We start from the raw sequence: 122,134 nt of genomic DNA, 5'->3' as shown, positions 1-122,134 counted from the left end.
GGTTTTTAAATCATCTGTGAGTCATAAAACCTTTAAGAAGTCGAAAAATAAGTCATTTCTGCAACCAAAGCATTTTATTCAAAGGAGGGATGAAAACAAGTAAGTGTAGTATTTTAAACTTATTTACATTTTACACCTAAGGAACATTTAACTTTCTGGGAACTGTGCGCGAAAATCCTCCTGTGCCAATTTCAAGTCCCAGCATGCCCCAATCAGACAATCTTTTGGTATAAAATACATAATCATTTTACATTTTTGAACCGAATGACAGTTTTCAAGACTGAAACTCCTTCCTAACCGGACAAGTCTTTGTTTTATTGTGATTGTTGTTGCAGGTTCTGATTCTTTAGGTCCTAATCTTTCCATAAAGGTGTCTTATTGACGCTCCAGGAGGCTTTTTTGGGGAATCTGGCTCATATCATGCTGGATGTTTATGATCAAAATATCTTTTAAAAGTGATGTTTTTTGTAGATACACATCTTTTTCCCAAGACTTTGCTGAACAAATACTAAAAATCTAAACGTACATACATTTTACACTTGAGGAACCTCTAAGTGTATTTATACTCTGGATGCAAAGGGGATTATTTTAATATTAATCTGTGTCCTGGTGCTGGTCTCACGCTCATGTCGGGTGTGAAACCTCCATCTCTGGTCGGACTGTGAGGTCTGATAGTGGGATGACATCATGCAGGCCTACTTTCTATCTCGGCTCGCTCTCCTGCTGCCAGAGGAGGAAGGGAGGTCAGAGGTGAACGAGCGGCTTGGTGCTGCAGGTCGCAGCGTCCAGGTTCACACTGCAGAGGGCAGTCGCTTTCATATTTAATCTTACAGACATGACTGTTGTGTTGCACTTTGCGTCGACCTCTCTGGGTTTTGTTTCTATTTTAAGCTTTTGATAGAGTTTGTTTTCCAGGCTTTGGGTCTTTCCCTCTTCAGCCTTGTGAATCCATGGCAGAGCGTTTTCTCATGGCCTTAAATCCCCCCCTCAAAACAAATAAGTATCTCAAGTCAGAGAGAGCCTGACGAGCAAACACAGCAGCTCTGATTTCATGACAGATAAAAAGACAACACACTCTGCCAGCACAAATCACAAATCAGCTCTTTCTGAGGAGCGACCACACCTTCATGTGCTAACGGGGGAGCAGAGCGTGAGCCCGATGGCTTTGACGTTTCTCACGGTGGGTCAGGTGTGTTTTTTACTATCATCCTACAAGCCCGTACAAATCTCTCTTTTTTCAAATGTCCAACACTTCACATTTGATTTTTGGGTTGTGCAATACATGTGTAGCCGCTCACACTCCCTCCTTCCTCCTGGTGTTTCCCACACTTCATGCACCTCAAGAGGCCGAGCCCCTTTTGGCGTGCGTCCACTTGGCAGTCGCTCCAACAGAAGGACCAGCATGTGCGTGGGCTTCATAATAAAATAATCTTTGCCCCGCGGTGCTGAAACTCTGCAGCGACTTTCTCCCTGACAGTTTCACTCGCCCCGGGGGAAAAGGTTTGGCACAGACTTCCACTTTCTGCGTCTTTGCATTATGTCATACCTGAAATATCATGTAATATCATGCTGTGCCTGTGGACCGCACTGTGTCTTCACTTATGAATTATGATGCGAGAGTGAAACTGGGACCGGAACTGAAACCTGTTGTTTTTATGGGATGGAGCTTCAGTGGTTTGGATTCACACTTTGCAGACATGAAGTTCTGGATCTTCTCCTCACAGTGTGACGCGTGATGAGGGAATGAAGCAGGTTGGACTCTTGCCGCCATGATTTAGTTGATTTGACCTCTTAGATTTGTTTACTTTCACTCACCAAAACAAACAAGTTAAAACGATGCATTCAAGAACACATTGTTGTTTCTCTTTTACCCTTTTTCACCATGATCTTCTATCTGGTTTTATGATTCTTCTGTGGTCATTTTTGATAAATCTCTGGCACAATAATTCCCCTCAGGGTCAGTTTTTATCTTAAAGGATCCTCAGTGAACCTTAAGAAGCTTCTGATGTTTTAACAGTCGTGATCAAACTTATTACTACTTTATATACTTTTGTTCAATTTAAAAATGGATCATAAGATCATATTTAAAATGGATCAAAAGTAAAAGTGCTCCATGAAAAAAGCCTGTTGGATATTCTAACTATTAATTATTTATTACTGATCTATTCATATTTAAAAAGCATGTTTCTGCTGTATTTGATCAAAGTAGAGATAGTTAAATAAACTTCACCAGTTAAATCTACAACATCATATTAAACTTGTAAAGTTCTGTTTAAAGTATAAAGTTTAAAGATGTTTGAAGTATAGATAATAAAGTACTTATTAATAGTAGTTATAGTTGAGTAAATGTAGGGATTTTCCACCACTGTCTAATACTTTTACTATCTGGCAGAGAGGGGAACGATCATTAGTTCGTCCTGCATGTGAAGAGGAGGGGGAGGAGGAGGAGGAGGAGGAAGAGGGGGAGGAGGAGGAGGAGGAGGAGGAGTGGGAGGAACTTGCAGAGTTGCCTCCAGACTTCATTGAGCACTCGGACAGCAGCAGGTTAACATCTATGAACCCTCTGGAAGACTTTTCCGCTCTCAGCGTTGGATTTACTTTTTCTCTCGGAGTGAAGCTCACTGCGGATCTATGCGAACCCTCCGCGGGAGTCCACGACGTCTGTGAAGCTGAACAGGAGGAATGCATCGTTTCTTTGTGAAACTTACATTTCTGATTCCTGCCATCGTCCTCTCACAAGGTAAAGCTTCCTCTCCGAGACGCAGAGAAACAGACGCGGAGCTGCGCACGAGCAACGAGACGCGTTCAGGTTCCACTTTGCAGAAGTTAGAGGACGAGATAGGAGATAGGATACAGGAGATAGGAGACAGGATACAGGAGATAGAGAACTGTATTTATTGATCACGCACTCTGTGATTTTATCTGCCATTAAGTGTCTTTGATATTAGAAACTGATCAAATGTACGGAAGCCCTCAGAAACCTCTCCAGAGTTCATTTCAGTGCGTGAGAATGAATCCACTACAAAGTGCAGCGCGCGCGCGGCGCCGCTTCCCCAGTGCACGCGCACTGAAGCTGCTTTACACACGTTTATTTACACGCTGTGTGTTTGTTCTCACACACACAGTCACGCGCGTGCAACTGCACTTCTGATGCAATTCATTTTCCAATAACTTCCATGTGAACTAGAACGCATCATTTCTACATTCAGTCTTTAGTTGTTTATTTAAATTACGTCTTCTACTAGTTGGATTTAAGTCTGAAGTTGTTCTGAGGAGTTCCTCAATAGCATCAGACGATGGAAGCGGCTGCGTGTGTTGGGGCCGGGGGCCCTGCGGGGGGCCACGAGAGGGGGGGGGGGGCAGCTTTTGTCTGCATGTGTGGGAGAGTGTGGTGAAGCCGGGTGGAGGGCGGGGGGCGGAGGAGGTGCTGTTGTTCCCGTCTGCCGGTAAACAATGCCCGAGGAGAGTGTTTTATGGCTCGTGCTGGACTCTGATTTCTTTTGTTCCGCCTTTGAGCCCCGCAGCTGCTGCGCTTTCCCCGCAAAAGCGTGCGCCCCCCCCCCCACCTCAATACCCCCCTCCTCTCAGCCCCCCCCCCCCCCCCCCTCCCAAGCCACGCACCACGCGCTCCGGCCTCGCTGGTCCACAGGCTTCCCCAAAATCCCCCACGGACAACTGTGAAACAAATCAATTAAAGATTAGGATGTGCACACGCGCATGTGTACATTATATTTTAAAAAAAACGTGTGAATAAATATGTATTAAATGTCTCGGTGATGAATCATTTCACACTAATAATTCCAACTCCCTAATCCGTGTTAATCCCCACAACAGTAGAGAGTTGACATATGCTGTTTGCCTCGTGAGTTCGGGATGTGTTGTTCATGTTTTTCATGTTTTCCATTTGCTCCACAGGTCTGAAATGCTCTCTGCCCACTGAGTCCTGCCTCAATGGAGGACGCTGTGAAGCCACCTCCAACGGGAACGGAGAATGCAAGTAAGTAAAGAAACACCCACAATGCACCAGATGTTGAGCTGCAGCTCAGCGTGAGCATCTTCTGCTAGCATCTCCTGCTAGCATCTGCTGCTAGCATCTCCTGTTGTCTTTCTGTGCTGTGTGTAGAAATGTGTGCCGCCTTAGAAGTGCAGTGTCGTGTAATTTTGGTACTCAAAAGTGCTTTTTTTTGGGTTGGAAAGAAAAGGGGCCACATGTCCCCCCTTTCATTCCAGCCTTTGAGCGGGCCCCGCGCCCAGCAACCAGAGGCCCTCCAGCTTCTTCTGGGCCGGCGGGCTCCTGCTCGGCTCCGTGAGGCTGCACACATCTCCTGAAAGGAAAAGAGTTTCAAGAAGTGAAGGAATAAAAAGTGAGTGTAGTTGCAGAGAGGTGAGAGGAGGCGAGCGGGACAAAGGCCCCCCCATCCAATGCAGAGGGCTCGTTAATGAATGCAAGGCCCCTCCACCAGCAAAGTGAGAGGACGCGTCCAGTCCCAAATCTTGTTTTTCTCCCCTTTCATGGGCGACAGCTGGGGCTCGCCCGCCGCCCGTCACCCATTGTCCTGCAGTCAGAATAATGCTGTGTGACTAATCTGAGTGGGGCTTCCCATCATGCCACAGCCCCCCCAAACACCACAGCGCACACCAAACCCCTGCCGCCCCGCCCCCCCAAAAGCCTGCTTGTCTCCTGCCTCCAGAAAGGACAACCCCCCCCCCCCACGCGTTGTGATCTCCATTAGAAAGCCAGATGGCTGTGAAATGTAATTGGATTGGATGTCAAGAGAGTGAGATTAATTGGAATAAAGTGCAGAAATTTGAAGGCAAACAAGTGGGAGCAGACAGAGCAGCAGATTGTGAGCCGTTTGTTTCTGGTACAGATTGATGTGAATAGTTTGTGGGTTTGATATCTGACGTCCTCTCGATTCAGGATTCACTGCTCGACAACTAAAATGGATCCACTTGTTGGAGTTGTGTTCCTTCAGGGGACAGAAAAGGTTGTTTTATCCATTTCATTGGTATCAGTCTGAAGAAGTCGGGCGGCCCGCTTCACCCTCAGGACATGAGGTCGCAGGAACAAGGGGGGCTGTTGAAGAGCGCAGCGACCCACCACATCTCATCTGCACACGCCACACACGCACAACACCACACGTGTGCACACAGAGCCGTTATTGTGGTCTTCATCCCCGCTCGGCCCAATTAAAAGCAGACAGGATAAGAGCATCGCTTCATCCAGCCTCTTCCTGCTCGCTGCTGCTCTCATGAATCATTCATCCTGTCGAGCCGCCGTCGGCCACCAGGAGGTTCAGCGTGTAGGTGATGGTCCAACTTTCATCATCACTGTCTGACATGTAAGTTCATTTAGGAGTCGTGTGATAAGTGGAAAGTCCACCGGGGGAAACCGATGTGACACTTTTTAAAAATAAGAATCAGTGTTTGATGACGCCGTGAAAAGCAATTCTCCAAATTCAGACTGTGGTTGGAGTCGCTGACGGTGAAGAGCAGTTCCCATGTTGCATGGAGAGTCAGAAGGCTTTTCAACCCACATCTGCAGCTCTGGAGGTTGAGTCATGCGCCTGGTGAGGTTTGTGCTCCATGTGGTGCAGAGACTTCAGTGGTACAATGCGTATAAATCCTCTTCCAGACGTTCCCACCAGCGTCAGAGCGGTGAGAGCGATCACATGCTGGCAGAGAGGAGCAGGTTGAGCTCGGTGTGAACGACGGCCACCAGATGTGTTACAGATGTTTTTACTGGTTTTACACATGTTGAGACCAACGTGGCGTTCCAGGAGGCAGAGAGGATGTTCTGTCTTCCTGGTTCTTCAATTAGACGCCAATTATTTAAAGCTTCAGTCTGCAGATCATCCCATAAACAATGAGTTTCTTTTGTCCTGGATATTATTTTTCTCCTTGAGGTTGATTGGGATAATCTTATTTTAATGAATTATAGCGGCCAGTATTCTATTTTAGCTTTCTACCTTTTTTCATTCTTCAAACTTGTACTACTCTCTTCTTGTCATGTTCGTCCTCACATGACAACTCTTTATTTCTCCTCCATCGCCGTTTGGCTTATAACCTAAAAATCGTATTTCCTCCACGGATTAATTCGTCACATTGGTTCAGTTTGAGGAAGAAGTGAATCGTGTCTAGACTGAAACGATACGAGACGCACAGAAACACCCGTGCTGTGACGGGGAAGTACTCGGTCGTGCTTCTGTAGAGTGAAAGGTTATCTGGAGGTCTGGAGCTTCCTGTTCCCCGTGTGGGCGTCTTGTAGCGTCGGCAGCTTCAACATGTCAGAGCCCAGAAACTCTGATTTAGTTTCCATTCGTGAGGCAGCGATGAGGGCACAGCGGGGTCAAAAGGTCGTCGGCCTCGGCCTCGCTGACTGACTGTTGACGCCGCTTTGCTGAAATAGACACTGTTTGGGTCCGAGGTGACTGTTAATAATAAACTCTGCGGCGTCTCAAATGCTGCGAGACGTCCGACCAAAATAGACTCGAAAAACGGAAAGTCTTCCGCGGTTGGTGCCGTCGGACCGGGTCGACCTCGCACCGAGCTGCCTGGTTTTGCATGTCGATGATAAAATGTGTCGCCCGTGAAGAGCGTCTGGGGCGAGCGCCAGTGAGAAGATGCTCCACCTTCCTCTCAAGAAGGAATGTCGCTCTTCATCCGTCCTCCTGCGGGATTAGCAGCAGGACTCTGTTCAGGCTCAGCTCCACGCGGGCTTAAGCCAATCAGGTGCACGGCCGGGTCGAGCGGGGCCTGTTGGTGCTTTTATTGGGGTTTAAGCTCTGGGGCTGCCACTCCCTCGTCGGGCCCATTCCCGAGATGCCAGGGCCCCGCTGGTGAAGCGGCGTAGTTTCAGTCTCTCGACCTGAACCTCCAGCATCATCGCGTTTCACCAGAACCCGGCTGTGAGCGCGATCCTGTGCGTCTGGAGATCCTCAAAGCCGCGCTGTCACAGCTGAGAGATAAGATGTTTGCAGCGCTGAACGCTCACATGCAGGCCGTCAAATGTAGAAACAGCAACTTCCCGGCAGGTCGGTGTTGCAGCGCAGGGCAATGAGCTTTGGGGGTTGGATGCTTGTATGTATGTATGTGCCTTCCTCCTTATCTGTGTTTGACTTGCATCCATCAGAGGACCCGCTATCAGCGGATGGAGTCGCTGCTCAGTGTGTAAGATGTAAACTCAGCGGCCAGAGACCAGACGACTGGAGCGACGTTGTGGTTGTATGTCACGTACCGAGCTGAGTATCGGTGACCTGAGGTACTGAAGACACTGGTGACCACTGACGTCGCCATGAAAACCAGTTGCACGAGGTCTCACCCACACACACAGTGTTTGTTATTTGGTATTTTGGACGTGAAAGTGATCTCGCTGTCATTAGTGGAGCAGCTGGCCGACCCCCATCAATCTCTCCTCTTCACTCCTTTTAGAGAGTGAGACAGAAAATAGCTTCCCGCCATCAAAATGAGCTCTTTATGAGCGTCTGTGACGAGTGTTACTTGAGTATATTCCTTCTTTATTCACCTCGAAAGAAAGTAGTATTTAAATGTCACTTACTTGAAGTTGTACTTACTTGATTCTTGTGGTGAGTTTGTACTTATAAAAGCTAAATGCAGTGTAATGTAATGAGCCTGAGAGACAGGATAACGTTTGATAAGAGACCATTTCCCTTCGTGTACATCGCTGTATGAACAGATGTTCTGCTCATATGTCTCCTGCAGCATCAAACCCGCTGATCCCGGTCATGTCCGGGCCTTTAAGGCTCGGTACAGTTCTCATTTCCTCTCACAGAGCCTCGCTGTCGATGTGGACTTGGGGGGTCAGACGCTGGCTAATGATTGGACACAACCAAGGGAACGTCGGCTAACTGGATTATATGAACGAGGAGCAAACGGCAGGAACAGAAAGCCACTGAAGGAGAAAATAAGTGTTGAATGAGAAGAGAGACAAGATCTGATTGTGTTGTACCGTCATAAACGTCATGAAAGGAAACACCGACAGTCTTCACGCACGATGCCGGGACGTCGCCCTCCTGCATTTACATAACATTTTCCTCAGCGGAGGCATTTCCAGCGCAGTGGGCTGGTTTTGTGTGGGAGGATAAAGTCACCCCCGAGCGGCAGATGGTGGATCGGCCCAGCGGGGAAAGGAGAGAGAGAGGGGAGAGAAGGCAAAGAGGCCGTCCCACAGTCACAAAGTGCTCAGGGTCAGAGGTCGGGGAAGCATCTGCTCCGGCCTGAGGGGACATCGCAGCGCTGGGAGAGACCTGTTGCCGAGCTGGGTGACGGCGTGCGGGCGGATCTTTATCTCTGACTTCAGGACAAAGAGGATCCATTACAGTTAGTTAGCGTGGGATGACAAACACACACACCAGTGCACACACACACACACACACACCATTAATAACATCTGCTCTGATATAATTTACATAAACTGAGCGAGGCTTTGCGTGCGTTCATGGCTTCAAACTTCAAAGCAACTCCAAATGTTTTTTACAATCTTCTGTCAATTGCGAGTGTCCGGCTCCCTGTGGAGCTCCAGATCTTTTACTAACCTCCTGATTGGTCTCAGCAAACTGAGTCAACAAGAATGTTTTCAGCAGGCTCATGTGACGCGAGGGAACGCTGTAAAAAACAAACTGCTGGAGCCGTAAAACCACTCAGGAGACGAAGGAGGAGGAAGAGCCTGATGCGAGTTGCAGCAGAGAAGTTTTAGGGATAGAAAGAGTGAGAGAAGAGGAACAGGTGAGGAAGAGGAACAGGTGAGGAAGAGGAACAGGAGAGGAAGAGGAACAGGAGAGGAAGAGGAACAGGAGAGGAAGAGGAACAGGAGAGGAAGAGGAACAGGAGAGGAAGAGGAACAGGTGAGGAAGAGGAACAGGAGAGGAAGAGGAACAGGTGAGGAAGAGGAACAGGAGAGGAAGAGGAACAGGTGAGGAAGAGGAACAGGTGAGGAAGAGGAACAGGAGAGGAAGAGGAACAGGTGAGGAAGAGGAACAGGAGAGGAAGAGGAACAGGTGAGGAAGAGGAACAGGTGAGGAAGAGGAACAGGAGAGGAAGAGGAACAGGTGAGGAAGAGGAACAGGTGAGGAAGAGGAACAGGAGAGGAAGAGGAACAGGTGAGGAAGAGGAACAGGTGAGGAAGAGGAACAGGAGAGGAAGAGAGGAATTAAGATTGACGTGGTGATTGGAGGGACAGAAGTTGCAACAGCTGACTTCACATGAGGTCTTCATGTCCCTGAGGAGAAGTTGGCTTGTCGGCTCCCCATCTGACAAGAGGACAGAGGGGAGGGAGGGGGGAGGGGGGAAGAGGAGGAGGGGGGAAGGGGGGGGGGGGGATGAGGAGAGGGGGAGGAGCTCTGTCCAACAGCTGCCTTCATTAACATGCGCACCTGCTCCCTGTGGAGATACTCCTCGTAGGCCAACAGATGCCCTCCCTTACACACACACACACACACACACACACACACACACACACACACACACACACACACACACACACACACAACTACACACTCCCACACAAGCCCCAATTCAAACATAAACACTTTTTTGTCTGAGTGTATTTGCTCCGGCATGTGACAAACAGGACTCGTGCACAAGCTGCTCGTCACATGACGTCTGAGCGGCTTCGGTACATTTCTTGTAATTTGTTTTTTTTCGGAGGAAAACTTTACTTCAAAAGCGTCGTCCCTCTTTGTCTCCATCCCGTCCCAACTTTGTGTTTCTTCACTTCCGCCTGTTGGAGCTGTGTGACTGTAGCAGCGTCCGTCCTTAGCGGGGCTTAGTCCCTGAATGCATCGCTCCGTGTGGGACGTCCACAGCCGGCGCCGCGCCCTTGATCTCTACAGGCGTTCAGGATGAGAGAGGACAGCGTGAGGCCCAAAGGTAGATGGGAACGGGCCGCTGCGGCGGGCCTGTGCCTGTTGTCCCAGCAGAATGTGTGTTTAGGGTTCTGAGGGCGTCTAATCCAGAGAGACTCACTACAACAACACGCCGCTGCCGTGGGACATCTCTGGCGGGAAACCTTCAGTCCCTGCTCAACACTACTCCCATGATTCAAACCCTTCTAATCAAGGCTCTGTTTCATCCCCCAGGTGCCCCAGCGACTACGTGGGCAACCGGTGCCAGTACCCGAGCCCCTGCAGCCCGTCGCCGTGCCGCAACGGCGGCGATTGCCGCGCCGTCTCGCACGGCAACACCTTCGATTTCCGCTGCGTGTGCCGCCTGGGATTCAGCGACCGGCTGTGCCTGACCCCGAGCAACCACGCCTGCATGAGCTCGCCGTGTCGCAACGGAGGGACATGTGACCTCATCACGCTCTCCGCCTTCCGCTGCCGCTGCCAGCCCGGGTGGTCAGGTGTGCAGACGAGCCGCCGTGCCGCCTGTTGTCACCGTTTCACCCAGAAGCAAAGTCACCGACGAAGCTCTCCCCTCTTGTTTTTTTCCAGGTAAAACCTGCCAGCTCGCCAACCCGTGCGCGTCCAACCCGTGCGCCAACGGCGGCCAATGCTCCGCCTTCGACTCCACCTACGTCTGCACCTGCCCGCCGGCCTTCCACGGTCAAACCTGCAAGCAGGACGTCAACGAGTGCGCCCAGGCTCCCTCGCCCTGTCACAACGGCGGCGTGTGCGTGAACGAGGTGGGCTCGTACAGCTGCCGGTGTCCTCAGGAGTTCACCGGCCAACACTGCCAGACGCCCTACACGCCGTGCAGCCCCTCGCCGTGCCACAACGGAGGCACCTGCGTGCAGAAGGGAGACGCCGTCTACGACTGCAGCTGCCTGCCAGGTAACACACCAACACCTGAACCTGAGCTTTTCTTCTGCTGCGTGGAGTCTTTTGTTTCCCTCTAGCCGCTCTCGCAGTAAAATCAGATTGAGTGGATGGAAGGTGTCTCCCCCCCCGTCATCCCTCGCTGCCAGCCTCCACTGCAGGATGCCGTCACACAGACGTTTCCTGCTGATAGTCACCAGCCAGCGCCACAACATCAGGGTGCACACATACAGATAAACCTATAGATACACGCCCTGTTCATGAGGTCACACACACACACACTGATTGTTTTCCAGTTAAATACCAGTCTTCATTGTGTTGGGACCCAGAGCCCGTTGCAGTGTTGTGTAAAACTCTGGGTGAGTTTGAGCGATTGTGGTCGCTGCTGTCGGAGGCGTGGCTGCAGCTGTGCAGAACGTTGCTCACAAACCACGGAGCACATTTCTGTTCCTCTGCTTTACTGCGTTGTGACCGCTGACTCGTACAGAGCCAGTTGTTGCACGCAGATGAACGAGGGACGGTGGCTGTGTGCTAAAGTTTAACCCACGCTGCGCGGCTCTCGTGGTGTCCGCGCTGGAATGCGGCGAGATAGCGGAGCGACGCGTCGCCTGCAGAGCTGCAGAGCTGCAGAGCTGCAGAGCTGCAGAGCTGCAGAGCTGCAAAGCTACAGAGCTGCAGAGCTGCAGAGCTGCTGGTTGATAGTTAATCAGACTGTAAAACACCGAGCGCAGCCTTTGATGTTGCAGAAAGGACACAAGTTGTTCTGTCATCTCGGGGCATTAAAACAATCTGCTATGAGGATGAAGAGGGCTGACAAGTCTTCCTCATAACAAGAGGGACACTTGGTCTTATTATTAACTAAAAGCAGATGTTGCGATGCCGCTTTCCTTATTTTTGTTCCTCTGCACTTGTTCACGTCTCTGTTGGTCTCGTCCTCAGGCTTCACGGGTCAGCACTGCGAGCACAACATCGACGACTGTCCGGGCCACACCTGCCAGAACGGAGGCTTGTGTGTGGACGGCGTGAACACCTACAACTGCCGCTGCCCGCCTCACTACACAGGTGATGTTCTGCTGTGAGGCCAACCACCAGGAAACATCCATGAACGTCTCCTCGCTGTACTGAACGCTTCCCTCTCTCTTTTTTAAACGTTTCAGGTCAATACTGCACAGAAAATGTGGACGAGTGTGAGCTGATGCCCAACGCCTGCCAGAACGGAGGAACATGCCACGACACCCACGGCAGCTTCCACTGCGTCTGCGTCAACGGCTGGACGGGCGACGACTGCAGCGAGAACATCGACGACTGCGCCAGCGCGGCGTGTTACCACGGCGCCACCTGCCACGACCGCGTCGCCTCCTTCTTCTGCGAGTGTCCGCACGGACGCACGGGTACGAGCCGCCGCCCGCTGCACGCGGCGAGCACAGTGACGTGATTAGCGGCGAGGGGAGGGGCGTCGCTGACAATCTGTGTCTGGTGTTGCTCACAGGGCTGCTGTGCCACCTGGATGACGCCTGCATCAGCAACCCCTGTCAGAAGGGTTCCAACTGTGACACCAACCCGGTCAACGGCAAGGCCATCTGCACCTGTCCGCCAGGTTACACCGGTTCGGCCTGCAACCTGGACATCGACGAGTGCTCCCTCGGTACGTTACGGAGCTGTTTCTATCCTTTAGTTCAGAGATGACGATGCATAACTCACAACTTGCATATTCCACGCTGCAGGTGCAAACCCCTGTGAGCACGGCGGCCGCTGCCTCAACACCAAAGGCTCTTTCCAGTGCAAGTGTCTTCAGGGATACGAAGGGCCGCGTTGCGAGATGGACGTGAACGAGTGCATGTCCAACCCGTGCCACAATGACGCCACCTGCCTGGATCAGATCGGAGGCTTCCACTGCATCTGCATGCCGGGTAGGAAGTGTTTGTGTTGCATGGAGAGGGAAGAGGGGGAAGTTGAGACATTGACGAGCGAATGAAAGGACTAATAACTCGTTTCTCCTCGTGGCGACTTCAGGATACGAGGGCGTGTTCTGCCACATCAACACGGACGAGTGTGCCAGCCAGCCGTGTCTCAACAACGGCAAGTGCATCGACAAGATCAACTCCTTCCACTGCGAGTGCCCCAAAGGTGAGGAATGAAGGACGATGGAGTTTAATGGAGTAAAAATAATTAGCTTCTCGGATCCTTCCGGCTCCTTTTTTTGCTAAAAACAAATGGGAGCAGAGAAGAAGCCACGAGAGTGGATCATTAACGAATGAGTCAATGAGTAAATCACTCCATATATGGACCACAGACTGAACGTGAATGATTTACTCCTCCCTCAGTGTAACGGAGCTTTGTGGGTGTCGAGGATCAGGTTGCAGACATTAGCATATTTGGCGGGCAGCAGAGTTTGTGTTAAAGCTTAGCGCCAAAATTGGGGGAAGGCGGGAGTTGGTCTGTTGCCGGTGAGCCGGACGGCATTGTGTTGTGTTGTGAAAGAAAGATTTCACTGCACAGTAAGAGAGGAGGAGGAGGAGGATGAGGAGGAGGAGGAGGAGGAGGAGGAGGAGGAGGAGGAGCAGGAGGAGCAGGAGCAGGAGGAGGAGGAGGAGGAGGGAGGAAGGAGTGTAGTGGATCGACTTACTTCAGATACAAACTCTCCATTGTGGCATTAACCCACTGCAGCCGTGACACACTGAATCTAAGAGTTAACATTTTTCACACTTGAACAATACTTAATACAAAGTTTAATTCTGTTTTCAGGGTTTTCGGCGAGTCTGTGTCAGGTGGACATTGACGAGTGTGCCAGCACGCCCTGCAAGAACGGAGCAAAGTGCACTGACGGCCCCAACAAGTACACCTGCGAATGTGCCGAAGGTAAAACTAGAATCTGCTTCTGAATTAGCTTGAAAATGTCTTGAAGTTCTCTCCGGATGAGCATTGCCATCGTTCTCTTGTCCTGCCCAGGTTACTCGGGGCAGCACTGTGAGACCGACATCAACGAGTGCTACTCGGACCCCTGTCACTACGGCACCTGCAAGGACGGGCTGGCCTCCTTCACCTGCTACTGCCGGCCCGGCTACACCGGCCGCTTGTGCGAGACCAACATCAACGAGTGCATCAGCCAGCCCTGCAGGAACGGCGGCACCTGCCAGGACAGGGAGAACACATACATCTGTGCTTGCCCCAAAGGCACAGCAGGTGAGACTTCCAACAGATATTTGCAGTTAAAAGGTTGATTGTTGTCCTGAAGTCTGTCGCTAACATTTGCTCCAATCTGCAGGTTACAACTGTGAGATAAACCTGGACGACTGCAAGAGCAAACCCTGCGACTACGGGAGGTGCATCGACAAAATCAACGGCTACGAGTGTGCATGTGAACCCGGCTACATAGGTGAGCGCTGGGAGGAGTTTACAGGTGCAGGGGGCGGTCCCCTGAGCTTTGGGAGGGGCAGCTGGGACAGGTGGCTGGCGGGTCTCTGGTGGAACAATGGTGTAGGATTGCCTGTGTGGGATGGAGTGGGGGTGGCGGGGTTAGAGAAAGGAACACAGTCCCTAACCCGATACACACACAAAACACACACAAAGCGCTAACTTTGTTTGCCATTTGAAAAGGTTGTGACGTGGAGTCCGTAAGGCGATACTTTAAAAGGAAGAGAGCCCGGCCTTTAATCACATATCTGATGTTTAGCAGTGTGTAACGGCTCGACAGAGCCCGTAAATATCTCAGGTTGAAGTGCTTTCACCTCACTTACCGCTCTGGCGCACGTCCACCTGTAATGCGCTCGCACATCAAACTTCAGGGAGAAAGTCTAGAAAGATCTTCCTCCCTTTCACGGCCCGACAGAGCCGGTTCGGACCGGCGGCGGCTGAGTGGTTGTGCCAGAAAGAGGACGGGGAGGAACAAGTGTGTGTGTGCAGGCTTCTGTGCAGCCCTCCTCCTCCTCCTCCTCCTCCTCCTCCTCCTCTTCCTCCCCTCCATCTTTTTGTGCTGACGGGGTGAGCGTGGAGGTTCATGGCGGGACGGAGACACAGAGGGACAGAGGACTATTGTCACTGAAGATTGGGCAGTTGGGCCCTCCCCTCTGGATTGATGAAGAGGAGGAGGAGGAGGAGGAGGGCGCTGGCTCTCGGATCAGAGGGGGGGTTTAATTGTTACTCGGCGGTGTGTGAAATGGCTCTGGCCTTCTGTCCCCTGTAAACAGCTCTGGGTGAAGTTAGCTCTCCCTGGATGGGGGGTGGTGTGTGTGAATAGGGAGAGAACCCCTCCTCCTCCTCCTCCTCTTCCTCCTCCTCCTCCTCCGCCTCCTGGCAGCACCTCCCCCTCTCAGATCCAGCTGAAACCCTTCTGCCTATTCAACAGGGCCTCATTCAATCAATGGGGAGGCAAAGGGCCTCCAGGGGCCGGCGGGTCGGCACACATTGGAGCTGCCGCGGCGTCGCCTGTTGCATGTTCAGGGAGTCTTTAGTGTTATCTCTATTGTCCAAAAGCCACACACAGCACCTCAACCAGCAGCTTAAAAAGCCTCAAAGAAAACCACATCACAGAGCAGACCGTCCAGCTGCCGGCCTTCACAGCGGCCATTGTGGATATTTATCATCTATTAAAAGATAAAATGCTGCGTTGTAGTAAAATCTGATCTCGTTGCCTTTCAGGAACGATGTGTAACATCAACATTGACGACTGCGCCGTCAACCCCTGTCACAACGGCGGCACGTGCGTGGACGGCATCAACGGCTTCACCTGTCTGTGCCCAGAGGGCTACAACGACGCCACCTGCGTGTCTCAGGTGGACGAGTGCAGCAGCAACCCCTGCATCCACGGCCGCTGCCAGGACCTCATCAACCGGTGAGCGCAGATCCTCGTTGCAGACGCGCGAGCAGCGACAATACGGTCACGAGTAGAACCTGTTGGATTGAAATACAACACACCTGACCGGACATTTTGTTTTGCGTCGAAGCTACAAGTGTACCTGCGACTCCGGCTGGAGCGGCGCCAACTGCGACATCAACAACAACGAGTGCGAGTCCAACCCGTGCATGAACCGGGGGACCTGCAGGGACATGACCAGCGGGTACCACTGCACCTGCAGAGCCGGCTTCACCGGTCAGTCATCACCCGCTGGAGCGCTCAGAGCGTGTGTGTGTGTGTGTGTGTGTGTGTGTGTGTGTGTGTGTGTGTCCTCTCAGCCCACGTCTAACCCAGGTGTGTTCTCTCCTCCCGCCGCTGCAGGACCCAACTGCCAAACCAACATCAACGAGTGTGCGTCCAACCCCTGCCTCAACCAGGGCACCTGCATCGACGACGTGGCCGGATACAAGTGCAACTGTTTGCTGCCCTACACGGGTACGACATGCAACTGCTTCTTTTTCTCATTTCTACCTGGTTTGTTTCATCTGGTCTGTTTGTTCAGGTCTGAAAATGTGAAGAGAAGCTTCCGCTTTCCACTCAGGAGGTTCCAGTCCTCATGTTGCTTTAGAAAACACACACTGGGATGTCTGTTTTTGACTTGTGTGGAAAGATAGGTCTGCTCTGCAGGGATAACAGAGTGTGTGTGTGTGTGTGTGTGTTTTGGAATAACACGGCTAATATAAGCCGGAGAACTGGAGCCGGTTCCAAACCCTATTCCCACTTCCGCCGCGTCCTGTTTCCGGTCTGCGATCAAACAATGGCAGGAAACAGGAAGGCCTTTCCTGTTTGGCTCAGTCGGCACGGAAATGGATAAGGAAGTGGGACAGAAACTGGGATTTAGAAAATGGCTCGAAACTAAATCTCTTCCATCCTGTGACATGTTTAATATTAAAGTCTGGTTGCTCCTCATCAGATGCACAATGCATCCACTGATGTTTCCTTTTCTCTGCAGGTGAGGACTGTGAGGTGCTGCTGGCGCCCTGCAGCCCCCGGCCCTGTAAGAACGGTGGAGTGTGTAAGGAAGCTGAAGACTTCCAGAGCTTCTCCTGCATCTGCCCTGAAGGATGGCAAGGTATCTCTCCGCTCCTCCCGGGCCGCTCACCCGTCCACCCGCTGGACAACGTGGTGTCCTTTAACGCCCTTTCTCTTCCCCTCAAGGTCAAACGTGTGAGATCGACATCAACGAATGTGTGAAGAGCCCGTGCCGCAACGGCGCCGTCTGCCATAACGCGATGGGAAGTTACCAGTGCAAGTGCCAGCCGGGTTACATCGGCCAGAAGTGTGAGACGGACACGGACGACTGCAAACCAAGTGAGGGAGAGGTTTCCACCGCTGAAGGTTCTCACGTCTCGCTATGAAAAAGGTTATTTCACGATCTCTCTCCTGTGCTGCAGACCCCTGCAGTAACGGCGGTCTGTGCCGCGACGGCATCAACACCTTCACCTGCACCTGTCTGCCCGGGTTTCGGGGCGGCCGGTGTGAGCAGGACATAAACGAGTGCGTCAGTAACCCCTGCAGGAACGGAGCCAACTGCACCGATTGTGTCAACAGCTACACCTGCACCTGCCCGCCCGGCTTCAGCGGCATCAACTGTGAACTCAACACCAACGACTGCACCGACAGGTAGCTCACCTGGTTGTCTGCACTCATGTGACCTGCAACAAAGCAGCCTATAAGGTCCTAACTCGCGTTGTCTTGCGTCTCCTCAGCTCGTGCTTCAACGGCGGCACCTGTGTGGATGGAATCAATGCGTTCACCTGCCTGTGTCTACCTGGCTTCACGGGCAGCTACTGCCAGTATGACATCAACGAGTGTGACTCCAAGCCGTGTCTCAATGGAGGATCCTGTCTCGACAGTTATGGGACATACATGTGCACCTGTCCTCACGGCTACATCGGAGTCAACTGTCAGGTAGAAATCATCTTTTGTGGAGTTGATTGTGTTTCATGCAGAGTTCCAGTTTACTAAGTCGGCTCTGTCTTTGATTCCCTGGTAGATTCTGGTGCGCTGGTGTGATTTATCCCCCTGTAAGAATGGAGGCTCGTGCTGGCAGCAGGGGGCGTCTTACACCTGCCAGTGCCAGACTGGGTGGACTGGTCTCTACTGTGACATCCCCAGTGTGTCCTGTGAGGTTGCAGCCACGCAGCAAGGCAAGACAAACTTTATCCTCCATCACGGTGAATCAGAAGCAGCTTTTTTAAGGATGCACATGCAGGGAATCTGACTTAAATCTTTCACTGTGTTCTTACACACGAATAGGATTTATATGGACGTGACAGATGATGACGTCATGATTTAAGTTATGTCCAGCAGTAGATATTTTGCTGTTACGGTGTTATCTAGTTATAAAGTGTCTAGAGTAAAAGCCAGTGAACTATATGAAACTATTGCAGTGTGTGGTTGTTCTGGCGTGCAGTGTTCTGCAGCGCCCTCTGGAGGCGACAGGCTGAACACGCTCGTGTGTATTAACACTTTCCTCGTTGCCTTCAGGGGTGGAGGTGGCTCACCTGTGCAGGAACTCGGGCCAGTGTCTGGATGCCGGAAACACACATTACTGTCGCTGCCAGGCCGGCTACACCGGGAGCTACTGCCAGGAGCAAGTGGACGAGTGCTCGCCAAACCCCTGCCAGAACGGAGCCGCCTGCACGGACTACCTGGGCGGCTACAGCTGCGAGGTGGGTGGAAACAGGATGCGACAGGTTTACTGTGAACAATGTGATCGTAGAACATAAATGGCCGACAACAACTTTGTAAAATGACTTGTGCTCTGTCTCTCAGTGTGTCCCCGGGTACCACGGCGTGAACTGCTCCAAAGAGATCAACGAATGTCAGTCGCAGCCGTGTCAGAATGGAGGCACGTGCATCGACCTCATCAACACGTACAAGTGCTCGTGTCCCAGAGGAACACAAGGTACGTGACCACACGACCTGCACGGCACGTTCAGGTCCTTCATTACCAACGAAGGATCTAATTGAGCACAAGAGGTCATGAGGGTGTTTGTAATGCCCCGCTCTGCCTCCTGCAGGTGTCCACTGTGAGATCAACCTGGACGACTGCAACCCCTCCAGCGACCCGCTGACCAACGAGCCCAAGTGCTTCAACAACGGCCGCTGCGTGGACCGGATCGGAGGCTACCAGTGTGTGTGCCCGGCGGGCTACGTGGGGGAGCGCTGCGAAGGCGACGTCAACGAGTGTCTGTCGGACCCCTGCGACCCCATCGGCTCGTACAACTGCATTCAGCTCACCAACAGCTACCGCTGCGAATGCAGCACCGGATACACAGGTACTGACCCAGACCCGGCAGCACGCAGCCAGACGGCAGCGCTCCTGTGTGCAGCGTTTAAACGCACACGTTGCTTCTGTCCTGCAGGTCAGCGCTGTGACAAAGTGTTCGACGGCTGTAAAGGGAAACCCTGCAAAAACGGAGGGACGTGTGCTGTTGCCAGTAACACGCCTCATGGGTTCATCTGCAAATGTCCGCCTGTGAGTACGGCCGTGTGGTCCACTCAGACTTCTGTCCAGCAGGTGTATCAGGATGTTCTTAACCTCTGTCTCCCTGCAGGGCTTCACCGGCTCCTCTTGCGAGTATGATTCTCGGTCCTGCGGGAGTCTGAACTGCAGGAACGGCGGTACGTGCGTGTCCGGCCACCACGGCCCGCGCTGCTTGTGTCCGCCAACCTTCACCGGGCCGGAGTGCCTGACCCCCACCGACAGCCTCTGCATCTCCAACCCCTGCTACAACGGCGGCACGTGCCAGGTGGCCCCGGACGCGCCGTTCTTCCAGTGCAGCTGCCCCAGTAATTTCAACGGCCTGCTGTGCCACATCCTGGACTACTCCTTCGTCGGAGGCTTTGGCCGGGACATCACGCTGCCGCCGGAGGTGGAGGTGAGCTGCGAGATCCCTCAGTGCGACGAGTGGGCCGGCAACCACATCTGCGACTCGCTGTGCAACAACCACGCCTGCGGCTGGGACGGAGGGGACTGCTCGCTCAACTTTGACGACCCGTGGCAGAACTGCTCCGCGGCGCTGCAGTGCTGGCGCTACTTCAACGACGGGAAGTGCGACGGGCAGTGCAACAGCCCCGGCTGCCTCTACGACGGCTTCGACTGTCAGGGACAGGAAGGACAATGCAAGTAAGTGCAGAGAACAGACATAAAGGCTTCTAGTATTTTGTGGTATGGTTGTATATCAGAACCACAACCCCGTGTGCTCCGCTTCCCCCAGCCCGCTGTATGACCAGTACTGCAAAGACCACTACGCTGACGGGCACTGCGACCAGGGCTGCAACAACGCCGAGTGCGAATGGGACGGCCTGGACTGCGCCAACAACATGCCGGAGAAGCTGGCGGACGGACACTTGGTCCTGGTGGTGCACATCCCCCCCGAGCAGCTGAAAAACCGCTCGTCCACCTTCCTGCGGGAGATCAGCAGCGTCCTCCACACCAACGTGGTGTTCCGCCGCGACGCCAAAGGGGAGCCGATGATCTTCCCGTACTACGGCAACGAGCAGGACCTCGTCAAGCACAACGTGCTGAAGCGCTCGGCGGACGGCTGGCCCGAGTGGGCGGCGATGCCCGCCAACGTTCTGGGTCAAGTGAAAGAAAGCGTCTCGGCCGTGGTCAGCCCTCGCAGGCGCAGGGAGCTGGATGCCGTGCAGGTCAAAGGGTAGGCGCCACAAATACTCACCAGCGGAACACACCGATGATAAAGTGTAGTTTGATTACAGAAGTGTTGAATGCTAATAGTTGCCTCCGTTTCCGCCCTGCAGGTCCGTGGTGTACCTGGAGATTGACAACCGCCAGTGTTACCAGCAGTCCAGCGAATGCTTCCAGAGCGCCACGGACGTCGCCGCGTTCCTCGGAGCGCTGGCCACGAGTGGGAATCTCAACGTTCCCTACATCGAAGCCGTCACCAGTATGTCACTCACGTCCAGCTCTTTTGTGTCCATGCGTTCAACACGTAATATTCAAAATGGTCGCCGGGTTGAACTCCGAGTAACGCGGCGTGATCTGGTCGTCCTCTGCAGGTGTGAGACCGACTCCTCACAGTTCAGAGCTCTACCCCATGTACGTGGTCTTCCTGGGTCTGGCTGCTCTGGGCTTCATCTGCCTCGGCGTCCTGGTGTCGCGTAAGAGGCGACGAGAGCACGGCCAGCTGTGGTTCCCTGAAGGATTCAAAGCGTCCGAGCCGAGCAAGAAGAAACGCAGAGAGCCGCTGGGAGAAGACTCTGTTGGATTGAGGTAAGGAGACTTTGACATATGCAGGTTTTGTGTCTTTTGTAGTGGATGTTGTAGCGTTTAACTAACCGGCCTCTTTCAAACAGACCCATGAAAAACCTTGACATCAATCTCATGGATGACAATCAAAGCGAATGGGACGACCAGGATGCAGACTGCCGGCGCTTCAGGGTAAGAGAAAAGCCTCGTCTAAAGAAACTGTGAAATCTTCTTCTCAATGGTTCTCATGTGAGCTGCTGGTGCTGACGTCACTGTGGTCGGTGTGCTTCAGCTGGAGGAGCAGGCCATGCTGGATCTGAGCAACCACACGGACCACAGGAAGTGGACACAACAGCACATGGATGCAGCCGACCTGCGCATCGCCTCCATTGCTCCGACGCCTCCTCAGGGGGAGATAGAGAACGATTGCATGGATGTGAACGTCAGAGGGCCAGGTGTGTACACTTCTGGAAGATGTTGTAATCTTCCCTGAACCCTGACAAACACGTGACTCATCCTGCCTTCCTCTGTCAGACGGCTTCACTCCCCTGATGATCGCGTCCTGCAGCGGCGGCGGACTGGACACGGGCAACATTGAAGAGGAAGAGGATCCCTCAGCAGAAATCATCTCTGACTTCATCTACCAAGGCGCCAACCTCCACAACCAGACCGACCGCACGGGCGAGACCGCGCTCCACCTGGCCGCCCGCTACGCCCGCTCCGACGCCGCCAAGCGGCTGCTCGAGTCCAGCGCCGACGCCAACGTTCAGGACAACATGGGCCGCACGCCGCTGCACGCGGCCGTGGCCGCCGACGCTCAGGGAGTGTTCCAGGTGACGTCTTCCTCCGCTGGAGTCGTATCTCTGCAGCCGAGAGCAGCAGCTTAACTAAACAAGTCCGTGTCCTTGCAGATCTTAATCCGAAACCGCGCCACCGATCTTGACGCCCGCATGCACGACGGAACAACGCCTCTGATCCTGTCGGCCCGGTTGGCGGTTGAGGGCATGGTGGAGGAGCTTATCAACTGCCACGCCGATGCCAACGCCACCGATGATTCTGGTAGCTCACCTTTTATCAGCTGATCATCTCCTCAGTCCACAAAGATCCTGTTATGATGATCAACCCTCACCTGGTTCGCTCTCTCTTGTGAATCTCAGGTAAATCTGCTCTTCACTGGGCCGCGGCTGTCAACAACGTGGAGGCCGCGATGGTGCTGCTGAAAAATGGAGCCAACAAAGACATGCAGGACAACAAGGTATTTGAAATGCGACCGCGAGGTGAGAAGCATTGACACGTTCACATTCACAGTGGTGTATTAACTTGGAGTTTTGTTGTTGGTTTGCTCTCCAGGAGGAGACACCGATCTTCCTGGCAGCCCGTGAAGGAAGCTTCGAGACGGCCAAGGTTCTTCTGGAACACTTTGCCAACCGTGAGATCACCGACCACCTCGACCAACTCCCCAGAGACATCGCCCAGGAGCGCATGCACCACGACATCGTCCGCCTGCTGGATGAGTACAACGTGGTCAGGAGCCCCGGGCTGCACGGCGGCCCGCTGAGCGCCTCCAGCCTCTCGCCGCCTCTCTGCTCCCCGAACGACTACCTCAGCAACCTCAAGCCCATGCTGTCCGTCAAGAAGGTGCGCAAACTCAGCGCCGGCGGCAAAGGAGGGAAAGACGGGGGCAAAGATAACAGAACCAAGAAGAAAAAGCCGCTGGACGTAAAGGGAAACCTGCTGGACACGTCGGCCGTCCTCTCCCCGGTCGAGTCCCTCGAGTCACCGCACGGGTACCTGTCCGATGTGGCCTCCCCTCCCATGACCTCACCCTTCCAGCAGTCGCCACCCATGTCTCTCAATCACCTGCAGGGCAACGGAGACCACATGGGCCAGATGAGCATGGGCAAGGACATGGGCTGCATGTCCTTTGACCCGAACCCGCCGCGTCTCTCCCACATGCCCGTGTCCAGCCCCGGCGGTCCGGCCAACAGAGGAGGCCAGTGTGACTGGATCTCCAGGATGCACCCGGGTGTCGGCCAGCAGGGAGGCTTCACCCAGGCTTCGCCCATCTCCCACGGCATGATGGGGGCTCTGCACGGCGTCAGCACCGCCACGCTGTCTCAGATCATGGGCTACCAGAATCTGCAGACCAGCCACCTGGGCTCGCCCTCGCACATGATGCAGCAGGCTCACTCGCGGCAGCTCCAGCACCAGAACTCGAACTCCGCCGGTGCCGCCGGCCAGTCCCTCAACCAGAGCTTCCCCAACGTGGAGCTGAACGGCTCAGACATGCAGCAGCAGAGCACCGGCCGCTCCATGCCCATCCTCACCGTCATGCCGCAGGAGACGCAGATCCTGGGCACCCAGTTCCTCACCCCGCCCTCCCAGCACAGCTACTCCGGCCCCATGGACAACACGCCGAACCACCAGCTGCAGGTGCCCGACCACCCGTTCCTCACCCCCTCCCCTGGCTCCCCGGACCAATGGTCCAGCTCGTCCCCACATTCCAACATGTCTGACTGGTCGGAAGGCATCTCCAGCCCGCCCACGAGCATCCACTCGCAGATGAATCTGATCCCGGACCAGTTTAAGTAGAGACTTGTAAAAAGGAGAGAACTCTTTAGTGGGAAATAAAATATATACAAAGAATGTTCATAGAGGAAGAGACTTCAGGACTAGAAGACTTTTCTATTATCAGTTTTGATACTAACGTTAAGAACAGTTTTAGTTATTTTGTATTTATTTATATGTTTTTTTTTACTTGAAATACAAGGAAGATGCTTTTATATTTATGCTTTTTTATTTTGTTCTGTTCTGTTATTTTATGGGAAGATTAGAAACTGTTTAAGAGGAGAAATAAGACTCCTGGATGTCTACACTGGCTATTTATTTGTGTCTTGTTTTGCTTTATTCACTGGATTTATTTTAATCTTTTGGTCTTCACAAATGTTTATTTTTGGGATTTGCTTTATGTTTGTACATATTTTGTTTTCAACTTTGTAATAGATTATTTTAAAATGTTCAGTATTAATTAATTATATTTTATCCTCCTTTTGTCCTTTTAAATGACACAAGTTTTGTTACTGAACTACATTTCACTAAGTCTTATCACTGAGTCTGATAGATGACGATTATATATATATATATATATATATATATATATATATATATATATATATATATATATATATATATATATATATATATATATATCTCAAATCACCTTTCATGATGTTGCTAAAGAGAGTAACTGAGCGAAGGTAATTAATAGAGACCTTAAAGCACAGAACAAATGTCCTTTATAAGTTGAGAGATGCTGCTCAAAGGAGTAAAAATGCATCTTAATCAACCTGAGCCTGTTTTTTTATTGCATACTGGTCTTAGCTGGTGCTGAGTAATTGATGTGAGATACTTTATGAAGCAATGTTTCTTGTGTTCATATTGTGTCCCACACCAGAGATTATGGCCGCTAGCTTTTTACCTGTTAAGTGTTAAATTGCAGACTTGTTGTAGAAACATTGAAATGTTACGTTTGCCGCAGTTGAAATAGTTCCCGTGTGAATTTGTTTTTTTCCCATGAAAATCAACGCGTTTGTGAGATTTATTTTGAAAGGAATGTCTTGGAGGTGGAGAACATTGTTTGTGAGAGAAATAAGGACCTTTGTTTGTGTGTTACACGGCACCACCTGCACCTTGTGTAGTTCAAGGTGTCTAAATGTCATGTTTTATAAACTAATTCAAAGATTAAAGATGTTTTTAAGAAAAGATGTAATTCAAAATCAATGTCCATGCAAAGTTGTAGTTTGCAAAGAAGTATTTCCTGATGAAATGTTTTGTAAAAATTGTCTTGATTCAATAAAAGCGGATGTCAAGCTTTAAGAAATGGTTTCCTTTCTTTTCATGTAATGAAGTGTGATGTGTCTGACATCGTAGCCACCTCGTGTATAGATATATATATATATATATATATAGATATATATATATATATATATATATATATATATATATATATATATATATATATATATATATATATATATATATATATATATATATATATATATATATATATATATATATATATATAGAGATATATATATATAGATATAGATATATATATATAGATATATATATAGATATATCTATATATATATATAGATATATATATAGATATATCTATATATATATATAGATATATATATAGATATATATATAGATATATATATATATAGATATATCTATATATATATATATATATATATATATATATATATATATATATATATATATATATATATATATATATAATTAAAGTGAATGCAACATTATTGCATCGCTGTGAAACGTAAACTCACTCTATCGCCACAGACGTTGGTCTGTGACGCCCTCTGGTGGTGACAGCTGGTAGTGCCACGCTGCTGCTGCTAAAAAGCACTCCAGGTAGGAAAGTATGAAGGTAGATTTGTGTATTTTTCACACGAGCAAATTTCTAGTTTGTAAGTAATTTTGAAAAAAAAATACGCTCTCAAAAAAAAGTGCAATTTTTTTTTTTAAGCAAATTTTTTTTTAAAGCAAATTTGAGTTTTGAAAGCAATTTCTTTTAAGCATTTTTTTTTTGGAGAGCAATTTTTAAAGCAAATTTTAGTTTTTAAAAGCAATTTTTTTAGAGCATTTTCTTTTTTTTGAGATTTTTTTTTAAAGCAAATTTCTATTTTTTTTTTTTAAAGCAAATTTTATTTTTGAAAGCAAAAATTCTTTTGAGAGCAAATTTTTTTTGGAAGTGCAGTTTGTTTTTTTCAAGAGCAATTTTTTTTTTAAAGCAAGTTTTTGTTTTGAGAGCAAATTTTGCTTTGAGAGCAAATATTTTTTTGGGAGGAGCAATTTTTGGAATTGAGAAAAAAATGAGTTTGACTTGATTTCATTATTGATATGAATCATCGTATTTGTTTATTTGTCCAGACCTCCAGCGCCCTCTGCCCGGGCCTACAGCGCCCTCTGCCCGGGCTTACAGCGCCCTCTATCCGGGCCTACAGCGCCCTCTGTCCGGGTCGACAGCGCCCTCTGTCCGGGTCGACAGCGCCCTCTGTCGGCGCACAGGTGCGCTGCAGCCGCGCGGGCAGCAGCCGTCCCCATAGAGACAGGCTCCGACAACAGGGCTGAGCGCCGTTACATCCGCTGGTCCTCTCCAAGAGGCGATGGCAGCGCTGTTATGAAACAGCCGGCGTTCGGACGTAATAATTCCCTCGAAAAACAGACTTCCGGATGGTTGCCAGACAGATTTTGCATTATTGGATTATCGACCATCAGCCGCCGGCCAGCCGCAGCTTGATCCTGAGAGGCCCGGAGATCTGTGTCGCTCGGCGGGGAGGAGTCCTCTCGGCGGTTCCCGCTGGCTGCAGCCGGGCCAGCATGTCGGCGCTGTAGCGACACACCCCGACGCACAAAGCCGCAGAGAGCGACCCGATGCGGCCCTGAAGGTGGGTCCTGTCGGTTACGTGTGTGTGTGTGTGTGTGTGTGTGTGTGTGTGTGTGTGTGTGTGTGTGTGTGTGTGTGTGTGTGTGTGTGTGTGTGTGTGTGTGTGTGTGTGTGTGTGTGTGTGTGCGCAGTTTAGCTAGCGGACCTAGCTCACGGTTCTCTGAACTTAACGGTGCTCGGTGGCTGTCGGGTTCATCTCCTGGCCGCCCGAGACAGGACTGAGCTGGAACACACACACACACACACACACACACACACACACACACATACATACACACGTCGGAGACGCTCATGTTGTGTGTTTGCCGCTAGCTAAACACAGAGCGGCTTCTCATTCATGTCCCAAAAAAGTGCCGCTTCTTCCTTCCACTCCACCCAGGCACCTGCAACAAGGTGCTCAGACATTGTGTGTTTTGTGTGGTGTTTTGAAATGCACACACACAGCAGACACGTACACACACCAGCTAGAACAATGTGAGTCTATGTTGGAGTCCATCATCATCATCATCATCATCATCGTCGTCGGTACAGAAGGTGCTGTCAGTGAGGCCACCGCTCGTTGTTGTTCTTCATATCTATGACGTAATGCAACCGGCTGCTGCTCCTGACGTATCTGTGTGTCTCCGTGCAGGATGGACGTGGAGGTGAGTGCTGGCAGGGACAGCACCTGGAGGAGGGCGGCAGCGGGAGATGATGCAGGTGGAGGCGGCATGGAGCCGCAGGTCGTGCCGCTGGAGCTCTACGACTCTGCGAGAGCCAAAATAGACGCAAATCTCCGCTGGTTGTTTGCCAAAGCTTATGGTATAGGTAAGGCTTGTTTACCTGTGTGCTTCTCCTTCTTTTCTACATGTGTTGTGTGTTTGTGTGTCTGGGTTAGGGTGTAGCCCATGAGGGGATTCCTTATCTGTAAAGAATACCTGCACATGGTACAAAGCCTCTGTGTTATGTGTGCAATACAGACTCAGTACTGTGGATGCATGAATAATTAGTTTGATGCACATTTTGTTAATGGAGCTGGTACAATTGCACTAATTCCCTTTCTGGCACGCTATCATCTAGCACCAATAACACACAGTAAGTGGGCATGATATGCAACAATGGTGCTGGGGGAGTGGCTGTTACACTTAGAGCTGAAAAGATTAGTCAGATATGATGAGTCAAGATAAATAATTCACAGAAATCAAATGCAATTCATCCTTTGAGTAACTCCTCAACACAAAATGGCAAACATTACCTTGTGTACGTTTCTCAAATATGAGGATTTGTTGTTTTGTGTGATAGCAAACTGAAGTCACATCGGGTTGTCGGAATTTGTGTCTGACTTTTTTCACCGGACATTTTAATCCAGACCAAACTCAATGAGTGGAGAAAGCCATCAGCAGATGAATTGATAATAACCAGTATAGCGACCTTACAGTGGTGGTATTACCAGCTGGTCCTGAAGGCCGATCCAGAGTTTAAAGCAACCAGAAGATCGTTTGAGCGAGGCAGTGAGCCACCTTCAGTCAGCACTGGAGAGGACGACTGCACCAGAGTCTCATTACATTTACACCATGAGCTGAATCTGTGCATCTCCTCTCATCCGAATGTGTTTTATTTGCATGTAGTCATTGCAGTCTCTTGTAGAGAAGACAGAAGTCTGCAGGAGTCACTTCAATACAGCGCAGCAGCTGATGCAGTTAAATGTCTGAACTGTGACTACATGAAGGCATTCAGAAGTCTTGTTGTATGGTTTATGTCAGAAAGTAGTCAATATGAATACATTTTGTCTAAATATCCAGCGCCCACTCAGTGAATCCTGAGTGAATCTTTTCACTGTAAAGAGGTAAAGACAGCAGCATAGTAACAGTCCAGAGCTTCATGTTCGTGAGTAAAGACCTCGGCCGACATCTCACGATCAGTCTCAGTCTTTTATGCTCGGGTCACTCGCCTCGCTCTACTCAAACATGACAAGTGATGCTCTCCACGGCTGCAAGTCAACGCAGAGGACTCCCTGAATGTGGGTTTCTGTGTCACTGGCTGGAAGTGTGAGCAGGAGATCAGCTGTTCCTGCGAGCCCAGCGGTCTTTATTTCATCAGCCTGACAATGAAGCACGACGAAGGAGACAGAGACAATCACTCAGTAAAGAAACTCTTCATCATCATATTCAGTGGACGACTCAGTAAACGGACTCTGAGAGAAAATGTAAAGCTGGTGAAACATGGTGTAGATGTACAGTGTGTTTGTTTACTGTCTCAAGGTCACTGAGTCAGGCTGGAGGTCAGAGGAACCAAAACAGTTTCATTAGATTAGAGAACAAACCTCCAGCACGGCGGCGCTGGAAGGACGGAGACGTCTGCGTGTCACATGTTCAAGTGCTTAAAGGTTAAAGGGATTGGACCTGAAGGCCTGCGGCGTCTCGCTCCAACACGCATGTTGTTGAGACTCATGACGACTTCATGATGGCCGACATGTTTCTATTGTTGTCACTACGAGCCAGGAAATGAGTTTGTTTTGCATCTTTATTTCTGACTAGAAATGCTCTTTTGATTCATATTTCACATACTTTCACCAATCTTTCTCCATGAAGACTTAAATTCGATACTGGAATAAATAATCAGGAGGATGAAATATAATATACATAGGCCACTGAGGAAGTGAATGACATTTGACTTATCATATTTCCTGCAATCATAACTTTGATTGAACGTGACCAGGCAGAAGATCTGCGATCAGCCAGCACCCGGAAATAAATGCATTGCTCGTTTACTGACTGTATATTGACACATGCACATTGTGTTATGTTGAAAAGCAGCGTCAGAAGTATAAAGTGTGTTACTGGATGCGTTCATGTCTCCAGGAGGATCCTCCATGAAGGCTTCTCACAGAGAATAGTGTCTTCCCCCTGCAGAGCCCAGAGTCTGACAGCCTGTCAGCAAGATCGCTGCTGATCAATCTGACCTCTGAAACAATAGGAACAAAGACTTCCCCTGCACGCCTTACCCTGCACCCCCCCAACACACACACACACACACACACACACACACACACACACACATGCACAGCAGGCTGGGCTTTAAGGCCGGGATCAGGTGGAGGATGAATATCTAACGAGTATCAGCAACTACGATTAGGGCCGTTGCTTCTGCTCCTCCACCAATTCCCTAAAGACACACACACACACACACACACACACACACACACGGTTCAATGAGCAGGCCTTGGTTGTGGGATAAACTGCGGCCCCGCCCTCAGACATGCTGGCATCCCCCATCACCATCTCCACGCCAACCCCAGAGGATGACGGGGCATTCTGGGACAGCTGAGGCCGAGGAAGCGGCCGGCAAAGAGAGACGTGTTTAGAAATCTGCCGGACGTGCAAGATGTTCTCTTGCTGAGAGAAACACAAATGAGGCGACTGGTGTGATGACGATCCTGTGATGGGATCACTACACAGCAGAGATGCCGGAGCGAGCAGACTGAGCCCAGAAGCAGCCTGAGTCAGATGGTTTCCACCGAGCTGGAGCTCTGAAGGAGCCTGCTGTGTGTGTCTGTGTGTGTGTCTGTGTGTGTCTGTGTGTGTCTGTGTGTGTCTGTGTGTGTCTGTGTGTGTGTGTGTGTGTTTTCCACTGATGGCTGTCTCATTTTGCCGGTTCAGCTCAGTCAGCTGCTTCTAAGTGAAGCTGAGTGAGAAAAGATGCAGTTAAGTGCTTGAATATTGATCCAAGTCAACCTCTTTTTAAACGTGGGTACTTTAAAGACTCGGCCTTATTTTCATATTATTTAAGATACAAGTGACTCAACGGTCAGACAGGGATTCAACGTGTCACCAGTGACTCCAGTGAAACCACTGCTGAACGCACAAAGGGCCCATAATGCATTGTGGTAGCTCACAGTGTCACCAGAGAGCGGCTCAGCACAATGTGATGGAGGTTGCCTGTTGCCTGGTTGCCGGTGTGGCTCAGAGATGTCTGTGCACTAACTATGAAGCTAGAGCCAGCAGGTAGCTAACCTAGCTTAGCATAAAGGCTAAGGGAGACAGCCACCAGCCTCTTTTAAAGCTCACTGTTTGTTTGTTTACTCTGTGTGTACTCTTGTGTGCTAATCGGCTATTAGCTGTAGCGTCATACTTTCATACATTATGAGGGTGCTGCTTGAAATGTGTTCAACTCTTGATTAAAAAAAGAGAATAAACTTATTCCTTTCAGCTAATTTGACTGGAGTTACAACAAACTCCTAAATTTGATTTATTTTTCTTCAAATAATTCAAGTAACACTAATAATTAATTCAGAAAATGACCCTTTTTATTTTAGTAACCTCATCATTAGCATTACAACACTATTGCTAACTATCAGACAACATCTCTCTGTTCTTTTCTGCCTGAATATCCCTAGAAAGTGCTGGAAGCGTGTGCTTCAGACCTTAACTCTGGATTAACGTGGCCGAGGCGTATAAAAATAGCCGCCTCATGTCTGCGTCCATGAGCATGACGGCGCCCCGCTGGCCGGCCGACACCAGCAGCTTAAGTAGCTCCACTAAGTCCTGTTAGCTCGTTGGCTTTCAGCCTGCGGGCCTCCGACGGCCTTCAGGCTGTTTGACCGTTGGCTTTGTCGCAGTGCGATGAGAGTCTCTGTTGTGTAACACGGCGAGGCCTTGATACACACGTGTGTGTACAAACATACATGTGGATGCACGGTGTGGTTTGTGACTTTAATATGTGAAAGAAAGTATGTGCTAACCCTGAACGCCTCATCATTACACGTGACTGTAATGACGCGTGTGTGTGCGTCACTGTTTCCAGACCACATCCCTGCAGACCTGCGCAACCCCTTCTACACGGACCAGTATGAGCAGGAACACATCAAGCCCCCCATCATCCGCCTGCTGCTGTCTGCAGAGCTCTACTGCCGGGTGTGCGGCCTCGTCCTGCACGCCGAGCAGGCCGCCGCGCTGCAGAGCCACCAGGCCGTCCTGCAGGCCCTCAACAGGAAGGGCATCTACGTCCTGGAGGCGGACAACACACCCGTCTCTGATCTGGACCTCAGCTCGGCCTCCATCAAGATGGTGCGTAGCTTCACCTCACGTCCGCTTGCAGAACAACATTCACTCTGGGTTCACGCGAGGACGCTAGCAGTTAGCGACGAATATTTAATTAATATGAGCTAAAACTCCCATGCATTTAAACGATTATACCTGTGGCCCTGATTAAACACCTGATTTCCTTTAGTAAATATAACATTTGCTGCACACATGAAGATCATACTCACACATTGAATGACGCACGTGGACATTTATTCGCACCACCCACAGAGAGTAACAAGAAACCCCACGTAGTCCTAGAATAGTAATGTTTGTGAACACCTTTGCTTCATAAAGCTCAGTGACGATGTGTCTATGTTGGGTCAACAGTGGCCAAGACAATCAATTGATAGTAAGTTAAGAATTGGTTGATTATTAATAGGTTCCAACAGTTTCTCTGTTATGCTAATGTTGCTTCTCTGCAGTAGAAGAAGTTAGTGGACGGACCCGGATGGGACTTTGCTTTCCATGAGCCAACAGCACTGGAATAAATAATGCACCAAGTGGACGTTTTAAAAGTGTTCAACTAAAATATTCATGAAGCAAAATGAATCAAACGCTCAACATTTTTCACTGGCTATGAACCCACTCTCGTGAGGTTTCAGTCATATGATCCCACAGGTGTGAAAACGCTGAGAAGCAGAAGTTCAGGCGTCCACATGTGAAAGAAATCTTTGCTCTTCATGACAGATGTCAGGAGGAGAGACGCTGACACGTCCTCCCATGAAATAGATTATTTCATTTGAGACAATGAAATAAATTCCTTTTTTTAAATGTAAAATTAAATTAAGTCTTCCAGAAAAACTCTTTCATAGTGTCCAGCTCTCGCTCACCACCGGCCTTTATGCACCGATGATGAACAGTGAGTCATAAATTATGAACTACACTCAGTGGTGACTTTACTGTTTCCACAGCAACTCAATGATGGAGCATCTCTTACCTTTTGTGAGAGTCAAATCCTCTTTTTCTTCACAGAACAGCACACTTATAGTAGTAGTTTAACACACTACTGTTAAAGATGCAGTATCACAGTTGTATGCTGTATGATCTGTGTTCCCTCAGAGCTGCCACATCCACCTGATTGACGCTCTGATGACGGCCTTCATCCTGGAGATGATCAGCGTGGAGAAGGTGGTGTCCAGTATCAAGCGCTTCTCCACCTTCAGTGCCTCCAAGGACTTGCCCTTTGACCTGGAAGACGCCATGGTCTTCTGGATCAACAAGGTAAGAGGACCAGACTCGGGTGTTGGTGTTGGACAAGTGCTTCCTGCTGCCGGTGTGGACTCACGGCACCTTTGTCGTTCCAGGTGAACATGAAGATGAGGGAGATCCTGGAAAAAGAGATGAAAATGAAGCAACATTTGATGGATTCGCCGAGTCACCAGAAGGTAACGGTGTGTGTCCCTTTGTCTCACAGCGACACAAAGAAACGCTTCCTCTGGTGAGGGTGTTACCTTCTGATAAAAGTGTTACCTTCTGATAAAAGTGTTACCTTCTGGTGAGGATTTTACCTTCTGGTGAGGATTTTACCGTCTGGTGAGGGTGTTACCTTCTGGTGAGGGTGTTACCTTCTGATAAAAGTGTTACCTTCTGGTGAGGATTTTACCGTCTGGTGAGGGTGTTACCTTCTGGTGAGGGTGTTACCTTCTGATAAAAGTGTTACCTTCTGATAAAAGTGTTACCTTCTGGTGAGGATTTTACCTTCTGGTGAGGGTGTTACCTTCTGATAAAAGTGTTACCTTCTGGGTAAAAGTGTTACCTTTTGGGTAAAAGTGTTACCTTCTGGGTAAAAGTGTTATCTTCTGGGTGAGGGTGTTACCTTCTTACGTCACCTTCATGACATCGCTGTGAGCTACAACTTGAGCTCTGTGCCTATTTGTATACATTTTGCCTGATCGGCACCGTTCAAAGTTTGCCAAATGAGCGATTAGTACTTCCTGTTTGTAACGCTCTCTGGATCACTTTGATACTGAAGAAAACCTAAAAGAAAACATGAGGATCTTCAGTCCTGAAGTTGAAAGAAGCGTCTTTTTGATTTCGCAGCGGATTTGTGTTTATTTATGATGCCGATAAGGATAATTATTATGTGATTATTATGTTGTTATTATTATGTGTATTCATATTTGATATTTGTCTCTCAATTTGAAAACCTCTGCACTTTGTTGACATGCTTTGTTTTCTATCAACAAGTCAGAAAGGCCGTGTTGTAAACAGTGTAAACCCAGTGTTAGCATAGCATTAGCATGAAATACAAATTCCCCTTTTTCGGTCCAACCTTCCCCATTTGTCTTGAAGATCAGATCAGTCTCCATGGTAACGGGATAATCTGACTTCCTGTCTCTGTGTAAATGACCCTTGACTTGTCTGCTGCTCTTCCTGTTTGTCTCCCCAAACCTTCCTGCCTCTTGGATGCTAGTCTCCCTCCAAATGGTACTGGAAGCTTGTACCTGTAAGTGAATCCGCGAGCTTTCTCTTGTGTGTCTGTCTGTTTGTGTGTCTGTGTGAGATGTGTGCGTTTCAGTGTCTGACAGCACAAGAAGGGAGCCAATTAGAAAGGTAGATTTGTGTATTTTTTAACCGAGCATATTTCTTGTTTGTAAGTAAATCATCTCAAAAACAAATGCTCTAAAAAAAATTTAAAAAAAAGTGCTCTCATTTCAAAAATCTTTGCCCTCAAAAAAAAAAAACCCTTTAAAAAAAAAAAAATCTCAAAAATAATAAATACACTCAAAAAAAAAGCTCTCGGAAACAAAAATGCAGCAGAAATTGAGAAGTGCTACTACAATTAAAATAATGTAGACAACAGCGCAATATGACGTCATCTCACCTCAGTGTCCTCACGTGACCTCCTGTTCCCCGGGAGCCCACCAATAGGAACTCATCCAGCAGCGCAGGCCCCGCCCACTACTACACTTGATAGCACAATTTTTTTGTTTGAGAGCAAATTTTTTTTTTGATAGCAATTTTTTTTAGAGCAAGTTTTTTTCAAAGCAAATTTTAGTTTTGAAAGCAATTTCAAGTGTTTTTTTTTTAAATTTTTTTTTTTTAGTACAAAGATTTTTGAATTGAGAGCATTTTTTTTTCTAGAGCATTATTTTTAGAGCAAATTTTTTGGAATTGAGAGCAAAGATTTTTGATATAATTTACTTACAAACAAGACATTTGCTCGTAAAAAAACAAATCTACCTCCATACCAATGCAGCGCTGTATAAACACAGCGTTGTTCACAGTGAAGGTGGCGCAGTGCCCCCTGGTGGCAAAGGAAGAAACAGCTTGTTTCCTGCTCATCTTTTGCGTTTTCTTTGCATCAAGCTTCAGTATTCAGCTGAGCGTTCACATTCCTCACCTCCCTCATGAACAAGTGAACAGGAAGTGAAACCCCAGACATCCTGTCTGACTCATCCAGTCATGGCTTGCCTCATCTCATCTCATTAACTTCCTCCCAATCATTTCTTTCTTCCTCACCAGCCTGATATCCTGCATGCTCTGGCCAGCTACTTATTGGAGCCTGTGGAGTTCTCTGGCATGGTAATGTACTCACCATTAACCCGCTCCTTTTGTCCCTTGATGCTTTCCTCTTTTGTGTTATGAATCACATCACTGAACTAGTCTCAGTTACATTATGAAACCTGAAAGGGCTGAAAGTCCCTGAGTCCTTATGAGCAAAGGCAGTATTGCACCACACGACAGGTCGGATGGACACGGTGCTCCTCATGACCGAATCTGATCAAAGGTCATTTAAGGTCATTAATCACTGAGATACCTGCTCTCCACCGTGTTAAAGAGCCAGAGGATCCTTTACAAAGGAGACATGTGGTGTGGTTGTGTGTGTGAGCATGCTGCTCAGTTTACTGTACGTGTGTGTGTACTGTGTTTAAAGCCCTCTCCTCCTGTGCAGGTGCGTTACCGTAGAGATCACCTGTCGGGTCGAGCGCTCCAGCACTTCCCTCTGCTGGACGACCTCATGAAGGATGTGTGTGACGGCACGGCTCTGCTGACTGTGATCCACTTCTACTGCCCAGAACTCATTCGGCTGGAAGGTACGGAGACACCGGACTGTAGATCCACTCACACGGACTCTGAATGTGAAGCTCGAGGTTCACTGAGCTGAACTTTAAGGCTGGACGCTGGATAGACGTCAAGGAATCAGCCCACCAGCACCTCCAAAGTTCATTTATTAACACACTGATCATGTATAATGCCGGTTTTCCTTCAAATGAAGGATACAAATATGAGAGAGGTATTGATCCTCTCATCTAACTCGAGGTAGCACTTCATAATAACTGCACACTATTTAGCATGTAGCGTGTTCTGTGTTCATGCTTTACTAACGCTGAATAATGTGCACTTATTATGAAGTGCTACCAATGTGTATTTTGCATAATACCAAACATAAGAAGTAGGTTTAAAGTTGTGTTTATGTACCGCTCAGCTCTCACAGGGAGTGTTGACCAATGTCCTGCTTCTCTGTGCAGACATCTGCCTGAAGGAGGTTCCCTCCATCGCAGACAGCGTGTACAACATCCAGCTGCTGCAGGACTTCTCTCAGGAATACCTCAACAAGTGCTTCTACCTGAAGCCAGAGGACATGTTGTATTCTCCAGCGGTGCTGAAGGTGAGACAACACCAGCCGAGAGTTATGGGAGAGGTGCCACGTGTCACCTCATTGTGTTGTCTTGACCTCATCAGTGACCGTTGTGTCTTGCAGAATAACCTGATGCTCTTCATCGCTGAGCTCTTCTGGTGGTTTGAGATCGTGAAGCCAGACTTCGTGCAGCCCAGAGACCTTCATGAACTGAGAGACGGTGCAACTCTCTACTTTAACATCTGATGCATTTAAACGGGTTTTTGTGTTTTACTTGTATTCCCTGTCTCTTGTGATGGCTCATTGTGTTATTGGCTCCTGGTTTGTGTAGTGAGATTGCTGCTGCAGCCCAAGACGTCTCGGTCCCACGTTCCCATCTCCAACGTCACCAAACGTAGTTTCCTGACATCATCAAACTCTGCCGACATCTTGACTTTGAGCTCGAGCCCCGACCTCAGGTAACATCACAACATCACAACATCACAACATCACCTTCACTGATGAATGTTCTGTGTTTTCCTCTGAAGTAATTATTATTATTATTCATAGATTATAAAAGCCTTTGTATTCAACCTATGATATCTTAGTTATATAATCACATCAGTGTCATTGTTTAAACGTTTAAGCTGCGAAAATCAAACCAGATTTCACATTAAAACCTACATCTTTGTCCTTTCCTGACAGCAGTAAACTCAGCTCGTCTCACTCTTTACTGCCGCTGAGACAGAGACAACAGAAAGTGACGGAGGAGAGCGCTGCAGGTAAAATACACATTCACTACTTTACTGAAGCGTCAATGCAGTTTGACCTCGAGTCACAAAGAGAAACAGGATAACACAGAGAGCAGGAAGAAGTGATTGTTCCAGGGAAAATGTTCTGGTGTCTTATTTGAATATCAACCTCTGACTAACAAGACAAGGTACTTGATGAGTTGTTAATGTAACTCTGATATTTACTGTTTTAGATTTAGTATCAGACCTTTTAGAGTCAGATTTATATGAAATCTAGAGGGTTGATGTTTCAAGTGTATCTACTATCATGTTTGAGAAGTTATTGATCACATCCTCGGTGCACAGCGCTGATAAACAGGTCCAACTCTCTGACTCGGGACGGGCAGCATCAGGGCTCCATCCTCGCTTGGCCCGAGAGGAGGCAGAGGTGAGCAGTGTGACGACAAGCATCAGCTGATGTTGCTCCATGATTCATGAGGCTTACACAAACCCTGTCCATCCCTCTTGTCCAGGCCTTTATCCCAGCCGGTGCCCTTCGCCTTACACTTCCCGCTGGAGGACGACGCAGACAGCATCAGCCTGGCTCGCTCCATCAGCAAAGACAGCCTGGCCTCCAACATATTGAGCATCACCCCCAAACACATGCTGGGTGCTCAGCTCGCTCACCACAGGCTGAGCGGGCAGAGCCTGCTGAGTCACATGCGCATCGAGGAGGAGGAAGTAGAAGAGGAGGAACTCGTTGCTGTGATCCACCCGTCTGCGTTCTCTCGATGTCGCCTTGGGAGCGACATGGAGCAGGACGAGCTGGAGGTCCCGTCCACCTCCAGGGGTTCCAATGCTCGTTGCTCTCCCCGCCTCGATGCGGGTCTCTTTCCTGCGGGCCGGCCGGCCGACGGCTATTACCTGGAGCCTTTGATGCCCGCCGTCCCCAAGCCCGCCAAAGAGAAGAGCGTCAGCCTGAACAAGGAGGAGGAGAGCGGCGAGAGTCGCTGTCGAGCGACAGCAGCCGCGAGGAAAGCAGCCAGCGTCGCCCCGAGCTCCTCGCTGAGGAAAGCGCCCGCGGCCGAGTTCAACAAAAGCACCTTCGCGCCCGTCACACCTGCGGCAGAAGCGGTCCCTCGCTCCCTCAGGCCGCCCACGGAGGGGTCGGCATGCTTCCCTCAGTCGGAGAAGAAGCAGTCCCTCGGCTTTTTCCTTCACTTGTCGGGAGAGGCAGAAAGTCCTTCCTCCACTGCGCTGGAATTGGGGTACGACTCCGACTCCGACATCGCGGACCTGGAGGAAGACGACGAGGGGGACGAGCAGACGGAGCTGACGAAAGACGTCGTGAGGAGAAGAAAGGGACCGTTCTCAGAGGAGGGAGAGGTGTGCGAGTTCGGAGAGGCCGAGGGCGAGTCGGCCAAACTGAGAGAAGACTCAAAGGTCAGCGAGCGGGACGATAAGGAAGGCGGCAGCGGGCGCTCGAGCCCTTGCCTCAGCACCGCGTCGTGGGCGAGCAGCTGCAGCGCTTCGTGCAGCACCAGCGTCAAGATGACCAGCTTCGCAGAGAGAAAGCTCCTGAAACTCGGCCTGCGTGATGGATTCTCCAGCACCAGCAGCTCCCAGAAGACCACACCGGACGGCTCTGAGGTCGCCCCCTGCTCGCCCTGGCAGGTGAGGAGCGACGGCGCCTCCGGCTGGCTGGGAAAGGAGCCCGGTTCTGTTCTGGGGAAGAACCTGGCGGCGAGCCCGCCGGTCGTGCCTTCAGAGCTGCTGCAGCTCCACATGCGGCTGGAGGAGCAAAGACGAGCCATCGAGTACCAGAAGAAGAAGATGGAGACGCTGTCGGCGCGGCAGCGGCTGAAGCTCGGGAAAGCCGCCTTCCTGAACATCGTGAAGAAGGGCGGAGGGAGGAGTGAAACGCTCCCTCTGCCGCAGAAACACTCGCAGCAAGCCTCCGAGCTGAGGGACGGGGGCCACACGAAGAGCCAGTCGTGTCGGGACGACTCCTGCCTCGATGCGCTGAAGGTGCAGGCGAAGGCGGGTCAAACCGAGGGAGGACAGATGAACAGGAACAACAAGCTGTCCCAGGAAAATGTGGCCGAACCGGACTTGAACGAGTGTTCCCACTCCATCGATCTCCTCAATGAGGCCATCAGTTCCATCCAGCAGCAGATGATGCAGATGTCTCTCCAGCAGGACCTGCTGATGAAGCGCGTGGCGTCGCCTCCAGAGCTGCCGGTGAAGCGCGTGGCGTCATCCCGTGAGCCTCCGGTGCAGCGCGTGGCGTCGCCTCCAGAGCGCGTTGAGTCGAGCCCCGGCGCCACGACACAGCCGGCGTGCTCGGCCGCAGACGGCCGGTCGTTCGCGGTTCACTTTGTGGACATCAGCGGCAGCGGCGTCGCCCCCGCGCGGCGTCCGCCCAAGCTGAGCTCCAGCCAGCGCAGCAAGGCCTCGGAGCCCAGACACGGCAAAGAGAGCGGCAAGAAGGCGTCCGTCAAGCCGCTGGAGGGCAGAGACGATGCTGCTGGACTGCAGGAGAGGAGGGAAGCCGAGAGCTCCAGACCAGAGAAAAGCATCCAGAGGAAGTCCACCTTCAGAGTCCGCGAGGACCGAGACCAACCCGGCAGCGACGGAGAGGAAACCGGCTGCTTCTTGTCTCCCTCGCCGGCTGCAGAACACCAGGAGGACAAAGATGCTGTGTGTGGAGAGGAGAACACAAAGGTCCAGGGTCACCTGATCAACGTGGACCTGTCAGAGCTGAAGGATCCACTGGAGGACGATGCCGACTGCACGGCAGAAGGCGACCAGAAGAACGTGATGGGTTACTTCTTCAAGGTAAAACCATCTAACTCTTGAGATATCAGGAGAACCGTCCAGGAAGCTGAATCGCTAATTTGACCGATGCTGACTCTTCATTTGTGTCCCAGGACGAGCAGAAAGCAGAGGACGAGATGGAGAAACGTCGCGCTGCTTTCCTCCTCCGGCAGCAACGCAAAGCTGAAGAGGCGAGATTACGCAAGCAGAATCAGGAAGTGGAAAGTGAGCTCAAACGTGATGAGACCAGGTACGAGAACTTTATGAGTGAGCTCCATTTGAAAGGACTGGTTTCACCACCTCACGACCTCATTTAGAAACAAACCCACACGTTTATTTTAGTCACATTATCTCACGCATGTGATGTCAAGACTCATGTCTCGACAAAAAGCTTCATTCACATTTCAGTTTTAATCAAGTTACATAAATATTACAATAACTAGTGAATGACCTTTGACCTCCTCTGACTCTCTCAAACACGAGCAGCGCTCCGGCCTCGGCTCAGAAGGGGAACAGACCAAAAGTCAAATCATTTTCAAAATTCATGACATTTCTTTTCTGCTTCAGTCCATATCAGAAGTTTAATCTTCTGCATGCATCTTTAATAACGGGGCAGTTCATTACAAGAATAACACACACTCTTTAAATCAATAAATAGTCTGAAAGATACTAAACGCCTCATGTAAAAGCGTGTGAACAGAGCTGAGGTCTGCGTGTGGAGGTTTATCTCTGACATGCAGTTCTCACTTCAAGGCGCAAAGCAGAAGAGGACCGCGTCCGCAAAGAGGAGGAGAAGGCGAGACGGGAGATCATCAAGCAGGAATACCTGCAGAGGAAGCAGGACGCGCTGATGGAGGCGCAGGGGCTCGCCAAGCCCCGCCCACGCACCAAGTCCCGCAGGAGCAGGCCCAAGTCGCTGCACCGCGGGGAGTCCACCGGCCTCTGCAAAGGATCCACCACGCGTAAGCAGAGCTCCACCACGGCGCCGCGGTGCTGATGGCGGTCACTGCTTTGTCTCCGTGCTGCGTGTGCACGTGTGCTTCTCTGTTTCCTTCACTTGTGGTTGTCGTCCTCTGAGCGTGTGAATGTGTGTCACGCAGGTAATTCTCTGAAGAAGTCCATGTTGATCAAAGCCCAGAGCTCAGCAGCCGGCTGCGGGGCAGGTGAAGCTCCTGACCTGCTCTGCATGAGGAGATACAGAAATATACATGCACGGCCAGACGTAGAGTTAAAGAACAGCAGAGGAGTGTTTAGTCTTCATAGAGTATCTGACTCTGTCTCATCCATTTGTCAATATGTCGTCTTGTTTAAACTGTCATAACATCCACAGTAGAACAAGTGTAGAAAGAGCAAAGCACGATGTCATCGTGCTCAGTAAAGAAACTAAATCCTTCCGTCTGCGTCTCTTTCAGCTGATCTGAGTCTTCGCGGGTCGACGCTCTCGTTGGCGACGGAGGCCGACAGCGTCGTCTCCGGAGGAGCCGAGTCCCAGAGGTGAGGCTTCCTGTGAGGGAGCGGAGGAGAGGTCGTCTCTGAGGCCGGGTGGTCCCTTCATGTCACTGCCCTGTGTGTGCTCTCAGGGCCGGGTCGGTCTGCTCCATGGAGTCCTTCCCCATGCTGAGCCGGGCGTCCAGCAGGAACCTGGAGAGGGACTGGGAGAACGGCTCCATCGCCTCGTCCATCACGTCAACCGAGTACAACGGTGATATTCTTTAAACTAACGACAATCTTTTGGCATAAAATACGTAATATTTCTCCATTTTTGAACCGAACGACACAGTGTTTTGACTGAAACTCCTTCCTAACAGGACAAGTCTTTGTTTTATTGTGATTGTTGTTGCAGGTTCTGATTCTTTAGGTCCTAATCTTTCCATAAAGGTCTTATTGACGCTCCAGGAGGCTTTTTGGGGATTCTGGCTCATATCATGCTGGATGTTCATAGTTACCATCAAAATATCTTTTAAAAAGGTTTTTTTTTGCAGATATACATTTTTTTCACTAGAATTTGCCGAACAAATACAAACAATAAACACAAGTATTGGAGTTAATTTTGGGTTCTTACGACGACTCAAACAGGGAAAAACAGTTTTCAACGTGTTAACTTTTTTTCTGCTGACGTTCCCACATTTTGAGTCATTTTTGTGAACAATATCATAATTTGTGGCCACAATTTAGCTAAATCCTTCCAGTGTTTTGTTAAGTTTGTGGTCAGAAGTCTGTCAGGACGTATCCTGTTAGATTCTGTTCAACGTCACCACACTAATGTGAAATAACCACACTACCAAATATTCATATTTTTGATCCTATTGTTTTAAACACTAATGAACATTCATGCGTTCATCTTATTTAATCTCATTGTTGCGTTGTGTTTTGTCAAAAGGTCCGAAACTCTTCAAGGAGCCGAGCTCCAAGTCCAACAAGCCGATCATCATCAACGCCATCGCTCACTGCTGTCTGGCTGGAAAGGTCAACGAGGCCCAGAAGAACGTGATCCTAGAGGTCAGTGAGGTCGCCTGAGACGCGTTCACTGTGGCTGCGTGAAGGAGTTAACTGTTCATTACATCTTTTCGCCATATTGGTAAACGATATCTTGCATCTGTGTCGCTGGACGCAGGAGCTGGAGAAGTGCGAGTCCAACCACCTGATCATCCTCTTCCGGGACGGCGGCTGCCAGTTCAGAGCCATTTACTCGTACTCGCCGGACACGGAGGAGATCACCAAGTTCACCGGCACGGGGCCGCGCGCCATCGGCCGCAAGATGATCGACAAGCTCTACAAGTACAGCTCGGACCGCAAGCAGTTCAACGCCATCCCCGCCAAGTCGGTGTCGGTCAGCGTGGACGCGCTGACCATCCACAACCAGCTGTGGCACGCCAAGAGGCCCGGCAGCGCGCGCAGGAAGTGAGGAAGACCAGACCTCAGTGCCGTTCACGTTCCATCTTTCCACTGTCGGGCGGGACCCGACAGTCCGTGAGGGGATGGACGTGTGATCATGTGACTCGTGTCTGAGAGGCGGAGCTACGCGTTCTAGATGATGAAGCAACAGGCTGAATGTGTTTTTCTTTCTTTTTTTATTTTGCATGTCACACGTTTCCTTTGGGGGGAGGTCCTTCATGAACTTGGCACCACGGACCGACTCCTGCAGCAGTGAAGAGGACACGGACCTCCAGCCGAGCAGCACTGGCTCTGCTCAGCAGAAGCTAACATGCTACTGGCTCTGCTCACCAGAAGCTAACATGCTACTGGCTCTGCTCGCTCAGCAGAAGCTAACATGCTACTGGCTCTGCTCAGCAGAAGCTAACATGCTACTGGCTCTGCTCAGCAGAAGCTAACATGCTACTGGCTCTGCTCAGCAGAAGCTAACATGCTACTGGCTCTGCTCAGCAGAAGCTAACATGCTACTGGCTCTGCTCAGCAGAAGCTAACATGCTACTGGCTCTGCTCACCAGAAGCTAACATGCTACTGGCTCTGCTCACCAGAAGCTAACATGCTACTGGCTCTGCTCAGCAGAAGCTAACATGCTACTGACACCAAGTGCAACTACAGGTGGACGTTTCTTGATCATGCTATTGCAGCTTGGCAAAGAGAAAGCCCTCCTGCTGTGATTCCTCCAGGCTCCTCCCACAGGGCCCTTCGCCCCAGTACGATGCTGGTCAGCGCTTTGTGAAGATGGAACTAACTTTTTTTAATGTCAGGACGTGAGTGGATGTGAGTGGATGGAGTGGTGAAGTCCAGTCTCTTGTTTTCTATTCAGTGTGTTTGTGGGAAGCGAGTCTTTGTGTAGAGGAAGGGCAGCGCTGTGCATCCCGCTCTGAATGTGTTCTCTCTCTCCGTTGCGCTTTAAAAAGAGCAACACAACTACGGAGCCAAGCAACATTTGTTTTTGTTTGTTTTGGGAGCTTTTGTGCCGCCGATACGGAGACAGAGGAGTTCAGCAGAAAAGAGAGAATCGTACTAGTTTTCCAAACATGACGCGCGTTGCAGACCCAGTGCATTAAACCGTTCAGTAGTGCGTCATCTTAACTTCAGTTGTGCGTCATCTTAACTTCAGTTGTGCGTCATCTTAACTTCAGTTGTGCGTCATCTTAACTTCAGTTGTGCGTCATTAACTTATTAACTTCCACCGTGAGAGACAACTGACCTCACCGGCTCTCGACCATCAGCGTCTCTGGACTCGAGTGCGACGTTGTTGTGCGTTGTTGTGCGTCGTAAAGAAGCTGCACAACATCTCACCGGTGACCTGTGACGACAGGATGGAGGAACGTAGAGGGAACCGCACAATACTTGATATTCGTTTGCTGCATTTTGTACATTTGAGTCGTATTGTTTTGTTTACTAAAAGAAGCAGGCACTATTTTGAGGTTTATTCTGTTACTTTCAGATGTTATTAGTCTTATTTATTGTTATATTTTATGTTTATTTATTTTAAAGAGATATAATAAAATGCAACTAGGTATGTTTTCTGATGGTGTGTGTTTCTGTGTGTGTGTGTGTGTGTGTGTGTGTGTGTCTGTGTGTGTTCTGTCACCATCTGCCTTCTTCTCTCTCTTGTTTCTTCATCATATTTCTCTGCAGGCGGCTTCATTACATAGAAATGTACTTTATTAATCTATTTATTATTCCCCGTCTGTAGTATCTGAATAAAAACTCTTAAGGTCATATTTAATCACACATACATTACTACACTCTATTATACTTCATATTTTATTTAGGTATTTTTACATTTTAACAACAAATAAATCATTAAAAAAATAAGAAAGCATCAAAGTAATTAACCAAGAAGGCCAGAAAGAAAACAAATGTTTCAGCAAGTAAATAAGTAAAAACAAGAAAATAATAATTCATCAAAACGTGCAGTCGTGTCGACCATAAACTCAATAAACAGATATTAAAAAATATACTCAAAGGGTTCTACTGTGTTTCTGATACTTGGATCTAAATGTAAATATGAGTCTTCTTCAGAGATGAAGAACATGTGAGGTTAGAGAGGTTGAGTCAACGTCTGTATTCTGACATTTATATGATATTTGTATTCGCTCCTTGTTGCTTTGCCTCAGACTCTTTGGGCCATAACCTCCTCTGCTGTTTCTTTAGTTCAGCAGGATGAAACATAAACTAAAGAAAGGATCTGAATCTCTGACTCAGAGTGTTTGACTCGCGTCGCAGCATCAAAGCCGTCCAGAGAAAACGAAGCGGCAGCAGGAAGTAAAACGCTTTGTGGAGGAGAGCCAACATGTCATTACCGCTCACACGTCTAACGACGCACGCTGCTCTTTCCTCATGTAATTTACCAGCTTCTGTTCAGGAGAAACACTGAAAGGATCCGGCTTGATTGGTCTGATCAGACCTCGGCCTCCTGATTGCCTCTCACCTGCAGTGTGACTCACCTGTCGGTCTCAGGCCTCTCAGCGCCACATGTTCTCTTCTCTCTTTGCAGACTTCTTTCCATCAGCGTCTCCTTTTCTTTCACCTAATATTGCTCTTGTTTTGCTTCCATAAAGCATGTTTTACATTCAGCCGAGACGTGAAGTCTTCGTTCTAAATTAATCTGGACATTCATAGTCAGCAAACAGAGACAATATTAACAAACTATATTTCTTTAAACTGCCATTTCTCAGCATGATGCCTGGCAGACGTTCAGCAATACTGAATTATTAGACAGCAGTTTCATCGTTGAGCACTTTAATGTGCAAATTGAATTAAAATTAAACAGTACAAATATTTCCAACATTTAAATAGTCAAACATTCTTGTGTACAGGATTTAGCATTTTAGAAATGCATACTTGGTCCATAAGCAACCACACAAGTATATTAAAAAGCACATTGTGTAGCTGAGCCGCGCTGAAAGGTCCAAATGAAACAAATCTTTATGGCACAATACTGAACACACGGCGCGGCCTGAAGGGGTTAAACTGAGCACTCGTCATACATGTACAGCGGAGGAACACGTAACCATCATAGTTTTACATTCCTGACTAATTAAGACCTCTACACCACTGAACAGCACTCCAGCTATGGGAAACAAGCTCTGAAGGAAACACGTGTTGTATAAGTGTTGAACATGTGCATGATGATGGGTTCATGGCCCACAGACACTAACACCTGCTTCTGGGTTCCACTATTCACAAAAAGTCAAGAAAAGATGGCTGCCGTCGATCCGGACGGCCAAACCGCGCCCCACAACGTCTGATCTTGACGTTCAACTTGAGGGAGCCACGAGCAACACAAGCAGAAACTAAACCCACAATCACCGTCATCCTTTAGTTTTATCTCGATCCAAACCCTCCTGTGAGTTAACGAGCTCGTCCCGACTCACCTGAGAGCAAAGAGTTCACATTTCTTACAAACATGTTTGGCAGGAGGATGAAAACATCGAGGGTCACCTGCCAGACGGCTTAGGCACTCGTTTAATACAGAGCAGGAACATCGGAGCACAAACTGTCCTTCAGGCCGGACCTGCATGATGATGAAGATGAAGATGATGGTGATGAAGGCCAGCGTGCGATCAGAGCTGCGTGTCCTCTCTGGTGTCTGTGCTGCTGGACTCGCGTCGCTCCTTCAGGCTGCTGCTGTGCAGCGGAGGATCCTCTGGGACGTGAGCCAGAGGGTCCGACCGGATCAGGTACCTGAGGGGGGGGGGGGGGGGTGTGAAGAGGTGCCTCATGGGAGTTTTCCTAAACAGGTTCGTACTCAACAACCCTTCAGTCCATGAAGAAGAAAAAGCAGCTGGATGAACTAAACTACTTCCCTCAATATCATAAACAGGAAACTGATGCTCGCTCAGTTGTTTTATTCCCTGTAATTGTATATTATTTCCAAAATATTAGGCTGTAAAATTGTCCGGTTCTTTGAGGAGGTGACAGGCCAAGTAGTGAACATTGATCTGTTTTCACTTTATGAAGTTTTAATGCTAAATGTCAATAACTCTTCACCTATTGACTCGTCCAGTCGACAGTTTCATGTTTTTGGACTCATCGTTCACTCTTCTCCTCCTGACGTCTGCAGCTGTTTGTTCAGCAGTGAAAGTGTTTTTAGAGATTTATCTTTTTGTTTTTGCTGCTGGATAAAAGTCCACAAATGAACAAAAGCAGCAACAAACAAACAAACAAACAGACAAACAAACGGCTCTGCAGAGAACAGCAGACTCGGGCGAAATGTGTTATGACTCAACGATTCTTATTTTCAGGTGATGAGTCACAGACAAAACAGTTATGAATATAATATTCCACTTCTGCAAATTAATCCCTCTAAATCCGACACACTGGCCCTTTATGGGAAATATGAATACATTATAATTAGTAATAGGAAATTATACTGAAGAAGCGATCAGTTTTTTGTTTACCTATCCATATTCAATATTCATTTTCACTTCAATCCACTGAGAGAAATGAAACGTCATTGTTTGTGCAAAGCTTCACAAACGAGAAAACACCCACAAATGAGACGGTGTTGACAAAGCTGAGAAATAAACAGGAGCAGCGGTGACTCAAATCTCACCAGATATGCACTCAACAACACATAGAAACCCACACGCACAGCAACGCAACGCACAGCAACGCAACGCACAACAACACAACACACAACGCTACGCACAGCAACGCACAACAACGCTACGCACAACAACGCTACGCACAACAACGCTACGCACAACAACGCTACGCACAACAACGCTACGCACAGCAACGCAACGCACAACAACGCTACGCACAACAACGCTACGCACAGCAACGCAACGCACAACAACGCTACGCACAACAACGCTACGCACAGCAACGCAACGCACAACAACGCTACGCACAACAACGCTACGCACAACGCAACGCACAGCAACGCTACGCACAGCAACGCAACGCAACGCACAACAACGCTACGCACAGCAACGCTACGCACAGCAACGCAACGCACAACAACGCTACGCACAACAACGCTACGCACAACAACGCTACGCACAACAACGCTACGCACAACAACGCTACGCACAACGCAACGCACAACAACGCTACGCACAGCAACGCTACGCACAGCAACGCTACGCACAACAACGCTACGCACAACAACGCAACGCACAACAACGCAACGCACAACAACGCAACGCACAACAACGCAACGCACAACAACGCAACGCTTACACAACGTCGTTGAGCTCCAGCCGGGTGCTGGGAGACGGGTTGATCAGGACGTAGGACAACGTGTTCTGCTGGTCGCTCTGCTCGTCTGAAACAGAGACGCCGCCTCCGTCAGCGGGAGGAGTCTTTACCCAACATGCATCAGGATGCTCTTCATGTCTTTACCCAACATGCATCAGGATGCCCTTCATGTCTTTACCCAACATGCATCAGGATGCCCTTCATGTCTTTACCCAACATGCATCAGGATGCCCTTCATGTCTTTACCCAACATGCATCAGGATGCGCTTCATGTCTTTACCCAACATGCATCAGGATGCGCTTCATGTCTTTACCCAACATGCATCAGGATGCTCTTCATGTCTTTACCCAACATGCATCAGGATGCTCTTCATGTCTTTACCCAACATGCATCAGGATGCTCTTCATGTCTTTACCCAACATGCATCAGGATGCTCTTCATGTCTTTACCCAACATGCATCAGGATGCTCTTCATGTCTTTACCCAACATGCATCAGGATGCTCTTCATGTCTTTACCCAACATGCATCAGGATGCTCTTCATGTCTTTACCCAACATGCATCAGGATGCTCTTCATGTCTTTACCCAACATGCATCAGGATGCTCTTCATGTCTTTACCCAACATGCATCAGGATGCTCTTCATGTCTTTACCTTGCAGGTAACCCAGGTTCACTCTGTTCATCACGTCGCTGGCCGTCAGGTTCGTTAAATCTTCTACACGAAGCCGTAAAAACAAGAAGCAGAGCAACTTTTAAGCAGAAGAAGGCGTGAACGTTAGTGGAAAGAGCAGGTGAGGTCGTGTGAGAGCAGGTGAGGGCGGGTGAGGGCAGGTGAGGGCGGGTGAGAGCGTGGAGAGCAGGTGAGGGCGGGTGAGGGCAGGTGAGGGCGTGTGAGAGCAGGTGAGGGCAGGTGAGGGCGGGTGAGGGCAGGTGAGGGCGGGTGAGGGCAGGTGAGGGCGTGTGAGAGCAGGTGAGGGCGGGTGAGGGCAGGTGAGGGCAGGTGAGGGCAGGTGAGGGCGTGTCCGGCGTCCTCACCGTATCCGGAGGTGGGCAGGCCCAGGTGCCTCATGCGGTTGCGGACCAGCTCCGTCAGCTCCTCCCGCTCGGAGCGCCGGTAGAGGTTGAGGCGCTGCTGCGCGATGCGCTGGGCGTGGTCCCTGCCGGAGTCGCGGCTCGCTCCCTGCCACCGGACGCTCTTCTTGCTCAGGCGCCGGGCCCACTGCATGCTCTTCTTCCTCAGCAGGGGGTGATCCGATTGGCCGTTGCTGCGAGACTCCTCCCCCTTGTCCTTGGCGTCCTCGCAGTCGTCGACGCTGACTGACACCTGTGACTGGGGCGTGCGTGCAGGAAGTTACCTTTTCAGGTGTAATATAATAACTGTGTGCAGGTAAACGCTCAACATGGAACATTTAGAACGGACGTCTTCAGAGGATGAAGCTCCTGACGTCGTCTCCACCTGCAGGGCAGCGCTCTCTGCTCATCTCAGCTTATGAGAACGGCGTCTACATCGATTGGCTCCACGTTCATGGTTCCCAGAGGATTCATCCTCAGTGCTTTGGGGATCTCGTACCTTCAGTAAAATGTTTCTACAACTACTCGAGTCGACTGCCATGAATTTAGTTTCAGGCCCCGTTCCCACGAGGGGAGAACGCAGATATCTTCATGCGGTTTGGCCTTTCATTTACACGAAAACAGATTTTATCACGGAAAACGATCATTTCTAAAAACACCGGCCAAAGTGAAGCTCTATGAAAGCTGTTTTCATGTTTGCGTGTGCACGAGGTCATACGTCACCGTACACGACTAAAAGGCATCACGTCATATGAGCGTCCTCTGTCTACAGTTTGCTCACTGGTCGCGGCGCTCGGTGGCGTATTCATGCGGGTTCATGTGAACAGAAACCTTTTGGAAAACGATCATGTGTGGACGACGTCATCTTTGAAAACGGAGGGGCAGAAATATTCGTTTCCTTAAACACCCGACGACGTGCAAATGTGGCTTCAGACGTTTATGTTTCCCTTAAGATTCAACAAGAGCTGACCAGCTTTTTACTTGTGGAGGTGAAGACGTTCTTGCATATTGTGACGACACTCTGCCACCGGCTGTTGTCCTGCAGGTGTGCAGGTGGGCGGGGCATAGATGGTCGTCAGGAGAGTGGACACACCTGTGCTTCATTAGCGGCCACGCACTTAAGAGTCCCTCGGGTCTGAGCGCTCTCTCTCTCTCCCTCTCTCTCCCTCCCTCCCTCCCTCCCTCCCCCCTGAGATGCCAGGTTGGGTTTGAGCTCAGCGCTCAGAATCTGGTTGGAAACTAAATGAACTCTGCTTGTTGTCAAACCTCTCGCTCCTCTCTGTCATGGCCACACTTCCTGGTTCCTGACACATTCAAGCTGGACGTTCATCTAGAAATCATCTCCGAGGTCTCACCTCAGAAGTCGGGAAAACGTGGGATTCTGTCCGATAGATGCCGATGGGGATTTCGGCGCTGGAGGAGCAGAGCTTCTGGAACAGTCTTCCATAAGTACTGATCCACAGATCCTCCTCTGTTATTTTCATCTGCAACACGAGACAAACAGGCTCACAGTCAGTTACATAAACCGCAGCGTGCATCAGGTCGTTTCTTTCATCTGACTCACGGCACAAAGGAACCCGGACCCCGGCGTGGTGTCCAGCCCCAGCAGCAGCCGCGCGATGAGGATCATGTAGTCCTTCACAAAAGACTGACATGGAACACAGAGAGACTTTCATAACCAAACAAACAGCGCATTTGGAAACGAGCGTCATTTTTCTATCCGTGAACACAAGAGGGCACTTTCTGCTTTCTGCCGCTGCTCGGCGTCTGCAGGCGACGGCGTCGCTGCTGCGAGACATTCATGTGTTTTGAAAAGAGTTATTTGAGGAGCGAAGCGGGAGGTGTGTGTGTACAGTGTGTGTACAGTGTGTGTGTACAGTGTGTGTGTACAGACCTGGTACAGCAGCGTGTCCAGCATGCTGATGCTGAACACCCGGCCCGCTGCGAAGGGGAGGCGGAACATGAAGGCCAGGTTGGAACCTTTATCACGCTCTTTCTGTGGGGGAGACACACACACACACACACACACACACACACACACACACACACACACACACACACAGAGTCACTCTTCTGACTGTACAAGGTCAAAAAGGAAATGGCAAACATAATACGAGGCAGAAGAGCTGCATAAAAACCCACAACGTCATCTTCTCCATGTTTTCAGTCATAATCCAGGTCCATAATTCATACGATAAACTGGTGTTATGCTCACCTTCTCCAGCTTGGAGAGGGCCAGTGAGTAGCAGTCCTTTGCTCTAAACTGCATGAATCTCATGTTGGATGGATGAGTGAGCTCAGTGATGATGCTGAGGCTGGGAAACAACCTGCGACGGGAGGAAAGAGTGAAGGAAAAGAAGAGTCAGGACGAGACGCAGCATCTCCTGCAGGCCCACATGCACACAACGATGTCATCCAACTGGAGACCATGCCGTGGTCAACACGTGATAATCATAACGATAACGTCCCATCCATCACCTGAACATCGTCTGCACGTTGACAATAGTTTTGGCGTCGGCCATGTAGTCCTCCTCGGCACTCATGGTGCTCTCTTTATCCACAACAACCAAGTTATCAGCGTAGATGATGCCACACTGCAGGAGGCTGTCCAGACTGACACACACACACACACACACACACACACACACACACAACAATGAGCACAGCAACAGCAGGCATTAATTTGCTGGAACATGCTGCACTTTCAATTAAATCTCAAACAAATTCAAACTCCTCTTGAATATATTTGAGTGAAAGAATAACTTTAAATAGAAAACACCAGCAGGATCGTGAGCATTCTTACTTGTCGATGGTCCCGGCCATGTAGTAGACCATCGGAAAGCAGCAGATGGCCTCCAGGAAGTGATTATCTGGCCTACAGGAAGCACGATGTGCGATAGAGAAAAGGTCCTTTTACTCAGAATACACTGGAATGTTCACACAACAACACACAACAATGAACACCAGCGACGTGAAGCGCTCACCTGGAGAAAGACCTGAGCACAGGTGAGCCCACGCGTCACGTGCAACAAATATAAATGTGTTGCCGTTGTGCGTTTGTGCAGCTTGAAGACGTTTTCCCTGCAAGCGTTCATCATTTCTCATCGTGTTTTATTCCCTCATCGTTTCACAGAGCAGCGTAGTGAAGGTGTGCTGCAGGTGGAGCGCAGCGACGACGTCGAAGATGTTTAACCAGGTGAACATTAAACACACTGAAAGACGTCTGCCTCGGGGACGTAAGAGTTGACCTACAACGCGTGTGTACATCCATGTGAGGCGGTGGCTGTTTAACAGCTCATCCAATCAGATTTCACCTTCTGGTTCTCTCCGTTAGAGTCGGAGACTGAATTATGCTCCTGCAACTACAACTGCTGCTGCCACGCAGTCGCATGACGGACTCGTGTTGGTTTATAGTTCCTGTGTTTCATCCTCCAGACCAGCAGGTGGCGCAACGTTTAGAGTGGACCTGCACGCCGACGTTCACGATATCTCCCTCCAGGAGTTCACCTCCATCTTTGTGTCCTGATACTCGTCAGGTTTTATAAATGCTCATATTTGTGGACCTCTTCAGCCAAACGTTCTTCAACAGGATCCATTGTTCCTGTTTCTGCTGTGGCTTTTAAAAACAGAGGTATGATGCTGTGAAACCGGACATGAGAGACTCAGAAAGGACGTGGTTAGCGGACCAATCACAGCTTTGTGGGCTCGCGTTGCTTTGACGGATAGTCAGACATTTAGGCTGACGCACGCAAAATGGCCGATTTGACCACGCAAGGGCGGCCGTGCGTGTCTTGCGTCTCTGCGTGAAACCAGAGTATAAATCAGCCTTAAACAGCAACGCGAGCATCGTGGACGTTGAGGTACCAAAGCTGCTGATGTGAGGACGCACAGCGGGGAGCCCGGGGCCCTCAGGGGCCTCGAGTGTCTGCAGCCAGGAGGACGAGTCCGTCTGGTGCTGCGTACGCTCACTGAGACGCTGCTGCTGCACCAACACACACCGTGCAGACACAAGGCTGCTGCAGCGCTTGAATAGCGTATCCATGTGTGGGCGTTTGTGTTTGTGCGACAGAGAGAGAGAGAGAGCGAGAGAGCGAGAGAGAGAGCGAGAGAGCGAGCTACATGGGGGTTATTGTTCTGTGTGAGCGTCCTGAAAGCTCCCCGTGGGGCTGCAGGACGCATCATGGCCGTCCATGAGCGCCCGCTCGCTGCTCTCCAAAGAAATAATTTCCGTCCTTTTTTCTCCGCCTGCAGCAATATAATATCACTCAGGTTCAAGGCAAAACAAGTTGCTATGGTGACTGTCTGGAGCAGCGGTTTTTTTATTTTGAATTTTCTTTGTCGCCCCCAAAAACTCGGCGTCACCGCGAGCGCAACCCGACGTCAGGGCCTCAGCGGAGCACCGCCTCCACGGCCTCGTCCGGAGGGAACGGCTGACGAGCGCCGAGCGTGCAGAACGACGCCCAGCTCACAGTGTGTGTGTGTGTGTGTGTGTGTCTGTGTGTGTGTCTGTGTGTGAGCTCACGGGTTGTCGAGCAGCAGCACGATGGGGTTGAGTTCCTTCCTGGGTCTGTAATAAGCTCTGAGAGGCACGATGAAGTTGTAGAGGCCGTTCCCGGCCGTCTCCGCGGACACGATGATGAGCTTGTTCTTGAAGCCGTACGCCTTCGCGTCCTCAAAGCTGTTGTGCCTGCAACCCTGAAGAAGGAGCACACAAACAGATATTTTGGGTCTGCTGTTCTGCGAAGGACAAAGAAAGGGAAGGAATGGAAGGAATGACGGAGGCAGCGAGGCGCTGAGTGACTAAGTTGGACAGCGACGGCCCACCTGGTCCAGACGTAGGCAGCAGAACGAAGCTTTCTCCGCCAGCAGATGGCACAAGGTGGGCGAGCTGCCGATGTACGGAGAGTTAGGGGGATAACCTTTCACGTACCTGCAGACACATCCAGAAAGCATGAATGACACATCTCGTCTTGTAATTTCTCGCACTAACAACAACAAGAAAGCCGGCTCTGCTTTCCTTAAGTTCTTTATTCATGTTGAATATGTTTTGGTTGCGAAACGGTAAAGAAACGAGACTCAATAGGATTATGTCTGATTTCATTTTGCAGGTTTAGCATGTATTAAATGATGCTCAGCCAGAAATACATTGTGCATTAATTAATTAGAAGTAAAAGCCAGTTAATACACAACATTGCAACACAAATTATTCAAAAACCTGCCTCCAGGTTTAGATAATATGATAATGTGCTCAAATGATAAACATTAATAATTGTATTTACTGTTACAGTTTGTTAGCACAACAAATCTAACTTCTACCTGAGCAGTATTTAAGTCAGGTAACTTCTGATTAGAAAGGTTTTGACCGCCAGGTGACGTGTCTGTGATCAGCTCTGCTTCCTCGTGGTTAGTTTGAAGGTTTACTCGTGGTTAGTTTAAAGGTTTACTCGTGGTTAGTTTGAAGGTTTACTCGTGGTTAGTTTAAAGGTTTACTCGTGGTTAGTTTAAAGGTTTACTCGTGGTTAGTTTAAAGGTTTACTCGTGGTTAGTTTAAAGGTTTACTCGTGGTTAGTTTAAAGGTTTACTCGTGGTTAGTTTAAAGGTTTACTCGTGGTTAGTTTGAAGGTTTCCTCGTGGTTAGTTTAAAGGTTTACTCGTGGTTAGTTTGAAGGTTTACTCGTGGTTAGTTTAAAGGTTTACTCGTGGTTAGTTTAAAGGTTTACTCGTGGTTAGTTTGAAGGTTTACTCGTGGTTAGTTTGATGGTTTACTCGTGGTTAGTTTGAAGGTTTACTCGTGGTTAGTTTAAAGGTTTACTCGTGGTTAGTTTAAAGGTTTACTCGTGGTTAGTTTAAAGGTTTACTCGTGGTTAGTTTAAAGGTTTACTCGTGGTTAGTTTGAAGGTTTACTCGTGGTTAGTTTGAAGGTTTACTCGTGGTTAGTTTGAAGGTTTACTCGTGGTTAGTTTGAAGGTTTACTCGTGGTTAGTTTAAAGGTTTACTCGTGGTTAGTTTGAAGGTTTACTCGTGGTTAGTTTGAAGGTTTACTCGTGGTTAGTTGGAAGGTTTACTCGTGGTTAGTTGGAAGGTTTACTCGTGGTTAGTTGGAAGGTTTACTCGTGGTTAGTTGGAAGGTTTACTCGTGGTTAGTTTAAAGGTTTACTCGTGGTTAGTTTAAAGGTTTACTCGTGGTTAGTTTAAAGGTTTACTCGTGGTTAGTTTAAAGGTTTACTCGTGGTTAGTTTGAAGGTTTACTCGTGGTTAGTTTAAAGGTTTACTCGTGGTTAGTTTAAATGTTTACTCGTGGTTAGTTTAAAGGTTTACTCGTGGTTAGTTTGAAGGTTTACTCGTGGTTAGTTTAAAGGTTTACTCGTGGTTAGTTTAAAGGTTTACTCGTGGTTAGTTTGAAGGTTTCCTCGTGGTTAGTTTAAAGGTTTACTCGTGGTTAGTTTGAAGGTTTACTCGTGGTTAGTTTAAAGGTTTACTCGTGGTTAGTTTAAAGGTTTACTCGTGGTTAGTTTGAAGGTTTACTCGTGGTTAGTTTGATGGTTTACTCGTGGTTAGTTTGAAGGTTTACTCGTGGTTAGTTTAAAGGTTTACTCGTGGTTAGTTTAAAGGTTTACTCGTGGTTAGTTTAAAGGTTTACTCGTGGTTAGTTTAAAGGTTTACTCGTGGTTAGTTTACTCGTGTGCGTACAAACAAAGACAGAAACCTTACTCAGCGGGCGAGTGGCCTTTCTCGTCCGTGAAGACGGAGTCGTCCTCTGATTGGTCGCTGAGGAGGTCACACGGCAGGATTGAGGCGGAGTCTGCGATCTCCTGAACCGGGGCGATGCTCGGCCGGCGGCCTCCGGCTCCGTTTATGGTCGGCGGCACCAGTTTTCCTCCCGGGCCGCCGGGCGGGCTGGTGTTCTGGAGGTCCATGGCGACGGTGCCTGTGAATCACAGCCTGAGCTTCAACTGCACGTGAAGAAGCAGCCAATCAGAGTCAGCGACACGCTGGCGCTCGCTCACCCATGCTGGCGATGATGCTGTGCACGGGGAGCTGCGAGGGGCCGTCGAACAGCCCGCCGGCGGGGCGGCCCTTCCTCTCCTCCTGGTTGAAGATGAAGGCCGAGTTCTCCTCCTTGGTGATGTTGATGTAGTAGCACGTGTCCGTGGCGGCCATGATGTGTCGCGGGCCGGGGTTCAGCAGGATGCTCTTGTTGTCTTCGCTCTTTATTCCGATCAGACACACGCCGTACCTGCACGCCACACACCTGCCGTTAGCGAGGACTCACACACATCGGACAAGACTTTCAAGTGAAGGCCATACAAATAGATCACCCTCGAGCTAAGCTACGCTAAGCTAAGCTAAGCAGCTGTTTGTTGTAGCAAACTGGCATCCCTAAATAAAACATATCTCACAGATAACGATCACGGGAGCTGAAAACTCTCTGGATGTGCATCAATAGTACAATCAAAAAGCTGGTTCTTGGTCATTTTGCACTTCTTTATCTGCATAAATATGAGGACGACTGAAAAGAATATCTGAGCGCTGCTGCTGCTCTTCATTAAACCAGATGACAGAATCTGTTGGTATGTTTTCAACTCGTCAGCGTCTGAGAGAGATGCTCTAGCCGACATGTCAACTCACTTCTTGTGAGCGTGAAAGGAGGCGTACGTGAAGCTTTTGCCGTTGTACTCTCCAAAGAACTTGCTGTCGCACACTCGGATGTGGTAGACCTCGTTGCCAGAGCAACACCCGTACATCCTCTGCCACTGCTCCGGAGACTGCTGTCCTTCTCTGCATCATTCAGGGGAGAGAGAAGGAATTAAGCGTGGACGCATTCCTCTTTGCAGGTTCAGTAAATGGCCTCATGTGCCGCTGCGTTCTGGATCCATCATCCATCAACTCCCTGCAGGCGTCCCTGCAGAGCTCTCGGGGTCTGGAGCCCGTCGGCCTCTGGCAGCGCGTTGACCCGTGTGCATCGTGTCCAACAGGCCCAACGAAGTGACCTCTGATGATTACTGCAATTACTGAAGCGCTTTGATGGAGTTCATGCTGAGAGACGCTCAGAACAACAACTTTAAAACCTGCTTCTTATTAACATTTAGACAAAATGACGCATACATATTTCACATTTTCACTGCAACTCAAGCTACAAGACGTAACATTCGGCTCATTATTCTCACTATCTCTTGGTCCCTTTAAGACTTATTTCCCACTCAACCTCCTTGATGGACTGCATGTCTCTAAATTCATCTTGTGCACTCAAGGACGCACGCCCACACATGCAATGCCAGCGTAAACACGCTCCCTCACAGCCAGACAGCCACGATGCATATTCATGCACAGCTTTTGTATTAATGTGTGCAATTTAAAAGCCTGTTCGCTTTCCCCTCTAATAAAGATTCACAGGCTTTGAAAAGGGTTTTCAGCAGCACAGTGGGTGCCATCGACCTCTGCGTTCCCTCTTTGTGCTTTCCTTCAGCCGGCGACATCAGCTTTTAAAAGTGATCCGCTCGCAGTTTGTAAAAAATCATTCTCCACCCGAGAGGTTTTCACACAATTTTACGAAGAGCAAATCCTAAAAGGCCATTTTGTGGGTGCTACCTGGTGTCGTTCTCCAGAAACAATCAACTCTTTTGTCTTTTCTGGCGTATCCGTTGTTCTTGTTGCATGAACACATCCATGTGCAACAAGACATGGACACGTGAAGACGTTTGAAGTTTTGACAGAAGGTTACTGACCGTCCGCGTGAGGTGTGCACGAGCAGCGTGACCAAGGTGGAGGTGGCAGGACACACGCAGTTGAGAGCCAACATGGCGTACTTGAACTCCTCCTCACACACGACGTGATCTGAAGGATCCCAGTGGGAGAAGACATCGTGTTGTGTGTTACACAGGAGTTGTGCTTCATGAGTGAAACATGTACATTTGTGTCTTTTTTTTACCCGAAATTATCTCCAAAGCTTTGCTCTCAATTCAAACAAATGATCAAAAAATAATAATTTGCTCTCAAATCTAAAAATTGCTTTAAAAAAAAATGCTGTCATGAAGAAATTTCTTTTGGGGAGCAAATTATTTTATTTTTTTGGGGGGAGATTTAATTATAAACTAGAAATTTGCTCGGGTAAGAAAGACACAAATCTACCTTCATAGAAAACAAATCCTCCAGTTTGCATATTTGCTTTCCGGCGTAAACTAGAGATCAATATCTCTTCCTCTGACTTCATCATTTATTCAGAGAGCGAGCGTCGCTGGAAGACGGACATGCAGCTTGAATTTGGTTAAATCCAGATGGAAACACAAACATCACTGATGGATGAGGTCAGGCAACGTCAACGTCGTTCGCGAGTCATTTTCAATGGAAGCTGCTGAGATGAAGCTGCTGCGAAGCTTCAACCAACAACGTGTCGTTGGTTCCATCCTGTTCCGCTCCGTCTGCCCGGTGACCGACGGCCGGAAAGCAAATAAGAGATTTACTCAAAGTTTAGAAACTCCCACCTGCGAATTTGACATGGAACTTGTTTTCTGGTTTGAGGATCTGGACGTAAAGAGGGCAGTTTGGAGCAAAGTCCTTCACCGCCCAGGCTCTCAGGATGGTCTGGTGGTCCTGTGGGAAAACAGTCAAAGATTATGTCATTTCACTCTGCATTTCAATGTAATCTCCTTTCATTAGTCGGTGATTGTCTTCACGGCTGACTGACGTGAGCGTCTGTCAACAATTGAACGTCAACTCATAATTGGAGTTCATTAATTGTCGCTCTCCTCACCGCCGCCATGCGATCCACCTCGTTGCGACTGCTGAGAATGAAACACGCCTCGGCGTCATCCATCCTGCCGAGTGGACAAACAAGAGAAGAAGAGAAGGAGTCAAAACGCATGAAAAGGCAGAAAAGGCAGTAAGGAGTCATGAACTCTGCCACAGAGGAGCGCCAGTTATCTGTGAGCAGGCAGAAGAGACAACAGCAACTAGTTTCATTTCAAATTGCCTTACAGACAAACTCTCAAAGTCTCTGCATCTTTAGATTAACAGGACCGGAGCGAGTGGGAGGACTTGAAACTGGACCAGATGCAGGATGGAAGCGCCTCACACGCCAGACCTCCAGATTTAATGACTCTCTTCGCTGGTGGATGTTGTCAGTGTTATATAACCGATGTCATCAGAGTACTGCTCTGGTGTCAGCGGCTCAATACATTATGTTACAGGATATTGTGTATTTTGGGTTAGAATTGCACTTTTCTAAAGTTGGGGACTCATAGAGACATCCTGACTTTCAGTTCCTGATATATGAGATATAAATAAATAATTACTTTAAAATATCAAACAAAAGATCTGTGAGTGCCAGAAGGTTTCTAATGTCTCTGATTCCTGCGTGAGGCTGCAGAAATAAACCCGGCGATGCGCAGGAGGACAGCAGGTACTTATAATATTAATATTCACTTGTATAATTCAAAATGATCAGAAGAGTCCTGTTTTCTTTCCTCACAGAAACAGCTGTGTTCAATAGCTGAGTCTTTAAAAGAAATTAGCACAGCTTGAATGAATAACAACAACTTTGTCTCAGGAGGAGAAAACACAATCTCTCTGACGAGCTCGTTCACTCGAAGAGGAAACCGAATATTCAGGCGAGAGTTTCGTCCTGATGGTTTAATGCAATAATGTATATGCAACAAAACCCTCCTGGAGCGTCAATAAGACACCTTTTAGGAAGGATTAGGGTCTAAAGAATCAGAACCTGCAACAACTATCACAATAAAACAAAGTCTTGTCCTGATAGGAAGGAGTTTCAGTCAAGAAACTGTGCTGTTTGGCTGAAAAATGGAAAAATATTACGTATGTTAAGCCAGAAGATTGTCTGCATGGGGCATGCTGGGACTCAAAATTGGCGCGGGAGGATTTTGGCGCACGGCTTCCAGAAGGTGAAGTGTCACCTACTTGGCTCTCAGCAGGTCCTGGTCCTTGAGGACGGAGCCCTGCAGGTAGATGACCCTCTGCGACCACAGAGGGATCTGCAGCACTCGGCGCACCTGCAGGTCCATTTCACTGGGGCAGAGGATCACCACGTAGTAGTCCTGTGAGGGGACAAGGACCCCGTCAGTCCTGGTGGAGCGAGCGCATCCTGCATGTGTACTCACAGGGCAACAGCATGTTAGCATATGTTCCTTGTACCTGCAGTCGGGGATGGGCATAGAATTCGTTGAGGAAGTCCATGAGCAGGTCGATCTTCAGCGCGCTGACGCACAGCACCACGTGCTTCTCCGTCTGCGCTCGGTGGCGGCTGTAGTTCCCTCCGGACTTCTGTCTCTCCATCCACAAGTACATCAGCTCCTCGAACTGACACACAGCAAGTGAAGTGAGTAAAAGCACAGGAGAAGCATCGTCGGGACGGGACATCTGGGCGTCCTCCCACCTGCAGGGGCAGAACCACCAGAGCCACGCAGATCATGATGACCACCAGCAGCTGGGACGGCCAGATGCGCGGCGTGACGTCCCCGAAGCCCACCGTGGAGAAGGTGACGATGCAGAAGTAGAAGGAGTTGAAGAGCGAGAGGTTCTTACCGGCTCGCTCCAGGTGCTGGATCCCACAGGTGCTGCAGAACAAGTCAACTTGAGAACACGTGACCAAACAAAACCGATGCCAGCATTCATGACGGCGTGCTGCTCACAGAGAGCAGCGATGTATGATATTCAATTCAACCTGTAATAACCCCATGAAGGGTTATTGTTTGGGTTTATTGCCTGCTTTGTTTTTGACTTACTGGTTATTGACGTTTGCTCAGATGATATTTTATTGTTTGAAGAAAGTAGAGAGGCGTTATGCTGCTTCCTCTCTCATATAGGAATCAGACTTTTATTTTGAAAAGGTTTGTTCTACGCTTGAGTGTGAGCTTGACAGTTAGCGACGGATCTTAAGGACCGATGTGTCTTCATACATCTGAAGTGTTCAATAGTTTAATGGAAGAATGTATTCAATATTAATCTCAAATCAGAAAATGTCACCTGAGTGAATTACACTCTTCTCATGCCAGCAACGCTTCTGTAATTAACTGTGAGTGTAACACAGAATTATTTATTTCAAGGAAATGATGAGAAATGGACCTGAGAATAAAAGCGTCACAAACATTTCCTTATTTCCTCTCAACTTTGACCAGTTTGACCAGTTTGACTGGTTTGACTGGTTTGACTGGTTTGCTTTGACGAGGCTGAGATCGGATCGCTGCTATCTGATGCTGCAGCACACGATCACATCCATCTGCACTTTTCTAGATGTTGAGGCAGGAAAAGCATCACAACTTCCACATGTTCATGAAGAACGACAGAGAAGCCGAAGCAGCCTCACCCGGTGAAGACGAGGCACAGCAGGGTGCAGATGAGGATGAGCACCTGGTTGAACATGGCCGAGTTGGTCCTCTGGATTGCTCTGTGGACGTCATTCTGCCCGGCAACAACAGCACACTTTAACATTTTAACCATACGCATACAGAATAAGGACATAACGTGCATCCAGCGTGAAAGACAGAAGACGTGACAGGATGAGCAGGAAGGCTGCAGACGATCCCAGAGGAAAGCTTCAGGGTGAACAGAGCAGAACCACAGAGGACGCTGCGATGTTGTCAACAGCTGCGGTACCACTGTGAGCCGCGAGCGTCTGAACAGAACCAGTAAAATGTCGATGGCGAAAAAAGTCATTAACAGAAGCAATTAAAGTTATTGCTTCTCACTCACGATCATGTTCTCCAAAGCGCACTTAGCCAGCCAGCAGTTGAGGAACACGGGGATGAAAATGTTTCTTATGGAGGGCCAGAAGATCTGAGGAGGAGAGACGCCGCTCATTAAAGATCATATTTCATCTCAACGTTTAGTCACATTAAGACTGTGACACAACTAGTTAGTTAAGTAGCATTAATACCAACATGCTGATGTTTAGCAGGTCAAATGTTTCCTGTTTTCCACCTGAAGTTAGCGCGTTAGCTTCTGTTTCTATTACCAATCAACACGACAACTATGTACAACATTTATCTCTCATACGACTGGGAGATGAAGAGTATTTCTGTCTGTTCGTTTTACCGTAATGATGAAGGGAACTGTGTTGATCATCTCCAGAAGAAAGGACACCTGGAATATCTGCTCCCAAATGTTCCCCTGAAATACAATAAAACATTGATGCAGAGACTTTCTGACAGTTTTACCTGAGAGCACACAATAGACTCTGAGTCAGAGATGCAGAACTTCATTTTCATCTGTCACTTTTCCACTTAGTCCTTCACCTCAGTGATTATCATCTGATGCAGCCGTGAAACATGACTGTGTCTAATTACACCACTTATGGATTGTCAATCTCACAGACTGTAAGTGACGAATGCACAGATTGTGTTGCTGCCATGCGCAAAGTCTGTGTGTGTGTGTGTGTCTGTGTGTGTGTCTGTGTGCAGAGTCTTACCTTGTAGCTCAGATACATCAGTAACATCGTCTCCAGGAAACTAATGATGGCGACGATCACCTGAAACAGAGAATAATGAACACGAGCTCATGAATTATTCACAGGAGATGAGTTCAGGAATAATAATAATAATAATTAAATAAAGCCAGTGTTTTCACTGTGAGCTCAAATACTTGATCCCCTCACACGAGTGTTCTCGTGGGGCTGAGACTCACTTGAATGGCCCAGACGGGAACCTTCCTGTCCACCCAGAAGATGAGCTCCCTGTAACACAGAGCACACCAGCGTGACTATCCTCTGAGTCCTGCGGCGTTGCTTCATCATCTGTTTCTGAGATGGACGCCGTCGCAGGAGCAGCAGCTGAGCGTCGCTCTGGCCTCAGGGCGATCATTTTAAACTGAAGGACCTTCTGCCGCTCACCAGTTTATCTCTCTGTCCTGCACGGATCCGTTCCACAGGCAGTCGACGCTGCAGGACAGTGAGCAACAAAGCAAAGGCAGATTAGATTAGATTAGCACTGAAACCAGATGCATGTGCTTAGTGTGTGTGTGAGTGCTTCTGCTGGCAGCAGACAAACCATTTGTTGTTGCCGTTGGGAGCGTTTTGCTGCCCTGCGCTGTGAGCGGCGGCGGCGGCGCCGTGGGCGGGGTTATCCGTCACCACCCGGATGATGTACAGCAGGCAGGTGAGCAGCTTCAGGGAGAAGTTGAACACACGAATCCGAAGGCCTGAAAGCAAAAGAGAGAAGAATCGTCCACACCGACGGGATTAACTGTGACTCATAACAGCATCAGCGTGTTTAAGTACATTTGATGATTGACAGCCAGTGTGATTGACATTAAGTGTGCTACGGCGGTAATTATTATTAAATCTATGGTTGCTAAGCAAGACCCGCTCTCTCTGTCTGGTCCTCGTTAAGCACAAATTGGTCCATTTGGTTTTATCGAGTTGCTCCTTTAATGAAGCCGTTACGTTGCGCAACAGGTGACTCAGGTGAGCGACTCACTGGATCTCTGGTTCTTGATGAAGAAGAGCTTCAGACGTTCCTTGAAGGTGTTTTCGTTCACGTAGAACTCCACCTGAACCCTGACGGCACAAACACACACACACACACACACACACACACGCACAAGGTTTACACAGCAGGAACGAGGAAGAGGAGCGTTGGTCCTGATCGTGACTTCATCTTTAACGGAGAGGAACTTTCTGCGTTTGGAGACGTCGCTGAGCTCAAAGTCACAACTGTGAAAAAACATATTAGGTTAACGGGAATGTGAGATTAGCACACACACACACACACACACACACACACACACACACACTCTTTTTTTTGGTCATATTTTTTTGCCCTTTTTTTTCGATCAATTATATATTTTTGAATATTTTTTGGCGTTATAATTATGTTTTTTTGTGTCAGAAATGGGCTTCCATAATTTTATGACTTTAATTATATGACTTTTTTGTTGTTGTCATAAGTATGACTTTTTTTGTCGCCTTTTTTTTCATGACTGTTGTTGTCATAATTTTTACTTAATTTTTTTGTCATAGTTATGACTTTTTTTTTGTGGCGGAAATGAACTTCCATAAATTTCAGAATAAAACCATCTCTAAAAAGATTCTTGTTATAATAAAGAAACACTGAATTCCTTCCATGTTCTCACCCTGATGTGCAGCTTACAGACAGACGTGCGCTAGTTGTTCATGAGCCGTGAGGGAGAAGCGTCCTGTGGGTGAAGACTTCCTCTGCACTGTGAGCAACAGGCTGGACGTTCATTTGTGAAACAGAATAAAACACACAAAGAGAAGGACTCGTGCTGTAGCTTGGCAACACACTGCACATGCCTGAGGAGACGGAGCAGGTAAAAATGAATAGACGGCGTGAACGCATGAAGCATATTACTGCTGCTGCTGAAGTCTGCCCGACGACACAGCGGCACCAGAGACAGAGGAACTAATGACGACGTCTGAGAACAGCTGTCATGTCCGGCAGCGCGGCGGAGAGCTGCAGGTGAAGGCACTTCAACTAATGGCTGCAACGTATGAGGGTCCTGCAGATTGCTCTGTGTCTCACCCCTCCACCCACACACACTCACACACTCTCACACACACACACACACACACACACAAGCCCTGACCCTCAATCAGCTCCTGTTGAGCACACAATTACCAGCACAGGAGGTCTGGTGGCGTCCTGCGGGTCAAATGGGAGTTCCAGGCCGTGAGGCGCTCTGGAAGTAATTAGATCTGCAAAAGATCTGCAATCATCTTGCAGCAGCAGCTTCCATCACATGAAGTCACCTGGAGGTGCTGATGGACGCCAGAGAACGACCGGTTGTGTTTCATCACAAACATATGTTTTTGTTTGAAGAGCTGAAATGTGTTCAATTAAATGGATCAACGGGAAATTAATTAGTGCGGATTAACACTTCTGTGTTTGTGTTGTTGTTTTGGACATCGTGAGCAAGAGAAAGACGTCAACATCAACCATCATTCTTTGACATGTTAAAAAGCAAACTATTAATAGAGGAATATTGAAAATTGATTGTGAAATAATCGCAGATCTAAAATCAATTGTTTCTATTCGAGCTGAAACCAGAGCAGAAAGGTTACGACAGCGTTAAGAGTTACAATGCAAACATAAATAGTTTCTGTTTCCTTCTTTTCAATGAAAGTGAATTCTAGATATTTTCAAACGTATAAAACAAGAGTTTTCAATAAGTCGACCTGGAAATCGTTTCCATCTTTTTTATGACACTTAAAGAACTGAAAGGTTCGAAAAAAGAATCAACCATGACAATGGTTACTTCATCCTGCAGCAGTTACGTTGATGAATACAATAAATAACTTGAATAAACAAACATGTCTGAGCGTCTCCTTCTGGTCAGACGGAGCTCTTCCTCAAAACAACAATAATCAAACCCGCCGGCGGCACAGAGCCTCCCCTCGCCGCCCGGTCAGAGCAGCCAGCACTCAGGGCACCGTGCGCTCTGAGCGGCTCGGCCTGGCTCGGCCTGGCTCGGCCTGGCTCGGCGTGGCCCTACCTCTGCCCGCCGTCGCCCCCAAAAGAGTCCGAGCTGCAGGTCCTGGCGGCCGGGTCCCAGGTGGAGATGATCCTTCTGGGATCCATCGTGCAGGAGAACACCTGCGTCTGCGTCGCAGCCGGTTTCTCAGCGTCTTGACGGCGCGCCGCCTGCAGCTCTGAACCAACACGCGCTGCGTGTGTGTGTGTGTGTGTGTGTGTGTGTGTGTGTGTGTGTGTGTGGAGGAACTAATTGTGGAGGGAAAACAATCCAAACGAGCCGAACGAAGCTATGTCAAAAAAAATGTATTCAAGGATGAATCTGTGTTTGATTAATTATTTATTTTAATGACGGAAAGTGTTTGTTTGAATATTTTTAGAAACGTATAAATTCTCTCTCTCTTCCGCTGGCGTGCGGGCCTGTTGCCACAGCAACATTGACAGGAATAACCTCCATGATGCTGCAACTCGGTCGTCTCCAGCGCAGCGCTGCAGCTCCCGACGAGGCCGTGAACATCTCCACCAGAGGAACGCTGGAGGAGCTGCAGAGCAACACGGCTGCGTCTTCATGTGTCATCTGGTGTCGCAGCACAAAGCCCAGAGTCCTGTCTCTCGCTCTGCAGAAAGCTCTGCCCGTGTGAAGCTTTCAGCTGGCGACTGACAGAGCAACAGAAATATTGTTCTTTTGGGATTTGAGAACACGCGGACAAAAAGAACAGAGAACAAAGCTTCGTTTCCAGCTCCTCTCTCTCTTCTGCACCCTCCCACCTTTTTGTCTTCTCTTAATTTGACGAGTCTGAAGTAGTAATTTATAGATGACCTTCTCTCCGTGAGTCAGTGCTTTTGGAAAATACCAGAAGAGGCCACTTCAGCCCACCTTCGCCCACGCCGGCGGAGCCGCTCTGCGGGGCCTCCAGGGTCCATGAGAAGACCCGAACACAGAACTCCTGTCTGCGGATTATGTCACATTTTCACTTCTGCATTACGCGTTCATGTATCGTCACATTATTCTCAGAAAGACTTCACTTCAGCGTGAATCATGAGATAAACAGAGCGAATGTCACTGCATGAGACAGAAAGTCAGACAACGGATGAAATGAGGAAAAAAGGGGAAATGTTCAAAAGAAGGAATGAGCCGGAGAGAAAGACGATAGCACCTAAAATACGACTGATCGTTTGACAATAATGTGTGTACACTGTGTACACGCAGTTGTGTGTTTCTTCCCAAGCGTGCATGTCTTTGAGAAAGAAACAGATGATCCCTGGAAGACGTGACCGCTGACTTTTGGGAGTTCACAGACACACAAGCCTGCAAGCTGACCACCAACACACCAACACAACAACACCACCAACACAAAAACACCACCAACACAACACACCACCACACCACACCACCAACACAACACACCAACACCACCAACACACCACACCACCAACACAAAAACACCACCAACACAACACACCACCAACACACCAACACCACCAACACAACAACACCACCAACACACCACACCACCAACACACCACACCACCAACACAACAACACCAACACACCAACACAACAACACCACCAACACAACAACACAACAACACCACCAACACACCAACACAACAACACCACCAACACACCACACCACCAACACAACAACACAACAACACCACCAACACACCACACCACCAACACACCAACACACCAACACCACCAACACAACAACACCACCAACACAACACACCACCAACACACCAACACCACCAACACCACCAACACAAAACACCAACACCACCAACACACCAACACAACAACAACACCACCAACACACCACCAACACAACAACACCACCAACACAAAAACACCACCAACACAACACACCACCAACACACCACACCACCAACACACCAACACCACCAACACCACCACCACCAACACCACCAACACACCAACACAACAACACCACCAACACAACACACCACCAACACAACACACCGCCACCACCAACACACCAACACAACAACACCACCAACACACCACACCACCAACACAACACACCACCAACACAACACACCACCAACACACCAACACAACAACACCACCAACACAACACACCACCAACACAACACACCGCCACCACCAACACACCAACACAACAACACCACCAACACAACACACCACCAACACACCACACCACCAACACACCAACACCACCACCACCACCAACACCACCACCACCAACACCACCAACACAACAACACCACCAACACAACACAACACACCACCAACACAACACACCGCCACCACCAACACACCAACACAACAACACCACCAACACAACAACACCACCAACACAACACACCAACACAACACACCACCACCACCTCATCTACCAGCGCCAGCAGACGGGTTGCTTCACTGCAAAGAGCAGCAGAGCCATGATAACCATCTGAATAGCAGCTGAACGTGGAGACGGCTTCATGGAGGAGAAGACAGTGGTTGTTGCAAGGACAGCTGGGAAAAGGTCACATCTGACTGAAAGCTTTGGCAGAGCTCGTTGTTTTTCCTCGTCAAATAGACGTGTCAAATATTACAAACAGCATTTGCGGTCTCAAAGGTTTGCTGCTGTAATCACATCTAAAATTACATTTGGTCATCGCTCCGCTGAGGTCCATCTGGCAGAAGCAGAGCTCACATGCTGACTGCGTATCTGTAAGGAAAACGAGCAAACAGCTCACTGTTGTAATGCAGAACTCTTCCAGACCACAACAGCAGAAGGTTTGTTCTTTTATGAGTTGTTTTTTACTCTCTTTGTTTTAGACTTCATGAGCGAACACTTAGTTCTCTCTGCGGGACAGTTTCTGATCTGCAGACGAAAACAAATGAGGCAGATATCAGAAAGAAAAGAAGACTGTTACTGCTCTCGTCTATCGAGCTGCAGCAGAGGAGAACCGGAGGAAAGAGGAGACAGGAAGCATGCGTAAAGGTAACGAACAGAGGGACCGACGGCAACGTCTCTTCTCAAATTCTCGCTGTGAAATAGGTCATAGTGCCGAAAAAAAGTGTTTCAAGTAAGACTTTTTGAAGTTTTGAATACATTCTTCGGGGAATGTATCAAACATTCTCTCTGTCACACACACACACACACACACACACACACACACACACACACACACACACACACACACACACACACACACACACACACACACACACAGCCTACTTTATAAAAACCCAGCGATTCCTCTTCCTCTTCCTCTTTCAGCACCATGGACAGCAGCAGCTTCATTTCCTCTTTTCTGCCTCTTACAGCCTTTAAGCTTCTGTACGTCGTATATTCTAAGACTAGAAGTCGACACGGCAGCACATCATGCACACTGATGTGCAGGTGGAGTTAAATGTTAATGTGAGTAATTATCAGCTGTAAAGAAAAATACAATAAAAAAAGAGGCAATCTGGCAATCAGCTCCTCGGTGAGAGCAGATGACTAAGAGAGCTGAACTGACATCAAATAATCTGCATATTTTATGCAGACTGCCAGGAGTCAAGCCAAGTGTGCAATTTAGTCATTTTGAGGTTAAAGATGCTTTTTGTCATCAGAGTTAGAACTGAAACCAGTGATTCATTTTTACCTTGATGAAGCGTTTTGAAGGCTGAAGAAACGCAAACAAATGTCTCTGAGTCTTGTTTTGACCAACTAAGAGTCCAAAACCCCAAATTGTCCAAATATCACCAGCAAATTAGATAAATTAATAGATTATTAGTAGTCAGCAAGTGAGCCGTCAGCCACCAGTTAGCTAAAGCTAACGGATGAACGGTCTAAACAGCACCAGGGTTGGAATAAACAGAGCTAACAGTTACTGAGTGCTTCAGTTTATCTGATTGTGGGATTTATTCTGAGAAACCAAACCACTGGACCGTGTAGACAGTATCTGACAGTCAAACTCTTGCATATCGCTCACAATATTGTTCTTCTTCCCTTTGGACCACCACCAAGACCCCAGAATGTGACCTTCCTGTCACTGATGGTGTCAAACCGCGGTGAGCTTCATCCTCTCTGCTCGTCCTCACCTGTCATCATTCTGGAAGCTCTGGTCGCCGAGCAGCAGGTCTCTGAAGCGGAAGCGCGGCGGCAGCGGAGGCACCTCCTCGCTCTCCTCCTGCTCCATCTGAAGGGTGGAGATGTCCAAGATAACCCCGCTGCTGGTGCTGCTGGTCTGGAGCGGAGCTGGAGACGGACTGCAGGACGCAGAGGAGAAAAGTCAAGAAGCAGAAGAGGAAGGGAGGAAGGAAAAGAGGCAGCTTGCTCACGTGAAGGGAGGTGGAAAGGTTGAAAAGGAATAAGGAGAGGATGCAAGGAAAGGAAACATATTGAAAAGTGCAGGCGGTGCAGTGATTCAACGGAAAGGTCTGGGTGAGTTTACGGGTTATTTCACTCTCTGCAGTGAGTCTCTGAGTCTTTTAGGCTTCAGCTGTCGGCAGCTTGTTCTGCAACCTGATCTTCAAACACGCTGACGTCAAAGCACGATGCTAACTGCTTCACTGCTACTCAGATGCATTTAAAGTGCATGTTGTTGATGTTTTCTGTTCAGGTTAAGCAGGATTATAGATTACAGACACAGATTCATGCAAATATCAAATCATAAAACAACTTTTTGCATAATTAGCACAGCGGTTACTCATCACAGGGAGATGTGACAGTTGCATTTTATTATTCAGATGTCTGCATTGGTGTGAAATCGTCTCAGTTAAAGAGAGGTGTTTTTGGTCTCTTCCACTAAAGAAGAAGAAGAAGAAGAAGAAGAAGAAGAAGAAGAAGAAGAAGAAGAAGAAGAAGAAGAAGAAGAAGAAGAGGCCAAACACAAAATACAATTTAGAGAAAGCTCTAACCCTTCCCTCAGTTTCTCTGCTCTCTGCCTGTTTGCTCTCGTCCTGCATTAAGCTCGACAAACACATTGCATAAAAGATGAAGGGTTTATTTCCCATGTGCGATGGTGAAACCGATCCATAACTCAACAAAACATAAGCCAACGGCAAAGAGCAGCAGTCTCATAAAACAGTTGAGCTCACGAGTCATTTAACGCATCTGAGTGAACAGAGAATGAAGCATGTTGATGGAGAGATGCATGAGTTCACATGCTGTGTAATTTAACAACACAATCCTCTTTTGTACTCTGAAAATAGACCATTCTGTTCAACAAAACATGTGTTTTTTCATTGAAAAGTAACAGAAACATGCAACAAATTCCAACATCATATAAAGTGTCAACTAGTTGATGTAATGCACCAAATGTCTGCAGAAGATAATACCCAATAATAATAATAATAATACCGACACCGTGAGACACAGTGATGACAGCAGGACATGAGCAAACTGATGGACAGAGCTTTGGAAAACACACGCAAACTAAAAGCAGCTTGTGTGTTATTGTCATTATTCATTAGTAAGTTATTGGTCACTAATCTCCACAGGGATGAGTTCCCTCCTGACTTCCGGCTCTCTTACCGTGGCTTGTGCTCGTTCACGGTCCCATCATCGTGCACAAATGTCTGATTCACGTAACATTCACTGCACATTTTGGCCGGAGATCCGGCGCCGCCGTCGGACCGGCGCGCGGCGGCGGTCGGCGTGAAGTCCCCGGTGACTGAGTCTCCTTCCCGGGTCCGGTGCATCGGAGGCTGAGCCGCCAGAAGGGAGCGGACACCCGGAGAGAAGGACGCGCTCTGCGAGACGCTCCGATGTCTCCTGTGTGTTGGATGGACGTCCCCTCCTCGCCCCTCCCCCCTCCACTCCTCACCTATTCAGGTGCATCTTGGAAGAGTTTTTTTTTTTTTCAGCCAACGCAGAAGAAGAGACTGCGCGCGAAGTGGCAGCTCATGAAGTCTTTAAAGCAGACGAGCTGGACGCTGCAGATGAAATGAACTCTTCTGCTTCTTCTTCTTCTTCTTCTTCTTCTTCTTCTTCTTCTTCTTCTTCTTCTTCTTCTTCTTCTTCTTTTTCCTCTTCTTCTTCTTCTTCTTCTTGCAGCTGGATGGAGATGTTGATGTTGGAGGTCCAGAGACTGCAGTGAACACACCGGCGTTCCTTCACCTGATGATGATGAGTATTCACCTCCTGATGAAGAGAGAGAGGAGCTCCATCTGTTGGAGGCTGCAGGTGCTTCAGCTCTCTGGGACGAACATCTGAGGTTAACGGTGACATTTAGATAAAGAAAAACACGCAAATAACCTCATGAAAACACACTGGAAATGAGAAACTGTTGCAGCTTTAAAAAGGTTGTTGTTCATCAGAGTGCATGTCAATCATCAACATAATCAGAGGCTCACATCCTTTATTTAATAAAAAAATAAATAGTGCATTACAAGTTGAATCCTGCATTTAAAATCCTATAAGTGGATTTTAAATGAATGTACGTTGAGTACATAAACTTTAATTTACTTCTTTTGACAATGTGACATGTGGTAAATTGTCATTTGTGACATTATTTGGTTGTTAATTCGGATGCAGAGTATTGATGAGAGGTCGAGAGTGGAAACACATTAATTTGTGGATTATACTTTTGACGACTTTTAATTGAACCAGATTCAAGTTCCGCGTCTCTTTTATTTCTTAAACTGCACTGCAACTTGTATTACATGTTTATGTATTCATTGCTTTTTAACTGTTTTAATGTTTAATGAATGTTGGTAACTGTGTTTAAATCCTGTTTTCTTCTGCGTTGTGTTTCGATGCTCGCATCGGTTTCATGTGAAGCACTTTGAGTCGCCTCGTTGTTGAAATGTGCTGCAAATAAACTCACCTTGTCTTAAAGTGACTTTACCTCTGACGTGTGGATGAGAAGTATAAAGCAGCATAATTAAAATACTGAAGAACAAGTTTACTTTAAAAAGGGAGATGACTAATCTCCCAAGTAAAACCTGAGAATCCCACGTTTCCTGCACCTTGGTCCTGTTCCTCAGGTGTGCAGATGTCCCACGCAGAGGAAGCAGCAGGAGGCCGTGCAGACGCATCAGGACGCTTCACTGCGGATATTTCAGAGAAATGTTGCAGCGCAGTCCGTGTTTGGTAAATATCAGAGTGGCACAAAGAAGACAACCAAGGTTGAGAACATGTTTTTCAACTTGAGAAGGCTTTTAGCCGGCGTGGTAATCGTGCCCTTCAGGGGAAGGACACGAACACGCAGTGGCAGTGATGAAAATCATGAAATGTGAGATGGAAGAGAAGCCAAATTACTTCCAGAAGTGCCAGAAGAAGAAGGGAAAATAAAATGCCAAGAGAAGAAATTGACTGACTGGATATTTTATTATTTATTTAACTGTTCATTTGGTGACGCAAACTGGAGCCGTAGACGTGGGAGAGCTGATGTGAGTCACTGTGGCGGCGACAAGAGGTCGAGGAAGAGTTAAAGCCGGTGATGGATGTTTGGATGGAGTCAGTCGGTGTGACCGGAGTGGGACGTCTTCCTGTTTCCACCTGGAGGAACGTGTGAGAATATCCCACCAGGGTAGTCAGAAGATGAAATAAATATGTTCATGCTGTCACATTTATGTAATTACATGAATAATCCAAAATCACTTAAAATCATCACAAAGGATCACTTTGTTCCAGGAACGTGGGAACAAAACACCTGAAAGCCTGAACTCAGGACACAGTCATGATGAAAAAGAAATACTCTTTCTGTTTCAAATGTGACCTAAATAAAAGTATGAGCATCAACATTATGCTCATACAACGTATATTATAATATTGCACGTGACTTTTATTCGCTGTTGATGAACCAACAAGTGACCCCATCAGTTCAAACCTGATGAATAATCCAAAATGAACTCCATGGAACTGGGAGCGCTGATCATTAACCTCTGACCTGCAGATGAAACACAGATAACCGATCAAATGCTTTGTTTGATACGGTGCTCATTGATCAACACATCTCTGTCACTGCGTCAGTGAGCAGGAGGCGGTTTTCCTCCGTGAGAGGTCGATGTCAACAAAGACAACAACCTGAAAACAGAAATAAGATTAAATATACAAGGTTTTAAAATATTGACGCTTTTACAATGCGTGCACAAACAATGGATGAGTGAGATTATTAAAATATTAAAATATGACCTCATTCAGGAGACATTGTCGAGTACTAACAAGACAAAGGCTTACGGCAAATACAATGAGGGAAATGTTGAAACAGAATAAAGACAAGATAGAGACAATTAAAAGAACATCAATGAAGATAGAAATAATACTGGAGCCATGTTGATGCTTTATGCTTTTATGTAACAATCCAAAGAACAAAACACAATCGTTCAATATCTACAGTTCTACTGTTTTTTTCCTCCTTCCAGGTTTAATAAATGTCAGCAGTAAAGGAACAACAAGCTGTTGCTGGAAAGAGCGAAGCACTCAGGAGACAGGAGGAGGAACCATGCAGGACTCTGAGGGCCCACATTTATTCTGCAATAAAACATTAAAATAAACCTATTGTTTTATGAAGATGGCTTTTTAAGACATTAAAACCAAATAGTTATTCCTTTTTTTTGTCACGATTCATTTTTTGTTGTCATAATTAAGACTTTTTTTTAAATTATGACTTCTTTTTTTGTTGACTTTTTTGTCATAATTATGAATTAGATTTTTTTTTGTCATGACTTTTTGTGAAAAAAAAGTCAAAAGTTTGTGTTGTTGTCATAATTATGACTTCATTTATTTTTTGTCATGACGTTTTTTTTTGTCATGAATTTTTTTTGTCATAATTATTCTTTTTGTGTGTGTCGTAATGGACTTCCACAGCACCACAAAGGAAGTAACTTAAATAAAAATGGTTTGCGTGACATTTTCTTGTGCTGCATTGGAGACGCCAAGTGGTACGAAGTGTAATTGCATCTTTGTTTGTCCCTCCTCTCTTACCGTAGTTTGTTCTGATTCAATTGAGAAGACCCAGCGTTGTAAGTACTTCCGTGTGTTGTATAGATGCTAACCGCGATGCTATTCGTGATGCTAACCGCGATGCTATTCGTGATGCTAACCGCGATGCTATTCGTGATGCTAACCGGGATGCTAACCGCGATGCTAATCGTGATGCTAATTTCTGTATTGACATGTTGCCAATGTTAAAATCAGCTTTTACTCTAATTAGTGAAGGGAGTCTTATGTTAATTTTTACTTTTCCAGCATAATGGCTGCATGTTGATGCAGAGCTTAATATCTTTCTGTATGTTTATGTTCTGTTTTAAGCTCATTTCATGTTCTGTTTCTACAGTTTGTAATAATTAAATGAAGAGTTTCCACATGGAGGCTCTCTCAGCGCGCTGCCATCAAACAGTTCAAGCTCATGGCCAAAACATCACGGCACCTCGTCTCTCACTGACGACCCAGAATCCTCGGCTTCCCCCTGGACTTCAGGTGGTTCTTGTCGTGGATGACCTGCTGACACACTAACCCACAGGCCCAGTTTAGCAACCAGAAATTGGCAACCGCACCTGCAACTTCCAATGTTCCCCGGACACAACGGCTGTCACCACATTCACCACCAACCTGGTCCCAGAAGGAGCGCGCTCTGAGGCCCAACAGGGACGCCAGTTCACTCTGACCGCGCAGGACCAACGGATGAACGCGGCTCGGCGACACAAACACACACTCCTAAAACCAACATGCGACTTTTAATCCGATGCAGCTGCTCACATGAACCCAAAAAGCAAAAAGCTCACTGTCCCAAACAGCCACGCTGCGTTAGACGTTCACACAAAGAGGCAGAAACTCCAGCTCAGCAAATCAGACGACCGTCTGGACCGTCTGTGGGAATATCTGCAGAACAATGCGTCTGATACACGCTGGGGCTGCTGTGCTGAATGTGGTGCAACTTGGCAGGACGCAGAGACTTCAGCAGTTTAAGTTTCTGTCACATTTGAACCGTGAGACTCTTTGTTCGCTGCATCTCCTACAAGTTCAGAGGCATCATGAGCACATCCAGTGACCGAGGCAGAAAATGTGACTATTCAAGTTTCAGGTTTTGCTATAGCGGGTCCTCCGAGTTTCTCACAGTCTGTGGTCAGTCTGTGGTCAGTCTGTGGTCAGTCTTCCAAACCTTTTTGCTTTTGCAACCACATTTGTTGAATATTTCTGCGAGACCATGTCATTTGGCCACTAGGTGGGACTGTAACAGCATCATCTGACAAAAGACTAAAGAGTGTGTGTGTGTGTGTGTGTGTGTGTGTGTGTGTGTTTGTGTGTGTGCGTGTGCGTGTGTGTCTTAACATATCTCCAGTTGGACAAAGAGGATCCAGGGACACTGAGGCAGGTAGGAGTCGTCATTAAATGTATAACTGCAGACTTGTCATATTAGAAAGTGGAAAAGATTAAAATAAGTTATTTGTCCTCGTCTGTGAAGAATAAAATGCACTTCATCCAAGACTGGATTGTCAACTTGTTTAGCTGACAACTGCCCCGGGGCCTGAACCCTTTGTGGGCCCAAAGACACTAAATTTACTGCAAGTTTGTTATTATTAATAATAATCTCTGCAGTAAAGCAATGCAAGGGGCTCTTAGTTAAAACCTAGTTTACAGGCCTTAAATATTTCAGTACACATTGCACTTGAATAATAATAAAGCTAATAATTCATGCTGCACTTAATGTGTTCACACTGACTCGTTCTCGCTCCTTCATGAGTGAACTTCAGGGATTGAAGACTTTGTCCAGCAACTTTGGGCCAGAAGGAGAAGAAATGAGCAGCGTGAATACATGAAGATGCTAAATGGATCAGATTAAAAACAGCAACGAGAGATGTTCCAGTATTTCCTCGTCTCATATGGATATGGACCACTAGAAGCAACCATTACCCTGAACGCTGCACATGGGCATGTTGAACTGAGTCATCTGTGTGGTTGAACTCAGTCTGCTGGGACCAGAACTAAAGACTCACAATCGGCTGAATGGAGATGTCTGAGAATAGTTGTCTAAATATTTTGATTATGGCCTAAAATGCAGTTTAGGACCAACAATTCATGGACTTTCAGGAAATTATGTTATTTGACCCATAAAATCCAGGAAAGACTCAGTTTACTGAACTCTCCGGACCGATGAGGACATCTAGTGCCGAACAGGAGACACACATCCAGTGTGCCTCGTCTTAGCTTTAACATCTTAAACTTACATGCGTGCTGTGCACATGTCTCCTCCTTGAATAGTAATTACCTTCTGCTAAAATCATTTTAAGTCTTAACATAAACATAGAAACCTGGTTGAGCGGACAGCGAGGTGTGACACGGGGCATCCAGGAGTTTAGTAGTTTAGTGCGTTGAGTCCTGTTCGTTCTTCTCTCGTTCCTCTAAACAAAGTCTGTCCGTTAGCCGCTAGCGGGAGCAACCAAACCAGATGTTTGGATGTTCTACAGATCTTTCCTCGTCTGTTTTCCTGCCGTGGTTCACACTTTGCCTCTCTGCTCCACCTTGGCCAGGCTCCACGGTCTGCAGGGCTCTCCCTGTCTCTCCTCATCACATGAAGAGCTCCAGAGAAACATCTCAGCGTGTCCACGATCGTTCAGACGGCGCAGCAGCAGTTTGTCTGGTACGTCGCTGTAAACTGGGATCGCTCTGCAGGATTAATCTGGATTAATTAGCATCAACACCTTCCGTTGATGCTCCCCGGCCTCTCGCATCCACCTGCAAGCCGACAGAATAACAAGTTCCCACAAAAGTGAACTGCACCATGAAGATTTCCCCCGATTGCTCTTGTAGTTTAAAACTGTTGAAGCATGTGGTTCATGGTGTAAATGTATTATTATTCACCTCTTCACACACTTCTGCAGACTCATTTGAACTTTGTGAAGCATCATCAACGAAGCTCAAAACTTTATTAACAATGTTTTGTTATTTTCATGAAACCTCATTTATTTGCTTAGTTCACAGATTTCTTTCTTAACCATATAAATAAAGTCAGTTGTCTGTTTCTCTCTGCTCAGAGGTTTCATGCTGGCCAATGAACCGTCTCCTGTCTGCAGGATCATATTTAACGCTCACATATGAGAGCTTTCTGTCTTTTTGTTCAACTCGCAGCAAGAGAGGGAATTGGCAGGTTTCCCAAAAATGTTTAACTATTGCATAAATGTTTCTGAGCTTCTTCTCTGGTCCTTGAGGTCTAACTCGTGGCGTTGTGTCAACACTCACAAAAAAACACATACTTTACTGAAGACCAACACTGATATTGTGGAATTCAGAATGCTGCCAGAATATTTGCTCGTGCAGCTATTTTAGTTTTTTACACAAAGTCGTGGACATAATCTACTGGCTCAAAAGACGCTGTGACGGTCTGGAAGGACGCTCCAAGAGAACGTGGTCTGCAGAGCGGGAAAGCCTTCAAAACCCCCCAAACCGCATGCACACGTCAAGCGCTGCATCCACGTACACACACACAGACACACACTCAGGATGCAACCGGGAGCGGCGGTTAACGTGAGGTCGAGGGGTCGGTGAGCAGCTCGTGGGCGCTGCAGTGCGCTCATGAATGCCTCCCCTCAGAGACGCATCTCTGCAGAGAAGCATGTCATCAACCAGAGAAACATCTCATTCACTGTGTTTACGCTGCAGAGACATGGACCCGATGTGAAGGAGGTCACCGGAGCCAACGCCCCGCTGCTGAAAGGAGCGAGTGTCACTTTGATGTTGCATGTGTGCGGCGTGTCGCGTCACGAGAACACAGAGTTCGTTCTCATCCTCCAGCGTATACAACCCTCGCAGTCTCTCGTGAGTCTTCCTGTCCAGCGTCCGTGTGGTCCAACGCTCATCTACGTAGACGCAGCGACCTCAAAGATAAACCCGCTTTCTTTTGACGACATCTGCGGTTTCTTCTCCTTTCCCTTTTTGTAAACTCCATAATCATCCTGTGAGGGTTTGGCAGCAGTTTGTGCTTCTCGTACGGCGCAGCTTGCTTTTGACTTGTATATAAATTATACATTCTGTAGCTTTAGGCTGATCTCACAGAAATAACTCCATCTGGATGACATCAAGTACATTTAACATCAGATACTTCAGAACAGTTCTGTAAGGTCTGAACCCGTCCAGCTGGAGACTAATAATAGTGTTGAAACTATAAACATTATTACGACGGAGGTCATTAGTCTAAAATCCCCAGAAGAACCCAAACTAATTAAAAACAAGAGTTGAGGAGCATCGAAACACAAACATTTCTGAAATGTGTTTTTTAATGCATTTAGTTAACGATGGTTATGTTTTAATCAGACCACACCGCCATGCTAGCAGCTCTGAGGCTGCACGATGCTAACGGTAGCATAATGTCAACCATGTTAACAGTGTTTACGTTGTTCACATCTCGGTTTAGCATGTTAGCATGTTAGCATGACACCACAGCGAGTTGAAGGCTTCACTTTTCCAAACCAGACGTTTCCGCCTCACAAACAAAGTTTAGGACAAATTAAAATGGGCTCTTGAAAAAAAAAAAGTTATTAAGATTCACGTCTGACCAACATTTCATGGCGCCCGTTTTATGATCTGTAACCAACAGAGACGCTGAGCTGTGACGTCAGAATCACCATGAAACACACCGAACACAACAACATGTAATGATTGTGTAGCTTAACGTGAAAACTCCTCTAAGTTTTTATTCACTCCTCAAACTGCAAGAAAACTTCTCTTCAGGTCCCGAATGTCTTCTGTGCTCTTCCAGTACTGCGTGTTGTACTTGTTGTACTGCGTGTTGCACGTGTTGTACTGCGTGTTGTACTTGTTGTCCTGCGTGTTGTACTTGTTGTACTGCGTGTTGCACGTGTTGTACTGCGTGTTGCACGTGTTGTACTGCGTGTTGTACTTGTTGTACTGCGTGTTGCACGTGTTGTACTGCGTGTTGTACTTGTTGTACTGCGTGTTGTACTTGTTGTCCTGCGTGTTGTACTTGTTGTACTACAAGTCTCATGTTGTTAGACTGGTTGTGTTTGTTGGTCTGTGCAGTATTGTTGTTGTGCGGTATCTTCCTCTCACTTTGCCTTCACGCTCACGGTCAGATGATCAATCTGCCAACGTTTGAATCCTCAACTGTTTGTTTTCAGCTTCTCATACGCTGTTTGTTTTGTGTTGCGATTCATTAAAAAAAAAGAAGTATTTAATCTGCAATTAATACTTTTACATGAACACTAATGTAAATTACTGTAATTACATCAAAACACATGACAATTGATTGGAAAACAAACAATTAAAACATGTAATTTAATTTGCACATCAATGTTTCATATTTATAAAATAGTTTAAGGATTTAGCTCTTTCCTGTGAAACTGGACAGATGAGAGTCAGTCAGTGTTTCAGAGGCCTGACCTGTAATATCAGTTATTACACAGCTATTACACAGCTATTACACAGTTATTACAAACCTAACGACAGTCCATTCAGTGCACAGACCGCAGCTTCATTCACTATTTGTGTGACGTTTGGAGCTAAATGCATCCTATAACCTCGTCCTTCATAATGTTGTTTTGTGGTCAAACCCTCACATCGTAGATCCGTTCCTGAAGCATTTATTTGGTCGTAGATCCTGAAGGAAAGGCAGCTAGAAAAAAACTGTCCAACATTTTGTGAAATGTGCTTTTTGTTTTTCTATCGGAGAGACTATTGATCACGATCATATTTATCGTTATGAAGCACAACGACTGTTATTCCTTATTTCCCCTTTTGTTTAACTTTACAAACATGACAGTGTAAAAATGCCACGTCACCGCGACCGATAACTTTCTGATCTTAAAACACGTCAAACAACAAATTGTCATTTTTCTTTGTCCGGTTTAAACAAACACGAGAGAAGATGCTTCAGAGATGCAGCTGGATGGTTTTTCCTTCAGGCCGAGCCGGCTGGCTGTGACTTCCTGTTAGCCGACTCTGATCCAACTGGTACGTAATGAACACGAGTTACTGATCCTCTTCTCCGCCAGAAAGCAGAAATATCAAACTGTAGCTTCAGAGTCAGGAGAGCGAAGCATCTTCTGGTCACTTGAGATGATTTCTTCTTCGGTCCTGCGGAGCATAAACAACTCGAATAAAGAAATGTTGCCATGAACTCATAAACTATTATTATCTTACTCTCATTCTACGACTATATGTGCCATCAAAAGTGTTCCACGGTATCAGCAGGACTCTTCTCTCGTATCAGACGTACCTGTGGCAGCGTCTACCTGACGCGTCCGTAACACTTCCTGCTTTCCAGCAGCAGCGTCTGAGCAAAGTGAAGCAATCTTCTCTGTTCCTGCCGGCCCCAGATCAGTGCTCCCATTGTCCTCCCTCAGAATCTGATCTTAATCTGAGCTGAATGGGGTTTTGTTTGAAGGAGGACGTCCAGTTCGACGTGAGGCGCTGCAGCGAGCTGCTTTCTGCAGCGAGCTGCTTTCTGCTGCGAGCTGCTTTCTGCTGCGAGCTGCTTTCTGCAGCGAGCTGCTTTCTGCTGCGAGGAGCTTTTCTGCAGCTTCTGCTCCTCAGCAGGTTTTACTGGTGTCTTTTATCTGAGCGGATCCCAGAATACCTTTTATTGCTCTTCTTGCTGGAACTTATCTTGCGTTTTATAATTTCCTTTTACTGAAATTCCTTCTCCAGTTTCATTTGAAGGCGTTTTCAGCGAATGCAAAACACAATGTGTGTGCATGTCCGGTCTCTGGTCTGAAGTCCATTGTCTGGAGAGAAGCAGCGTCCCTGTAATGACAGCTCTGCTGTGCAGCGCTATTCTGGTACCAGAGACTTCTCTGTGTTGGATCAGCGTCCAGAGGAACGGTTTCAGGATTACCATGTTTTGCTCACCCTCTTATTTAATCCCCCGCTTGTTCTCCTTTTCATCCTGAAGACGCTTTCTCATTTTCACTGCGCTCCTTCTCACAACCTTCAGCAACGTCTGCATCCGGTCGCCAGAGACCGTCACTGATGGACAGCCGAGTCTGCTCCGTGTGGAGGCTTCAGGGCCCGGTCCGCTCTGCTGGTCAGCTGCTGGTAGCAATGCTGCGTGTGCTTCTCTGTTTTCAATGCCCATCGCCTGCACTCCACTTCTTGTTGTGGAGTAGATCAGTTTGTCTGAAAGACTTCTGGTCAGCTTGTGAACGCGGTTGCATCAAAAGGGAGTTTTGGGTCTTTTTTGACCCGAGCAAATTTCTAGTTTGTAAGTAAATAAACTCCAAATCTTTGCTCTCAATTTAAAAAATTGCTTTCTCCAAAAAAAAAAAAAAAAAACGCTCTCAAAACTAAAATTTGCTCTCCAAAAAAAATTGGCTCTAAAAAAAATAAATAGAAAAAATTGCTTTAAAAAAAAAAATGCTTTTAACAAAAATGAAAAGAAAAATGCTCTCAAAAAACAAAACAAAAATTTGAGAGCATTTTTTTTTTTGGAGAGCAAATTTAAACCAGTAATTTGCTCGGGTAAAAAAGACAAAAATCTACCGATACGAGAACGTTTTCGTCGTTAATATAATAATATCAACGTCGAGCGACAGCAGTTATTGTTCTGTCTGTGTGAGTGTGACGAACAGCTACAGGTGCAATATTTATCTCTTCCTGTTGTTTACTCCTCATGTTGTACAACATGGAGGCTGCAGACGCACCCGTGTGACCTTGTGAGGCCTCCTCTGCAGACTGAAGGTCGTCTTTTAAAGGAAGAGTTCCTAGAAAGCTGAAGACTTTATGAATATGTACTCGTTTCAGTTAAAGAGCCTTCATTTCATGTCGCACGCTGCGGCGCTCTGGAGCTGTTTCTGACCTGAAGGCTGAGAGTCGTTTCCTGCACAAGACTCCTGATGAACACACAGTTATTTTCCAATGTGTGAATAAATGTGACACATGTAGAAGTAAGTTAGTCGAATGGGGATTTACCTGAAGAGAAGGCTTCAGCTGCAGCGAGATGACTGCAGCCTCTGCAGTGACGTCGCCATGCGTCCACAGCTGACAGCGTCGGCTGCCATCCGGTTACCTGCATTCCTCCCTGCAGGTGTGAGAGCAGCTTCGTCACCACGTTGAACACGAGTTGCTCCAGAACATCGTTTAGCTTGAAGAGAACGAACACGTTCTGCTGTCTGCTGCACGAGAGATTAACAGTGACGGACGTTCTGTTGAGTTCTATAGGAACAACTTCACTACTGGACACACACACACACACACACACACACACACACACACACACATGGACACACACACACACACACATGGACACACACACATGTACACACACACACACACACACGCTCACACACACACACACACACATGGACACACACACACACACACACACACACACACACACACACACGCTCACACACACACGCTCACACACACACATGGACACACACACACACACACGCTCACACACACATGGACACACACACGCTCACACACACCTCTGGCAGGTGTGTTCTTCAGCTGGGGGGTAATTGGGGTTCGCGTGCTGCTGGAGGAGCAAACACACATTACTGCAGTCGATCACATTCATCTGGACGTAACCGTCAACACAACATGTTCACATTGAGCCGGTTGTCACCTCATAGGTTGTGTAGTGCGACACGACATCTAACACAATGACGCCGCGTCCTCATTTCTTGACAATGTTCTGGAGAATGAATTCACTTCAATGGGTTGAATTTAAGGACAATATTGTCTCATAATCTGAATACTGATCATTAAATAGTGTTCAAGAAAAACACTTTTCATGTTCTCACAGGAGTGTGTCGTTGAAGTGATGCGTGTGCTGCATCGAGCACGTCACAACATACATGTGCACGTAGCGAGGCGTGCAGAGCGCCAGCACTTGATCCTCATGTTGTCATCTGGTAGAAAACATGAGCGGCATGCAGACCGAAGGAAGGAGCCTGGAGCACCGGAGCGCTCACGCTCACGTCGGACCGGCTGAAGGTGGAGGAAGGAGCTCATCTTTCATCTCTGGTTAAATGAAGCCTTTTGATGGATGTTTTCTGTGAGGCGGGTCAGTGGTGCCTTAGTGAGCCCTTCATGAGGCCGAGCCGCCACACAGGCCTGCTGTTCACTGCAAGGAAAACACGAGGAACGCTCAAAAGTCCATCTGTCTCTTTCCGACCTGTTTGGGTTTCTGCAGGAAGTTCAGCGAGTGAATATAGGTGTGACTGTACTATGATATTAATGAGTTTTGTAGAAAGGCCCCATTCAAAATAGGCCGAGAGAAAAAAAAAGTGAAAAAAAACTCGTCCCGCCGGGATTTGATCCGCTCGCATCCTGCCCGAGAGGAAGGAGGGGAATCAAACCTTATAAACTGCACACTTATCTTCTATTTCAGCTGCCGGGACCAGAAACCTCACAGGACAATTGTCCGGGCGCCAGGTTTATTTTTTTTGGGGATGAAATAACATTTTCTCCCATGACCGGAAGCAAACGCCAGGAATATAAAAGAAAAGTGCGCATGAAGAGACGACATAGTGCATAGACGAAGAGAAGTGCCCAGAGGCTGTTTTACTGACTCCAGCTTTAGACACGCCTGTAATTAAGGTTTGGTTTACTGGGACAAGTGTGGCGGTTTGAGCCGGAGGCTTCAGAGGAGACGAGGCTGCATCCACTGGATGCTTGTTGGGAAATGACAGCGGCCTCCGCCTGCTGCTGGCACCAAAAATACACAGCTGGAGATGGCTAAGCATTGGGTTTGGCAACGTATATATAAAGTTAATTATTGTATATGCTCAAAGAAAAATATAGGAGGCCGCTGCTGGCTTCTAATTTGCTTTCTGTCTCTCGACTATTAGACTTTCAGTAACAAGATCTGTCCGTGCAAAAGAACATTATTGGATTGTCTTTGTCTAGTTTTGTTGTTGTTTTTAAGGTCATGTGCATCTCCTTCTACTCATTTCTTGACAGAAATCATGTTGTAATATTTAACTGTGCTGTGCCGAGTTACACGCCAGATCCTGAGTGGACTGATGGATTTCTGCAGCGTGCATTAAAGCTTTAATGCATTAATGCATTAATGCATTAATGCACTAATGCATTATGCATTAATGCAATATACACATGCAACCACCAGAGGTAGCGTTGTTCTTCTGTAGGGCCGTCATCCTCAAGCGTCACTTGAACATTTGCAGTCTAATCTGTAAAATGATCATTGAAATCGTCACAGTGTCAGTTTTCCTGTGAAGATGAAGTCGTGTCCAAAGCAGCTTTCTAAGTTTAAAAGACATGCTGGTTGTGATGCTGCTGGTTTGTGTGTCCACAGGAGACGCACTGCTACACCTCCACCTCCACACAAGAGCATCGCACGTCACCAAACTGTCTCTCAGAGCCGTCATCCACCTGGACCCAGAACAAATGGAAGGCAGTGGCAGGTAAGATGCGTAAAGATGAAACAACAGATGATGAATGAAACCAGGCGGCCTCCTTAGAAAGGAAGTGAGTGAGTCAAGATGCCAGGAGATATAAGATAATCATATAAAAGTGACAAAGAGCACATGAGAGGCAGCACTGTGCCCTCCTCCTCCTCCTCCTCCTCCTCCTCCTCCTCCTCCTCCTCCTCCTCTGGATCTTGGAGCTGCTCACATGAATCCAGCTTTGTGATGTAACAGTGTGTTGACCCTCGGAGGGGCCCGGACCAGAAGAGGGTGTTTACTCCAACACCAGCAGCTCTAAGCCTCCACAGCCTCCACAGCCTGCTGTACCCGACCGGGCCGGCGCTCTGCACCGCCACTGCTCTCTGCTCGCTCCCTCCCTCAGAAATAACACAGGAACATAGAGACTGTGTTCAATGTGAGTGTAAGTCACTCCACCTCCAGTCACATGCGCCAGAGCTGCAGATTAACACCACGCTGCAGTCCGGTCCAACACAACGAGCTCTGAGATGTTGGTTTGCAGGAGAAGCTCAGCGACTGTCATGAGCCCTCCACGGAGACCAGTTCACTCTTTCACTGGACGTCGCCAAGCTTTAAGTGTCTTTAAATATCAGAGGTTCAAGCAGCACGAGATCAGTGAACACACATAAACTCTGTGAGATCATCAGTTTGTTTCCTTGAGTCTTGAAGCAGCCGACATGGAAGATGCTGGTTGTTTGCTCCAGCGTGAAGATGCAGAAGAAGTACACGTGTTGATCATTTCCCTTAATATACGTCTTCTTAAAGTTAAGTAATGCATTCTGACATCACTGTCATCATATTGTGTGTGTCTGTTGTGTGTTTATCTTGCACCTGCACACCGTGGAGCAGGAGAGTAACGTCTGATGCTTCTGCTCGTCAGCTTTACACATTTAAATGTTGAACTTCTGAAAAGTCAACAAGAGAAGATCCTCCTGGAACCATAAATATGTCCAAATGTCCAAATGTCATGACACTGCAGCAACTAAAGTAAACTAATGAACGAACCTCAGGATCAGAAGTTTATTAATATCATTATTATTATTGTCTTTCACTACATGAGAAACTAGAAACCAGTAGAAACATTAAAGACGACGTGAGGCAACATGATGGAAACAAAAGCAGTTACAGAAGTTATGGAACAAGTTCTTTTTCTTTTCATTCATACTAATGACTCATGTAATTTAATATTATTTCCTTCATACTTTGACGTTTTACTCGACTCTGAACTTGCATCTGTTTTAATGCTGAGTATTAAATATGATCATTTCCAGACACTAACACGTATTGAGCCATAAAAGCGTTCAATGTTTCACAGAAAGGACATTTTAACACGTCATGTGACCACGTGGGGCCGAGACAAACAGCCTTTGTGTTTTTAATATATATATATATAACTATTTGGTGAAGGTTCACCAGACGTGGGAGGATGAAACAGTTGGAAAGATGCTGATGGAGCAACAACAAAATATTCTCTACAAGTTAGTTCTTTAAATCAACTAAAACACGTCGTCCTCCAACCCAGAAGCCCTCTTTTCTTTCTTCACACGCGTTTGTGGGCGTCGTGTCGGGTTTACTCTCCACCCGGCGTCCTCTCTTCGTCCTCTCTTCGTCCTCTCTGCGTCCTCTCTTCGTCTTCTCTTCGTCTTCTCTTCGTCCTCTCTTCGTCTTCTCTTCGTCCTCTCTTCGTCATCTCTTCGTCTTCTCTTCGTCTTCTCTTCGTCTTCTCTTCGTCCTCTCTTCGTCTTCTCTTCGTCCTCTCTTCGTCTTCTCTTCGTCCTCTCTTCGTCCTCTCTTCGTCTTCTCTTCGTCCTCTCTTCGTCTTCTCTTCGTCCTCTCTTCGTCTTCTCTTCGTCCTCTCTTCGTCTTCTCTTCGTCCTCTCTTCGTCTTCTCTTCGTCCTCTCTTCGTCCTCTCTTCGTCTTCTCTTCGTCCTCTCTGCGTCCTCTCTTCGTCTTCTCTTCGTCCTCTCTGCGTCCTCTCTTCGTCTTCTCTTCGTCCTCTCTTCGTCTTCTCTTCGTCCTCTCTTCGTCCTCTCTTCGTCTTCTCTTCGTCTTCTCTTCGTCCTCTCTTCGTCCTCTCTTCGTCCTCTCTTCGTCTTCTCTTCGTCCTCTCTTCGTCCTCTCTTCGTCTTCTCTTCGTCCTCTCTTCGTCCTCTCTGCATTCACAGTCTCTGCATCCTGATGCCGCTGCATCTTTATCCTTCATGTGCTCTCACGAGGACATGCATTCCTCCTGCGATGTGAAAATACTTTGCTTATTTCACAGCAAAAGCACTAAAATAAGGGCATCAGTTTGAGGAACTGTTTTGTTTCGTCCTGTGGCTTCTGAAGAACAACAACAACAACAAGAGTCAACAGTCGTGGCTCTGTGGAGCCGTAGCGCTTTGAGCTAAATGCTAACGTCACAGCACCACGAGGACGCGGTGTTTAAACAATGAAAACTCTGAGCTTCAGGGAAAAAAGGCACATTTAATTCATTAATACATAACAGGAGAAGTCAGAATATCTCCATCGCAGGTCGGCATGTTCTCTGATGGGGATCATGAGCGCGAGTACGTTTCCATGTACTTCAGTCTGCAGCAAAGCGAGCAGCAGATTAACATTGCTGTCCTTAAAGCCACGCTGTTAGCGTACGTGGCTTAAAAAGTAAAGCGATCCAGGGAAACGGAGGCTATAATTCAACAACCAGACCTCCACAACGTGAGCAGAAAGCTGCTGAGGGCAAAGTGCAGATCTCAGATTAGAAACTGTGAGAATTAAGGCGTGCGAGCAACAATGGCTGCTTACAAAATAAAAGCATGGCGTCTGATGGAAACATGATGTTCCTTTCATCCTGCAGCCGACCCTCCTATTGGAAGATGTCTGCCTTTCATACCTAAATACACTGCAGGTCAATGCAGGAAACCTAAGTATTATCATTACTGGTCTTTATCTTGCCGGTAATTTAATGTTTGTTGGGAGAATAATTGACAGTCTGGCTCTGAGAGGAGCGTGAAGGGTCCCAGTGTGAGCCGAGAGGTGGCAGAGCATTCATACGGGACCAAATATCTATCTTTATTAAAGCCCTTCTGAGTTACTGCTTGCATGACGTGGTCCCTCATGCCGTCCAGCGCCTGGAGCCTCACCTTGGACCACATTGACGTGGAACTCCTCTGGCGTGAATCTCAAGCAGCGGCCGCCCGACGCCGCTTCAAAGGGCCCGCGGCCGCTGAAGCAGCGGGCCGAGGTCGGCAAGTCAACGTTTGAAGGTCATGAAAGTCGCCGCTTGTCAAAGCTGCAGCCGGCGAGCATCTCAGCGCTGGCAGTGAAAACAACAAAAACACTAACGCTGACAACGCGGCTTTGTTCATCTTGTTCCATGTTCACTCACTGCTGCTCTCAGAGCCGGTGTGCTTATGGATAGCTTGTGTTTTTATGCACGCTGCAATATCACACGGACGGTCATGAAGCTCAGTCCTGATGTTTACAGGATGAGACGCTTCTCCACGGAGGGAGGGTCATGGCGTGGAGATGAGGAACGGCTCCTGACGCACTTCAAAGTGCCCGACGTCTCCTGAAGGACGGATTCAAACATCTCCATCTCCTGGTCTCCAGTTCCACCACGATGTGCGGCTGGTTTGGCTCTCTAAATACACATTTATTTATTTTTAATTGACACTGTCCAAAACAAATCCCATCTGCCAACCAAAGTCTGTAATAATATTTAATAATAGTTAAAGGTTAGTAAATGGTCTTTTTAAACAAGTTGTTAAGAGGAAATGTCAAAGGATCTATACTTAACTTCTCTGGAATATCACATAAAACAATTATAGTCATGAAAGGTTTCGCTGCATGTTGAGTGACGTAAAGCAGCTGAGGAGTCTGATGGAAAGAGCTTTTTACTGCTTTTATTGACCTAAAACCTCTTTGAATAAAACCTTGTCCCTTTTCATTTGCTCTGTTTCATGGCCGTTCTTTCTCTCTGCAATAAGACGAGTGACCGTCCTTCATCCAGAGGAATGACCTGGCCTTAAAAACACAGAATGACAAGCATTTCTCAGTCGCTATTTCTGCTCTTTTACATGATATAAGCCTTCCTTCTGCTTGCCAGAGGAAATTAAATGTTTATTATGTCGCCCGGGGGGCTTCTGCAGCAGGAGCTCTGGAGGACTTAAAGAAAGGATAAGCTCTTCCTCTCTTCCCTCCCATCTTGGCTTCCTCTCGTGGCTCATGAGAGGCGGAGGTGGAGGTAGGGTCACGAAAATACTGAAAGAGAACCAGCAGAACGTATGAAAGAGCGGGAAGGAGTCCAGATGATTTGCAAACTCACATCTCTGTCAGTGTCCTGCATGCGGCCGCGGATCCCAAATCTGTTCCATCTTCCTTTTCCTCCAGGTTTGGCTTTATAGATTTATAAATAAATATATTTAATGCGGGTGATCTAGGAAGGACCAGCAGAGGGCTTGTCCTGCTGCAGGATTCATTTTCCTCAATAGCAGATTTGAAGAGAAGTCTTCTTATCTGTAAACCAAGATGAGGTCTATAGATGTATAATCAGGCTGAGCTCCTTCAGGACTCCAGGGTGAAGGTTTCCTTTGAGGCCGAGCTCACAGTGACGGCTTGTGTCGCCGTCCGGCGGCCTCACGACTCGGGTCCAGAGGAAAATGTGTAATTTCCTGCAGTCGCTGCGACCACAGCGAGTTAGATAATATCAGGTTATCAGAACCATGTGAGAGCGGTTCCACTGGCCTGGAACAGTTTTGCTTTACAGGACTGTAAAGTGCAGCAAGTCACCCACACACACAGGGAACAGTGTGGTCGCACACAAATAAACACGAGTGTGTTTGAATGTGTTTACTCGCATCCACCAACCTCCAGCCTGTGAGCTTCTGGTCAGAAGTCACCAGAGCTCAGCTGCTCGCTGAGGAGGTTAAAGGAACAGCGTCGGATTCAGGGCTATGGAATATAATATTCAAAATAACTACGATATTCATCCTGCATGTTTCTACAGAAGCCCAGATCGGACAAACCAAACACTGCCCTGGAGAGACTTCAGTATTTCTGTTTCCTGAGTCGTTCTCCAGCAGAGAGCTTCAGTTGGTTGCAATCTGCGACCTCACCACTAGATGTCGCTAACTCTGACTCTTTCTTGGGAAATGTCTCTTCACTTTCTTGATGATGTTGGGATTAATACCACACTGATATCTCTCCATTGCTGCAGAACATGAATCGCAGCTTGTACAACAGGTTTAGTCGTTCTGACACTCAAAGGCAGAGGAAGTGGAGTGAGATAATAATAAATAAATGTCAATTACTCCTGGAAAGTATTCATTTGTGTGTAAAAACCTGCACATCCAGGGCCAATAGTTGCCTGAAGGCTAGAATGTTTGATTTTTAAGATGTTTTCATGTCTGAACCTCCTGTAGCGTCTGCAGCGGCGACGCGACGGAGGCGAGCAATTTGAGTGAAGGAGCATCTGTTCAGCGTCGGAGGCAGTGACGCTTCCTGACTTCTGCATCATGTCAGCATGACGGAGACAGAGGAGCTTCAGGAGCTTCAGGGTCATTCAAACATCCTCAAAGTATTCAACGCTGATCTTCTCTGACCGTCAAGAACACAGATATGTTCCCTGGAGGCAGTGAGCGTAACACACCTCTGTTCTGCTGTTGTGGAAATATCATATTTCTTCCCTTTTGGCTGGAGAGGAGGAGATGGTGGAGGGGGAGGAGGGTGAGGCATCTCTGGATGCAGGAACACTGAGCCCGGTGTGGGGAGTGGACACAGCATCATAATGACCAAGCCAAATATTTGTGTAGTCCATATTCTGAGAGCATAATGAAGTCCTTTTACTGAGGGCATCGCTGGAATCTGGACCCTGGTTTCGTGCCAGAGAGAGCAGGTTTCATCGGCCCTGCTGTTTCCACTTAGGCTCCCCGGGTCTCTGGCGGCCCAACGAGTTCCACACGGAGCCTCGTGTCCACGATGAGGACGAATCCGTTTGACAGACGATACGCAGAGAGCACGTTTCAGCTGGAGCTGGATCTGGATCGCCCACTCAGGGGGGCTGTCATTAAACTGGGAATACAACGGGACTTCTAAGGTCTGAGGTCTCGAGGTCTCAGAGTCTCAGGGTCTTAGGTCTCAAGGTCTCAGGTCTCAGGTCTTGGGGTCTCAGGGTCTCAGGTCTCGAGATCTCAGGTATCAGGGTCTCAGGTCTCAGAGTCTGAGAGTCTCAGGTCTCAGGGTCTCAGATCTCGGGGTCTCAGGTCTCAGAGTCTCAGGGTCTTAGGTCTCATGGTCTCATGGTCTCAGGTCTCAGAGTTTCAGGGTCTCAGGTCTCGGGGTCTCAGGGTCTTGAGGTCTTAGAGTCTCAGGTCTTAGCGTCTCCGGGTCTCAGAGTCTCAGAGTCTCATGGTCTCAGGTCTCAGGTCTCAGAGTTTCAGGGTCTCAGGTCTCAGAGTCTCGAGGTCTTAGAGTCTCAGGTCTTAGAGTCTCGGGGTCTCAGGTCTTGGGGTCTCAGAGTCTCAGGTCTCGGGGTCTCAGGTCTCAGGTCTCAGGTCTCGGGGTCGGCCTTTACCGGAGGAGGGAGGGACCTGAAAGCAAGAACTTCCCAGCAGCCGATGCGTCTCTGACGTGTGAGACGTTGCAGACATGCGCACACGCTTACAGCACGCCTGCAGCTCTGTACACTGCATCTTCTATACGCACACAGGTGTGGACTGACTTCCTCGTGTCTTGTGTCAATATTCTCTCCGACGGCCAGAAAATGTGTCAGGAAAAAAAAAAGGGGGAAAAATTTCTGCAGCCCAGAACTTGTTTGCTCCACTTCATCATATTGTAAGATATTTTTTGTGCATCGACAAGTATTTCCGAACAGGAAAGTATACGAGACTGGACATAAATTATTAGGACGGGGATCCTAGTTTCCCTTTTTTCCTTCGTGTTATTAATATTTTCTTTGGAGTTAAACAGCCTCCACACTCCCAGAATATCTCATTATTTAATACAATAAACCATTCAGAACCAAAAGGGCACAAAGTAAATGAAAGAAGTTATTATATATATATATATATATATATATATATATATATATATATATATATATATATATATATATATATATATATATATATGTGTGTGTGTGTGTGTGTGTGTGTGTGTGTGTGTGTGTGTGTGTTATATCATGTCAAATGAACTGTTACAAGTTTAAGATGAGACCTTCAATTTAAACCTCAATATATTAATATAATAACAATTTTCACACTGCACAATGGGAGTTAGCAATTGCTAAAATCATGGAATAAAAAAACCTGCTTCTTGTTTCATAAATAGTCCATCTTTTCTTTACTTGTTAACCAAGAGCTGTGTGTTATGATAACTATAAATATGCATCATTTCAGCGCCACAACCTGAACACAGAACACAGTAAAAGCAGCAAACGCTGCAGAAATGAATCCAGAAAGAGCGGAAACCTAAATACATTTTTCTCACTTCAACACACTCGGGTCTGTGTTGTGTTGAGACTGAGCTGCTCGCCCCCAGCAGGTTATTCTGGTGTTATTATGAGAGCTACGTGCTCATTATGGTTGTGGCGCTGCAGCCGGGGTGGCTGTCCACTCCGGAGAGCCAGCTATGGAAATGCTTGTGGTGAAGGAAAGAGAGGGGGAGAGAAGGAAAGAGAGGCAGAAGTGAAGGAGAGAGAGAGAAAGGAAGGAAGGAAGGAAGCTGGAGGATCCAGACAAAAGAAGGTAAAGCGCAGCAGGAGTGACGTACAGAAGTGAAAAGACAAAGAAACGGAGAGAGAGAGAGAAAGAGAGAGAGAGAGAGAGAGAGAGAGAGAGAGAGAGAGAGAGAGAGAGAGAGAGAGAGAGAGAGAGAGAGAGACAGAGAGAGAGAGCATAACATGGAACTGAGCACTTTGAGCACTTTGCGCCCCGCAGAGCTTCAGCTCAGCATCCCTCTGCAACACAAACACGAGGACCAGCCACCTGTAAAGGAAAAACACAAACCGCAGAGACACCCCACGTACACACACACACGCACGTGTGCATTCACCCACTCGACACACACACAAACACACACATTCCTTGTATGAACAGTCTTCTTGTGTGCAGCTGAGAGACAGCACTGTCTGCTTCACCTCTGGAGGGAAAACACGCCACACAGAGCGGCCTGTCTGTAGAGCTGCTCGTGTGTTGGTGACGTGAAGTTATTTTAAAACACCGTCGCTTATACTTTGAAGTAGTGAAAACTACTCAGAGAAGGTCATGCGTCTTCAAGTCCTTTTTTACTTAACTTACTACTTTGTCAGCTGGATGCTCTTCCAAACCTGCTGCTTCTGTGAAACAGCGGCGACATCCAGATAAATATAAACCGTGAGGAACACGTGACCACCCGGCCACGCCAAGCGCCCAATTTCCTCAGCTTTTCGTCAGCAGAACACAGTATTGGTTGTTTGTGTGCGTACAGTACACAGCTCACCGTAAACACTGATATCCAAACAGAGCTGCTGTTGCTCTCGCCGCGCATCAAAGACCGGGCTTGTGTCCTCGCTGGGCTCAGGCTGCAATTTGGGCTCGAGGCGTGGCCCGGCACCCTTTGGGCTGCGTCCGCCCTGCGCTCCAGTAATGACCCCTTCCCGATGGGGCGCGTTTGATCTGGGCTGCCTGTGTGCCTCAGCGGAGCCTATTTCTGGAGCGTGGGGGGGGATAAAGGGAGCTTTCAGACTCGGTGCCAATGACCATAATTAAGAAGCTTTAAGGGGTGGCAGTGAGCGCGCTCGCAAGCGCAGAGTTTGTAATTTGGGAGAAGGGGGCAGAGCCGCTGCGGCTCATTGGAAGCGCATGGGAGGGTCGGGCGGCACCCTGACGCTGAGGCACAAGGGCCGGAGTGTGTGAAGGGGCCGTAAAGAGCCCGTTAATGACCCGCGGCCATTAGCACCCATCCCCGAGGCCAGCTCACCGACGGCCTCGGGCTGAGAGATTGCCCGAGCTGACACACGCTGTCGGCCCCGCCCTCACGGAGTGTCAATCAAGGCGACCTTTCAGCGCTCGAGGCCTCGGGTCAATCTGCCCAACGAGGCCCGAGTCAGCAGCCTGGTTGTTCTGCAGCCTCCTCACCTTGTGGGTCTGCTGGTGTTGCTGAGCAGCTGTGATCCCAACATGCTCACTCAGACTTCAGGAGTTGAAGGTGATACGACCCTCCTAGAAGGAATCACCCACTTATCCACTTCAACTGGATTTAATTACATTAAAAACAGGATTATGGGACATTATTAGTCCTCATTTAGAAAGCAGTTGATGGGCTGGAGGTGTGTTTTTCTCAAAATACCTCAAATGTGTTTTGGACCATTAGCTTAAAGAAATACAGCAGCAAGTTCTCTCTGGATAAACTATGTTCCTGTTATTCTGCATAATCCACAGACCTTCCTGTTTGAAACACGTCAAAACGGTCCTCATGAAAACTGTTAACTTCTTCTGTTGCCACATCTCATTAGGAGCAGGACTCTTCGTGAAGCCTCTCCTACATGTTGGCATCATCATGGCTCTGGTGGCTGAGTGGAGGACTTCTTTGGTCCTGCAGCAAACCAGGACTCCTCTTCAGCTCATGGGAGCTGATCCAGAGGCTTCACCAACACCATGGCTGATGTGTACAGTCATACAGGTGTGTGACAAGATAAGTGAGATCCTTCCAGAAAATGACTACTATCAATATTTGAAACATCCCTTTGCTTTGCAGCTCCTATCTGTTCATATTATACAGGAAGATGAGGGCATTAATAAAGTTGTTCATTGTTGTTAAGTCTCATCTCTCCCTCACAGCAGTGGCTTTAATGACTCGTCATAGTGGATTTACAATCACTCCCATTGTTCCGCACACAGGAACACGGTGGAGACTTGGAGGCGGTCCCTGGTGGCACAGTCCGTGTGTGAGGCGCAGCCCACGATGCGTCACCGTGGTTCATTCATCTGGTTTGTGCGTGGGGCTCTGCAGGATCCCTGTGCCCCCCCCCCCCCCTCCGCAGGAGGCAGGCGTGTGCAGTTGCACGATGCAACCGCTGGGCGCGTAACCCGACACCTGGCCGCGCGGCGCGCTCTCCGTGGCTTTACCCACAGAAAGCCTATTTAAAAAGGAAAGGGATGAGTCCTGCGCTCCTGACTCCGTAACCCCCCTTCAGCAAGAACCAGCGTCCTCGGCGGCCGCGCGTCCCTCCATCTGGATCGGCATAAATGAATGAAACACTGGGGAATACCCGCAGACAACCGCGCAGGAAAACTCTCTGTCAAAGCAGCCTGCCGGGAGGAATTTATGTCGGGCTCGACGCGCCAATCAACATGAGTTTTTTCCTCTGGAACTTCATCCCCAGCTTGTCAAATGTGTAAAACGGCGACCGGTGTCTTCTGCCCCCCTCGCGACGGAGTCACGCTGTGATTAACGGTCAGGTTCTTGACTGCCAGGACAAATGAATACAAATGAATTTAGGCACCCGAAGGAGAGATTGCAGAACCTCTCATCTAGACACAAAGTGAGTACCTCTCTGTTTCTAGCCCCGTGTCTGTGTGTTGGAGGAAAAGCTGCTGCGCGCACCGACGAGCTGCGCGTCCTCCAGGTGGGACCTGTGGGGGGCCGGCCGGCTGCGGACCGGGAGCGGGGTCCACTGGGACCAGTGAGGCTGTGTACTGGGTCCACTGGGACCAGTGAGGCTGTGTACTGGGTCCACTGGGACCAGTGAGGCTGTGTACTGGGTCGACTGGGACCACTGAGGCTGTGTACTGGGTCCACTGGGACCAGTAAAGCTGTGTACTGGGTCTACTGGGACCGGTAAAGCTGTGTACTGGGTCCACTGGGACCGGTAAAGCTGTGTACTGGGTCCACTGGGACCAGTAAAGCTGTGTACTGGGTCCACTGGGACCAGTAAAGCTGTGTACTGGGTCCACTGGGACCAGTGAAGCTGTGTACTGGGTCTACTGGGACCAGTAAAGCCGTGTACTAGGGTCTGTTGGGACCATCACTGGCATCTGTTTTACCAGAACTTTGCCAAAACTCAACGTGTCCTCATGTTTTATTCTCTTATTTGTTCCCCATTGACATGGACACAGTAGACCAATCATAGTGTTTTTAAAAAGTATTAATATGACCTCGTAGCAGTACTTTGTGTAAAGGAAAATGCTTCATTCAAGTGTTTGAATGTTGTGTTAAACACACAACGTGTGTGTGTGTAACGCCATGTGATGTTTACCAAACTGACTCGTCTGAAGGTCCAACAGTTATTCAGACCTGTAAAGTTTCATGAGAAGTTCATCAGCATCACGCTGCGAGGTGCTTCCCGTGTTTCCTTCTCCAGCCGCAGACTGCGCGGCCACCTTTACGCACGCGGAGCTTTCTGGAGGTGGACGAGGGATCCGACTGTAAACCAGATGTTTTATGCATGTGTTTACAGTTTGACCTTCTAATATACTGACGGAAACATTGAGTCTTCTCTTGGCTACTGCGCGGACTGCTTTATGATGGAAGTGCATGGAGCAGACAGCTGTTACACAATTCACGTTAACACAACGCGTGAATGCATTTATCCTTTTAAACATGCATCCGTTGTTCTAGACTTATATTCATATTTGGTTTTATTGCGCAGTGAACATCTGGATGAGGTGATGTAGTGGAGCTGCATGAAGTCAGAGCAGGAAAGTCCGGAGATTTGACTCCCTGTGCTCAAGAGTCCCATGAAAGCAAGCTGGCCGAGTGTCATCACCTTTATTCATCACCTGAGAGCTTTGTGTTGCACATGAACTCTCCTTTGTTAAGACACAGAAGGTTCATGTCCTCTCAAAAGTAGCAAGACACGAAGAGTGACACGACAACATGTGTAAGATGTGCATGGATTGTGTTACAGCAGAGTCTGCCTGCGGTGTCAGCTGCATGGACCACACACACACACACACACACACACACACACACACACACACACACACACACACACACACACACACACACACACACACACACACACACACACACTCGTGGCCACGTGGTGTCGCCCTTTACGTCTTCTGGCTTTTTGAATGCAGCTTTCTTTAGCGGTTTGTTGGCATATTTTGATATTTTCTAACACAGAAAACACTCCAGAGTTTAATATTTAGAACATGATGAAGAGCCGCTGGGATCTCGCTCCAACCTGAATAATGAGTTTAATATCCAAGTAGAGCAGGTATCGCATGATTTAATGTGTGCTGCAGCTCATTGATGATGTCATTAGGAACATGTTTATATTAATAGACTGCAGAGAGAACAGAAAGTCAGATACTCGTCTGAAGAGACGTCGGTGACCTTCTCTTCCTCATCAGCTCCGCTAGTGTCAGCCACTCTGGAGGAATTTTCCACTGGGTGTGTGTATGAGTGTGTTTCTTTGTGTGTGTGTGTGTGTGTGTGTGTGTGTGTGTATGAGTGTATTTCTTTGTGTGTGTGTGTGGCAGGATCACCTTTGGGAAATCCTTCCAGTGAATCATTGAGAAGTCCAACCGAGTTAAAAGAAACGGAGACTGCAGGGCTTCTCAGTGTGTGTGTGTGTGTGTGTGTGTGTGTGTGTGTGTGTGTGTGTGTGTTTCTCTGCCTGGCTGCTGCTGCTGTGTGAGTGGCTGTCGGGTGGAGGTGTTTCTGGGGGTCGAGGGGTTAGAAGCAGGGTTTATACACGGCCGAAGCGGCTTCAGGAAAAGAGATAAACCCAACGATGCCAGAACAAACCACACGGAAAGAGAACCTCTGCTTTGAGGAAATGACAGTTTTGAATCAGTTGCTCGCTGCAGATCTCTGAATGAACGTCTTTGCCACTCAGCAAACATTTAAACCAACAATCCACACACTCTGACTCACTCTTTCCATCAGTCTCACTCCTTTGTCTCCACATTTTCCATTAGATGACTGTTTGATAGCCGAGGAGACGTGTGTGCAAACCACACTTCAGATAAGAAGAGAAGGATGTTACCATCCAGACCGAGCAGTGCTGCTCTCCCTTCTCTCTTTAAGCGGTTCAGTAGCTCACAGCATATCCAGCTTATACTGTCTGCTTTAATAGATGACCTGGGTCAGGAGTTATTGTTCATCTGGCCTGTATTTTGTCCACTCAGCTTGGTTGAGTTCCCTCAGGGAGTCCTGTCAGAGCTTCCTGTTGCAGCATGAAAACCACACCGGACTGAGTCAGAGTGCAGATGTCCGCCTCGCTGATTTAAATGTCCGCTCTGCTCAAACCGCCGTCACGTGTTCCACGGAAGAAAACTCAAAAAGACCCGGCGTCACGCGTGCACTTCAGAGCACAAAATCTAAACAAGCTACCGGGAACTTTAAAAAACTGAAAAGCCAAAGAAAACAGCGGCGTTTCCCAGGAAGCTCGGTCCAGTTTGCACAGATGCAAACGGCCCGAGGGACTCAGAGAGTTCTGTTCAGCGCAGTAAAAGATAATCTCTGCATTCATGACTCACTTTCAGAAAGCGGATCTCTCCTTCGCTGATAAGACTCACTGGATGAGACCGTAACCAGCTGGGAGTCTGGGAGAGAAACACACACACGCACACAGACACACACACACGCACGCGCAATAACCATCCTGAGTAACCACAGCCAGCTGTGTGTGAGGTTGATTGTGATGACGCTGCATTAGCAACAAGGAACAGGGAGACGCAGACACACTCGTGTTTGTACTCACACCCTGATCATCATCATGGAGACCAGCTTCCCCCGCTGGCCTGGAGGTTGCTCGCGTGGAGGTTGCTGGCCTGGAGGTTGCTCGTGTAGAGGTTGCTCGCGTGGAGGTTGCTGGCCTGGAGGTTGCTCGTGTGGAGGTCGCTCGCGTGTTGGTTGCTCATGTGGAGGTTGCTCGCGTGGAGGTTGCTCATGTGGAGGTTGCTCGTGTGGAGGTTGCTCATGTGGAGGTTGCTCGCGTGGACGTTGCTCGCGTGGAGGTTGCTCGCGTGGAGGTTGCTCTCAGAAACATTGCATAGAGTTGTGATCCAGCAGCGATGCTGCAGGTCAACATGTTGATGCAGCGTCAGCGTGTTCCCCACATCTCATGTATTTGGAGCCCACAAAACCGACTGGCTGCTCTGCAGCTACAGCTGCTATACACATTTCCTCCTCCGGTGTGTGTGTGTGTGTGTGTGTGTGTGTGTGTCTGGATGACCTGTGCTGCCTGTCACCAGACCTCAGTTCACTTTCCAGTCTCCTCACCTGGAAGTGAAGGTGTTGAGAGGCCGCTTTGTTTTCCTGGAGTTGTGTGTGTTGATGGAGAAGTCTGCGAGAGTGTTTATGTCTTCCAAACCACACACTGAACTGTGTGTTTGTGTGTGTGTGTGTGTGTGTGTGTGTTTTGAAATTGTAAGTGCTTTTGCAGAATCGAGTTTCCATTTGTTACTCACATGGTATCCGGTCTGAGTGACTTTGTGTTTTGATGTGAAAACAACGATTACAGAATAATATACTATTTATTACTATATTATACTACATATTACTATTATTATACTATTTATTACTATATTATACTGTGTATTACTATATTATACCTTTTGTATTCTGACTCGAGTTCATGACTTTGTGCTCTTTTGACTTCCTAATAAAAGATAAATACAAGTAAATCCAAACAAAGGGATTCCTACAGCTGGTTGTATTGATGGTTAATATTGATGGTTAATATTATTCAATGATGCTTTGTAGTTTTTAACAACCTTGCAACCCAACATGTGTTTCTATTAATGATCAACCATTCGTGATGGTTTGACTTCTTGAAGCTACTAGTGACATAAAAAGCTTTTGAAGTGTTTAGTTGTGTGTAGTGACTGTGTGTTTTGTCTCTAACGAGCTCTCTTCTCTTCCCCAGGAGAGCCCTATTGCTCTGTACCGTATTATATTGTACTTGTTACCTGGGACTTACACAAGTACACTCTGAAGGTAAGACGGCCTTCAGGTCACTTCCCTTCATCCTCCTTCTTCTTCACTACAACATGTACCACTGGAAACAAACTGTGGACTTTATTTCAGCTCTGGGGGATTAATCCTCTCATATTTATTCACTGACTAATAAACACTTTGCTGCGAGAGTCCAGCCAACGGTTGTCATGAAGAAATGTTCTTCACTGAGTTCTCTCATCTCTGACCTCTGACCTCTGACCTCTCATCTCTCATCTCTCATCTCTCACCTCTCACATCTCATCTCTCACATCTCACCTCTGACCTCTGACCTCTCATCTCATCGTTTTCATACGCAGTCGGCAGCAGTTTTTACTGCAAAGCTCTCAAAGTTATCGTCCAGGACCTGCTCAGCAGACACGTGTAGCTGCTAGCTAATGAAGCATTTAGCTGCAAGCTGGTGAAGCGTTTAGCTGCTAGCTGATGAAGCGTTTAGCTGCTAGCTGGTGAAGCATTTAGCTGCTAGCTGGTGAAGCATTTAGCTGCTAGCTGGTGAAGCGTTTAGCTGCTAGCTGGTGAAGCATTTAGCTGCTAGCTGGTGAAGCATTTAGCTGCTAGCTGGTGAAGCATTTAGCTGCTAGCTGATGAAGCATTTGGCTGCTAGCTGATGAAGCATTTAGCTGCTAGCTGATGAAGCATTTAGCTGCTAGCTGGTGAAGCGTTTAGCTACTAGCTGGTGAAGCATTTAGCTGCTAGCTGGTGAAGCATTTAGCTGCTAGCTGGTGAAGCATTTAGCTGCTAGCTGATGAAGCATTTGGCTGCTAGCTGATGAAGCATTTAGCTGCTAGCTGGTGAAGCATTTAGCTGCTAGCTGGTGAAGCATTTAGCTGCTAGCTGGTGAAGCGTTTAGCTGCTAGCTGGTGAAGCGTTTAGCTGCTAGCTGGTGAAGCGTTTAGCAGCTAGAGAGCCTCATGTTTTACTTTGGTTTATAGAGACCAAACGGAGAAGCAGGAACATTAGACTCTCATGAAGCAGGTGGTCAGAAACACGACGACATGATAATGTTGCTCTATAACTTCTGGATGTTTAAATAATCAACTGTGAGCTGCTGACAAGTTAAAACGTGACGATATGATCTGTTGTGTATTTGGCTGGTTTGTGTGTGATTGTGCAGGTAAACATTGTGTTTGGATTGTGAGTTTCTTCTTTTACCAGATGAAGAGTTACAGACACAGCTCAGTGAGTCGGCTCCTTCTCTCCTCAACATCATGACGGCCTGTCTTTTTTCCCACAAATTTAAAGTCAAAGCTCTTTAATAAACATTTACACCTGCTCTTTTTTTGAAGTGCTGGCCTTTTCGTTTTTTTTTATACAAAAAAAACTTCTGAAATGTAAATTTACAAAAGTCTTTTATGACATAAGAGCTGTGATTGGGCCGATCTGTGATGTAAACAGCACATCTGGTGTGCTGGTGGCTTCATTACACATGAACCTTTACTCCACGTGCCTCTACTGTCGCCACCAGATGAAAACACAACGCCAAAAAGTATCTTACACATCAATTTCAAACATTGAGATGATTCTCGCTGTATCGTGTTACTGTGGGATGGATGTTTCCTCTCGCAGACATCATCCCCACTCGGCCAAACAGAGCTGTGGTGAGTGTGTGAATGAGTCGGTGACTTCATCCTCTACAAGAAGAACGATACCGACTGAAGAGTCTTGGACTTTCTCTCCGTCCTCCTCGAATGACTTGGCGCAGAGCGAGGCTACGAACGCCAGCCATGTGTTCAACACACGTCTGCTGTGTGTGTGTGTGTGTGTTCCCATCCATACAGTGTTATGTATATCTGAACCCACATGGTTAATGCATCATGCGCCAGTAGTGAAATGTAGAGACTGGAGTCTCCAGAAGAGATAGATGCAATGAGCCTTTACTGTAGAAGAGACCACACAGAGGGAATGATCCCTGTGTGGATGGTACACTATACAACACTATACTACACTATACCACACTATACAACAATATACAACACTATACAACACTATACTACACTGTACTACAATATACAACACTATACCACACTATACTACACTATACTACACTATACTACACTATACTACACTATACAACACTATACTACACTATACAACACTATACTACACTATACAACACTATACTACACTATACTACAATATACCACACTATACAACACTATACTACACTACACAACACTATACTACACTATACAACACTATACTACACTATACTACACTATACAACACTATACTACACTATACCACACTATACTACACTATACTACACTATACCACACTATACTACACTATACTACACTATACTACACTATACCACACTATACTACACTATACTACACTATACTACACTATACTACAATATACTACGATATACAACACTATACTACACTATACAACACTATACTACACTATACTACAATATACCACACTATACAACACTATACTACACTACACAACACTATACTACACTATACAACACTATACTACACTATACTACACTATACAACACTATACTACACTATACCACACTATACTACACTATACTACACTATACTACACTATACCACACTATACCACACTATACTACACTATACCACACTATACTACACTATACTACACTATACTACACTATACCACACTATACTACACTATACTACACTATACAACACTATACAACACTATACTACACTATACTACAATATACTACGATATACAACACTATACTACACTATACCACACTATACTACACTATACTACACTATACTACACTATACCACACTATACTACACTATACTACAATATACTACGATATACAACACTATACTACACTATACCACACTATACTACACTATACTACACTATACTACACTATACCACACTATACTACACTATACTACACTATACTACACTATACCACACTATACTACACTATACTACACTATACAACACTATACAACACTATACTACACTATACTACAATATACTACGATATACAACACTATACTACACTATACCACACTATACTACACTATACTACACTATACTACACTATACCACACTATACTACACTATACTACAATATACTACGATATACAACACTATACTACACTATACCACACTATACTACACTATACTACACTATACTACACTATACCACACTATACTACACTATACTACACTATACTACACTATACCACACTATACTACACTATACTACACTATACAACACTATACAACACTATACTACACTATACTACAATATACTACGATATACAACACTATACTACACTATACCACACTATACCACACTATACTACACTATACAACACTATACTACACTATACCACACTATACTACACTATACTACACTATACAACACTATACTACACTATACTACACTATACAACACTAAACTAGACTATACTACACTATACTACACTATACTACACTATACAACACTAAACTAGACTATACTACACTATACTAGACTAAACTACACTAAACTAGACTATATACCACACTATACTACACTATACTACACTATACTACAATATACTACACTATACCACACTATACTACACTATACTACACTATACTACACTATACTACACTATACTACACTATACAACACTATACTACACTATACTACACTATACTACACTATACTACACTATACTACACTATACAACACTATACTACACTATACTACACTATACTACACTATACTACACTATACTACACTATACTACACTATACTACAATATACTACACTATACCACACTATACTACACTATACTACACTATACTACACTATACTACACTATACAACACTATACTACACTATACTACACTATACTACACTATACTACACTATACAACACTATACTACACTATACTACACTATACTACAATATACAACACTATACTACACTATACTACACTGTACTACTCTATACTACACTGTACTACACTGTACTACACTATACTCCACTTCATCCCATGTATGTCTGCTTTCTTCTGGCTATCCCATAAAGCGCTAATGATTTGAGGGAAGGAGAGACGTACAGAGTTCATGAAGAGCTGGCGGTGCAGGAGAGCTGATGAGTACCATATTCTATTAAATCAAATGGGAGCGTGTTAAAACCTGGTGTGTATCAATAACACTTCATATTCCAGACGAGACGGATTAGTTTACGTTTTTGTTTGACACGGTGCATGGGAGAGCTCAGCCGCTTCCTCCCTCAGGTCTAATTCCTTGATCACTACCACCTCGACCAGGGATCAAATTCTGGCTCTTCACTTTCTTTTTCTAAACTTTCCTTGCAATTATATAAAGTCTAATGAAGCCAGCCGTGTGCTGTAGAAGACAAGCGTCTCATTGAAGTCCTTTCTCACCACTCCAGCCACGGTTTGGACGTCGCTCTTTCCCCTCAGCGTTCCCACTTTGTCATGTCATCAACATTGTGGGCCCGTGTTTCTATCTTTTCTATACACATGTCCCCATTAGGCAAGGCCCAGTGACCACAGGTCAGAGACAATGAAGACGTGGAGGGTCTGAGATCACAGGTCATGCGGGACCCCGAACACTGAAACGCCGACAGAGCGTCAACGTTGGCGGAAAGACTGGAAACTGTATTCTGCCTCCGTGAGGAAGGGAGACGCTGCACTCGCTCGTGGTCCCTGTGGTCTTGTTCTGAGTTTCCAAACTGGCACCATTGATGAGAAAGAAAGAGGAGCAGGGAAGAGGGGAGGGTTTTCTGATGATGCCGATGTGGCTCATTCATCCCCGACAGCCTTAAAACAAAGAGGCACATACACTTTAACATGCAACGGTAATGACTCAGCTGCGCTAATTGGTGTGGAGGTTACGTAATGTTGTCATGTATGTTAGAAGCTGAACTCGGCCCCCTGCGCCTCAAAAGTTAGCTCCAAACAGGGTCCAACAGCGCCTCTTTCCTCTGGAGGGGAGTTTGTGGGCCTTCGAGGAGAGGATTAGGCCTCCAGCCTGGTTGTGCGTTGCGTTGCAGGTTCCTAAAACCTTCACTGAGCTCCACAGTCACAAGTCACAGTTAGCTCCACCAGCCGCCATGTTTCCATCCGCACACGGCGAAGGACATTCCTCACGTACCCATCGGGATGAAGGAGTCTTCACAAAGACAACGGGGAAGTTGTGAATACATTTCATTGTTGTGACTTGACCATGGGTAGAGAAAAGCCCAGCATGCATCAGGAGCCGGGCTTCATTCTGGTTTAAGTTGCTCTTGCTTGACTTTGCATGTCTGAGTTATTATGTTTATATATATGATGTTTATTTGCTGCTCGCTGTAAACCCAAACAATATTTCAAGTGGAAAGAACAGACAGACATCACGGCGCTTTCTACAAGAAAACATACAACGACCAAAGACAGGAAGGCAACATGAGCTGAAGATCCTAAATGTGTAACCACGAGGCTTTGACTTTGTTCTTTCTTGTCCTTTTGAGCTGTTTGTACACGACCACATCAGTCTTACACTTCAGGGGAAGCAGCTCCTTGAGGAATTTGCAAAAAAACATGGAATACTTTGAGCCATCTGCTGTCTGCTCGCTGAAAGCAGCTTGATGCTTCACGAGGTCAAACTTCTTCTGGACAGAAGCGTGAGGCTGAAAACCACAAAAGCCACCGCAGCATCTCTCTGCAACCATGCGAGGTCCCTTCACAGCGCCCTATCATCAGCCCGGCTTCATGTCCGTGTTGGTCTATTCACAGTCATTTGTTCTGGCCGTGAGTCGCAGCAGACGGCCGACAGAAGCAGTTTGCTCACCTCAAAACGCAGCCAGTTTATTATTCTTTGCATCTATTTTCATTTTTGCTTCAATCGTCTTTTCTCTGTCTGTGTCTTCACCCTGCAGAGCTCCATGACTTTGTGAACTGCTGCTCAGTCAAACATGATGTATAGCCGTGCCCGTCATGTGTAGATTGTTTTTATTTTGTTAACGGAAAGTTATTGGAAAATATTCTCATGAGCCAGTGTAGTGTTGACTTGTACTGTTTTCCGCTGTGATTCACTCCCGGTGAGCGTGGATGAATTGACTTAGAGTGTTTTTATTTTTCATCTCTCTCTGGTGAGGTTACAGAGCAGACAAGAAGATAAAGAACTAACTTATAATAAAACATGAAGTCAAATATTAAAGATCAGTAGGATAATGTCAAGTGTTTAGACTTAAAATAAATAGTGATATTCTTCCCAGGTACTACAAGAGAGCACATAATAGTACATGTATTGTTGTTATTGATGTGTGACCTTCATAAACAACAACATGATGATCTGCACCTCTAACGTCTTCTCTCTTTCATGCAGATGTGGACATCCTCCAAAAGTTGGGGCTCAAGGGAGAGAAACCGTCGCGCTCGGTGCCTGCAGGGGTCATTCCATTCAGGTCGGGCATCATCCTCAACCAGCGGGCGCACATTGAAACCCCGCTGCGCTCGGTCATCCCGCCGGCCGTCTGGCCCAACCTGGCACTGGTGCTGAGTGTGCGCTCGCACCGGGTCAACAGCGCTTTCCTCTTCACGTTGCTCTCGGGCCGCAAGAAGCTCCTTCTGGGCCTGCAGCTGGCGCCGGGCCGCCTGGTCCTCCACGCGGGACCCAACACCTCGGTGGCACTGCCCTACGAGCCCCACGATGGCCAGTGGCACCAGCTGGCGGTGGGAATTAACGGACAGAGAGTGACTCTTTATGCCTCCTGCGGAGAGCAGAGTGTCCATGCAGACTTTGGGTGGGACAGCGAGGAGGGAGCGGCTCCGGAGCTCCAGGGCTCCTTCCTGTTGGGGAGGACGAGCCATCAGCAGGCCTCGGCGCACTTTGAAGGAGCCATCTGCCAATTCGAGCTGGTCCCTTCTGCACAGGCGGCTCACAACTACTGCAGGTACATTAAGAAACAGTGCAGGGAAGCCGACACGTACAGGCCCAACCTTCCTCCCTTGCTGCCCATCCTACCGCGAGAAGCAAACGTCACAGCTACCGCCGCCGCCCCGAAACGCGGCGGCTCGGAGACGCCCAGGAAGCCCGCGGGGAAGAGCCTCGCCAGGAGCGTCGCCGCCGCCGCCTCGGCAGTCAGGCATGTGGCCTCCACCCAAACGATGAAGCTCGGCCCCGGGACCGTTCCTACACCCTTTGTGATCACCTCCGTGCCCGTCACGGTCCAGCTCGGTTTGGCCTCCCCGCCACCCAAGGCCAGGACCGAGACCGTCACAGCACCACTCAGGACAAGAGTACCGCCGACCAAACCCCCGAACCCAAGACCCAGCACCTCTAAAGCTTCGACTCACAAACCCTCCAAGCCCCCGGCCCCAAAGCCCACTCCTCACAACAGCTCCAAAAGGGCAACAGCAGGAACAGACATCAAGAAGAAGTCTACTCTTCCAGCCACTAGCAGCACCAAACCCTCCAAGACGAAGCCCGACTCCGCCTTATCAGAACAAGGTGCACTCCCGAAGAAACCACAACCCACCACGTCCAAGAAAACAACGCCCAGGCCGAAAGTTACGCCATCCAAAGCCACTCCGTCCAAACCCAAAACTAATTCTGTCAAAGTTCTCCCTTCCAAACCATCGATATCCAAAGTCAACCCTTCAAAACCACCGATCTCTAAAACGACGACGGCTAAAACCTCCAAGCCGGTCACCAAGCCGGTCACCAAGCCGGTCACCAAGCCAACGAAGCAAGCCAGAACCACCAAGGCTCCAGTCACCCCGCGACCGTCTCCATACAACGCCGTGACGCCGCCGGCTACCGACGGCTTCCTGAGCTGGGAGCTGCCGCCGACCCAGTTCTCCCTGCTGGCTGGAGGTATCGGACAGAAAGGAGAAGCCGGCCCGTCGGTAAGCACCTCTGGTCCGTTGGGTTGGTACTGTGTGTGTTTGTGTGTCTGCTACAGGCAAAAGGCAAGTAAAAGTACAATAGATGCATACATGAGCTCACTTTACTGTGATCAATCGAGGGCCAGCTGACACCACATGGGTCGACAATGTGTATGTGCATGATGGAGAGCTCAGACATGCAATAAAATGAGAAGATACAGTGATGACGCATCTTTAAATAGTTTCTGAAGCTGACGCATTAGCCTGGCTTCTCACAACTAAAGCTTCTGGAAAGTCAAGGTGAAGAAAAAGAAGCAGTCTAAGTCTCAGCTGTTTAATGATTAGTTTATGTGAGTAAAGTTTTAAAAGTGAGTGGAGTAAACTCCATTAAGGACATCTCAGGCTTTGTCAGGTCTGAGTCTGGAGTCTAAGAGACCACAGAGATATGTAGGTTAATGTCGCTCTATCTCCTTTCCCACACAGGTTAGAAATCCCACCTTTTCCTCCCTCCTTCCCTCCTTCCCTCCTTCCTCTGAGCACTGAACCCTGCAGGCTGGTGTGACGTGTCAGCTCTGACGCCTTGCCGTCTCCGCACCAGATTCCTCTGTCGTAGAGAGCGAGTGGAGGTCTCATGGCCCTCTTTCAAAGCCAGGTCAGGGGTCAAAGCAGTCAGTAAACACCATCATTCAGCTTCCCGATTCAGCGCTAAAGTAGGCATGGCCTACATCACACGGAGCGGGAACCCTGAGGCAGGCCGAGTCTATTTCCACCTTTTTTCACACCAAGCATCTCAGTTGCATCTTGACTGAACACTCGAGCTGGACTTCAGCTGCATAATTCATAAAACTGTGGCTGTTTCTTTACAGGAAATGTACAAATGCACACTCACAAAGTTGTTAATCAAACACAAATGAACTGTGCTGAGGAGTTATATCATGTTAAGAGCTTTACATAATTATCTACCTCGCCTCTATATGTGTCCTGACCGATAGCCTCGATGGCTCCTCAGCCCCTCTGGGTGTGTCCGTACTGGTATTTAAAGCTTGTGAGGGAGTAATTTCAGTGTGAGGTGTGAGGCTTGTGCGTTTGATACGTGTGCCTTGCTTAGTCATTGTATGGTCTGTAATTTGCGTTGTAGATTGCAGAGGGCGGTTTGCATCTCCGCTGATGTCCAAACTGCACTTCCATTGAACCAAATTACTGCAATTTAGAAAACACGGCCTGCAATCTCAATACGAAGCGCGTGTATGGATTGGAGAAGGAGGATTTAGAGAAGTTATCAGATAATTAACTGAAGAACTGCTGCGTTCAAATATGTGATCAATGACACCGATCATCAAAACTGTGCTCCAGCTTCGGCTTAGGAAGACTTACAATCTGAATAAAAGGCTTCGGCTTTACGTAGAAATGTGGATGTTTTGTCAGAGCTTCTGATTTAAATGCATTGATGTGATCGTACATTTAGACTCGCACAGATTATTATCTGAGAATATTGCAGGCATCAAACTGATGCTTCATGTCAAAGTGAGTGTGCAGTTGTATGCATGTGTGTGTGTGTGTGTGTGTGTGTGTGTGTGTGTGTGTGTGTGTGTGTGTGTGTGTGTGTGTGTGTGTGTGTGTGCGTGTGTGTGTGTGTGTGTGTGTTGCAATGTAGCGCTTGAGAAGATCCCAGATGAACCCGGTCAAGCTTCTTTTTCAACATAGTTTGGATTTCATAAACACACACGCCATGTGCACACTCTGTCTCTCAGCCGTACACACACACACACACACACACACACACACACACACACACACACACACACACACACAGCATTGCATTCATTGAGTTTTCAGCCAACAGCTGTATCATTCATGGCTCTTGCTGCCTGTAGTGTTAATAGTCTCCTCCTGAAAGACACAGCAGACTGTGCAGACTCTTGTTTCCAGCGTGCAGACGCTGCAGGATGCAGACGCTGCAGGGTGCAGACGCTGCAGGGTGCAGACGCTGCAGGGTGCAGACGCTGCAGGGTGCAGACGCTGCAGGGTGCAGACGCTGCAGGGTGCAGACGCTGCAGCGTGCAGACGCTGCAGGATGCAGACGCTGCAGGATGCAGACGCTGCAGGATGCAGACGCTGCAGGATGCAGACGCTGCAGGATGCAGACGGCAGCGTTCCCTCCGTCTGAAGCTCTTCTGGCTCCTCGCTGCTGCTTTCAAAATCTGTTCCAGCGCACACCTAATTGTGGTTTATATGTTCTTGAGTTTTATGTGATTGCTGAAAGTGAGAGTTGGAGATTAGCGTTTACTTTGAGTTTAAATGGTTGAAGCCAAACTCTCATAACTCTCATAACAAGGTGTTTGTATTCAGTTAAATTGTAATGCCTGAGGACTGAAACAACAATTAGACCTGTCAAGCTGTTTATTTTGACATAAATAAACAAGATTATTCTGCAGTTAACACATTTGCGCTGTGCACTCCGGTGCTTTTGAGTTATAATTGTTAAACGAAAGCCAAACAAGCGAATTGGAGCGATATTTTTTAAACTCTGAAACCATTAATCACACAGATCATAACACAACTCTGAGTGCATAATCCAGGCTCAGTGCATCCAGGTGGCACGCATCATGTCAGCTTCCTCTCAGGCGCAGTCAGCGAGTCTGAAGCTCGTAACCCAAAACAGCCTTTTGACATCAGACTGTTTGAAATCTGGTGATTGGAAAATGTGTTTTGATGTGGGAACATATACCTCCCTGAGTGGAGCGCAGTCAAGCCACACACTCTGCAGGGCAGGAAAGAAATGAGTAGAAGATGGACACGAGAGGAGAGAAGAAGACAGTAGGAGTAAACAAAGTGTGAGGAAGGAGGGCGGCGCTGTGGAGGCGGAGCTTGTGTTGGTGTTGACGGTCCTGAGGCCACCAGAGAGCACCCCACCTGTAAAGAGGGTGGTGGTCTCACCCCTGGAGGTCGTCGTCCTGCAGGAAGATGGTGGGGGGCCAGTGATAAGCTCCAGAGCGATGCACCAGACGCAGACAGACACGACGTACGCGGCGACCTTTACTCTCTGGGCTGGCGTCGTTTTGAAGTCAAAGTTGTTTTTGAAGTTTTTCTTTGTCTCTTTGAGTTCGAAGCCTCGTGAAAAATGAGCCGATGAAACCGGAGATCGGGTCAAACTTTCACACCGCGCTTTATGGTAGATGCTTCTGACTCTTTACTGGATCCTCATATCTTTGTTATTTCAGGCATCAAATTTAACGGCGTCGTAAAAATACTGTAATTCATTTACAGTGAAAGCAATTTAAAAATTCCTTATGGAGCGTTTTATACAAATTTGCATCAGGATCCGGAGCCCTGGAGGTTTAGCGCTCTGTTTTTCCTCACTTCTCCTCTTCCTCTTTTTTGATTAAAAGAAAACGAATGAGCACGAGGCCGATGGAGCCACACAGCGGCATCGAGCAGCGCAGGAAATGACCTGTTATTACTAGTGTTGCTGCGGCTTCCTGCCACGCGGGCGAAGAACTTCCTGATGGATAAGACTGAACTCTCATCACCTTGAGACGTTTCAGTGGAAACACACCTTCTCCATGAGCTGATGGATGTGACGGGGTGAGATAGAAGCGTAAGATCATCTCAATGCACTCTTTCTCTCTCTCTTCAGGGACTGCCGGGACCTCCAGGGAAGCCGGGTCTGCCGGGCAAGAGGGGTCCTCGGGTGAGTCTTCACGCCTCCAGCTCTGCAAACACGCGGCCATTTGTAACCTCTGGAAATAGTTTTGATCCCAGGATTTTAAATGCGTGTGGAACCGTTTTAATAAGTGTGTCTTTGTGTAGGTTTACTGTGTGTGTGTCTCTCTGTGTGCGCGTGGTGTGTGTGTGTGTTTGTTTGTGTTTTTGCTACTGCTTCTGACGCACACGTTGACGAAAAGCTCACACACAAACAGACTTTAAATAAAGCCTCGTGGCAGAGAAGAGACTCAGGAAGACGGAGAGGAGAAAGAGGACATAGAGGATAGAGAGAGGATAGAGAGGACATAGAGAGAGGATAGAGAGAGGATAGAGAGGACATAGAGAGAGGATAGAGAGAGGATAGAGAGGACATAGAGAGAGGATAGAGAGAGGATAGAGAGGACAGAGAGGACATAGAGAGGATAGAGAGAGGACATAGAGAGGAGAGAGAGAGGACATAGAGGACGTAGAGAGGATAGAGAAGACATAGAGAAGATAGAGAGAATAGAGAGGACAGAGAGAGGACAGAGAGGACAGAGAAAGGACATAGAGAGGACATAGAGAGGACATAGAGGACAGAGAGGACATAGAGAGGACATAGAGAAGACATAGAGAGGATAGAGAGAATAGAGAGGACATAGAGAGGACAGAGAAAGGACATAGAGAGGAAAGAGAGAGGACATAGAGAGGACATAGAGAGGACAGAGAGAGGACATAGAGGACATAGAAAGGACATAGAGAGGATAGAGAGGACCTAGAGGACAGAGAGAGGACATAGAGAGGAGAGAGAGAGGACATAGAGAGGACATAGAGGACATAGAGAGGACATAGAGGACAGAGTATCTGTGTGTTGCAGCCTGGAGGCCAAAGTCCTGAACCATTTTATAAAGTTACAATAATAACCTGCCAAGCCAGGCTCCCACATCACTTTTAATCCCTCCCTTCACTCAGCTCACACACTCTCTCACACTCACACACACTCTCACACACTCTCACACACTCACACACAAAGTTTTCCTATGCAGGCAGATTGACCGTATTCAGCACGAGGCTGCGAGCGCTGACCTCCCACCCCTCAGCATAAACAGGAAAGCTCCTATAAAGACGGCCTTTCAAACGGCTGGCTGTGCCACAGGATGCCTCATAAAAGCCTGTAAACAGACAGAGAACACATGGCTTCACTGGACTTTCCTCTCTGAGCTGTTGCAGCAGGCGACACTTCATAGGAATCCTGCTCCGGACGAATGAAAGGCCTCTTTCTCCAGAGCGCTTGAGGAGATAAAGTCTCCTTCGTGGGTCTTTTTGGGAGGAATTTCTCTCTGAATAGATTCAGGAAGACTTATTTTTAAGTATGTAAAAAGTTATCGGACAGACTGCCATGAAAAGGTTGTTATCTCTAGCGCCACCAGCAGGCGGACATGTGTGGTTTTGAGTGAAGTATCTCAACAACTGTTGGACGGATGGCCGTGACTCACAGATACTCACGCTCAGGATGAGCTGTCATAACTTTGGTGGATCCTTTATTTTCCCTCCAGTTGCATCATCAGGTCGACATTTTAAATTGCTCAAACTTTATGATAAAATACCTGATGAATGACATTCCTGTCGGCCTCCTTTGTGTTAGCACTATTCCGCTAATGTCTGCATGCTAACACATCAAACGATGTGAGATAGGGAACCTGGTTGACATTATATATGCTAAACGTCCGCATGTTAGCATGCTGATGTTAGCATGTAGCTTAAAGCTCGACGTACGTCTCAGAGTTGAATGTCGACTTTCTGTCTTGTTTTTTTAAAGCTTTTGACAAAACTTTTGATAAACACCACAAACAAGCGACTCAGTCAGTTTGTAACTTTTTGTGTGTTTGTTTCTTTAAATTCTGACTTACTGTTTGTGTCTGTCTGAGTCTGAGAAACGTTAAGTCCCTGTGATCCCTCACCACTGCAGATGCATAAGGAGCTCTTTGTCTGGCTCTAATTAAAGCTATTTAAGCCCTCGCAGCACCTCCCATCCCGGCTCGTAGCAGTTCCACAACATCAGGCCCACTTAGCCGGATTCCTAATGATCCAAATCCAATTTACCTGTAATACAACTGTTGTTGGGCTGAAAAGTCCAAACACAGAGCTGCGTGAACTTGCTGGAGTATTATATGAGTATTATATAAGTATGACTGTGTAGTGGAACTATTTTAGTTTGACAGCAGCAGCTTTTATGAAAATATGTGCGATATTTAACTGGAGGGTCTGAAGGAGAGTGTCTCCTGGACAGGTTTTGACTAACGGTTCAGACTGCAGCTTGTTGTTAGTGGAGCTCCTCATGACCTCATTCATCAGCAGTACGTATCACCTCCTTTTGATTTACATCCCGGCGGCTTAGACGTGGCCTTTGTCAACCGCAGAAAACCAGCTGTTGAGCTGCCTGCGGCGTTGTCAGTGGAAGTGGTTGGTTTGCAATGTGCAAACAATGAAAACAAGCCCGTTCACTAAAGAAGCACTTGTAAAGGCCGTTGCTTTTGATGCCACTTTAACAGAGGTCGCTTGCAAACTCGCCGCCAGTGTCTGCCTCTGACCTCACAGTCATTTTGTTTAACGCTCACACAGGAGTGTGTACATGCTACAGCACTAATCCCACGCCGGTGCGACGCAGACATATGTGGCCGTGTTTATGAGCTGCCTATATAAAGAGTGAGACAGATTATGGAGCTGTCCTGTAAACAAAAGCATTTATCAAGTTTAATTGCTGCTGCCATGTGTGAGTGCAAACACCGAGCTATACACACACGCACACACACAAACACACACACACACATACTTACGCACTTGCGAGGTTGCACTTATAAACATGACTCCCCTCTTGGTGAGATGAGACTACTATAAATTAACTCAAAATCTGAATTTACGCTGCAGAAAAGCTGCAGACTGCTAAAAGCTGCTAAAAATTGCTAAAAGCTACAGACCGCTAAAAGCTGCTAAAAGCTACTAAAAGCTGCTAAAAGCTACAGACTGATAAAAGCTGCTAAAAGCTGCTAAAAGCTGCAGACTGATAAAAGCTGCTAAAAGCTGCTAAAAGCTGCTAAAAGCTGATAAAAGCTACAGACTGATAAAAGCTGCTAAAAGCTGCTAAAAGCTGCTAAAAGCTGCAGACTGATAAAAGCTGCATGATTCGATCATAAGCGTCATCTCTTTTTATGTCAGAAAATAAATTCCAGCCGGGTGTTTGCTGAGGAGACAGCGCTCCCAGTGCTTTTTTCCCCAATGACCTTCCGTAGCATTGGATTACTGAAAGTCTGCGTGATGACACACAGAGCACCATTGAGCCCACCGAGCTACCGCCCATGAACCTTGACCTCTGATCCCACACATGTGAGTGTGAGACGCCGTCTCCAAAGCAACCGCCGTCAGTAAAGAAGCCTTCGCTCGGTGGCCATGAATAGCCGGGCCGAGCCCTTCCCGAGTCTGTTTGCAGGTGTGCAGCGGCGACGCTGGTACGAGGGTGTGAGGGGAAACGTGCGGTGGACGCATGAAGATGGCTGAGCGTATTCGTCTGGAGCCGCCGGGTCAAAAGGGTCTTTGTCTGACGGAAAAAAAAAGAAAGTCGGCCATCTTTCCTCATGCTTCCCCCCAGCTCGCTTCACCTGCAAGGGAAGCTAATTCACATCCCAGATGGACTTTTCATATAGAAAGCTGGAAAACTATTGAGAACTAAATGAGAGGAGTTTTCTTCTTAAGGCGGGCGACAGCTTTCAGGGTCTTTATAATTCCCAAAGTGAAGTGTTTATATGGATCTCTCCTCACTGTAATAACAGTATAATGAGTCACAGCCTTCCTTTATGCACATTTTTAATACGAGATGTTAAACGTTTGGCATGAAGTCAGCTCTTTAGCTTTCCGTCGTAATTTTAAAACTTGTCATGGCCATCATGAGCTTATTGTTGAAAATGCCTAAATGATACTTAGGACTACTTATTAGTTCCCTTTTCATATGTATTTAGCTTTTAATAATGTTGGCTTTTGAAGCAAATTAATTCATATGGTTGGCTTTTCACCAGCTCAGCTTCATAAGTTCACCTTTCTCCCTGTGATTTTATTCAGACCCGAGCTGCACATCCTGCAGATGGAAGAGCTATCGCAACTTACACCAACAGAGAAACACTTTCCTCGGAGGCAAAATTGTGTGTGTGTGTGTGTGTGTGTGTGTGTGTCTGGGATCTTTAATGTAGAAGACGTCCAGTGGTTTTATGCTCTTGCTCTAATGTTAGTTTATCAGACGTTGCCCCTTCGGCTGTCATTTGGCACAGCATCATACAGAATCTCTTTCATCTTTAATACGCTGGCTGCATATACATCTTTACGAGCCTGTGTTGAATGTCAGACGGTGTTTACGGCGTTTCCCATCAAAAGGCCTTCCCTGAAACGTTCTGTGTGTAATCTCTGGAATAACAAGTGCATATACAATATGTCTTTTAAGTTGCACACATGGCGTTGATATAGACTTCTGTAAACCTAAGCACAGATATTTATACACCTCGGAGCGGGCGGCTCGCATGTGACCATAACGTGAAACATTAGGAGCTATCATTTCTTTAGATTTTGACCATTTTGTCTCAGTTTAGAACCGTAATGAATCGCACAGAGCTGCAGAGTTCTGACCACAGGAGCCGCAGCGACGCCCTGTGTCGCCGCTCACAGGCCGGTGGTTTTCCATTTGATGGCCCTCGGCCTGCAAAGCGCCACGCCCCGGTCTTCTCTAATTAGGCACCTGTTGTGCGAGAGAGGGACACGACATGGAGCCCAGAGCCCAGAGCCGAGCGCCGGTGCCAGCCGGTGCCTTCCAGTGCACGGCCCAGGCTGCGGGAAGCCACAGGCTTCATTTTGAAGCATGTAATTGAAACATGTCTAGTTTGGTGCAGTTTATTTAGGGCACGCACAGCCTGCCTTCACACTATCTGGACACGCTGACTCTCGAGGGAACGTCAGCTGGATAGAAACCGGACGTGAAAGGAAGGAAGAGAGAGTTTGAGGAAAGTCGGGAGCATCTTGAATATTACGTTTGTTCTCAGTGTGGACACGGTGAGTGTTCGGTGTTAGATAACGACACCTTACGGCCAAAAGTCCTGTTGGTTCCTGTCTCACCTGAATCAGACACGACCGTCATCAAAGCGCCCTTTGAAAAGAGGAGCAGCTCCAGAAAAAAGCATTTATGTTCTTATGTTGTCACGTCTGCTCCCGACCAGCGTGTCTGTTCTTCAACTTCACTCAAAAGGCTTTTTGTTGAGCTGCATAAACCAGCCTGAACCCCACAGGACTCTTCTTCTTTTCTCTGCTGGATAATGAAGAGCTGCTTGTCTGGATGTCACCCTATATATATATATATATATATATATATATATATATATATATATATATATATATATATATATACATATATATATATATATATATATACATATATATATATATATATATATATATATATATATATATTTATATATATATTGATGCTGCAGACCAGATCCTTCCTCATTTACTTTCACTCACCTCAGTGAAACTTGCTGACCCGGCTCTTGAAGCAGTTGTGACTCTTTTTTCCGCCCTCTCTGGCCGGCTCGACCTTTGACCTTGTCGGGGGCCCGAGGGTGCCCCACCACGTGGAGGGCAGCCGCGAGGTCAGAGATCCACGGAAAGAAGGTCACTCAGAGGAAGAGAATTCAGACGGTCGGACAGACGGAGCGACGAGCGCTTTCTCTTCATCCGGCGGCTGCAGACTCAAACCAGAGAAACATCGGTGTGGATTTATTCTCCGGCTTCCAGCGGCTTTCTGCTAACCCGTCCCGTGGGGGGCAGCTGGACGGGTCGAGATGGTTCGCGTTACCAATGTGCTGCTACTGTGGAGCCGGCTTTGTTTGCCTTCAGACACAGTTGTGTTCATTTCCTCAGCGACGGCCAACGCGTGCAGAAACGCACACCGGCCAAGGAATTCAAAATGTTATGATACGAGATGATCTGCATTACTCATTAAGAAGCCTGGCCAATGTGTGTGTGTGTGTGTGTGTGTGTGTGTGTGTGTGTGTGGATGGGGGGTTGTGCATTGTGGAGGCAACAGGGGGGCAGGGAAACCACATCCATATGGTGAAGCCGCTCCACAGAGCCCCATTTTCCATCAGCTCCCCCCAACAACAACCCCAAATACCTCACCACCCAACACACACACGCACAGCTGATGTAAAGGAAAATACGTTAAAGCGGCGTAAAGCTGAGCTTCTCCAGACCGACTCTGGTCTCACAGTAGCAAAGCCACAGTCTGCATCAGCTTCATCCCAATATGATGATTGATTAGGATCTCCATAACGTTTCATTATGTGTTCCCCGCAGGGCGCCGCTGGTCCTCATGGAAACCCCGGCCGAGCTGGTCCACCCGGGCTCAAGGTATCTAACATCCCTCTCGGTCTCACTAATGATCACAAGTCAGCCTTCCTCTGGTTCTCAGGAGCTCGCAGACACATTGATTTTTCCATCGCATGCGTCTGTACCTCTTGGACTAATGCAATAAGAGGTTTGTGAGGCTCTGCTCCCTCCGAGGGGAACGGCAACCCCTCGAGGATGTGCTAGCTTCTCAGCTCCTCTCCATCAGCTGGAATCCATAATGGAGAGTCTTAATGGAGAATCGAGGCCATCTAAGTTCACGACAGTACAGTTTGAGACTCTACAACCACGACTGTGTCACTTTAACACGTGTTGCAGAGGTGAAAGTCCTCCATATTCAAAGGTCGTGGAGGTTGTTCAGCTTCCAGGAGGTCAGCTTGATTTAAGTCCCAAGTCGTCTCCAGTGTCTGGGACTGTTTACGCATCGGCGTGCCTCTTCTGGGCCGATGCAACCCGAGCAGAGCGAGGCGGGCAGCTGGACCCCCGCGGTGCAGAAGTGATTTATCAGAGCTCCGGGGGGAAGATGTTACGAGTAGGAAAGTGAGAACTCCAAATAAATCTGTCTAATTTTAAGGCGAGAGCAGCAGATGACCCTGCCCCGCACCGACTCTCAGCATCCCTGGTCTGATTGTCTGGGCCGACGTCCGCTGCAGCAAACAGCCTTGACCTCCTCGCTGTGTGCGCCGGGTACACAGCGAGGAGCGCTACCTGCATGCAAAGCGTTTATGACAACGCCTCGCATAGATGACCACTGTTTGCAGCGGCGCCGACCTCCCCTGTCAGCCGGAGGGAGTGTGTTTGTCCTCGTCTCCCTGATGTCGTTCAGACCGGTCCTTGTTGCATTCTTCACTTTTTACAGCCTTCTTCTCACCATCAGCTGCTCCTCTCATAAGCTGCAGTCACTAGCCGTTTCCGTCTTCATGCTAAGCTAAGCTGCTAGCTGTAGCTTTGTGTTTATCATACAGAAAGGAGAGCTGTATCTATGTCCTCCTCGAGGTCTGTTGGATTATTTCCCCAAATTCCAAACTCTTCCTCTGAGATTTGACAACGTCCAACACTAACAGGGCTCAAATAAAAAGTAGTTATCTGGCTCGGTCCCAAACTAAATTACCAAGATTAACTTACCAGCACCTCTAAACCTCACTAATTAACACGTTATATCTTTGGTTGTCGAATTCATGCAACAAAAACTCAGTTTGTGGTCTCGTGTCGGGTTTTGTGACTTTTCCTTGGCAGCGAGCAGAACGCCTGCAGGCTCGATGAAGCCACCTGGCCGACAACGTCATTAGAGAGCTTTACTGCGCTTTGCAAGTTGAGTTTGTGTTAGTGTGTAACACAACATTGAATCTCTTCTTTAAGATGCACGTAAAGAGAAACGATAAAGTGATGTTAGTGAAACAAACAGGCCGCTCATGGAGGGAAGCAGCAGCAGAAAGAGTCCTGTAGATAAATACTTCAACCGTGCCGTCGTGATTGAAGCGTGCATTCTGGTGCCGAGCAGACTTCTCCTACCTGGCAGGTGTGTTGAGAGAAAGACTCCCGAGTGTTTGATGTCTCTCTCTTTCATGGTCGATGAATGAAACAGGGCTGTAAATAGCAGGGGTCCATGCACTCAGCACTCAGGCTAATTTCCGATGCGAAGCTTTGATGTGCTGAGGTTATTGTTACCTGCTGACAATGAGGCTCGCTGTGTGAGGCGGCACACACTGCCACTAAGGAAAGCATCCGTAACGACTTTATCAGTCCTGATAACTCAATCCTGCTGCTGTGCATCATCCTTTTATCTCCGCTGGGATTTACAGAGCCGAGCTTTTGTCAGCTGATCCCTTTTCTCCCAAATGAAAGGTGTAGGCCAGAGAGGCTCTTTTGTTTCTACGCCTCCTTGTGCTTTCGGGGACAGAGGTACATTTTGTTGATTTCCACCAACACAAAGTCCTTTCTTCTGTGTTTCTCCTCAGGGGAGAAAAGGAGACCCTGGCATGTCACCTGGGCCAGCACCTAAAGGAGAGAAGGTACTGTGTGTCCTCTTTCCTCACCCGCCAGCTCCTTGTGAGCCGCTGACTGCTCATTGCTGCCGCTCTGTGTTGCTGCTCATTGCTGCTGCTCATTGCTGCCGCTCATTGCTGCCGCTCATTGCTGCTGCTCATTGCTGCCGCTCATTGCTGCCGCTCTGTGTTGCAGGGCGACTCGGGGATCCTGGGCCCGGCGGGACTGACAGGCCAAGAGGGTCGGAAGGTAAGATCAGACGATACGCCCGGGTCATGACACAGTTATTGAACAGTTATCATCCGCACTGCAGACAGCGAACCTGACGGGTTCGGGGAAGCCCTGGAAGTGAAGTGAGCATGAGTCACCGTCACCACTTCATAACCCGTTGAGTTGTGTCTGTTGGGATGTTTTCATGCGTCTCTGTTTGCGTGTGTTTGTGTGTTTAAAGCCACTCATTTCTGCAAAGATCTCTCTCTCTCTCTAACCTCCTTAATTCTCTCCATTTCTCTTCCTCCCATTTCTTGCCTCTGCGTTGCATCCAGCACAGACGGGGTTTAATGTTGGCGGGCTGGATGGCATGAGGGATGACGGGAGGGGCTTTGTCATCAGGAGATGAGGACAGGATCATGCACTCAAACACAAAATCACAGCGTCTCAGATGTTACTCAAGTCGTAACTGGAGGGAAGAGAAAGTGGGACAGAGGGAAAGTTTGAGTTGTGCATGTGTCCGTGTTGCTGGTTGTGTGCATGCATTGCTGCATGTGTGTGTGTGTGTGTGTGTGTGTGTGTGTGTGTGTGTGCACATAAAACACACATCAATCAGCTACAATGCAGCAGTGTTAAAGTCATGAGTAAAAGGTTTAAATATAGTTTAAAGTATTGATTTACATTTAAAATATACCTGAAACAGTTGAGAAGTTTGAGCAATTTGATTTGACTGACTTCAACAACTTTATAACAAAACCATCCATGTATGTATTAATAGTTAATATCGTTAAATAACTGAATTAAAATCCGTGTGTGAACCAGTTTATCAGACACAAACTGTCTCGGTGCTCCTCGGGTCTAGAAGTAAAATAACCTGTTTCACTTCTTCTGAAACAATCAGAGGTGAACAAACGTCTCCTGGTGGCCGAAGAAGATCTCATAGACGACGATCACACCGTCAACGGGACTTGAACCTAAAGCAGAAGAAGGACCTGAGTGATGGAGCCAAGCAGGTCCATTGTTCACGTTTCAGCAGCGTGAAGCAAATTCACTGACTGCAACATGTGGCTTCTGTTAGTCGGCTTTCCTCCGTGCGTCTGTGTCCAGTTGCATGTCTCTGTCTTTTCCACACACACACACACACACACACACACACACACACACACACACACACACACACACACACACACACACAGAATGGAAAATGTAAAGCTGGTGGAAAACATTCGCACACTTCTTTCAAGTGAAGCGAGTGTTGGCGTGCGCCTGACGGCCCGTCAGGAAGCTGGACGGTGACGGAGCTGCAGGTGAGAGTGTGTGTTCACACACTCTCACCTGCAAATCACTGTTCAGCCTACGAGCAACATCACCTGAAACTGGCGCCGCCCTGTTTGAACTCAGGCGATGCTCATCAAAGTGTCTTCACGACACCCAGAGTGCATTGCAGCTGCGCACCAGAACGACATCACGCCCTCATGTCGGGGAGTTGTTGCTATGACATCGTCATCAACACGCCGTCTGACATCATCACAGTGTGCCTCAGGTTTGATGATGATGATGATGATGAACCACAATGGACCACAGACTCGGTGACGCTGGAGGGAACTTGTTCAGAGTGATCTTCCTCCCCGTCCACCAGACTCAGGCTCCATCCTGGTGGTCGTCTCACAGGCTTCGTTTTGTTCTGGTTCTGGTCGGCTCAGGTGGAAAGTCGAGGCGTGGCACGAGACGCCGCCTGCTGCCAGGCCGACGGAGCAGCGATGACTTTAATTACAATTACATGTCAGTGAGCGGCCACCATGAAACACCGCGTGTTCTTCCTCTTCATCGTGTTTCTTCTCGCTCGCTTGGCTCGCTGCTGTGACGCTGTGGTTTAGGAAAACCAGACAACAGCAGCTTTTTCTCTGTTCTGCTTCGTATTTTCTCCCCCCACCTTCGCTGTCTCTCTCTCTCTCACACACACACACACACACACACACACACACACACACACACACACACACACGCTGGCTCTTTAGCAGCCTCAGCTTGACACTTCAACCGGGAATTCTGGAATTTGGCTGCTGGTTTTCCATGGAAACCGTTAATGGAGAAAGCAGCGCCGCTTTGAACGTGCGATGGCAGAGTGTGAGTTTTACGCCGGCCAGACGAGCCGAGCATGTTCCGCTCTGTACAGCGTTTGTTCTTCCACGCAGACTCTGAATGGCTTCCCCGTATGGCGAGCCGGGTCACCGGGAGGCGACGCACACGCGGCCAAAACCCCAACGACGACCTCATCGCGAGGCTCACGGCCTCCATCCTGCTACAGGATCTGCTCACTGTTTGTCTGTTCATGTGGAACTGCGTCTGTCTCTCACACGACGTCTTCTTCCTCTTCAAGGACAGACTCTCGGTGCTCAACAGGCGCTTTGATTCACGGCTTTGGACTTGGGAGAGATATCCATCTTCTCTTCTCGCACATTTAAACAACTTGAATTTGCAATATAGGTTTTGTAAAATATCCATCACAGCGGGTCGATTGTCACCGTCAT

General features: G+C 47.7%; 5 protein-coding genes across 17 annotated transcripts in view; 3 read left to right on the top strand and 2 right to left on the bottom strand.

The window, feature by feature from the left end:
• Positions 1-2,567: 2,567 nt before the first annotated feature.
• Positions 2,568-23,925, top strand: notch1a (notch receptor 1a). Its single transcript, XM_068573892.1, has 34 exons — positions 2,568-2,740; positions 3,916-3,997; positions 10,098-10,360; positions 10,452-10,790; positions 11,715-11,837; positions 11,933-12,166; positions 12,265-12,420; positions 12,500-12,685; positions 12,789-12,902; positions 13,521-13,634; positions 13,725-13,958; positions 14,041-14,151; positions 15,414-15,606; positions 15,719-15,864; positions 15,991-16,104; positions 16,622-16,741; positions 16,828-16,980; positions 17,064-17,292; positions 17,379-17,580; positions 17,666-17,819; positions 18,160-18,344; positions 18,448-18,580; positions 18,696-18,953; positions 19,041-19,153; positions 19,233-19,804; positions 19,896-20,336; positions 20,440-20,585; positions 20,698-20,911; positions 20,995-21,079; positions 21,180-21,342; positions 21,422-21,720; positions 21,799-21,946; positions 22,045-22,142; positions 22,238-23,925. Exons 1-34 carry the CDS (start codon positions 2,683-2,685, stop codon positions 23,477-23,479), a joined length of 7,422 nt encoding a protein of 2,473 aa, XP_068429993.1. The 5' UTR covers positions 2,568-2,682; the 3' UTR covers positions 23,480-23,925.
• Positions 23,926-26,027: 2,102 nt separating this feature from the next.
• Positions 26,028-43,994, top strand: camsap1a (calmodulin regulated spectrin-associated protein 1a). 11 transcript variants are annotated; one of them, XM_068573598.1, is made up of 20 exons: positions 26,028-26,361; positions 26,992-27,167; positions 31,143-31,405; positions 32,483-32,644; positions 32,728-32,808; positions 34,889-34,948; positions 35,319-35,460; positions 35,896-36,035; positions 36,129-36,225; positions 36,337-36,463; positions 36,690-36,766; positions 37,082-37,163; positions 37,249-39,553; positions 39,646-39,782; positions 40,286-40,494; positions 40,633-40,695; positions 40,945-41,026; positions 41,113-41,234; positions 41,913-42,031; positions 42,147-43,994. In XM_068573598.1, exons 2-20 carry the CDS (start codon positions 26,993-26,995, stop codon positions 42,435-42,437), a joined length of 4,734 nt encoding a protein of 1,577 aa, XP_068429699.1. In that variant the 5' UTR covers positions 26,028-26,361; position 26,992; the 3' UTR covers positions 42,438-43,994. The 11 variants fall into 11 exon arrangements, with proteins under 11 accessions (XP_068429699.1, XP_068429701.1, XP_068429698.1 ...); XM_068573600.1 differs by lacking the exon at positions 34,889-34,948 and adding an exon at positions 33,837-33,869; XM_068573597.1 differs by having other exon boundaries at positions 32,728-32,814; positions 36,693-36,766.
• Positions 43,995-44,251: 257 nt separating this feature from the next.
• Positions 44,252-71,236, bottom strand: LOC137783761 (potassium channel subfamily T member 2-like). 3 transcript variants are annotated; one of them, XM_068574057.1, is made up of 31 exons: positions 70,692-71,236; positions 69,257-69,424; positions 63,184-63,263; positions 62,755-62,905; positions 62,598-62,645; positions 62,393-62,441; positions 62,178-62,237; positions 61,805-61,879; positions 61,463-61,546; positions 61,077-61,171; positions 60,147-60,327; positions 59,906-60,070; positions 59,672-59,808; positions 58,506-58,569; positions 58,237-58,345; positions 57,481-57,589; positions 56,384-56,533; positions 55,762-55,991; positions 55,466-55,682; positions 53,579-53,684; positions 53,277-53,449; positions 51,558-51,629; positions 51,233-51,367; positions 50,970-51,081; positions 50,649-50,750; positions 50,319-50,402; positions 50,110-50,238; positions 48,719-49,013; positions 48,336-48,398; positions 47,664-47,748; positions 44,252-46,160 (listed from the first exon to the last, which is right to left on the bottom strand). In XM_068574057.1, the coding sequence occupies exons 1-31, from the start codon at positions 70,856-70,858 to the stop codon at positions 46,040-46,042; spliced, it is 3,816 nt and encodes a 1,271-aa protein (XP_068430158.1). In that variant the 5' UTR covers positions 70,859-71,236; the 3' UTR covers positions 44,252-46,039. The 3 variants fall into 3 exon arrangements, with proteins under 3 accessions (XP_068430158.1, XP_068430159.1, XP_068430160.1); XM_068574058.1 differs by having other exon boundaries at positions 48,336-48,395; XM_068574059.1 differs by having other exon boundaries at positions 48,719-49,007.
• Positions 71,237-78,803: 7,567 nt separating this feature from the next.
• LOC137783897 (putative uncharacterized protein DDB_G0291786) lies at positions 78,804-82,638 on the bottom strand. The gene is made up of 3 exons (XM_068574241.1): positions 82,547-82,638; positions 82,123-82,228; positions 78,804-79,091 (listed from the first exon to the last, which is right to left on the bottom strand). Exons 1-3 carry the CDS (start codon positions 82,636-82,638, stop codon positions 78,804-78,806), a joined length of 486 nt encoding a protein of 161 aa, XP_068430342.1.
• A 12,004-nt stretch (positions 82,639-94,642) lies between these two features.
• Positions 94,643-122,134, top strand: part of col27a1a (collagen, type XXVII, alpha 1a) — a 66,349-nt gene continuing 38,857 nt past the window's right edge. Inside the window, exons 1-7 of the mRNA XM_068574519.1 lie at positions 94,643-95,013; positions 99,352-99,422; positions 105,778-107,300; positions 110,917-110,970; positions 117,357-117,410; positions 119,366-119,419; positions 119,589-119,642. Coding sequence (XP_068430620.1) covers positions 94,961-95,013; positions 99,352-99,422; positions 105,778-107,300; positions 110,917-110,970; positions 117,357-117,410; positions 119,366-119,419; positions 119,589-119,642 — 1,863 coding nt within the window. The 5' untranslated portion in view covers positions 94,643-94,960. The remainder of the gene's footprint in view (positions 95,014-99,351; positions 99,423-105,777; positions 107,301-110,916; positions 110,971-117,356; positions 117,411-119,365; positions 119,420-119,588; positions 119,643-122,134) is intronic.

The sequence above is a fragment of the Clinocottus analis genome, unplaced genomic scaffold, assembly GCF_023055335.1.
Source record: "Clinocottus analis isolate CAN_PGR_092001 unplaced genomic scaffold, fCliAna1.0.p SCAF_13, whole genome shotgun sequence".
NCBI classification, from domain to species: Eukaryota; Metazoa; Chordata; class Actinopteri; order Perciformes; family Cottidae; genus Clinocottus; species Clinocottus analis.
This window is presented reverse-complemented; position numbering and strand designations above follow the sequence as displayed.

Bases quoted from the DNA above. Each gene is read 5' to 3' on its own strand.
- LOC137783897 (XM_068574241.1), bottom strand. From the start codon at position 82,638: ATGAATGTGATCGACTGCAGTAATGTGTGTTTGCTCCTCCAGCAGCAC. The intron at 82,229-82,546 runs GTGTGTGTGAGC...TCTCTCGTGCAG, and splicing joins GAAGAACACACCTGCCAGAG to CAGACAGCAGAACGTGTTCG. The intron at 79,092-82,122 runs GTAACCGGATGG...TGAGACTTGTAG, and splicing joins ACCTGCAGGGAGGAATGCAG to TACAACAAGTACAACACGCA.
- notch1a (XM_068573892.1), top strand. From the start codon at position 2,683: ATGCATCGTTTCTTTGTGAAACTTACATTTCTGATTCCTGCCATCGTC. The intron at 11,838-11,932 runs GTGATGTTCTGC...TAAACGTTTCAG, and splicing joins CTGCCCGCCTCACTACACAG to GTCAATACTGCACAGAAAAT. The intron at 12,421-12,499 runs GTACGTTACGGA...TCCACGCTGCAG, and splicing joins CATCGACGAGTGCTCCCTCG to GTGCAAACCCCTGTGAGCAC.
- camsap1a (XM_068573596.1), top strand. From the start codon at position 26,993: ATGGACGTGGAGGTGAGTGCTGGCAGGGACAGCACCTGGAGGAGGGCG. The intron at 27,168-31,142 runs GTAAGGCTTGTT...CACTGTTTCCAG, and splicing joins TGCCAAAGCTTATGGTATAG to ACCACATCCCTGCAGACCTG. The intron at 42,032-42,146 runs GTCAGTGAGGTC...CGCTGGACGCAG, and splicing joins AGAAGAACGTGATCCTAGAG to GAGCTGGAGAAGTGCGAGTC.
- LOC137783761 (XM_068574057.1), bottom strand. From the start codon at position 70,858: ATGCACCGGACCCGGGAAGGAGACTCAGTCACCGGGGACTTCACGCCG. The intron at 58,570-59,671 runs GTAGGTGACACT...TCCACTCGGCAG, and splicing joins CAGGACCTGCTGAGAGCCAA to GATGGATGACGCCGAGGCGT. The intron at 47,749-48,335 runs GTAAAGACATGA...TCTCTGTTTCAG, and splicing joins GAACCTGGGTTACCTGCAAG to ACGAGCAGAGCGACCAGCAG.